The 144,179-nt window shown below is 39.6% G+C and overlaps 3 protein-coding genes and 1 long non-coding RNA gene across 9 annotated transcripts; all 4 read right to left on the minus strand.

Annotated features, from left to right (window-relative positions):
• Window positions 1-15,840: 15,840 nt before the first annotated feature.
• TNNT2 (troponin T2, cardiac type) lies at window positions 15,841-49,038 on the minus strand. Of its 6 annotated transcripts, XM_087720192.1 has the most exons (15): window positions 48,890-48,983; window positions 47,511-47,778; window positions 44,072-44,119; window positions 38,323-38,340; window positions 35,350-35,379; window positions 33,844-33,903; window positions 32,891-32,923; window positions 32,066-32,087; window positions 28,724-28,784; window positions 28,500-28,616; window positions 27,487-27,564; window positions 26,609-26,719; window positions 25,898-26,007; window positions 20,942-21,032; window positions 15,841-15,924 (listed from the first exon to the last, which is right to left on the minus strand). In XM_087720192.1, exons 3-15 carry the CDS (start codon window positions 44,076-44,078, stop codon window positions 15,880-15,882), a joined length of 783 nt encoding a protein of 260 aa, XP_087576318.1. In that variant the 5' UTR covers window positions 44,079-44,119; window positions 47,511-47,778; window positions 48,890-48,983; the 3' UTR covers window positions 15,841-15,879. The 6 variants fall into 6 exon arrangements, with proteins under 6 accessions (XP_087576318.1, XP_087576319.1, XP_087576317.1 ...); XM_087720193.1 differs by lacking the exon at window positions 47,511-47,778 and having other exon boundaries at window positions 35,350-35,376; window positions 48,890-49,038; XM_087720191.1 differs by lacking the exon at window positions 47,511-47,778 and having other exon boundaries at window positions 48,890-49,038.
• Window positions 49,039-50,552: 1,514 nt separating this feature from the next.
• Window positions 50,553-65,982, minus strand: LAD1 (ladinin 1). Its single transcript, XM_014053935.2, has 9 exons — window positions 65,732-65,982; window positions 62,848-63,430; window positions 61,305-61,457; window positions 60,406-60,449; window positions 56,613-56,685; window positions 56,237-56,371; window positions 54,739-54,828; window positions 53,679-53,756; window positions 50,553-52,173 (listed from the first exon to the last, which is right to left on the minus strand). Exons 1-8 carry the CDS (start codon window positions 65,980-65,982, stop codon window positions 53,718-53,720), a joined length of 1,368 nt encoding a protein of 455 aa, XP_013909410.2. The 3' UTR covers window positions 50,553-52,173; window positions 53,679-53,717.
• A 33,491-nt stretch (window positions 65,983-99,473) lies between these two features.
• On the minus strand, window positions 99,474-114,026 carry TNNI1 (troponin I1, slow skeletal type). Its single transcript, XM_087720198.1, has 6 exons — window positions 113,954-114,026; window positions 113,543-113,674; window positions 110,575-110,664; window positions 107,106-107,282; window positions 102,054-102,164; window positions 99,474-100,386 (listed from the first exon to the last, which is right to left on the minus strand). The coding sequence occupies exons 2-5, from the start codon at window positions 113,666-113,668 to the stop codon at window positions 102,057-102,059; spliced, it is 501 nt and encodes a 166-aa protein (XP_087576324.1). The 5' UTR covers window positions 113,669-113,674; window positions 113,954-114,026; the 3' UTR covers window positions 99,474-100,386; window positions 102,054-102,056.
• Window positions 114,027-116,658: 2,632 nt separating this feature from the next.
• Window positions 116,659-122,072, minus strand: LOC148044684 (uncharacterized). The gene is made up of 3 exons (XR_015697341.1): window positions 122,049-122,072; window positions 120,553-120,607; window positions 116,659-116,690 (listed from the first exon to the last, which is right to left on the minus strand). It is a non-coding gene; the product is annotated as an uncharacterized LOC148044684 (long non-coding RNA).
• Window positions 122,073-144,179: the final 22,107 nt, after the last annotated feature.

A 144,179-nucleotide genomic window follows, 5' to 3' on the forward strand; every position in this document is an offset into this window, starting at 1 on the left:
CAACTATTCATGAGGGCTCTTACATTGAAATATTAGGTTTGTGGCTTCAATCCAGAAGGAAACAAGTAGGAGGTGTCCTTATCTGCTTTGGCTACTGCACCTTCCTGGGAAAAGTCAACGGAGCTGTTATAATGCATGACTTAGTAATATCTTGCCTAAACTACTATAGCATATTTTATATGAGGTTGTCCTAGAAAAAAAACCACAACTTTTACCAATTGAAAACCATGATAGACAAATCATTTGCTATGCATTTTAAATATTATATAGCACCGATTTTGACCCAAAACATCTTATGTTAGTCCAGTGTTTCTCAACCTTGGCAACTTGAAGATGTCCGGACTTCAACTCCCAGAATTCCCCAGCCATTTGTCATTGTGTGCCAAAAGCATGCATGCATGGCATGCCACATCTATAATGCAATGCGTGTGCCCCCTGTGTTCCAACTCCAGAAATAAATTCCAAGAAATTACTTAATGTAGTGCTTACTGCTTCTTCAGGAAGAACATCTATTAGTTTTAACACCATTCCTAAAATGAAGATAATTATTACACCATTATTCTTTCCTGATTGATATGGATGTGAAAAAAAATAATTTCAGGAAGCATCACAAACATATCTACTGAGAATTCTATATGTACAAAAGAGAAGAAATGAATAGTTAAAATGGACAACTTATAGACCTTGATGCCTGTAATTAAGCCTGTGTTACATTTTGCCTAAGATATTACTGTACTTAAATGCATTATTATAAGATAAACAAGAACAATACTTGATTTGTATGGCTGTATGGCTGTAATATAGAAATACCTTCAGGCTGGCTGAATTTCAGCATTGATAAGCGTGGCTTTCACTTGTGAAGTTAATAATTAGAGAAGTGTTCTACTGTTACTGCAGCCTGCAGTCAAATGCAATTCTTCAGCACTTTCTTGCTGCCATATGTACAATGTTACATAGGTGTTAGTAGTACATTGTGAAAAATGTAATGATGCCACTGATGAGTGGATAAAAAACCAGCCAACCCATCATTTGCTGAAAGGAAAAAAAGCGGGTAAAGTTGTGTTTTTTTATGTGCTGTTTATTCCTTTGTTATGCCTCTTATTTTAAATGTATATTGTCATTCTTTGGGCCTGTATATGTATAAAATGAAATAATACTGCTGTTTTTTTTCTGTTCCTGATTTGTGGGAACTTGCTTGGTTTACTTTGATGCCTATATTCACACATATCAAATTTCCGTTCCAACAATAAAACAGCATTTGTCTGTAGAGCTTTTCCTGAATTAAGGTTAGATTCAGGGTCTTACTGGTGATATTAAAGAATTACAGTAGAAAACTAGTGAGTTTTAGGAAAAGGTTGGCAGTAATTTGGCCCAGCTACTTACTCTGAGATTTCTCCTTAAGTCTGTCTGTGAGTTCATGCCACACCTTCTCCTAGAAAATCCCTGGCCATTTTTGTCATCAGCAACAGCTTCTTATGGGAAGGCAGAGATGATTCAGAGACACCCTAGAAGAAGAAAAAATCATTATATGAAAAAAAATTGTTTCATGCAGCTCAGGAACAAGCAAAACTTGCCTTGCATTCATAATAAAGAAACCACCAATTTCACTGATTTCACACAGGTTCTTACTTGTCTCTTATACTGTCTTGTGGGAGATGTTTTTGTGGCTGATTCCCTGCATAAGTCCTGTTATGTCAAGCAACCATATAGATCCATCAGTCTACAGTAGGGGTGTCAAACTCAAGGCCTACGGGCCAGATCCGGCTGACAGGGTACTTAGATCTAGCTTGCAGGGCCGCCCTGGAAACAGCAAAGGACTGGCCCGCGGTGTTTCTGCCAGCAAAAATGGAGCTCCATTTTTACTGGCAGAGGGCTGCAGGAGGTTGTTGCAGCCGAAAATGGAGCTGGAGATAATTGATCCCCTCCAGCCCCATCCAGGTCACCAAAAGTGCCCTCGACACGAATGACATTGAACTGGCCACGTCCACCCTGGTCAAACCCATCCAACCCCCCAGGGTCAAACACAACCCTGATGCGGCCCTTAATGAAATCGAGTTTGACACCCCTGCTCTACACTATTTCCTTTGAGGAAAACAAGGGAGTAACAAACATTAAGCCAAATAAAGACATGAGATGAAAAAGAAAACATATTAACATAATGAAATTAAATCTGGCTTGCAGAAACCACATTCTCTATACCTGATGCAGTTTCAGTCAATAGTTGTAATCTTTAAAGTCTCTGCAGTTTGGTGGTCCTGGTTATTTTTAAGACCATATATTTATAGAACATAGAATAATAAAGATAGAAAGGACCTTGGAGTCCAACTCTCTGCTCAAGCAGGAGAATTTCAGACAAATGATTGTCCAGTCTCTTTTTGAAAGCTTCCAGGGATGGCTCACCCACAACTTTGGAAGGCAAGCTGTTCTACTGCTTGATTGATCTCACTGTTAGGAATTTTGTCCTTAGTTCTAGGTTGATTCTCTCTTTGGTTTCATTGTTTCATTCATTTGGTTCCATTGTTTCTTTTCCAAATTCCAAATAGAAGCTTGTTACCCAAGTCAATGCCTGCCAATATGTGTACCAAAAGTTATTATTTTCCAGCAACATGGATCCAACCTCTGTTTGTTTTATCATCCACACCTATTTTCACTCCAGTGCCTTTGTACTCTTCATACAAACTAATTTCCATAAAGCGCACAGAACTGCAGAACCATATAATATTATTAATACTTGCCCATGTTAAAAAGTCATCCATTAATTTTTCTATCTTTTGTAAATGTTCTATCAAGTTCTACTAATTCGTTTATTTGCTCAGTTATTACCATTTTCATTCACCTCATTTTCTTATTCAATACAATTGCCTTGATCTTTGTCACATTAATTTTCAGACTCATATTCCTTATATGGTTTATCTAATATTCACTGAAATTCATTCAGATACTCAGCCAATGACTCAGGCATGATTCTATTTGTATACATTCACAATCCCACAATATCACCTAGAGCATTCCTTATCTATTTGTACATATAAAACAAGCAATAGGACATCACACATTCTTTACTTACTCCCTGCTCAGGGTTGAGAATTCCATTCTCAGCAAATGCTTTACTTCCTTTTTCTAACACATTTATTTCATCTAGTAACCAATCTTCATATCTGTGAAAAATAAATCAGACGTTGGGTCTATTTACTTTATTATGTTTGCTCTAAAACTACTAACCATGCAGTATAATAAACCTTACTATAGTTCTCACAATCAGAACACTTAGCTGTGTAACCCCTATGTTCCACATTTTGCTTCTGGACAGTCCTCATAGGTTTACAATGAAAATTCTGCTAAACAGCATAATAAACACATTTAATAAATTAGTCCCACTATAGTTCTACATTTACTCTTGAAAGGAATAACTATAATTTATATTCTTCCATTCTATCAGACAGATTCTGCTTTTACACAGATGGTAAACAGATCACGCAGCCATTCCATGATCCATGACTGAGGCCTTCAAATGGCAGTTTTTACTACCGGTAAAATAAAGAAAGTGTACACTACATTAGCAGTCTTAATCATACCTATGCATTTCTTGTTAATAGTAAAGAGTGTACTGGTCTGATGAGCACAGTTTGGCTAAAATGGCAAAGGCAGAACCAAAACCCAATTTTATCCCACCATTCTGCTAATTTATTCAAGATGGTATAGGGGAAGAAGAGGCAGAGCCTGGGGCAGAGTCAAGAGAAGAATCAGCCTGGAGTCGATAAATAGCAATCCAAGTCCAACCCCAAGAGAATATTTTGCACTATTGCTTGCATCCCTGTAACTGAGAGATATATGCAGTGTACTGACACATGCTCAGTTCTAAGCATAATCCTCAGACCATTTATATTAGCATTAATGTAGAATAGTTTTTCTCTGTTATATGTATTGTAATAGTAATATGAATCTATTGCAATAGTATTTTTCACGTGTTCTCTTTTCTTTTTAGAGTACTTTTATTATTTGACTATATTGTTTGGATTTTAGTTGGGCTGAAGTTTTTGCAAGTTGTTTATGGCAGAGTTATCTATTTCCAATGTGTAAGTATACCATCAACAAATATGCCATCTACTGGCATTAATTCTGGATCTGATCATAACTATTTGACATGGATGGATTCCACAACCAGTGAGTCTATAATCTTTTCTCCTCTGCTAACAACAAATGTGTCCTGATTTTGCCAATGAAAGATTATTTTTCTCCGTGAGTGAATACATATAAACATACACATAGCAATGGTGTTCACAGCAAACTACAACTATGTCAAAATAATACCAAATGCAGGAATGACTTTATGTAAAATCCATAATTATGCCCTTGTTTATTGCCATCTAATACAAGTACATGTCACGACACTGACACAATAATGTCATTTGATGTATTCCACCTTTTGCCACCCCCACCCTTGGACATTTATGTTCCTTGACAATTATTTAGGGTAGAGAATCTTTTATGATTTTGGCTTATGCTTTTTAATGTGTAATAATCTCTCCTAGATGCTGAGAGAATTGTGAGCTTTACTTATATTTGTCACTAATCAAGAAAAAGCCTTTTGACTAGGAAGTCCTTCTCAACAATTTGATGACAGCTATATTTTCAATCCTCTATTGTGTACAAGTGGAATCAAGATATCACCTCCTTCTGTAGGAATTTTCAGCTCTTTCCAGATTGTGCCAATCAAAACTCACACACCCAGCACTTCATGTTCAGGCTTGATCCTAAAGCAGGCAATGACCGAATAGTTTTCATGAATTCTAGGAGGAAATGTGAGTTATATATAACCTGAATAAAGGATATTTTGACCCTCTCGATGTTGATGACCAACTCATTTCCTTATTAGCTAGAACTTCAGGAAATTGTCATTCAATATACAGGTTTCCACTCCTTAATTGGTTTTATTATTTCTGAAAGCAGTTTTGTTCCTCCTTGTATTGATATGTGTATATCTTTAAGAAGAAGGAAAGGAATTTTAAATAGTGTTTAGATTTTTAAATCACAAATGGGTCTTGTAAACAGTACCAATTATTGTTGTTAAGTAAGGACTATTTACAGTCCAAATATATACCAACTGAAAATATGGAAGACCTCAGCATCAGAGGGTACATGTATGTTTGACCATAAATTGTAAGAGAAACTAATGTGTTTGTATGAACATATCAAATGTATTCAATAATATCATCTTGTAAGGCTTAGAAAAATAGTATTTCATTCCCACTCTCACCGTTTTTATACATTGTTATGCAGAAAAATAAAATAATAATAAAATTACTGTTGCTGCATCTAAAGCCTACACATGGATAAATGGGGAGTTTTCATATAGGTAATAAACCTTCAGCTGTCTTTTTCAGAGATGCCTGAGCTAGGCACAAAAACTGCACTTCTTGCATTTTGTAGAGTTTCATAAAACAGAGGCAAGAGGCAACATGAAAGTACATGACTCAAAAACTAATCTTTTGACTTTAAATGGTTTCAGTGCAGCCTTTCCTTTTCATGGCACTTGGCATTAGTTAAGTGAGTTACTTTTTTCTGATTTGTTATGGGGCAAGGGAATAAGGGGTGTTAATAAGGCAATAACTGATTCTGAGAATCATATATTATACTAGTCCTTCAAAAGCAGAAGTTTCAAAATAGTTAATAATCAGGATGTACCAATGCTTCTAAACACAAGTCACAACAAAGCCAATAAGATGGTTCTCACTGAAACAGAAATGTAGAATCATAGGGCTAGAAGAGACCATGGAATTCTTCTAATCAAACCCCATCCTCAAGGCAGGAGATCTTATACCATTCTGGACATATTATGTCCAGTCCTTGTTTTGAAAACTTCCAGTGATTGAGCACCCACAGCTCCAGTAGGCAAGCTGTTCCATTGTTTAATTATTCTCACTGTTACAAAGTTTCTCTTTAAATTGCTCTTTAATGAGCTTCCACCCATTGCTTCTTGTTCTGCCCTCATGAGCCTTGGACAATAACCAAAGAGAATAACCTATGCCCTCTTCTCCGTGACCACTCCTCAAGTACTGGAAGACAGTTGTCATAATCTTTCTCTTTGTTAGGCTAGACATACCTAGTTCCCTTAACAGTTCATTCCATGATTTAGCCTCCAATCCCCAAATTATTTTTGTTGCTCTTCTTGGCATTCTTTCTACAGTCTCAGCATCTTTTTTGTATCATAGTGAGCAGAACTAGATGCAATATTCCAAGCATGGCCTCACTAATGCAGTATAGAGCAGTATAATCATTTTTTGATCTTGACGCTATCCTTTTGTTGATGCATCCTAGGACTGCATTGACTTTTTTGACAGCTGCAACACACTGCTGGCTCATACTTAAATGGTGGTCCACTAGAACACCTCAAGCTTTGTGGGCCCTTGCCCCTTACCTTTAAGATAGCATCCACTTTCTCAGCAGCTTGATCTCACCAATTCAAAAATGTTATCTAAATAATACCATCTATATAAAATTATTTTCCTAGGCACCCAGGAAACTGCATCATAGAACAAATTAATCTGGAACTCTCATTCAAATCTCTAATGATCAGATTAATGATCAGTTATACCTTGGGCATCATGTGAAGACCCAGTTCCCTTGAGAAGTCCACAGTGTTTGGAAAAGTTAAAAGAAAAAGATAACCGGTGAAATGAACTGATTACAACAATTGTAAATCCACCATTAGGAGACCTAGGCCAAAATGGAGACAGATCATTCTGGATATTACTTATGTCTGTTGTAAAAATGTAGAAAATTTGGTCCTGGTTGCTTTTATCAGAGAATTGAAGACATTACTTGATATTCCTTATGGGTGTGGTTCTAAGAACATGAATATCTAGATTTATATTTAACTCCCCCCCCACCCAACATTCATATTATTCATATGGCAACAGATAATTAAAGCAAGTGAAAAGGCTCCACCAGTCGAGAGTAATTCATGATTATAATAAATTCATTTTGATAGAATGATACTGACATAATACAGTTTTGTGCCCTGTTGAACTAAGTTTTTTTCTAAAATGGGGAAAGGTTCATCCATAAACCAGAATTACTCACATTAAACTCTATTTAAAAAGAATCAAAATAAGTTACATTCTTTATTACTGCCCAAGTTCCATTATTTTTAATACACTTAATGATAAGAAATACATTTCCCTCCGTCTACCTGGCAGCCTGTCTAACTGGAAACATGAAATATAGCTCTATTAGAGCTTCAGATTGCCTAGCCTGCAAAGCTTACTCTATGTCACATTCCAGGTTTTGCTTCTAACCCTGCCTGGATAAGCCAGCTTGTCAGGCATAGCAGGAAAATGTGAGGTTTTAACTTAGTTGTAATGTGTGCAATAATTTAGCAACCAGTTCTTAGAAACCAAACGGAACCTGCTATGTAACACACCTGAGAAGATCACCATGACAAATGTCATAATGACAAATGTCTGACACTCATTTAAAATTAGTTTTAATAAAGAAACCTCACTCAGGTTCGTGGTTGGTTTACTGCACTAAATGAATTCACTTTGATTTTTGTATCAAAGGAGATGATTACCTCCTTAATCAAAGGCATGAATAAGAGCATGCTGCCAGGACTAGTACCTTCTACATTGCCAATATTTCTGCCAAAGATTCTGAGTCTGAAGGACCAGCAACATTCAAAAGAAAAATATAGTCACCAGGACCAGTTTTGAGAACTGTTACTTCTCTTACAGTCTCCAAATCACTAAAAGCCATTTTCAATTTTTATTTATTGTTTAGTTATCTCATTCCAGACAACACTGGAATTAAAAACAAAAGTAACATAACAATGAATACAAAAAGATATACAATAAAAACAACTGTGCAAGAAGCTTGTGGCCAGGAGAAAAATGTTTAAAATCCTGCCCAATTTCTCAGAGATTACAGGAGCAAACTCATTTCAAGTAACTAAGTATGATTGTGAATCAGACAACTTAACCAGGTCAGACCAGTTAGAGTGCAATGATAAATGAATCTTAGAGACTTTATCTACTTGATACCTAAGATATTTTAAAATATTGTCATTTAATATGTAAAACGAGAAGAGCAAGTTTTCAGCAATCAGGGCTACATTTCTTTTAATTAGTCCTAAGGACTATGATGATCAAAATAATTGTTGCAGGTAAGTTGCAGGACTTGGTAACTTGTGTTTTGTGGGGAATTGAAAGATTTGATTCATTTTGTTACCCTTTTGCTATTTGAGAACAAACACAATTTGGGAAGCTTTTATTTTGAAAAGCAATAAGAAATGCCTTCTTATTTAGCTGCTTAAACTGTTTCTCTGGGGAGCACAGCAAATATACAGCCTCACACATAGCAGATTCTCAATCTTAATTGATGACTCTGTATTAGCAATTTATTTTCAATATGTTTGGACTCAATGCAATCGATGGTCTTCAGGACAGAGATGAAACAATCCCTGGAAAACATGAGGAAGTTCCTTTAGGACAATATATTGTCCTATCTCTACTTTCTGACTTAGCTCTCTGGCTAAGTTTCAGCCATAGGTCAAAAGATAGTCTGGACTGGTATCGCTGGATGAAACCGTGCCAGGAGCTTGGCATTAACAGGCACAATAGAGAGCAAGATGCAATTATGGTAGGGAGAGGTAGAAGCAGATGTCAAAGCTCCACCTTGTGTTATACAGAGGAAAATGTTTGACAGATTTTTTACATCCAAGTTTTAGTTCGGCTACCAAGGACTAGTTTGGCTGATCTCAAAGCTAAAGAAGGTCAGATTTTGTTACTACTTGCATACATATCAGTCAGAGACATAAAACAAACGAAGAAAGGAAGAGTATAAATCTATAATATGATCTTTGTCTGGCAGAAAAGTGCCCAAACTACTTGTATGGCCAGCTCATTTGAACCCCATGAAGATGTGAGAACTTTGCCAATTGATTGGTTTCAGCTTCTTCTCTGAACAAACTCCAGCAAATGCCAGAAGCTTTGAAGTTTCCCATGAAAAGTGAGATGTTGTGGCATCTACTCATTTTCAAATCTTATTTCTTCTCACTGTCCCATTATTCCTTTTGTTATTCTAATTTCTCTGATCAATTTACAATTTTCAATCTATTCCATAAGCATACTTTATTTACAATTTCTCAAATTCAGGATAATAAACATTATTTTATATTAACTTCCCTAGAGAAGAAACTTTGGGCATTTCCACTTCTGCTTATGACCTCAAAGTACTAAGCAGAAGCAACAGAAGTATGAGCCAATTGGCACTCCCATCAGCCAATCAGTAGGAAAATGCAAAATGTCATTCCATTAGTTCTTTCTTCCATAGTTTTGCCTTTTTTTGAAATTATACCCCTGGACGTCCAGGTGATCACATAAAAGAACAATACAATAAATTGCTAATGTGTCCCTCATCTATGTTTTTAACTACTAAACCTTATTTTTTATTATTTTGCAAACAAACAAATAAAAAGCCTCAAGGATTGTCACAAGAGGAATCAAACTGGATGCAAAGCGCAATTCACCCACTTCTATTAAAAACCATTATGAATATGAGTTGTGAAGCCAAAGGACAGCATATTATTGTCACTTTTATCACATGCTTTTCACAATTATGTCAGGCGTGGGCTTTTTGCTTATTTGTTGTGGCTCTTGTTTACTACAAAGACAAACATGGGAGAACATAGCCAGGATTGTTCCAGATTTTTAAAGACCTGTGAGTCTTCCTGGGTACATAGAGGTGAAGACAAAGTGAATGGGGGAGAAGTTGGCAAAGTATCGTTTTCTCCTTTTCTGTAGAGGAATCTAGCTTGCTCCAAAGCCCTTATCTTAAGATGGTTAAATGATTAATCAATATATTAATTGCTGCTGCTGCTATTGAAAACAGCAAATTGTTGCTTAGGAAGCAATTGCCTTGAAAATTCCTTGAACATAGGTTCTAACCCGTGATGCCGAACCTGTGGCACACACGCCACAGGTGGCATGCGGAGCCATATCTGAGGGTACGTGAAGAGTTGCCGTAGGTCAGATATAGCTCACACGTGCGCACTGGCCAGCTGATTTTCGGCCTTCCAGAGTGTGGGGGAGGCCATTTTCACCCTCCCCAGGCTTCAAGAAAGCCTCCAGAGCCTGTGAATGGGGAAAATGGGCCCAACAGGCTTACCAGAAGTTTGGAAACAAACTTCTGGTAGGTCCGTTGTGTCCATTTTTTGCCTCCACAGGCTCCGGAGGCTTTCCTGAAGCCTGGGGATGGCAAAAAATGGCCCAACGGGTCTACTGGAGGTCCAGAAGCTTCAATGGGCCCTGCACACATGCGCAAGGGGAGTACAGGGTGGTGGTGTTGTGCACGCATGTGTAGGGGGAGGGCATTGCATTATGGGTGTGGTGGGCATGCACACACGCGCAACAGCACCTGCAACAGGACCTTTTGATACCCAAGCAGAAAAATGATCGCCATCACTATTCTAAACTGAAGGTGTGTGTGTGTGTGTGTGTGTGTGTGTGTGTTGTGTATGTGTGTGTTGGAGGGAGGTACTGGAGTTCAGAATCCAGTGGGTTGCATGGTGCAGAACGTCTATGAAGTATAGCTTGGAGATGCCATACATAACCTGGAGAACATGTCGTACATGTTATAAAGTGTTTAGAGAGTGTTGCCTAAGAACAATCACTAATACTTTCAAATCTGGGTGATCTCTAAAAATAAGGTCCTAGACAGGATAAATGGACTTCTTCCAATAACAAAGTCATTAATAGCAGTAAAATTCCAAGGTGGAATGACTTTTTTAAAGGTATGTTCTCTTAGCAATATATGAAGAATTCCAGGAATAAAGGAAGTCTGTTCCTTTCTATTTCAGATTGTAAAATTACCCAGTAAATAGCAAATGATAAAATTAGGAAAAGAAAATAATTATAGCTTTTTTAGTTGCTTTATTTACAGACACAAATTTATTAACTTGAGTGACAGGTAATCTGTCCATTTCCATCGTGCAATGCTGGGACTGTGCAGTTATAGAGTGGGGCCTTTAGAAAGCAGCTTCTTCTGGGAAATCTAGACAACGTGGTACATTCATCTGAACCACACAGACTGGGAGAGTGGATCAAATGTATTGAATGGCTGTCTTCAGAGTCTAGACAGGAAACACATTTCACTTCCATCGGCCACCAACCACAGGCTTTCCACGGGCAGCCTTGGAGCTATTGTGAAAGGAAAAAACAAATAAGGAATTTATGTGAGGTGTTTTTTTTTTCTTTACAAACGTCTTAATGAAGCAAAGGGAAGAAGGGAGAAATGGTTTAGATCTACTGTTGCTTTCAACAGAGGGCACAAAAAGAGGTTCTTTTCACAAGGGTTTTTTTTTGGGTGGGGGAGCTCTCAGCAGAATCCTTTCATAGATTTGGCCCAGCCCAAGCTGACCAGTCTGGTTCTCAGAAGGCGGGCAAATGGCACTGAAGGAAGAGCAAGGGCACAGTAAAACACATCCTGTTTAATGCATAAGAAGATAATAGTGTGCTGAGGAAATGGAACCCTAAGGGGGAAATCAGCTTATGTCTTAAAAGCCATAACCATACCCAAGACTTCAAGATGATTCTCATCCTCTAATGAGCCTTGGGAACTATAATTTTATGAGGCTAATTCATTTTCAGCATTTTCACCAAATACAATTCTACACTACACTTATGGGATATTTTTTTTTTACAGGAAGATGTTAAATGCTGCAGCATGGATTAATCTGTTCCTTTTGCTAAAATTGTAAGGAATGTATGTTAAAAAGTATTTTCTTTTACAATGAGTATGAGATTAAAAGAGGCTTGTACCAGTAGACATTATATATAATGTGGCCTTGCAATGAATGTTTATACTCAATTGCAAATCAATATTGCTTTGTAAATTTGTGCTTTCCAGTGTGTTTTACCACTTGTTTCTGATTAAGCTAGAAAATAGGTTATTACTTCCAAATAAATCAATGCTCAATAGTTGACTGAAGGGCCAAATAGGACTAAGATTATCAATGTTGAACTCTTTTCAGGTTTAAGGCAAAAGGAGACAAGAGGGAGATAAGATAAAATGGTTTATTATTTATAAAGGGATCAGCAGTGTTCTAATAATTAATTTATTTTAATTCCGGTTTTCATAAGGTATGCTACTTTATAATTATTTCTTTACTTATTTGTACATTTATTAAAATATTTATTTCTTACCATAAAAACATATAAGCTTGCAAATAACAGGTTGCCCTGGAGATTATCTACCAACCTTACAGAATAATTTCATTTTAATAAAAGATACCAGAGGAAACCCTGTATCTTTTATTAGCTCTCCTCTTTAAAGTATTTATTAAGTCCTCTAAAATTAAATTGGAAAAAAGTGGGATATTAGCAAAATTAGAGAATAACTGGAATTAATATCCCATTATTAGTTGTTAAGAAGAATAAGTAAAAGCATAAAAGAAGTAGTGATATGAAATATTTTGTAATTCTGCCTGGATTGATGCTTCAACAAACAATTGGTAACTTCCTACACAGCCATGGGAAGCCTTGCTAAGTGTTGTTGTGGAGAAAAAGAGGAGGATGCTTAGTGCCTTGAGTTACTTATGAAGTAATAAAAAGGGGATTTAAAAAACTAATAAATAAACTTTTATCACAAGTCAACTGATCACCATTATCACTATGATCATATTGAAAAAAGATTGCTGGCATTATTAATTGGAAAGGAGCAAACAGGTTTTCTTTAACCAACTAAAGAATACATTTAGCTTCCTGAAATAAAGAGATCACATTGCTTCTTCCTGTAACCAGGATTGCTGGTCACTATAATAAGAAGCCACTGTGTTTTCTTTTCTCACCTAGTGATCCACTTAGATCTGGTTTCCCACCTGATGCATGTTATAAGTTGATAATTATTTGTTTTCCACACCTGGAAATAGAACTTCTACAAGCAGGTTTGCCGAGAAAGCAAGCTTCATGAATTTCCATTCATTTTCAATACCCAGGATATAAATCAGTGTTTCTCAAACTTGGCTGTTGGGGGGAATTCTAGAAGTTGAAGTCCACACATCTTAGAGTTGCCAAATTTGAGACACACTGGTATAAATTGACATATATGACTGTTCCCCTGTGTATATATTCCTAAGTGAGTTGTATAACCCTGGGAACTGAAAATGGTGCCCAGCTATACCTTAGTCCCTGGTGCTGGAGATTGTGGGGATTGGTCCTGAATATCTAGAGAATGTCAGGTTGAGGAAGAATACTAAATGGGATTTTGCCTATCCAGTTTTAACACTGAACATTCCCTTAGGTGGATTGTTCTGTAAACAAAATTGCATGGTGTTTTGGACATAGGCCGTGCATGAGCCATTCGGAAAACATTTTAAAGAGCAAGAATGCAATGTCGCTGAAGCAAGCTAGAGATATTATCCAGCTTTAGACTGGCTGCGAAAAACCAACTAGGAAATATATAAACATTTGGTTTAATTCTTTACCCTCTCTGTCTAGCCAATACATTTGTCTTGTTTCTCTGAAAGGGCAACAGCTGTTCCTAAATTTGAGGGCAGATTAAGAATGATATTTATTACCCTGAAAAGATTCGCAGAGATTTCCCAGATTACCATTAGCCTCTAGTATGCCAGTCCTATAACCTCATCTTCTATTGCTCTGACAAAATTACCCTTTCCTCCACTTTCTATAGCAGCCCAGGCTCCCTATATCAGCTTCCAGAGCATCCTCAGATCATACTATCTAATTTGGAAGGTAGAGAGGAAATATCAGTGTTCAATGGTAGAAAACCCCTGACTCTTCCCTGATTATCCAGGAATAAAACTGAAATCAGAGCATAAAAAGCATTGCACAAAACCAAAGTTGGCCATCAATAGAGAAAGATAAGAAATCAGGATTTGCAGTAAAACCAAAGATAACATAGAGTGATGCTTAAAGCCATTCCTTTAAGTATTTGCACAATGCAAACTAGCACAGCAGATCAATACACCCCAAAGGGCACAACATGCTACTTACCCTTTCCTGAAATAAATGAGGAGACAAAAGAAGAAATATAGTTTAGTAGTGCTCAGTAGATTAGCCTAATCAGTAAAATTTATATTTGATGAATCTAAAAAGGCCACCAGAAATCAAGACATTCCTAATCAAGATGCCATCTGTTTATGGGTTGAAATAGGAACCTAGAACTATTCCAGTCTACAAGCAGCTATATTTGTTGCTCACATCAATAAGAGAAGCAATGTCCATATAAAGATAAAAGAATTTCCACTTGGTGTAGACTTACTCCTACAAGCCATGCATATAACATCAAGGAGTTTTTAGCCTCTTTGTGCCTTTATTCCCTATCTCTAAACTGAGAGTCATAGCCAAGGAAAATGGAAAGATACCAATGTTGGCTGATAGTTCATAACTGAGTAGAATAGTTCTGACATATCAGATAAGACACATAATGTTCTGGGTCTTAGAAAATGACCTAGGTGAGGAATGGTTTCCACTTCAAAGCTGAATTTTGACACCACATAGTGTGGTAAAACTTAACCGAAGCAAGCCATGCCATAGAAAAGTAACAGAAATGCATCTTAATTAGTGCAGTTTTCTTGCACTTAGTAAGGATGTGCACTGAAAGAGTGAGAAAAATGATGTCCTGTGAGAAACTAATGATGTTCAGGGATGAAAAGTAAAATAGCTTCAGGAGGTGCGAAGGAACTTAGTGAAAACTGCAGCTGGAGAAGGAAAATTAGAAATGAACATGAAGAAATAGAGAAAAATGTAGGAGTAGGCATAAGATCTACAAATTGGATTGGGATGGGAAAGAATAAAACATAAGGAGAAGAGACCAACCTGTCTCTTCTCAGATGTATTTGACTATAATGTCTCTAATGGTTTAGTACAAGGGTGTCAAATTCAAGGCCAGTGGGCTGGATCCAGCCTAGGGTGAGCTTATATCTGGCCCATGGCCCTGGAAACAACAATGGACCTGCCCATGGTGCCTCTGCCAGCAAAAACAGACCTTGGAAGGGCCACTGGTGGCCCTCCCAAATTCCGTTTCTGCTGATAGAGGGTTGCAGGAGGCCGTTGCAGGCAAAAACGCAACTCAGGAGCCCAATTTTGCTGGCAGAGCACTCAGGCCACCACAGGGTCCCCAAGATGAGTGACATTGAGCTGGCCATGAGCCCCTGGCCATGCTCTCCCTGCCCTCCAGAGGTCAAACACAACCCTGATGCAGCCCTCAATGATACCAAGTTTGATACCCCTGGCTTAGAATTTTGAGAGTTATAATCCAACTTTATTGGAGAATACCAAATTGTTTGGGAGTGGATCTAGTCAGATAATTGGGAAAGATCCACTAATGGTAGGATATTGTTGCTGGCCCATTAAAAATTGTTTCACTCCAGTGGGAGCCTTCTTGATCTCACTCTTTCATAAAAATTTTAATGACCCTCCTACACCCAATATGTAGAATAAATAATAATGGGAAAACAAAATTTAGAAGATGGTAGACAGAAGAGAAAGTGAGAAAGCTCAATTGAAATAAGTGGCAAAGAAATTAAATAAGAAAAGCAATAGCAGTGAATGATAGAAGTTGCTAATAGTAGAAGTGCTTCATTCAAGACACCTGAATACCAAGCTGCAGGAGGTGTTGTCTTCATTTATTAGCCTTGGGTTGCAACAACAGGAAAGGCAAGAAATGAAGAGCAAAGGATTAGTAGAAATGAAAGAAGCAGAACAGGAAAAGAAATAAAAAGAAGACAAAAAAGACAGCACACATTAAAACTGGAAAGATTTGTGAAGTGCAAAAGAAAAAAGAGAGATAAATGTGGAAGATCTACTGGGAGTGCTTGATGCTATGAAACATGATGGACCTTTTACTACATGTTCTGAGTACTTACACCTTTTGATGATCACTAATGCGGTTCCGTAGAACATTAATCTGGAAGAGAAATAAATAGGTAATGATGTTTCAAGAAGAAGAAAGCATGGGAGCTACTGTGTCAGCACAGTATGAAGCCAAGAAAAGAACACAGACCAAAGACATTGATTATCCCCAATAGTCAGGAAGGCTTGCAGGCGGTAGCAGATCTGGAAGTAAGAGCCAGAAACATATTTGGTTGCTTTATGTTTATTTACCTCGGTCCTTATTTCCCTTTTTTATTATATCAGTGTAACTTTTTCTTACAATATGCCTTCTTTCAATGAAGAGGAGATTTAAATTCACTTGCCTGCTCTACTAATCTCTGAGGGCTTCATTTTTCATATTGCTTCTCCAACGTGTTTCCATTGAGATTTTTTCTAGCAACAGAATGGTAGATGAATATTCTCCTTTCAGGAGCTTAAAAGGAAACCTCTGCTATTTGTGGCAGGATCTGCATTTCTTGAAACTCTACTTCCCTTAGCACAGCTCCACAATATTCTTCATTTTGAACATTATGCATTTTCTCTGTACAACCATGTCCTGTTCATGGAGTTCACTCAAAGCATTCATAAATATGGGAGCAATACTAATAATGCCACAAAACTAAGTTGCATTGCTATGTGGGAAATTGAAATGTCAGCCAGTCATAATGTATGTCGATCAAGTTTCAGAATTCCGAAAAGGAGAAATTGCAAAGCAACTAAAGATACATATACAACCGGAACAAACAATTTAATGTTAGTTAACCTACAACATTTCTAATAATTTGAGATACATAATGAAGTTAACAGGAAAAGATCTTGGAACGTTCATTGCCCAAAGCAAAAGAATCATGATACTTCTATTTAGTGGTTCTCAACCTTCCCAATGCTGTGACCCTTTAATACAGTTCTTCATGTTGTGGTAACCCCCAACCATAAAATTGATGTCTCAGTTCCTAAGACCATCAAAAATATGTGTTTTCCAATGGTCTTAGGCAATCCCTGTGAAAGGGTCGTTCGACCCCCAAAGGGGTCCCGACACAAAGGTTGAGAACCACCGATTTAGGAGAAGAATCAAAGGTTGGAGTAAAAGAAAGGGAGAACTGGAAAAACAATATTTATTTAGCTAGGCTAGGCTCCTTAGTTACTGCTGCTTCTGGTACAGAATTCCAATTAGAAAAGAAAGCTTCCAAAAGATTTTTCATGTCCATAGCCCTGTTGATGGCTGAAAAGACAAAAGACTGTGTGACCTCACGAGACTTAAACTTGATTATAGGAATCATTTCAAACCAAGCAGGCAAACATGCCAAAGAACAACAGTTATCTGAAAAGGCATTGATAGCATCCAGACTTCACAGGGACATTGGAGGACACTATTGAGAGCAGCAAGTTGCATACATAGCTCCACACCATAGATGATGTTTCCAGGAAACAGGCTATACTTACTACTTGCTTAACTCATCACAGCGTGCAGTAAGTAAGGAAATCTGGTTAGGGTTAGAGAAAGGAGAATATTATAGCCTTTCATGAATAAATCCACATTTTTTTAACTTTCACCATCTGAACCTCTGGAGAATTCAGCCATTTCTAAACATTGATTAGTTCCTATCTTTGTGTCTCTCCTGAATTATTATTGCAGTTTGCTGCCTAGTTTCCTAACTCTGCATTCTGTGTTGTGGGTTAAGTCCAGAATTGCATGGTCTCTATAGGCTTGGATCTCTCCCAATTCCCCCCCCCCCACTTTGGCAATTCTTAAAGTAGCTGAATATATGGGTGTATTTCTAGTTTAAACTGCTGGTGCTGACTTTCCACATCCATAAGAATGCTACTCAGTCATAATTCATATTCCCACAAGCTTGGGTCACTTATGCAATCAGGATGACTTAATTTTCTCTTATGTTAGAATAGGCACCCCACATTTCAAAGCTTTCTTCCATCTAGCTCTCACTCTTTAGAATTTACTCCATCTTAAGCAATGCAATTTTTAGAGGCCTTTAAATATTTAATATATTTAAATATTTTTAAGACTTTTATGAAGCTTAGAAGAACTTTTCATGACAGTACTTGCCAGTGATTTAAATTATGACAGTATTGGGATTAGATATTGATTATATTAACACTAGTTTATGCCATGCTGTGTTTTTATTGCTGTTTTGTTTAGATCACAGATAGTATAAGTGAATATCAAATGAAAATACTATTAATAAAAAAGTATGAAACTTGTATGCATCCAATTCTCAATGGCTCAAAAAAGGAAATTACAATTAAACATTTAAAAAATGGCAAGCAATTTTTATTGGCAATGTAGTAAAGTGTTTCACTCTTCTCCACCAAAGGCTGAATGAAGAGCTCATTACTTCTATAAACATTAAAACAGTTGCAAAGGAACTATTAAAAGAAACACAAAAATGGTGATCCTGAGAAACAAATCTCAAATATTCATTTATTGATACCTGAATAACACCAATATCCATGAGGAGAAGGAGTGAGATGGCTGTTCATAAATGTTAATAGCAAATTCATTTTTAAAATAGAATAGAATAAGAGTTGGAAGGGACCTTGGAGATCTTCTAGTCCAATTCCCCTGCTTCGGCAGGAAACCCTATACCATTTCTGACAAATGGTTAGCCAACATCTTCTTAAAAACTTCCAGGGTTGGAACATTCACAACCTCTGGAGCAGAAGTTGTATTCAGCAGGTTCTGAACAGTTCTAGAGAACTGGTAGTGGAAATTTTAAGTAGTTCGGAGAACTGGTAAATACCACCTCTGACTGGCCCCACCCCCATCTATTCTCTACCTCCCAAGTCCTAGCTGATCGGCAGGGAATGGGGATTTTGCAGTAACCTTCTCCTGGAATAGGGTGGGAATGCCACACCCACCAAGCCATACTATGCCCACCAAGCCATACTACACCCACCAAGCCATGCCCACAGAACCTGTAGTTAAAAAATTTCAATCCCACCAATGTTCTGGAGGCAAATTGTTTCACTGATTAATTGTTCTAACTGTCAGGAAATTTCTCCTTAGTTCTAAGTTGTTTTTCTCCTTGATTAGTTTCCACCCATTGTTTCTTGTTCTACCCTCAGGTGCTTTGGAGAATAGCTTGACTCCCTCTTCTTTATGGCAGCCCCTGAGATATTGTAACACTGCTATCATGTCTCCCCTAGTCCTTCTTTTCATTAAATTAGACATACCCAGTTCCTGCAACCATTCTTCATATGTTTTAGCCTCCAGTCCACTCATCAGAAGTGGCAGTGGTGGGAGAATCAGCCCACCCTCTCGGATGCTTCTGGGTATGCGCAGAAGCATTGCCCATGAGTGTGTGCACATACACGAGTGAACCGGTAGTAAACAGGTTAGCAACCCACCACTGCCCCTAATCATCTTTGTTGTTCTTCTCTGCACTCTTTCTAGAGTCTCCTTTTGATATAAATTCTTATGTAGACAAAATGGATCTATATAGGCAGAAGTTAGAAATGTCTTGAGGTTTGTAGAAAACCTCACATTTGCAAAATGGGCCTTCAGACTTGCAAGATTATGTTAATGAAGCTTTACAATGAATTTGTTTCCTGTCTGGTCTGCCTAGGAAAGCTGACATCCATTTTGCAAGTCTGAAGGTTCAAATCTCCTACTGCCACTTTTACAGCCTGAAAAGCTAGGGAGGGCTTCTTATCCACCTCTTTCCCTGTGCATTGCGCAATGTGAGCTAGGCCCTCTCTTATCTGACTGTTATCTAGGCAGCATTTTTTACCCCATTTCTCAAGGCCTTTCTCCTATCCCTATGCCTAAAATATCCTTTGCTAACCTGGGGTGCCCACATACATTGGGAATACAAATCTTAGAATTGCCCTTGCCAATGAGAAATGTTGATAGGTATAGTCCAAGATAAATAAAACTATTCAGTTCAGGGAAAGCAGGTTTAAACTATTTTTCCCACCTATTCAACTGTATCCACTTGAAGCACAGAAGTAACTTCACTCATGTAAAGAGATCTTCAGTGCTGATTTATCATGTTGATTCCAAATGGAAATAAATCTAGATTGTCTTTCAAATGAGTCATGTCAGATTACTCATGCCCGTCAGTTCTTATTTGGTGAAAGAAATATGTCATTTTGTAGTGAAAATAAATGGGGGGGGGGAGTAAATACCAAGGTTGTGTTGAAAGCTTGTCCATTTTCATTTTCAGTAGTGATTTCAGTGCAAAGAAAATATGACTAGAACACCCAAATGAGGAAAATATTCAACTTTCTCTGAGATTAATCATCACCATGATTCCTTTTGTCCATTCTGCTTCAGTCCACCCACTTCCTGATTGATATTTCTTGCTCACAGAAATGTGAATAATACCAGCCAATGAAGGATTTTGTCATTTACAGTATTTCATGAAGGCATGACACAATAATATTCTTCAAAGCAAGGGAAGTTAATTGAGCATAAAAACAATTCTTTTTCTTCCTGAATCAGTTGCCCAGGTGATCCCAGCCAATTAGGGATCATGTATTTAAAAGAATAACCATCTTCCCATTTAGCTCCCTTGTGTTAATTACAGAGAGGGATGGAAACACTGTTTTCTTGTTGGGGGATTGCTTTGTGGTTTTAAAAACAGTTATGAAAACTTTTGCACTGTTCAAATGGCAGTACTGAATCACAGGCCTGTGTTCAGCTGTACAGCAAGTTTCATTGAGACATCTGCAATCATTCACTGACAGCTCATTTCCAGGTCAAATGGAAAAATTCTTTGGGCAGATAACTATACCAAGATAACTTTTATGGATGCATAGCTTGCATTTGTGTCCTGTAGAATGTGTACATTGTTAACAGCACAGTAGGCTATGCATGACTACAGATCTTTTAATAATGCATGCTGCTACATTGACATAACTTGACTTCAATTATGAAAATGTTCTCAAAAAATTTAAAAAAGTTCTACAAAGCTCCCAAATGATCTAATAGTTCTACTTTAATTTCACTCAGTCTTAGTAAGAAGTGACATTTGATTACCCTATATAGAATCCAGAGCTGTAAAGAAATTGATATCGATGCTTAGTCTTACCTCATATTTCTGCCTTTTGAACTTTTCCTGTAAATCGAATTTCTCAGCCTCAAGATCATGAATGCTCTGCCACAGTTCCTTGGCCTTTTCCCTGATTTGAGAAGACATGACATTAGTAAAAGTAGTAGTCATGTTAGTTCTAAATTAAGTGAAATACATAGTGGAAGCATGTTGGTCTAGATCAGTGGTTCCCAAAGTGGGCAGTACTGTCCCTGAGGGGCAGTGGGATAACTTAGGGGGGTGCTAAGAGGCAAGCGGGCGGCAGGGGGCACTACGAGGCAAGGGGGCAGCAGGGGACGCTAAGAGGCAAAGGAGGTGTGGAGATGGCCCCCTCACAGGGCACAATTCTGCCTGGGGCTCTGTTGACCGCCAGTCATCTGACCAGCAGGGGTGAAATTCAGTCTAACGTCCCAAAGACTGGAAGGATTTTTTGCTTGCTTGCTCGCTCAGGAGCCATACAAGGATGTCAGGTGGGGAGGGGGAAGGAGGGCAGAGAAAGAAGAGAAGAGCCTTTTGCCTGCATTTCTCCTCTGATATGACTCTGCGTGTCCTGTGCATGGAGAAGAGATGCAGGACTGAACGGGGCTGTCCTTGGGCCTGCATTTCAGGGATTGGGAATTGGTGTTACATTACGCAGCAAGTCCGATGTCACTGCACAAGAGCGCTCGCCTGCCTGCCTGCCTCTCTCGCGCTTTTATTAATGGCTTTACTTCTGACTTCCTTTCCGGGACTGCGCTGTGAGCCGCCTCCATGAGGATTGCACCACAGCACGCGTGTGCAACGGAGCCACCCCCCCAATCCTTCTTGCACCCACTCCACACGGACGCACCACTCTCGCCTGCCTCTACCCCTCCCACCTTAGAAATGCAACACAAGTAAACATGTGGTGGGGGGGAAGAGAGGGAGGCTAGCGCCTCTCTGCGTCCTCGCTCCTTTCGTAGAGGTGGCCTTAAAAAGCAAGGAGCGGGAGGAAGGGCACTTGGGGTGGTTTCTTAAACTTTGAGTTGCAAAGTAATCTCATTAAAGGCTGAAATATAGGGGAGATTGTGGGAAAGGGATAAGCATTTCCAACATATACTGTTTTTAAAAAAGTAAATAAAAAAGTGGTCTAATTACTGTCTAAAGTTGGATAATGTCACATACAGGAAAAAGCAAAGCAAAACAAAATTATGATAGAAAAATGTCCCATATTAGAATAAAATGCTGTCTAAATGTTTCAGTATGTCAAACAAGATGTTTTATAACCAAATGGAGTCAAAACACTGCAGTTTTTTTTAATAAAGTGCCCTTCCTATCTTGATATTTATGCACAGTGAGACCTTTGTCACAGATAAACCTGGATAATGAATGGCATCACTCTTATGTTGTATGAGTACACATGAGCTGCAAGGCTTATATTTTGCCATAGTATAATCTACAGCTCCATAAGTACTACTAGGATTTTGACCAGCTGCTGGGCACCAATATATTGAGGAATACGGAAAGATTGATCACGCGGGGCAGTCTAATGAGCATTTCTGAAATGGCAGATACCACAGAACAAAGACTTTTTCCTTCTCTACCCCCCACCCCACCCTGTTATTTTGAAGAAAAACAAAAGACAGCGGTGTGTGTGTGTGAATGATCAGGCATGTACTGTATTACACAGAATTTACTGAACAGTAAAGTAGTTACTAAATTTTACTGAGTTTACTAAGTTACTAGTTACTAAGGTTCTTGAAAAATGACTATCAGACTTTGAAAAGCTGGTATCACTGGATCATGTTTAACAATTTTGTTGAATTAATGTTAACTAAAAAGGTTTTTAAATTGAATTTTGAATAAATGTGCAATTAATTGTTAGTTTTAAATTTTAGTGTTACTATCTTCCTTCCGTCGTGCAAACCACCCAGTCACATGACCCCCCAGCCACACCCACCAGGCCACGCCCACAGAACCAGTAGTAAAAAAATGAATTCCACCACTGGGTGGGGGGCACTGACAACCAGTTTGTAGCACCAAGGAGGTGGTGGACTGAAAAAGTTTGGGAACCACTGGTCTAGATGTTGCTCCCATGAACTATAGCTAGCATGGCCATTCACCATAGCAGAAGGGACGATGGAGCTTGTATTGCATTCAAATTTAATGAGTTCATATGCTGACTGTTTTTTCAGAATTCAGCCTTTTGATAAGTAGGGAACAGCCTGAACAAACCAGTGTAGCAGTATCTAAGATGGTAAACAGTATTCAGTGGTTGGTTCCTTGGGATAACCTTGTAAGAAGCACTTGCTTCCTCACATTTTCTGGCCCATATAAAAGTCCAATCCTATAGAAGAAAACTTGACAACCTATTGTTTCCTTCTTTTTCATCAGTCTACACATCTGGTTCTTGTGATCTGGAAATCACAACTCCTAAAAGCCCATGTAAACCATAGAAGAATTGTAGAAGCAATTCATACAAAAGTCCTCTTAAACCTTGAAGTCTGATGCACTTTCCAAACAGTAGACTAATTTGTACTACCTCTTTAAGAGGTAGAGAATTATTCCCTCCCCTTAATTATTATGGAAAGTACACTAAAACAAACAATAAAAAAAAAGGAAAAGAACAAAGAGAGAGAAAAATCTCTCCATCATTATTTCTGTAATGTGGTCCACCCTTGGCAGGACACAGTGTTTTCTAAAACCCTCAACCAGTCTCTTGAAGTTGTGTATTTTTCTATGTGATCTTTGCACCCTCTAGCGGTCTTTTCTTTTTAGCTCAGATGCCAGCAATACTGTACATTCTCCGGCCTGACGCCCAACCAGTCATCAGTACAATTATGTAGCACCTATTTAAGATATAATCCTGCTGGCATCTCTTAAGGCAAATTGTGGGCAGTCAAACTGACAATTCTGTTTAACAAACTGTAAACATGTCAAAACCCTGATAAGTTACACAATGAGAAAAACATTAGTATACACCAGGGGTAGTCAACCTTTTTATACTACCGCCCACTTTTGTATCTCTGTTAGTAGTAAAATTTTCTAACCGCCCACCGGTTCCATAATAATGGTGATTTATAAAGTAGGGAAGTCAATTAAATTTAAAAAAAGGAAAGTCTTCAGTATCGGACAAAACCCCTACCGCCCACCATGAAAGCTGGAACACCCACAAGTGGGCAGTAGGGACCAGGTTGACTACCACTGGTATACACTAACCCTGACTTGGGAAAAATTAAAGAGTCTCTTGACTTGAGCTTGACTTCTGGTTGTCTTTATGAACACATCCCTATTGTTTTCATGGCAACTACACAGAAGTAGTTTGCTACTGCTGTCTTCCAGGGTTTTTTTTTTACTTCCCAGTGTAAACCTCTGTCCTGGACTTCCATGATGATTTCAATCTAAATACTAACAACATTTGATCCTATTCAGCTTTATTAAAACCAAGGTTTTTTGGCCATTTGCTTAGGGAACTCTAATGTATGTATGTATGTATGTATGTATGTATGTATGTGTGTGTATATACATATATATATATATATATATATATATATATGTGTGTGTGTGTGTGTGTGTGTGTGTGTGTGTGTGTGTGTGTGTGTGTATGTATATGTATATGTATGTGTGTGTGTGTGTGTGTATGTATGTATGTATGTATGTATATATATATATATATATATATATATATATATATATATATATATATATATATATATATATATATATATATATATATATATATATATATATATATATATAAGATTTTTTACAACCCCTGGTAAGCCCCAATTATGGGAGGAAGCTAACTGCTTCCATCATCTGTCCTTCGGCTCGTCACAAGAGTCCATCACGACAGAAACCCAATATTTTTACTGTTGCCTTTGTTATATTTGTGTTTTTTTATTTGTGCTGATAAGCACAAAGTCTCCCTTTATTTATTTATCAGCACAAATAAAAAAACATACATACATACATACATACATACATACATATCTCTTTCCTTCCCCTTCTCTTCCCCTTCCTTTCATCCTTCCCTTCTCTTCCCCCTTCTCTTCTGCTTCTACTTCCCTTTCCCCTTCCTTTAACCCTTCCCTTCCTCTTCTCCTTCCTTTCATATATATATATATATATATATATATATATATATATATATATATATATATATATATATATATATATATATATATATATATATGAATGATTTTTTTACAACCCCCCCCCCCCAGTATGCCCAAATATGGGAGGAAGATCACTACTTCCATTCTCTGTCCTTCGGCTCGTCACAAGAGACCATCCAGGCAGAAACCTAATATTTTTACTGTTGCCTTTTTGTTACATTTTGTTGTATTTGTGCTGTATATATATATATACACATTTGAACACCAGCTTGGCTTTGTACTTTGCCTACGTTGGAGTTAAATTTGCCATACTGCAGTTAAACAATTTCTGGAAGACCATAGATTCCTCGCCCCTTTTCAGAGACTGAGTGTATGTTTACTTTTATTGTGCCTCTAGAGCAGGGATGTCAAATTGGCAGATGCATCACATGCAGACCACGCCCACCCCAGTTCCACCAAGGAGGAAAAACGATATGACACATGACATCAATGTAATGCCCCAGGTTTGACACCTCTGTTCTAGAGTATTTCTTATGCCCTTTGTCCCCCAATATTCTACAGCCATGCAAAACTGCTTGGTATGCATCAATATAACCAAAGTACATAGGATTTACAGTTATTTATCTTTGGACTAGAAAATGGTTCAGCATCAGCTCTTTTTTCGGTTGTAACATGATCATGCCATCCTCTGAGAGAGAGAGTGACATTAGTGACAGAAATTAGACTACATTTGCTATGTGCCCAGCCATACGTCATATCTAAGAAATAGAAGAAATGGCAGGTAAAATCCAGTTTTCCTCTCATTTCTTGCTTTGCACTCCTGAAGAAAAGAAGACCCTCCAGCAATATCTTCTGACCAAGGAATGAGCTCCCCTCTCACCTCAATTTGTCTTCATTCAAATGATCAATATTCAAGGGTTTACGGCGCTCAGTGAGGATCTTTTTCTTCTTTTCCCGCTCTGTTTGTTTCTTCCCACTTTTCTTCTCTGTCTAAAGAAACCAATTCATGAGTGACATCAGCGGCTGTCCAGGTCAGCCAAATTGCTTCTCTCCAGGGGTGAATCTGAGAAGTCACCTATGCATTAAATGGCCATTTCACGGGCAAAATGTTATGTGGATTAAAACTAAAGATAAAAAAAAGTTTCAAAGGGCAAGCATTGCGAGTGTGAAATTATTTTTATATATTAGTGCAGATCTTTCCAAGAGGAGAGGGAAGATGCTGAGTTCAAAATTTATGAATTTTGACCTTCATTTGCTTGACAAAGCACAGCAATTCCTCCAAACAGATCTTTTGTTTGAAGGACCAGGTAAATCAAATTGAGTTCAAAAGTTTTTTAAAAAGAAGAATTAAAATAATTGGGGAGGAGAGGCTTTGAATTTGTAGTTAGAAACTGGATAATTAAAATATGGGTAGCAAATAGCTCAGATTGCATCATTTTATACTCAGATATAATATACTCAGATATAATATACTTCTGTTTAAATGACAAGTATTTGTGAAATGTGCCATCATCCCTATAATTTAATATATACAGAGTTTATACAACTTTTTTTTTTTTGCAATGGACTGTTACAACAGTCATATACCCACCTTCTGAAGGTAGCCTCCAAAATGAAGCATGTTGGAGAAAGCTTTTTTCTTCCTCTCATCCTCTTCAGTCCGCTTCCTGGCTTCCTCTTCCTCTTTTCGAGCTCTCTCTTCCTACCAAAAAAGGAGACGTTGATTTCAGAAGAATAGAGAATGTACAATAAAGTCAAATGTGTACCCAATAGATGCCACTAAGAAGACGATAGCAAATAAATGCAGTCTAATTCTTGCCATAGCCAGAACAGTGATAATTCTGAATTAATTCTTGTTTAAGTTGTCCAACTGCACCAAAAGACAATTAGAAAAAGATTTAATAGTTACAATTGGCTTTTCTCTCTATGAATTGAATAGCATTAGATTTAAGATTCCAGTTCCCAGAAAAAGAATTGAAGGATCAGACTGGATGTACAAAACTCTTACAGAACCAAATATAAATGGGACAAGAATTGTCATGTATTTGGAAGTATAGACAGTAATTGGTCAATTATTACCAGCTGATAAAATTTAGCACTTTATTTTTTATAAATGTAGCAATTTATATTATCAAACATCTAGCACCATCCTTTTCTCTGAATTAAAAGAAAATCAAGTGAATAGTGTATCATGTGGTATTTAATCATATCTTTATACAATAACTATGGGACAATAATTGTATCAAAGCCAGTGGTCACCTCCCAAAACAGTTCAGCTTGATGTTGAGTTAAACATTAATGTGAAAACAATTCAGTTATGTTTTGGCAAGTCAGTGTGAATGGAATATTAAGCATTAACCCAGAATGTTTGCTGACTGATATTATTGATAACTATTGAGAGTGAGAAAAGAAAATTACTTCCACTAGTAACACTTAGGAAACTAAACCACAAATGTTGGATAGACTCACAGCCAGACGGGCCTGGCGTTCCTTCTCCCGCTCACTACGGATCCGTTGTTGTTCAGCTCGTTCAGCTCGTCGCTGCTCCTATATAAAGCAAGCTTAATTTTTAATATAGCTTCCTGAACAGTGGCCCAATAATTTAGGATTCATGTTAAAATTTGATACTGTCAATGGAGAAGGGACAAGAACTGTTGACACTTGCAGTACAATTTTGTCAGTTCAATTGAAGTGGCAAAAAAGTTATTATTGCAGATAAATCAAGACATTAATTGCAAATCATTTCTCCTAGCAATAAAGATGCTATATTATAACTAGCAATAGCAATAGCAGTTAGACTTATATACCGCTTCATAGGGCTTTCAGCCCTCTCTAAGCGGTTTACAGTCAGCATATCGCTCCCACAGTCTGGGTCCTCATTTCACCCACCTCGGAAGGATGGAAGGCTGAGTCAACCTTGATTAGAACTGCTGAACTGCAGATAACAGTCAGCTGAAGTGGCCTGCAGTACTGCACCCTAACCACTGCGCCACCTTGGCTCATGGTGCCCTGAATGTACTTACTAAGGACATACATTTCTCTATGAATATTATTTCTTGTATAGAAATGTATAGAATTGCTTTAGCAATAAAGATCTGCAATTTTCTTTCCCGTTTAATACAGCGGTTCCCAACTTTCCTGCTCCATGAACTGGCAGTGGTGGCAGTGATGGGGGGGGGAGGAGATGGTTTCACCTGTGCACCAACACTTGCACAAATGAAGCTTTGTGTACTCGCACACTCGCCTGCCGCTTGTGAGATCCAGTTCTCAATCCTTCCCTATTAAGAAGAATTGTGCCTAGAATTACAGATTGTTATAATCATCCATTACAAGCTGTTAATAAACCCAGTCTTGATGCTATGTATGAACAACTGCAAAATCAGTGACTTTGATAAAACAGTTAAATAATTAGTAAGAGGGTTAGGAGAATTGGGTCTGACCATAAAGAGTGTCCAAATGAAAAGTATGAAATTCCAACATACAATTCTGTCCTTGAGGAAGATCAGCTCTTCTTCTTCCTTCTTCCGATTCTCGAAATGCGCCTCAATTAGACCTTGTAATTCATTCAGATCTTTTTCCATTCGCTTCCGGTGAATATCCTGCAGGGCAACAAGAGCATGAGCAAGATTTGGCATTGTTCTCTCAAGGACCTCTAGTGGTAAGAAAGAACTAGTTTGGGCCCTGGCAATGGCCTAAGAATACTCACATCAAAGTCTACTCTCTCTCCATCAGGGATCTTTGGAGGGATCAGATTAGGCGTGAACAACCTGAAATTAGAGGAAAACACAGATTAAAATGGGATCATACAATACCTGACCTTGATTTTATTCCGTCTCTTTCTGCATACCTACGAGTTCATGGATTCGGTTGCATTTCTTACATCCTTAGGCCAAATGTAATCCCATTGGTGTTGAGGAGTTTAATCTCCAAATTGAAATAAATTTATCCAAGACAATATAGGCAAAACTCATACACTGTAATATTGTTTTTATATTGTGTAAACTGCACATAAGGAAATAAATTCATTGTCACTTTTGAGATAAAAAAATATTTAATCTAGAAAATAGCACATCATGAAGTAGGTGAATACCTGTATAATTTACATATTGCTTGTTACAACTGATTTTTATTTTTATTTTGGAGAAGCCTTCAATTATATAATTGTCTTAACTATAAGCTACATGAAACAGTTTAGATCATGTGATGTTTATCTAATTGGATGACATTGATATAGTTCTTTTTGTAAACAAGAATGATTAAAATTTAGAGTAACTTCATTGTTTCCTAAAATTCTTGTTGCATTTACTGGTAGGTTTTAAAAAAAATGTTTTAAAATCTTTCTTTAGCTGTGAGGAAATAATTGCACAGTGCCATTTAAAGGGCATTATCTTACATTTTAACCAAATGTGTCCATGACTAAAATATTTCTTAAAAACAGGAAAGTCTCAGTATCACATCCAAAATGTTAAAGGAATAAAACCATCTTATTTACAGTGGAAATCTAGAATAGGGCTAAAAATATAATAGCTGGTCTCAGAACTCCCCAAGCAAATTTTATTTTTATTAATTTATTTAAATAATGTTTATGGTCACCATTTCATTGCTGTGGTTATTTATTTACACTGATTGCCAATGTCTCTGTAATTTCAATTTATTTAATTATTGGGGGGGGGGAGGAAGCACCAAATGAAACGTCACAATGGTTGCAATGGCTCCACCTGTCATTCCAGTTTTATTTCTCTTTACCCGATTTAGATGAAGTATTGAGCAGCTGTAATAACTTCATATCTGGCATTGGAATACTATCCTTGTGAGGGTTTCATCTAAGGCTGCAAGCCGCAACTGCTTTCCATCTGTCTCATCCCTTCTGTAGCTGACATTTTAAAAAAATTTAGATAACTTCCAGAACTACTTTAAAAGATTGTGTATTTTGAGTTATGCAATTCATTTTTTAAAAATGTTGATTAGCTATATAACCATAATTTTATTGAAAATAAAATGAAGACACTTTCCCAAGATATATAAAATAATACAAACAAGGAAACACAACAGCAAAGAAATGCATGCAATTTTGGGTTTTAGTTGTTAGCTTTCCTGTAGTAAAACATTGGTATATATTTTTTTTAATCAATGGTATTGAATAGTATGGGAAACAGCATTATCTGAAAAGCTGATGTAGAACTGAATCATGAAGAATCATTTAATTGAAGGTAAATGTTGTTCTCATTTAGTCTCAATTTTTATTTATATCAGAACAATTCCTAATATTTCCTCCTAATAGAATACCTCTATCTATATATTTTTAAAAATAGAAATATCTGTTTAGTATGAGGTTTACAATTTGAATTTTTCTTTCATATGATAAAAAAGACTACTTTCTTTCATTTACATTGACTCTTTTTATTTTTTGGTCTTATCTTGTTTTATTTTCAATGTTTTATTGAACACTGTATTTTTAAACAACACAATTACTTATATAAAATACATATAAAAGGGGGGGGGGGAATCTACTGTTTTCAATGGAATTTATTCCCAGTTAGTATATAAGCCTACAACAGAAATATAAGGGCTTCTTCCAAAGTAGAGAATTACACCTTATTTTTATGTGAATGCCCAGAGGAGGTTTAGCTTGAAAACTGTGTTTATATTTATGAATATAAAGGACAATCACAATTTCATAGAATAAATACATTCATAGGAATTTAAGATAGCCAACCTGCTGCCTGATCATTTATCAAACTTTTGAAGCCTAAGCGCAACCAGAACCCTCACTGTAGGAATAAATGACTCATCTGATGACCAGAGAGAATAAGAAACAAGGATAGTTGATACCCTGACCTTAGGAGATGAAACTCACATCATTCCAGTGTTTAATGGTTATGGTTAATTTGATCTAAAGTCTATCAACTTATGGATATATTGAGAATGCAAATGAAGGTCCTGCCATTTATAGCAGAGATTAGACGAGATGATAAAAGTATTGCAAGATTGCAAGAAGGTGCACAGAATATGGAGCTAAAAAGACTTAGTAGCTTAGCTGGTGCAGACAGCTGTTGATGCTGCAATGACATCTCGATAATGGAGGATCCCAAGACAGCTGCTGCATGCAGAGCACTCTGGGATCTCCTTGTATCAGGTTGCTCCAAAGCTTAGTTAATCACCCGAGGATTTCAGGTCTAAAGGACTGTGAAATGGATTGGTTGCAGCTATACTATAAATGGGGCAATCAATGCTAAATAGGACAGATTAAAGCATCTGAGTGACATGCAGCTAAGAGAAAGCAAGCTAAGAGACAACAGGGGTAGGACAGCTGATATTTATGGCTTCCAACTTCAGTCATCATGTCTATGTCTCTATTCTGTTTTTGCCTGGGTTTTGTTCTCTGGAATGCTGCTATGGGGAGAAGTAATTAAACAATCAAACCTTAGAAACCTTCTCTCCTTATTTTCTATTTTCCTTACAGGCCAACTATACCCTGAGGAGCAATGATGTAGTTGTATGGATGGCACATTAGTTTTGGCAACAATTTGAGTCCAGCTCCAACCTGAGTATTGGTCTCAGCTGAGCATGAGGATAGCCATGTTTGTTGTCCTACATGCATTGATTATGGGGGTGTCCTTGCCTGGCTGACCCACATGTATTGATTTATGAGGGGTTCCCAGAGTCTTGTGATTTTCTGGAGCATCTGGCTGCATAAATAGCCACATCAGGAGCCACTGCAACCCTCTTGTGAATCATTATTCGCTTAAAAGGTTACCTATAGAATGGAAGACCTGCTGCCACTACATAAAAAGTGCACAGAAGACAACAGCTCCAGTGTCAATTTTTTTTATCTTTTTCTTTTTTCAAATTTTTATGAAAGAAAAAAAGAGAACAGAACCAATGGGAAAACATGGGCAGGTTATACATGAGACGTAATGGCATCTCATCTAAATCTATAAAATTCATTGAATGTTGCGAGGCAACTGTATGACAAAAATGTAGTCTAGAAACAAGTTATATTTTAATATATTTATGGTAACATAACACTCAAGGCATATGTACTTACTTGGGTTTGGGCTTTGATTCCCCTGCAATAAAAACAAGTACAAAACTATAAAACATCATAAACACCATGCTATTTCTTTTGTGGATAAGCAGTATCATACAAAAAGGACTAATAAATGCTCAACAAAATGTGGTAGTAGTATAGTGGTATAGTGGTAAGAAAAAAACCCTCACTTTTTTCTCTCCCCCCCCCAAACCCCCTTTCATTAATTCAAGTTCTTTATTGTTTACTCCCCTTTATATTCTAGATCAAAATTTTCTATATGTCTAATCATTACTAGAGGATTTCATGGAAATTGACCTCCACTCCCATCATGACTTTGATGAGTTGAGGCTTTCACTAACTGTTAAAGTGGTCTCTGTCTCAGTAAAGAGAAGGAGAAGACAATTACCAGTCTTAACAAGAGCCATGTAACTAGCAACATTTCCCATTAACAGTAAAGGGTATATTGGTCTGTTTTGCCATATTTTGGCTAGTATACCATAATCAGTTTTTACCCCAAGCATGCTGAAGCTATTGTATGCATACTAAGATCTCTGATCTAGAGGCCAACTTAATGTTGCATCCCAACTAGAAGATTACTAGTTTACAAAATAAACAATAAAAACCATGTCTCCATTCGTTGTACTTAGACTTACTGTATATACTACTTCACAGTGCTTTAAAGTCATTCTCTTGGTCCTCTTGATCCATGGATGCTAAACAAGTCTAATATGACATATGAGCTAATCTTTGCTCAGCCTAAGCTAATATAAGAGCTCTGAGAATTTCAGCCAATCACTCACTCAGACTGTTATGACATACAGGTATTTCCTATTTACTTACCTTCTTCTTGTTCTTTAGCTTGCTCTTCTGGTTCTATTTTAAAAGAGGAGTAAAGAACTTGATTAGCACTATAGCACATTGCTACACCACCACTCCCTCTGGATACATTTTATTGCTCATAAGCTATGCCTGAAATCATTCCTAGGATGCTTTGCAGTTCATCCACTCATTCCTGAGAAAGCTCACATTACTGACATTCTGGTTTGTTTGATAATCAGAGTTAGTAGCATCTCCATTTCTAATTTATTGTAACATCAAAACTGGACTAGATTATGATGTTATGAGCACCTGCAAATATAGATATACCATCAAAGTGACTTTCAATTAATAAAATGCTACTTTTCATAAATATTTCAAAGTACTTGTTCCTTCCGGTGAAAGTGTTAGTATTCCCCTTTTAAAAGGGGAAGTCATCAAAGTGACTTTCAATTAATAAAATGCTACTTTTCATAAATATTTCAAAGTACTTGTTCCTTCCGGTGAAAGTGTTAGTATTCCCCTTTTAAAACCTATGTATAAAGAAAGGGGAAATAACACATAGTCAGCATAGAACATTAGATATATAGTTTATCTTTTCATGTTGTGGATATCCATACAACTATCTGTTTTAGATATAATAATTGCTAGTTTCAACAAAACCTTGATTTTCTCAAACAGCATTATGCTTCCATGCAAAGGTGAAGAGACCGGGGATGGGAAAAGGGAATCAGCTAATGATTTCATTAAGCACAAATTACTTTCTTCGGTTTCTGAGCTGTCTTATAATACCCATGAAACATAAACTGGGAGAAGTAGGGACGTTAATGATTTATATATAACTGTGAAGCTTTATAAAAATGTAGTTATAGATCTCATACATCTCTGCATTGTAAAAGGGCATATTGTCATACCCATAACCCCCATCCCCCAAAAGTATCACCCCAAAACTGGTTTAGCAGAAAATCACTGCATGCCTTCTGCTATGGCTTCTTCTGCATCTTCCTTGATTTCTTCCACTTGTTCGTCATCTTCTTCTACAAAATAGAACACCAGAATAACCACCCAATGCAAGTATACAGAGATGAACCAATAAAAAGAAATATTTGAATATATTAGTGTCAGGATATGGAAAGTTGGTGAAAGAAGAAGAAGAGCTGAAAAAGAGCAAAGCCCCCCCCTCAAAAGAGAGAGAGTGGGGAAACAGCAGTCCTGTGGTTATGTGTGACCTTTAGCTCAATTTGATGAGGTCATTGGTCTGATTTCAATGACCGTTTTCAAGCAAGCAATTCAGACCTCTGAGAGGAGCAATATTTTTCCTCAGTATGAGGAAAGAAAGAAAAGAAAATGTTAGAAACAGAGGAGAGAGAAAGAGACAGGAGGATGTTGAAAAGGGGTGACTGAGAAAGAGGGAGCTTTGTTCAATTTGCTTCTGGTTCTACCCATCACTGATTTGTGATTCCAATAACTCCTAAAGAAATCTGCCCCTCTCCAAAATGCCCATTAGTTACATTTTCATTCAATTATAAATGTATTTCATGATGATTAAAGAAAGGAGACAGAATTCTGGGATGATCTGAGATTTCAATAAGGCACTCTTTAAATATCTAGGGCCTAGATATTTAGATTCTAGGCAGATTCCTCAGGATACATCTAAGTGGACACTTCCCACTTCCCCATTCCCAATGCATTCCAAAACAGAATAACTGTTAAATTAAGGAAACAAATAAAGAATAGAGCAAAACAATGTTCAGCATATTAGAACATCTACCAATACAATAAAGGAAAATTATAGGCAAGTTGTACCTTTTTAGTTAAAAAGGTACAAATATATTATATTTTAAATTTTTAAAAAATTTAAAATATAATATATAATAAGAACTCCATAATTATAATGAATGCTGAAGAAAAATGGACAGAAACATTTTTTTCTCCTTTTGGTAATTTTACAGTTTTTCATTTCTGCAATATAGATCGGATGAATTAATGTATGCCAAAAATCTAGTGAAGCAAAAAAGAGTTGCAGACAGAGAACTTTGTGTAGGAGCTTGTTCCACTATCTGACAATTCATATGGTTTGCAGCCTAAACTTATAATTTTTAGCCAGTGATTCTAAGCCTCCTTTATGAGCAATAGAGAATAAATCCATTCAATCTTCTGTATGATAACCATGTAGATAGTGCCAAGATATCATTTAAGTTAGATCAACTTTCAGTCCTGAAATGGAATATTAGGATTTTCCAGTTCTATCTTATTACACATGAAAATGACTTTTGTTATATGGAAAATACTATTTTCCTTCCTCAGTATTACAGTTCCCATTCTTAGACTTTGTTATGTTTGTGGTTTAAGTAGTCCTACTGATATGTATATTGTATATTTCAGTTAAGTATGGTCCTTCCATACATGAATGAATAATAAATATTCCTATTGTAACATGAAGAAATACTTATAAAGTAAAATGAAAATAAAGGTTCTACTACCGTCATCCACCTCTATCCATTCTTCCTCTTCTTAATCAAGGCAAGCAGGGTGGTGAAAGGGAATAAGTACAGAAGGTTAGCAAGGATTATAAGAAGCAGTGGTATCAAAATAAAGTATCTATAAACAACTAGGTGTTATGCTTCAGTGCTGGTTTGTTTGTTGCTGTTGCTGTTGTGCACATGACTAGAGTTTAGGTGCCAAGCATTTATGAAGCCAGGCATTAACAAGAAAATGGGATATTAAGCGCCAAACAATCTAGGACATTCACATATTCATGTACAAACAGATATCAATATTTTGCCATCACTTGGATAGTTAGAAAACATACATGTAAAATTGAAAGTGTCAGAAAACTAATTTCAGACCGAACAGAATTTCAATGTCCTTGTTTCAGTTCATTTTATATAAAAGTAACAGTGCATGTTTCAAAAACTCCTTAGAAGTGGTTCGAATCTTTTGTGAATCTTTAGCCCTCTCTGCTAAAGCAGTTGGATTTTTGTTCAGTATCCTATGGAGCCTGAAATGGAGATTGGAGGGGGGGGGGGGTCATATGATTTTTAAAGGGCAACTTCCCAGATTGTTGTGGGCAATATGCTGACTTTGTAAACAGCTCAGAGAGTGTGGTAAAGTATTATGGAGCGGTATATAAGTCTAAGGGCAATTGCTAGCAATTGCTATTGCTACTAAGCTAAAGGAGTCTCTTTTCAGTCATAGTCTCGTATTTCTTTTTGAAGATTGGTGCCAATTTTTGTACATCATTATTGTTGAATGAGGAGGAGGAGAGTTGCAGAAGGTGCACTAAAAGAAAGAAGAGTGGAGTATATATTTTTTTCAAATTTTGATGGAAAATCATAAGGACTTTAAAAACTATGGTTTCATGTTGTCATTTCCATGAATTTACTATCTTTATTTGACATTGGAAGTTATAATTTGCAATTTTGGGTTGTTTGTTATGGTTCCGGTTTTAATGAATTCTGATTGGCTAATAGATACTAGATGATCTACAAAAATATTTTAATTGCTTATTTGACCACAGGAGGGAGCTAAAGAACATCAAATACATCTAAAACTGAAAGATTGCAAAAATTATTTTTGAGGAGTAGCACTTAGCAATAGCACCTAGACTCATATACCACTTCATAGTGCCTTACAGCCCTTTCTAAGAGGTTTATAGAGTCAGCATATTGCCCCCAACAATCTGTCTTTATTTTATCAACCCCAGAAGGATGGAAGGCTCAGTCAACTTTGAGCCTGTGAGAATCAAACTGCTGGCAATCGGCAGAATTAGCCTACAATACTGCATTCTAACCACTGCGCCATACTGCATTCAAATCACTGCGCTACCACGGCTCCTATTTAAATAAAATAATTCATTTTATAGATCCAAATATGTCATAAAAGAGGAACAAGGGGAAGAAATTATTCAAATAATTGGAAGAAAGGTGAGTAATCCAAAGATGCAATCAAGTACAGCAAGTTATCAAACAATTGAAGCTACTGCACAAGTATTTGACAATACATAGGACGTAACCCTAATTTTGGAATATAGATCTGACAGCAACAGTGCCTACTATGAAGAAGGTTTAATTACAAGTCCCCAGTGCAACTATAATAAGAAGAGTTGCAAGTAAATCTACAATCCTCAGGAGAATAAGTTCGGGAATCTCCACTTCAAAATCAAACTGGCATATTGACATATTTTTTTTAAGTCATATTGGAGAATCTCTTAAGAAAAGTTTATATTTTATAAACATTCCGAAGAAGAAAAATGTTATATTTTATCAGGATAAACTGGAGTCATAAACTTAATAAATTAATTGGAGTTAGTATAATTTTCTATTGGTTTGACATATGTAATTAAATGTAAGTTCCAATGCATTGTTTTGTGCTTATAAAGTGGGTTCTAAAATGAAATGAATATGTTATTGTTAATGTAAAAAATGTTGAAATCAAATTTGGAAAGTATTTATGTTGAAGAGGAAGAGAGGAAGAATACACACATATACAGACACCTCTCCCTCTCTCTCCCTCTCTCTCTCCCCACCCCCTCTCTCTCCTCTTTTTTTAATCCTGCTCTTTCCCCATGTTGGAGAATGAGTGGAATTAAAAGAGGGATTATCCTAGAATCCCTACATCGCCACAAGCAAGATAAATCCAACCTCCCTTTAATTCCATTAACCCTCACCTAACCCCAAGCAGGTGTTAATTGTTAGTTGAATAAGGTATTAGCAATAAATCAGTTTAATTGAATCTTCACCTGATCATTCATGCCTGACACACACTTATCTCAATCTTTATTTTCATTGTATTTTATGCTATAATAAACCTTAATAATACTTCCATTCAAAAAACATAGAAAGTGTCACAGCACAGGAGAGAAAACAAGTGACATGAAACAAAATACATTCAGAATACAAATGTAATACAAAAAAAACAAGTACAAGAATCAGAAAGATATGCAATACTAATTATATTAACAAGTTAAATGCAACTTATTTCTCTTATCTGTGATAAGTTGCCTGGACTTACAGTACATTGATAAAACCTCTATGAAATATTTCCTCCAAATCTGCTTGTTTAGATTGTCAGGAAGGATTTTATAAACATATTAATAATAATGATACTTACTAACTTTTGAATGTCTATAATAATGTTATAAAACTGACAGTAAAACTTAAGCCAGCTTGTATTTCTCTCTGCCTATGCCTATCTATTTTTTTCTTCCCAGTAAAGAAAAAAAATGGCATAGATGAATCCTTCCTTTTTTAGTAGAAATAGTATTTGTTAAAAGTACATAGATTTTTGTTCTTGCTGTACAGGAGAAATTGTGCCAAATGAATTATTGCCTTTCCTGTATCACAACACTTTTTTATTTTGTATCTTGGGAAAATCTTGTTTTGTTGTTCACTGTGTTTCTACGTTCCTTTAAGAGACATAAAACTATGACTTTTCTATTAACAACAGAAACTTACCTTGTTCAATACAGTCTTCTGCAGCAAGATAAATCAAGAAAGAAAGGAGAACAACATTAGAGCTTGTTAAGAATATCTGAAAAACCTACCCAACATGATTGTTTTCATTGCCTTACCTTCCTGTTCCCTGTAAAAGAAAAAAGGAAAAAATACTAGATTAGAATAATGCCTGAGCTTTTCTTTTCTTAAAGCAGGACAGAAAACAGTTTTCCCAAAAAGATCCTAGTCATAATCAGCTTCAAGTTAAGGAGTCATGTCAATATCTTGCTGTCAGAACAAAAAGTCTTATGACACAGAAGCACATCAGCTTATTAGTAATCAATGGGCCAAGAAGTCTTTGAACACTTCCATAGCAATTCTTGACATCACTTTATTATTTTATTTGTTAAGTAAATTTATAAGTAAATTTATATTTTTTAAGTAAATGTGTTTGTTAAGTCAATTTATACTACCCAATGTCACTCTGCATAGTATACACTAAAAAATGAACAATAAACAAAACAAAACAAAATCCAAATTAGATAACATTGATTATTTGTTTGTTTGTTTATTGGATTTATATGCCGCCCTTCTCCCAAAGGACTCAGAGCGGCATACAACATAAAAAAAAACATGTATTACAAAAGTTTAAAATGAAATTAAATAAAGTATCCAAAAACAAACCCAATTAATATTAACAATAAAAATTTAAAAATTAGATTAAAATTAACAATTAAATTAATCATTTATTTTATTCTGCTCAGGTCAGGCTGGCTTGTTGGAAATCGTTTTGGTGGTTTGGGTAGAGATGAAAAGTTGGGAATCATCAGCATATTGATGATACCATACTCCAAAACCACAGATGATCTTGCCCAGCGGTTTCATATATATGTTGAACAGGAAGGGTGAGAGAACCGACCCCTGGGGCACCCCATAAGTGACACACCTTGGGGTCGATCCCTCTCCTCCAGTCAACACAAACTGCAACCAATCTGACAGATAGGAGGAGAACCACTGTAAAACAGTGCCCCCCACTCCCAACCACCCGAGTCATCGCAGTTGGATACCATGGTCAATGGTATTGAAATTGACTGAAAGGTTAATAGGACCAGGACAGAGGAACAACCCCTGTCCCGGGCCCGCCAGAGATCATCAACCAATGTGACCAATGCTGTCTCTATGCTGTACCCGGGCCTGAAACTCGACTGAAATGGATCCAGGTAGGCAGCTTCATCCAGGTACTGGGGAAGCTGACATGCTACCACACTCTCAACAACTTTTGCTACAAAGCAAAGGTTGGAGACCAGACAATCGTTGGCTAAAGAATCTGGGTCCAGGGAAGGCTTCTTAAGGAAGGGCCTCACCACCACCTCCTTCAAGGCAGTGGGAAAGAACCCCTCTCTCAATGAAGTGTTGGTAATCACCTGGAGCCAGCCTCATATCACCTGCTGGGAAGCCGAAACTAACCAAGAGGGTCACGAATTCAGCACACAAGTGGCAGCACTGAGTCACCCCATAATCCTGTCCATGCCCTCAGGGGTCACAGGATCAAACTCATCCCAAGTCTCTACATGAGTCTCTACAAGATTCATCCCCGTTGACTCACCCAAATCTACCCAGTCAGAGTCCAAGCCTATCCGGATCTGAGCGATTTTATCCTGCAGATACTGAACAAATTCTTCAACCCTACTCTGCAAGGGGTCTTTCCCAGTTCCTTGGTTAAGTAAGGAGCGGGTCACCCTAAACAGGGCGGCTGGGCAGTTATCTGTGGACGTAATAAGAGTGGGAAAATGTTGCCATTTTGCCGCTTTTATCACCACTATGTAGGATTTAATATGAATTCTTACAAGTGTTCGATCAGATTCGGATCAGCTGGCCCTCCAACCACTCTCTAGGCTTCTTTCTGGTGTTTCATCTCCCAGAGCTCCTTGGTAAACCAGGGAGCTACCCAGGATCAACACCAGGTCAGAGGCTGCAAAGGCACAAAGTGATCCAAGGCCCCAGTGGCCACCCTATCCCAGGCTTCCACTAGGGCTTCAGTCGAGCTGTGAGCAAGGGATTCAGGAAAAGTCCCAAGTTCCATCAGGAACCTTTCAGGGTCCATCAAGCACCTGGAGCGGAACCATCTAGTCAGTTCTGCCTCCCTGCAGCGATGGGTAGAAGTATGGAAGTCAAGCCTGACGAGGAAATGATCAGACCATGACAAGGGTTGGATAGAAATATCCCCATTAACATTAAAACATATAAGCTGTTTCTGTGAAAATAAGCCCTTGCCGGATAATAAGCCCAATTGGGCTTTTGAGTGCATGCGCTAAAATAAGCCCTCCCCAGATATATTGCAACACAGCAGCAACCACACTTGCCGCCTCCTGCAACTCAAAAAATAAAATAAGACTATGTCTTATTTTCAGGGAAACACGGTACTATATATGAAATCAGAAATATAAAATTGTAACCGAATACTTTAGGATTGATTCCTGGTTGATTTCATGATCACAGTGTCTATTTTTGGGGACCTGGATCGATTTATTTGTCCAGAACTCTACCTGGCAGTAACTTCTATAAATATACTTCTGCTAAGGTAGATGTCCTATCTCAGAAGTTATCTCATCTCAAACCTCATCTGGACACCTTATTTCAGTTGACTCTGAAGCAAAACCAAAACCAACATCGATTTACAGGTTGTAGGTTCATTGAGATTACAATATGGGATCTTTTTTTTTTTAAAGGCACACCCTGTTCTTTCTTGCTGTATTCTTGAGTGATCTTGTGAGATGTTTCTTTATGCAAATTTTGTAATTATATTATACACATACAGTCATTTTGATCATGTATGTGAGCGTTTTCAAATAGTGCTTGATGCTTACTCGTGGGTGGCCTAGGTACAGTTCCTAGGCCAACAAACTGCTATCAAACTTCAGCAACATCCTAGAGAATCAAATAGTGTGATTGGTATAAATTGAGGTTCAGGGACATTAGAAGTTTCTTCTGATGTTGTATGTCTTAAAGCAACTATCTGCACTCACCCAATAGTTAAGAGAGAATGGCAAACTACGGAGAATTCTAGCAGCATCTTCTCCCACCTTTGCAGTGATAATTTAAAAATAAAAATGAAGCAAAATCTTGCAAGTGAAAGATTTTAATGAACCGATCTGCTTATAAGTACTTTGGAGATCAAGAACTCAGTCTTTTTGTAACAAAGCCAGATTACAGCTGGTTCTTCATTGAAGAGTTACGAGACAGGATGAGGCAGATGTAGCAAGATAGTCTTAATCTCATCCCTAACACTGTGCAACTTCTGTCTGTGAAGCTTCACCACTTTAAGATAAGGTTATAGTGATTTTGGGCTTCACTATTTCATTCCTTTTTCCGAACAGAGAAACTATTTGCTAGAAAGTTAACTAGTTTACATGAATCCATGTTTAATGTTTATATTTTGGACTTCAGAGGAATAATCTTTAGCCTGGAAGTAGCATGAAGTCTATTGGATATTTTAATGCATGAGTTCATGTTATGCAGCAACTGGAAATGCAGCTCAAATAACAGGAATAGGTATTGGTTGCATGGAGCCAGGAGGAGCCAGATAGTTCTGAAAGATTTTTTCTCCCCCCAGTAGTCTGGTGAGGTTTTACAGCTGAAGTCATGACCCCGTGAGAAACTGTTCAGTGAATTGAATTGAGGGTGTACAAGAAACTGAGAAAGTGTGAAAGAATAGGAGGAACCGGGCATCCAAATGGTATGAAGAACTTCCAGAATTGCAAACATAACCAAGTGAAAAGCAGCCCAATGACTGCCAAGATATGTAGACTGCTGTGACCTTTCAGTGGTTTCTGATTATTGTATTTATAGTTTTTCCTGAAGACAAAATATTTCAAACTACTATAATCTTCCCTACTTGTAAAGACTTGTAATTATTACAAAGGATCGGTATCAATTAAATTACCGTTATTTTTAGAATAAACTGGCACATATAAAGGTATATTAGGGGTATTGAATATCCCTAATTATTCCTAGTTGCAATTTAATATTAATAACTTTTGCATCAGGCTCCATGCCTTGTTACCCTCAAAAATGCCATGCCCAGTATTGCTGTGATTAACTCTATCAGTGCTGAAGGTTGTTGCTGGGATTAAGCCTCACAATCATCATGACTCAAATATGAGTTTCCCACATTCACCTGGATAGCCAGAATTGAAGAGAGTGAACTGAATGGACCATTATGTTGATTACAGTGACAGGCAATTTTTATGAACTTGTTCTTTACATGCTTTCCTTAAAGAGGTGTTTTAGAAAGAAATAAAAAAGAGGGCAAAATTTGCAAAAAGGTATGTATATTAATGAGGGATGTGGTGGCTCAGTGGCTAAGATGCTGAGGTGGTCAATCGGAAGGTCAGCAGTTGAGAAGTTCCCTAGTGCCGCTTAATGGAGTGAGCTCCTGTTACTTGTCCCAGCTTCTGCCAACCTAGCATTTCGAAAGCACATAAACAATGCAAGTTGAAAAATAGGGACCCCCCTTGGTGGGAAGGTAACAGTGCTCCGTGCGCCTTTGGCATTTAGTCATGCTGGCCACATGACCATGGAGACGTCTTCAGGCAGTGCTGGCTCTTCAGCTTAGAAATGGAGATGAGCACTGCTTCTTAGAGTCAGAAACGCATCCGTGGGGGAACATTTACCTTTACCTATGTATATTAAATTATATTTATGGGTACATATTTAGAAATAATATATCATTTAAATGACATTGGGATATACTTTATCTTGGTGGTTATGACGGTGAAAAGGTAATGTAATGCTTGCTCAGTCTACCATCAAGAACTACTGCCGAAGAACAACTTTTCTCCCTCACAAGATTCTTTATGTTATATTCAATTTATAATGGATACAATACACAGACAACACTGTCAAATAGAGTCATATCATCTCTGAAATAATACATCCTAGCCAGAAGTAAAAATTAGAGATCAAGATTTAGAAGGCGGCTCAAAGCCAACCCCTAGAGCTACCAGGTCCTTCTGTTCCTCCTTGTTTTTTATTCATGTTGCTGATTCTATTTCTTTTTCTCTTTCATGTGCTAGCTTCTGACAAATAAGCAGAGAAAATAGAGGGGGGGGGGATAGAACTGACTTGCAAATGTTTTCCATTGTCTTTGGTACTTATCAAAGGCCCTTCAAAAGTATTGCATCAAGAACTTGGTGTCACAGTAATTAGAATGCAATATTGCAGGCTAATTCTGTTGACTGATTGCAGTTTGATTCTGACTGGCTCAAGATTGATTCAGCCTTCCATCCTTTCGAGATTGGCAAAATGAGGACCTGAATTGTTGGGGGCAATATGCTGACTCTGTAAACCACCTAGAGAGGGCTGTAAAGCACTGTGAAGTGATATATAAGTCTAGAGGTATTGCTATTGACAACCCTAGAAACAGCGATGCTTACCATGCAAATAGCTTCCAAGAAGAGTGGTGATGTCCTTTCACTTTTGCTGAGTCCATAGACATACAATAGCTATTGTCTTCCTCAGTCATCAATCTTTTTCTCAAAGGATTTATTATTACTCAAACTGTCTCATAATTGTAATTCCTAACCATTGTTTATAAAGGAACCAACCAAAACTGCACTCATTATTGTGAGCAATAGCAAAACAATAGCATTAATGGCCTGCTGGCCTCCTAAATTTGAAAAGAATGACAAACATTTATTTTATTCATTTTTCATATTTGTGTTTCAGTCATCTCGGTCAAAGAGGGATTTGCACAACAAAAATCACTTACTCTTCATATTCTTCAATGACTTCTTCAGTGTCTGACATTTTCAGTTACCTGCCATTAAAAAAGAAGCAAAATAAAGTTTCAGTAGATATGAAAACGCTGGAATATGCCCTGAGTACCATCTAGAGAGTGCTTTTAAAAACAGAGATATGGAAATTAGTGAAGCAATCTAAATTGGACGATATCTGGACCAATAGTCACCAAATGCCTGCTTGATCCAAAAATGCTATCGAATTGACTGCAAAAAGTAGGCAGATTTAACACAGTTTGAAGGAAGCCATAGTACCTCAGTGTCAAGTGGAACTTCAGTTTTTAATGCACAGTAATAAGCCAAGTGTATATAGAGGCTGTGTGCACTAATGCCGTATCAGCCATATGATACTTGAAATTGAGGAAAAGTAGCCTTCATCAACCTGATGTTCTCCAGATAAGACATTTCAACTCACATAATGTCTTCCTGCTTTCTGGGAATTTTGATGTGTTTGGAGAGCACCATTTGGGAAAAGCTGAAAGCTGAGAATGCAGAATTTGAGTGAACTTGTTCACTCAAGTGATATAATAGTGACTGGGTGAGTTTCAACAATAGATAAGCATGGCTGCTTAACTTTGGTTCCAAAATAGTGAGACTGCATTCACTAGCTAATAGTTCATCCATGTAAAAGTCTCCTGAGAAATTAATGGTCAACACTTTAGGCATAAGCTATTTTCCCAAAACTAAAAGTTCAGCATTCGTTGTATGAGTTTTTTGAGGTCTTGGTGATGAAATAAGACCCTGTAAGTAGATCAAAACCAAGCCATAGAGGGCTTTATAGGTTAAAACCTGAATTTTAAATTGCACCCAGAAGTAACAGGATGCCAGACCATGGTTCACAGGGCAGGTGTATCATGAGTACACCATTAAATGTGATAATGCTCACTGGGTTTTGCAACAACTGAAATTTTCTGTTGATCTGTTAAGGCAGCCCCATGTAGGATGCTTTGTGGTAGTCTAACTGGGTGGTAATAAGGGCATGAGCTACAGTAATCAGATCTCCCAGTTCTGAATAAGGTTGCAACTGGGCAAAGACCTCCTGGACCGCAGCCTCCAACTGTGAATCCAGGAGAAACTCTAAGTTGCAGACCTGCTAATTCAGAGGCAATATAATCAGGTCCAGAACAAATCAATGGGTGTAGAAGATGTAGAAACATCAGCTCCATCTTGCAAAGGAGCAACTTAAACTTGTTCTATCCCATCCAGATCTCTTAAGCCTCCAAGTAATGGAACAAGACTTCAACAGCATCCCCAGCCTGGGGATCATAATGTACAATTCAATATAAACATCAGTATATTGATGGTATTGGTCCCGAAAGCACTAGATCCTCCTAATGGCTTCATATGACTGTAAATAATGAGAGACAGAGAAAGAGATGGAGACAGAATGATCCTGCACCACGCATAAAGGAGAAGCCACTGTGCCAAAGTTCCCTCCCAACCAAAACCAAGTAGAGGCAACCACTAAGGAAAGAGGCAAACCACTGAAAAACAGTGCTTCAAATCCCCAATTGCCAGAGCCAATCCAAAAGGATACCCTGGTTGATGGCATCAAAGACTGTAGATGTCCAGAACAGGTCCCAATACAGTAGAGCAATTAATGCCTTCTCTGCTTCTTGTAGAATGGCTTGTTGTTGGTCCTGAACCACCATCTCAAAAATCTTTACTAAGAATGGAATGTTAGAAACCAAATGGTAGTTATCTAATACATTCAGATCTCTTAAAGAAAGGGAAGATCCACACCTCTTAAGGGCTTTCAGCATCAATCTCTCTTACAATAAAACATTCACAGCTTCCCAGATATAACAGAAACAGGATATTTGTAACCATTTGGAATCTGTTCTATCCATTCTCATGATGACAGCAAAGTGCAACAGCTAACTAAATCTATGACTAATTCCACAGCAGTATATGTGAAAGCTAGACAAAGGAGAAAGAAAGTCTATTTGGGGATAAGAGATGAAAGGGAAGAAGCGAGGATGTTCTCCCTAAAACCCTTGCCCAGCCAAAGGTTGTGTGTGTGTGTGTGTGTGTGTGTGTGTGAGAGAGAGAGAGAGAGAGAGAGAGAGAGAGAGAGAGAGAGAGAGAGAGAGAGAGAGAGAGAGAGAGAGAGAGAGAGAGAGAGAGAGAGAGAGATTTCTTTGAATATCATTGGGAAGCAAAAAAAGGCATCTCATATTTATAAAATTTCCAACGGGATCTGATTGGCTATTATGAGAAATGCAATGCCAAACTAAGATGAGCACAAGACAATTGTATTCATAAGCACAAATAAGCTGCAAGCTCAAATATTTCTCTGGAATCTCAAGTTCTTAGCTGACACAACAGTTAACATCTACCATTTCTGGAATACAGAACTGTAGTCTCTATAGTTAGTAAAATGTATATAATGTCTTTGGGAAAGGAAATGGCAAAAGATATTGACAAGGAGTCAGAAAGCTAAGACTTTAGTGCAATGAAGTCAAAGAAAAGGCAAGCACCACAAATGTCTAACTAATAACTCATATAAATGTAAGTGTTGAATTTGGCTTGAGGTCTAAAAGCACTTCTTTGCTGATAATACTGATAGCAAAGCTTGTTTTTCATTTCCATTTCATATCTTGGCACCATAGTTCTTCTAAAATAAGTAGAGGAGATTAGCAGGAGAACTGATAAGAAAGAACAAGCAGAGACATCACAAATAGTCATGTCTGATATAACAAACTAAGGACACAAGTGATGGGAAAGACAACTGTTTTAAATGAGGTCAAGAAATATACTGAGAAAAATTACATTGTGGTTCAAAATTATTCTGATATGTTTCTTTCATCCTACTTATCTTACTTCCCTATTTAACAAGCATAGTAATACTTGTAACCTAACAGTTACACCCTGTAGTCTGGAGACAAAAGGAGTATTTTTTTCTTCGCAGTACTGCCTGAGGCTAGAGTCTGGGGAGCTCAACCATCTTAAATTTCTAGCAACTAGTGCCAGAAACAACATTGATAAATAAGTCTGTAATCACATCTAAGCTATTATCCCAAATCAAACAGTATATTGCATACCCAATGCCATGCCAATGGAGAATCATAATTTGTTTTATTTCTAGAGGGATGTTGCTTGCACAGCTTACCACTGTCAACTCTCATATGAGAGATAATAATGTCCATTATTAGTTACTTCTCTTTTCCAAGAACAATACAATACTTTTGGAGTTCTAGCTTTATGCAGCAGAAAAAAAGAGGACTAAGACAGAAGTCACAGTGTCACATGACATATCAGGACATTTTTCCCCCTTTGCTAAACTGGGCGTGGCCAGTACATGATGCATCCGGCCCGGGGGCCAGGAGTTTGACAGCCCTGAATTAAGATCTAAGAAGTTTCTTTCTTCCCTCTAAGCTTCATACTTAAAACCAGTTACCCCAAGCTCACCTGCCTAGGTTTCCACCTGCAACAATATAAGGGCATGAACCTTGTTCTTCCTTTTCCTTGCTTCCCTGAATCTTGGCAGTTGCTTACAGTCCTGCTACAGTAGATCAACTGTGAAGCAAATCACCAAACTGAGAGGCATTTTAAGCAGGTTCTGGGGAATTCAACAAATAATTCTCATGTGTCAGACCATCTGTTCTGTCCTGTAAGTCCCTGTTTCTCTTCTTACTTTGGAAAAGTGTCACAGCGTCATTTGAATTGTTCCTAACAGCTGTAAAAGAATAGAATCAAGGATGTTGCTTCACAAATTCACAAAGGCATTATGAGAGTAATAAAGGAAATAGCATTAGGAGTAGCATCCTAGTCACAGATATTGCACATGTCCACTTATTTGAAAATGGAATAATAGGTTGCCTTAGTCACTTCTAAATTTTCTCTAAATTGATTCAAAACTTTCCTTATCTAGGCATCAGTTTTCAAATAATCTGTCACTCTTAATGTACTAAAAGTATATAGTATATTTAATACAAAATTTTGCTGGTATGTACTAACGTACTGTAGCCCTGCGATTATTTCTAATTTGAGTCCACATTGTAGTCTTTTTATGTTTTTAGGACTGTAATCATCCTGATAAGAATTTTTGATTATCTCAGGAGGACACTAGCTAAATTCTTATGCAGTATTTTCATAAAAAATTAATCCATCTAATTTAAGTAATGAAGAATTAGAACTCTATATGTGTATTTGCAAACCCCTCAGGAATTCACCAGGAAAATTAACTGAGCTTAGATTAAGAATCTCTGTCTTTGTGATAATGGCAATGTTACAAAAAGCAGTTATTGTGCAATGCAAAAGCATACTTTAAACACACTATGGACTCCTGCTACTAACTTCCCTTGTTCATCTTTCAACATTCAGTGAAAATTTACTCTTTTTTGCTACCTGACTTACAAAGCAAAAGAAAGACTAATACCGGTCTAATACTATCTTCCCCCAACTTATAAATGCCATGTTTTCTAAATGTGCATTTAGCAAACCATTTTACACAGACTGATATTACAAACTGAATTCCTTGTTTTGTTTTCAAGTCTAAACAGTCTTGTGGTAATATACCCTTTGCCTTCTCTTCCAAATACACACATACCGGTATATACAGAGCCACTTACACATACATACTGAAATCAATAAGGACAAACTCATATTTTTGCATTTCAAAGTAAGGGTATCCACAGAGAAATTGAGAGGGGGTAGATTTGGGGTACTGCCACACAATGTATATACTCCTCCCAATCCCAATTTCAAATAGGTTATTTTCAGATACGGTACGTGGCCTGAGTTAGTTTAAGATGGAGGAATGCAAGATATGGTTTGGGGCTCCTTACCTTTTGCCCAGAGAGCAGGTGAAAGGTCCTTTCGGTGGGAACAAATGTAGTGTCTGAGAAATGCAATTGAAAAAGAGGGAGGCTTTTAACAAGAGCACTCCACCCTTATCAGCCAGCCTGGATGCTGGATGCCTGATTGGAGGAATGCCAGCAGGGAACAGCTTGGAATGCAAAGTTTTGTTGCTATTTTGGCAGGGTCAGCTACAGCCTCTTGTGCAATTCATCTCGCCCCCGCCCTGAGCCCATATAAGCACTGGCTATTGTATGGCCTCCGAGAATTGCTATTTTAAACTTGAGATACCCAAGTGCCCAAGAGTCTGACACAAGCCAGCCAGCTGTCATTCTCGAGTGGCCTGGAACTCTGATACAGAAGGTTTGGCTCTAGGAGAGCTCGGGGTATAAATCTGAAAAGCCAGGCTGTGAGTCCTAAGGCATGCTTTTGTTCTCCATTAAATGGGATGGCTACTGATGCGTTACTGCCTGAAAGGCCTTATTGGCAAGTAAGCTATTGTCCCTTTTTTAAAACAACAACAACAACAACAACAACAACAACAGTGTTGGGTGGTAGGAAACTATAAAACTTGAACCAGTCAGTTGGATTGGAAACCAAAGATTCCTTTAACTTCCTCAATTAACTCGTGACACTTGTAGCAATCTCTTATCTTTCACCTGTATCTAAAGTTCACTAGAAAGGAAATTCAGAAGAAAAGCATTGATATTCTGAATGAGCCTTCACTATAACACAGAGGACATAGCTTATTATTGAAGACCAATGGAGGAGTTCCCGACTGTTACCTCTAAAGGCCTATATTGCATATAATAGAATCTGTTTGAGGGGGTCACTTGTTTCCCATGTGATCATCTAGCAGGACCTAGGAGGCAGACCTTCTCTGCCACTGCACCTACCTTTAGAACAGCACCCTCCCCCACAAAAAAATGTGTATGGCTCACAACTTGCCCACCTTCAAGCAATCTTTAAAAACTGTCATCCCCCACCCCCAGGCCTTTAATTAGAATGTGTGGACATGGCCTTTAAATTGAAATCTGCTGTGGAAAGCTGTTAATTTATTCCATTTGGCAATCAAGATACTTTTTTAAAAAAACAAACTTTTGTGAAATTGCTGAAAGTCATTTTGGAGCTAGTCGGCCAGACACCTAAATCAATCAACCTTCTACTACTTATGAGATCTAACTTTTTGTTTCTGTCTCAAACTTGCTGAACTGTTTAGTTTCAGTTAGTGTTCTTTGAATGTTCACCAATAGGGAATGTTTTCCCACTGACTGCTGAAAAACAACTAAAAGTTAATGGATCAAATTTGTTAAAGGTAGTTAGACCAGGGGTCAGGTTCTTAGCACAACAGTTTTTATGAAACATTAGATAAAAAAAGCTGAAGAAGCTCCTTGGATGAGAAGCAAAATGTCTTCAAAGAAAAACCAGAATGTCTAGTTGCCTCTTGAAAAAGTGCCTTTGGGGCAACCATGACCTGAATGACTGAGAATCTCCGCAAACATTAGATAAAAATATTTTCACTTGGATGGCTGAGTGAAAGTGGGTCCAGCAAGATCTCAAAATTGAATGTAAGGCTAGATAGACATTGAATCTGGTCAGATTTAACAAGAAAAAAAAATCAGACAATAGATTAATACAATCGGAAGCAAAGTCTGTATATTGAAATAAATGATATTTATTATGATATTTATTATGAAAAGTGAAAGTCAAATTCAATCCCCACTACTGAATTTAAATAGTATATATGTATGGGTGACTTCTAAGTTGTTTAATTATGGCATGCTAATAGGTAGGACAGGTGTCAACCCATAGCCCTGATTCAGTTAAAATTAGCCATGACATTAGTTGCAATCAACTGTACATTTACCTGGGGATAAGACCTTTTGAATATATATAAGTATATATATGTATGCAAATCTTGCTAAAAACATGAAAATTCTTCCATTAGTCCTACTGAGTTTCAGTAATAGCTAGGACTGAGCTGAAACAGAAATATATATTATAAAAATATTCTTTAAATATAGAATGCATTTTACTATACAAAATATAACTCCTTGGCATTTTTTAGGGAGGGAAGAACATTACTTTTTTCATGGTTTTTGCAAAACAAGTTCATCCATATATTCAGGTACTGTCAGGCCTGCAGTTATTCCTTTTTAGGATCTTTGGCCTGCCACACTCTCTATTATTTCATTGTGCTGTTTCATAAGTGTAGTAGTTGGGAGGAGGAATATAAAGGAGTAGAATTGTGGAATGTGTTGTTGTCATTCTTTTCTAGAAGCCCAAGGTCATCTTTTGTCTCTGCACCTCTGCATCTGACCGCATCTGACCAGAACTAGATGGGTGGAAATGCCAGCATGGCTGAAGAAGATTGGACCATGTGATGGATTTATGGGTGTGGGGCAGAGGTGGGTTCCTACCAGTTCGCACCAGTTCGGTAGAACCGGTTCATCAAATCTACCAAACCGGTTAGAAGAGGTTCCACCAGTGGACCCAGAAAGCAGGCCACAACTGGGTGGAATTCCAGGAAGATTTTAGAATTAGGATTTCCACAGATGTGCCAACATGTCTGTCTTATTAAATTGGAACTTTAAGGATAGTTCTGCCTTGGACTCTGATTTAATTCTGTATGATATTTGGAACGCTGACAGGTACATTGCCCCCTTCTTTTTCCCCACAATATGCAAATTAGAACATTCAGGTAAGTTTCTGTTACTTACAGCATTCAGGTAAATTTTTGCTTTAAACCTCCTCATGGTTCTGATCAGTTTAGGGTTGAGCACAATTTCCCCATTAAAACATCCCTCTTTTATTCAAATAAGATAATTAGATAATAACAAGCTAAGCAAGAACAGGCAAAGCTACATTTAGGCAACAATTGCAATTGCTTGGTGCAAATGTAAGTATTCATCATGGTGGAAACATAGCTGAAATATGATCCAGTAAAGAAGCCATATGCATTTCATATTTGCTAATAGAACTTAATTTTGGTGAGGACTGATGATATAACAATAAAAAGATAAAAATGTATTATAGAAATATAGTTTTTCTGTCATAGGTCAGTTTTCACATCCATCAAATCATTTAAGTCATCAAGAGCTCCATTCAATAAAAGGCACTGTAGGCATTGTCGGCTGATAGATATCTTTGCCAGGTGGTCAGTTCTGTATAAGAGTAGAGCAATAAACAGAGGGATATAGTAGAATTCCAAGAGATCTGTGACTTTTGTTTCAATGGAGGTAAGTTTTCCTGAGAGTAGCATGTCTTGTTACATCTAGAAGATAAAGGGAAACATTTGATGAATGCACAGTTTTCTACAAGGGAGAAGGAAGGTTGATCATTGAATCTGAATATACAAAACAAACTCAGATCCTTTAGCTGAAGGTCATTCAGTGGACTTCACAATAAATAGTGATTCAGGGTTTCCCAGTTCCTAACTGAAATTCTAAAATCAACACCATATTGGATTTTTAGATACATGTTCATAATGGAAATATTAGTGAACTTGATAACACTATTCTCTTTTAAATAATGATAAATTCACACATTAATTATAGTGTTACTAGTCTGGTTTCTCAACTGCTTGAGGTGAGAGATTAGTGACACTCTTGCAGAGATTTAAGGAATTAGTGGCAACTTTTTCAACCTCCAAATCTCCACCATTAAACACTGTGCTGGAATGACAATAGGGATTTTTGTAGTGTTACACTAAGAACAATGAGAAAGCAGATCAGAATACACCCTTTGTTATAAGGCAGAATCAGAATAATAGGAAATTTATATCCATTGGTTTAATCACAAAGAGATGAATAATTATATGTATTTATGATTTTATGTAACATAACTCTATGGGACGCAATATGGTTTACAAAATAAGGAGATATTTATAATAGAATTTATACGGGCTAATAATCTACCTAAAAGGGAGCCCACATATCTTTAGGCTTCAAACACTAACTTCATTTAAAGTTGTTATCAGATATGGTATCAACATACGGTGTTGAACAACATATTCCAATTTCATAAATCAGTTAGCAATAGCAGTTAGACTTATATACCACTTCATAGGGCTTTCAGCCCTCTCTAAGCGGTTTACAGAGTCAGCATATCGCCCCCACAGTCTGGGTCCTCATTTCACCCACCTCGGAAGGATGGAAGGCTGGGTCAACCTTGAGCTGGTGAAATTAGAACCGCTGAACTGCAGATAACAGTCAGCTGAAGTGGCCTGCACCCTAACCACTGCGCCACCTCGGCTCATTTCACTCCAGTTTCAGCATTTGGTGACTGCATCTTAAGTGTTAGCTTTCCAGGGCAGAAGATAATTCTAATGAATCCATATATGTCCAGTCATAGAATATCCAATTAACATCCTGTTTCACTGTTGTTTAATCCAGGGGTCCCCAACACTTTGGATTCCGCAGACTGGTGATGCCAGCTTTGATGGTTTTGGAGGTGGAGAGGGAATGGTTTTGCGTGCACAACCTCAATCCCACACCTGCAGAAATGAAGCTTTGCATGCTTGTCTGCAATTTTGGTAGCCCAGTTCCCAATGGGCCACACCCACTGGCAGTCTGTGGCCCAGAGCTTGGGGACTCTTGGTTTAGTAGTCCATTATTAGCAGAGTGATAATAATGTACGGATAATAAGCTAAAATATTCATAAAGCAGATTTGATATTGTTTCCACACATGTTGAGATATACTCAGGCCAAATCACTTTCATACTTGTCACATATCCGACAAGTCACTTTATGTCAACTCCTAACTCTTTTCATCCTTACCTTGGATTTCCTTCACAAACCATCAGATCAGTTTTCCAACTAACTGCCTTGTGTGGTGTTCCCAGTTCTCTGAATGTCCTGCAGAAAGATAAAACGTGGCCTCTTAAAAGATTCCCTGTGCAGATAACCCAAGCTAATATATGTAGTCTCTAATTTATTTAGTGACCCTTCAAAATTATGAAGGGACAAAACAAATGGTAATTACAACCTGTTCTTGGAGTTCCAGTCACCCCGACACCCTTGTGGACTAGGTGCTTGGTAATTAGTTCATATTTTATGACAAGTTGCCTATGCTTATCATTTACACCCTTCTCTATCAGCTTCCCCAAAAAGTTAATGTGGAAGCTGATGGGGAAGGTCATAAGGTATGGGGATAGGTTTCATCCATCCATGGACACACCCTCCCCCCATCACTCTGCATTCTAGACATGCACTGTGCCTGCCACTCATGCACCCCTGTATCCTCCCTGACCCTCCCTGGCATCCCTCACTTCCTCAAATACCCCCTCCCCGATTGTCTCCATGCCTCCCTCACACCCTTGCACACTCCCTTCTTCTTACTACTCTTTTCTTCCTACTCTTTTCCATATCTTCCTCACACCTTTGCACTCTCCCTCATACCCTTCCCACCTGGCAGCAAACCTGCCTTACCTCTCTGCAAGCTGCCTGGGATTTGCAACTTCTCACTAGCCTCCCCACTTATTTGGTTGTGGGAATCCAGCAGGAGTTTGTCTTGCCTAACAACTATGGGATTTGGTTAACAAGGGCAACCAAGGATTGCAGCTCCTAAAGAGCGCAGTAACTCTTCACTCCGACATTGCTTATTAACAGAAATTCATAAATTGAGGGCTACGTCTATGGGATTTCCTGTTTAAGAGCTGGAAATCAGCTGGAGTAAATTGGAAGTCCTCTAGCTAATATAATGGGATAGTATTCTAATTCTTTAACTCTTGAGAGCAGAAAACAGACTTTCATTTTTAATGTCGGTCAGTGTGCTCACAGTAAACAAATGGCAATAAAAGTTATCTTAAATCTTAGCTTACTAAAGCCCTTCTCGTACCTTGTCTCCTTCATTCTTTTTGGATTCCTGAGTTCGACTTATCCAGAGATTTATTCGGGATGAGACTCCTCCTGGCATCCTCAAACTTTCCTAACCATAAGAGAATAGAAAGAATACTCAATTACACAGTGAGAATAATACACAACCTATTACTCTTTATAATATTGAGAAACTTAAGGTTCAATGTGACAGATAGTTAGCAAACATGAAAATGTAAATTAAAACACACCCTTGCAAACTGGTATCAGTACAGGCCAGCAGATTTTTCTCTTGTTCTTACAAACAAGAAAGAACTTGTTTGAATTCTAAGATCTAACTAACTAAGAACTACTAATCTTAAGAATATGATTTTAGAAATTTCTAAACAGATGCAACTTTTTACTTTCCCAGCAAAGAAAGGCTCTATGTTCACACCAGGGCAGATAAACCACAGAAATAAATTGTACAAAGTCATATTATGCAGTACTATAGTAAGAAAAGAAAATAATAACCATCCCTTTTCTGAATTTCGCTCCTGGTGATTATGTTGATGTTCCAAGTTATTTGCATGACACTAATATGGAACAATGTTTTCTATTGTCTTTCCCGCATATAGTCCTGGACTCTGCTGTAGTCTCCCATCATAAATTAACCAGGTTTGGCCTTGTTTAATGTTTTAGACAGTTGGCAACTAGATACTGCATTTTGTTCCAATCTGTTTAGATTGTTTACCCAGAGCCCTAATCATTTATTTTAAAAAATCAAAGGAATGGTCATAAGTCTACAGACAGGCAGAGCCTCAGTTGAAGTGCATCTATGTAGCTTCGAAAACAAGAGGCAAAAAATGACACATGAGGATGTAACTTGTATAACCATTTGAACTAATGTTTATGGAGAGATGAACATTTAAAAATAATGAGTTTATTTTAAATTGAAATTCATTACATCAGAACTGGTGAAGACCGAAGGTGGGTTGCTCCTGGTTCGGCCCGGATCAGGCGAACCAGTAATAGCGGCAGCAGGAGGCTCCGCCCACCTGCCCGGGCACTCCTGCATATGCGCAAAAGCTTCTGAACATGCACAGAAGCATTACGCGCACACAGAAGCGGGACCATGCCCAAACCAGTAGTAAAAAAATTGGCAACCCGCCACTGATGAAGACCACATGAAGGAATTTAGTTCTGGTCTCAGGAAAGAGGTGAGAAAATAGAAACTGAGTTGGACTTGGAATAGTGTCTCCCCCCCCCCCCGACCATGTTTACCCTAAAAATGTACAGTGAGTGAAGATTTTGAATAGACTTTCAAGATTTTTGTAAAAACATCCTGCAAACAGGGTTGCTAGAATCCTTGTACTATCTATTTATTGACTTGTTGGTGGGCAACTTTAAAAATGGCCTCTTTTCTTGCAGTTCTTAATCTTTATATTGAATAGCTCATCTTGTCTAATTCACCTGACCACACCTTTCCTAGATATCTGATTCCTTCCGGCAATATGTTTCTGGGTAAGAACAGTTTTTACCTTACGGACAAGAGTGGGAAGCTCACTCTGGACAGGAATAGTGGCTTCAAAGATGCTACGTCTGCTGGCCACACCCTCCGAAGGTAGTTGGAAGTTTCTCCGAATAGGTGAAGACACTTTAATGGATCCTGACCTCTAGCAATAAGACAATACCAGAAGTTCAGCTTGCACGATCAGGAGAGAAACAATTTCTTTCTCGCTTAATAGCAGTATTATGTATTCATATTCCTCTTTCTTTGAGCTTTTAATCCACATATATGCCAAGAAGTTATGGCTAGGAACTCTTCGTGGTAAAGACTTATTTGTTCCTTTTATTCACTTCATTTTGGAGATGTAGAAATGGCTGAACAACCACATTTTCTATTGCCATATTTACCTGGACAGCAGATGCATATCTCTCTAGCTTCTCCTCAAGTTTGACTGTGCTTGCTGGAAGCCTCATACTAGCACTAGTGAAGGAGATGCAAATAAAACAAAATTAATTTTCTAAGGCTCAGAAAGTATCAGTGGCTCTTACAATATTCACAGAGAACAATATTCACCAAGAAAAGCATTTATTGTTCTGATTAAAACTTGCAAAGCAATCTAATCAGAGGTATCTGCAGGATATAGTCGATCAATTTACCAGGGTGGCTGTGATCAAATGTTGGCCTGTTTTTTAAAAAATGCAAATGCATCAGACAGATAAAACTAGGCAGAGCGTCAATTGAACTGTTATGATTACCATCTTGACTTGACCATATTTTGCAGATACCCCTGAATCTATTGTGATCTATCAGTATGTCAATTATCTAATGTATCCATATCTCTGTTTTCAAACAACTAACTCTTGTAAGCCTACTGTTCATTGTCTGAGGTCAGGGAATATTCACCTTACAAGGCTGACTGTGACCTTCTATAGCAGTGAACCTTTTAGACACTAAGTGTCCAAACTGCACATATATGACCAAAATGCAAGGCGTGCATGCATGCATGTACAGCAGACACCCGAAGACCAGCTGGCCAGCTGGAAATTGGGCATCCCAATATTGGCAGCTCTGCAAGAGGTGAGATCTTTTTCTTTTGTGAGCTTCTGTTTCATCATTTGCAAACAACGATGAGAAACACCATGGAGAAATGCAGTAGAGCTGAGCTGGGGCAACAGCGTGTGTGCCCACAGAGAGGGATCTGCATGCCACTTCTGGCATGTGTGCCATATGTTTGCCATCACAGCCCTACAGCCTGACAAAAGGTCTTTTGCCCAATTACTGCTCAAATGTTAAATTCCAGGTATGATAGACTACAACGTCAAATAAGCTTAACATTCATAGAGGCTGGAAACTATGGAACATTTAGTTCATCACATCTACACAATATCAGGTTGGAATAGTACGGAATCCCCAGCAACTTAACATTCTGAAGTTCCCATGGAGATATTGCAGCCTAGTATTGTTCCATGTCATATAATAAGATACTCTGTTTTCAATTGTTTAATATTTAGTTTGCAAGCATATTCTCACAGGACTCATAACTTAAGATGAACATTTAGCTGCTTCCAGAGTGGATCAGCACAGAGAAAGAGAATAAATACATAAAAGTCTGGACGTGGGTGAGTTCTTGTCATGGTCATCAGTTATAAAATGTAGGAGTTAAGCAAGGACTTGAAGTGTTCCATCAAAATCAAAAGTATATGAGCCTCAGTGGCACAGTGGCTAAAGTGCAGTACTGCAGGCTACTTCTGCTGACTGCTGCCTGCCTGCAATTTGGCAATTCAAATCCCATCAGGCTGAAGGTTGACTCAGCCTTCCATCCTTCTGAGGTGAATAAAATGAAGACCTAGATTGTTGGGGGCAATATGCTGACTCTGTAAACCGCTTAGAGAGGGCTGTAAAGCACTACAAAGCAGTATATAAGTCTAAGTGATATTGCTATTGCTATATAACTTATATAATTTTTTCTCTGAATAAGATTCCAAATCACCCTATTATTTATATCAAAATTCTGTGTCACTGATATAAGGGAATGTGTGGGTGAGACAAAGGCTCTAAGTACTACTTTACTACAGAAATCTTTATGGCAAGCTCCATTGTAATTTTAATTTTGAATCTAATTCATCTAATCCAATGTTAGTACTGAGTTTATAAAATGTCCAAATGTAGATAGATAAAAATCCATCAAACTGCTGAATTGATCTGAGACTTTGATTTGACCGAATACCGTTTGATCAGAAGTTTTAATAAAAACTGCACGGAGCCTACAAGAATATTTACAACCCAATTTGCAGCAGACTCTGCCTCCAGTGGCCTATGCAATAAGTGCAGCTCTTAAAACTGGTAAAAGAAGCATAATGTGTGCTAAAGAATATTTAGGCATGTTCAATGTTCCCTCTAATTTTTTTTCAGTGTGAGCAGAAAAGTATAGTGTTTAAGCAGCATATTTTCATGCCTGAGCACCTGAATTTTTTTCACAGATGTCACCTAAGACAACAACGAAATCAGTATTATTTGAAACTCAAAGTTATGTTTATTCAAGGTACCTGCTTAATTAAAAGTGTTATATAATATCAGTATCACTTAACAACTCTCCTGCTTAGCAACCAAAATGTTGGCTCAGAAAGTCTGGCATTTGAAACACACAAGTCTTAAAGCTGTTGTTACAAGATCCTTGCACCCATAACCTCAGGGGTCTTCAAACCTGACAGTTTTAAGATTTGTGGGCTTCAACTCCCAGAATTCCTCTTCCAGTCATGTTGGCTCAGAAACTCTGGCATTGAAGCATGCAAGTCTTAAAGCTGTCAAATTACAAGATCCTTGCACCCATACCCCTTTAGGGGAAAAAAAACCAGGGGTCTTCAAACCTCACAGCTTTAAGACTTGTAAACTTCAACTCCCAGAATTCCTCCTCCAGTCATGTTGCAGCAATGTCATCTGCGTGGATCTGCTCCATCTTCGGGTTTTTTCACAGGGGGCAGGGCTGCCACTGAAGATGCCAACAAGCCCCTGCCGACACTAGAATAGCTGCTGCCGCCTCCGCCTCCTCCTCCAACAGCACCAACACATTTGCTGCCCAGCGCTGCAGCTGCGATGAAGCCACCAAAGCTCCCGCTGGCACCCCCGCCCATGGCAGCGGTGCCTCCCCCTCCGCTCAGAACACCTCAGCTGGGCTCCGAGTTACTCCTGCTGCCACCTCCACCTCTGTCGTGCTTTTGAGAATCCATGAGGCCTTTTTTTCCTGCTCCCGTCCCCTCCACCGCTAGCTCCCACAGCCTCATGGCTCCTCAAAAGCATGGCAGAGGAGGAAGGGGGAGGGATAATGCGTGGGCCAGCTCAGGTGCTCCACGTGGAGGGAGAGGCACAACTGCCAAGGGTGGGGGTGCTGATGGGAGCTTTGGCGGCTTCACCTCAGCCGCAGTGTCGGGCGGCAAATCCAGCAGTGCTGTTGGAGGAGGAGAAGGCGGCAGCAGATATTCCCCTCAGCTTCCGGAGCCTGTGACAGAAATCACTGTGCGCAGTTAGAAACGGCTGCACGGTGTTTTCTTGCCACATGCACGGCCGCGCAGCTGTGCACCTTAGAGGGAACAGTGGGCATGTTGCAAATACAGAAGCTTCTTCCTTTAAACAAAGCATAATTAAAATTAAACAATAAAAGTAACAAAACATTTTCTATTGAAGCACATAGATCTACGTTTATCATTTGTTGTCCTTCTATCACAGGGGTGTCAAACTCGATTTCATTGAGGACCGCATCAGGGTTGTGTTTCAACTTAGGGGGCCATGGTGGAGGGGCCACAGAGTAGGGATGGCTAGCTCAACGTCACTCCTGTTGGGGGTGCCTATGGTGGCCCAAGTGCTCTGCCATAGAAAATGGGCTCCTGAGCTCTGTTTACGGCTGCCACGGCCTCCTGCAACCCTCTGCCAGTGAAAACGAAGCTCCTGAGCTCCATTTTCTCCGGCAGAGGGTTGCAGGAGGCCATGGCAGCTGAAAATGGAGCTCAGGAGCCTGGTTCATTGGCAGAAGCATTGCAGACCAATCCTCTGTTTCCAGGGCAGCCCCATGGGCCAGATCAAAATATCCCACGGGCCGAATCCAGTCCCCGGGCCTTGAGTTTGACATCCCTGTTCTATCACAAAGATAGGGCAAGAATGCATACTCTACAAAGGAATTGCAGTGCTGTATTAATATCTACTTACCTTCTGCTTAATGCATCTTCTTGTCTTTCTTTCTTGGGAACAACCTTGAAGCAGAAGAAACAGAGGGGAAGATTCAGGCAAGAATTGTGCACGTTAAATAATTATGGGAAATAAAGGAAAATTTTAGCAAATATTGTTTCTCCCACCCAAACCCCAACCTAAAAAACTCTGTTGCAGGGGGCGCCAGAAATTTTAGCTGCAAAGAATAAATGGGTAGGTATAGGGAAGTCACATCACAACAGGGTCACAACTTCATGTGCAGGGGAGGTATGGATTAGATGTTGAAATGGCCTTCTTTGGTAAATATTTTGAAAGATTAAAAATCTCTGAAATATTAAGAATGGTCTGAAAGACTTCAGTTTCTCTGGTTTGGAAAATATTACTTGGTTCTCACATTTCACATTCTACCCCTATGAAGGTATCATCCTAACCTCAGATTCTTCAAAGGAAGATGAGAGTTCTACCACTGATCCTATCCTCAACACTATATGACTACTCAGCATCCTGATGTCCAGAACCCTCATAATTTTGAGTAGTGACACCATTTTGTCCTAAACATTGCTCCCAAAGTATGCTTATTTGAAGTTGGCCTGGAGAATAATCATGTTGGTTGTATTTAGTTTTAAGCTTAAATGTAGATAAAATACAATCAAAATCAATTTTGCTTTGGTTGTACATACTATATTTTGGGAGGTCAAAGATTAGCCCAGAGACATACAAAAGTTAGGTAACCTTACCCTCTGCAATTATCTGCACTTGATGTGTAAACATTTATCATAGTGGTAGTCGTGTAGCCTCATTGCCTTTGTGCAAGTAGAATATTGCTTGTGTCATTGCCATAGGGTCTAGATTTCATTTTTAAATACGGGACCTTTTCATAATTTGTAATAAATCCTTACCCGGAATGAGATTGTCCTTGGACTGATCCGGTTGAATGAGCTACTATAAGTAATCCGCGGTTCAGAAATTAATATAGGGGCATCAAAACCTTCTTGACCAGAGGGAGACCTTATAGCTTTAGCATTTGATTTGGGAATAGATTTTTCGGTGGCCTGAAAGAGAAACATGAATCAAAGAAGGACAAGCCGGAGGACTGAGAAAATAGCAATAGCACTTAGACTTATATCCCACTTTACAGTGCTTTTCAGTCTTCTCTAAGCAATTTACAGAGTCAGCATATTGGCCCCAACAATTTGGGTCCTTATTTTACCCACCTTGGAAGGATGGAAGGCTGAGTCAATCTTGAGCCTGGTGAAATTTTAACTGCCAAACTGCAGGCAGCTGGCAGTCAGCAGAAGTAGCCTGCAGTACTGCACTCTAACCACTGTGCCACCATGTGGCTATTCCACCACAAACATTTTTAGCAAAATTGGAAATAAATCTTTTTGAACCTATTATGCTACTGAGCACATCTATTTACATCTTACAACATATTTAACAAACAGTCTGATTACCTCTTCTAGGTTTTCTGAGAAAAAGTTACATATATCTACTAAGGTTTCATTGCAAAGTATAGAATATATAAATCCAGCTAGGCTATATATATAAAAAGAAAAAAAATGAAAATAATTGTAAATTATGAAAGCAAGAAAAAGGCAAAACAACTTCAGTGTTGCAACATGAAAAGCCTTTTTGGAAATGTTTTCTAAAAAGAAGTTGTAACCTTTGGGTGGAGGGAGGATAGTTTTAGCATTTCTGTAAAATACTTCCATACCCTTTAAAGCTTTTTAAGGCTTTTACAAACCTCCCCAAATTGTTGTTTTATTATATGTATTGCTAAATTGTGTATTATAATTTTATCCTGTGAGCAGCAGAGAGTAACACTGTTACCTGGGTCTTCTAAATATACTTATGATTAATGATTAATTGTATTAAATAAGCATGCACTAATAACAGACTGGATAATTTGATTTTTGATATCACTTCCACCAGAAGTCCCCAAACTTGGCAACTATGCTGGCTGGAGAATTCTGGGAGTTGAAGTCCACAAGTCTTAAAATTGCCAAGTTTGGGGGCCCCTGTCTTAAACCAATAGTAGACTGTTTTTTCTGGTGCTGAGCATCCTTGCACAATCTTGATCTATGGCAACTTTATGGCAAAATCAATAATCTTGTCATTATCTCCAAAGCTTAAATATGAGATTTTGATAATATCTGACATCCTTTAAAATCTTACAAGATTTTGAGATTGGATTTCTCTAACATAGGGGTAATAAGAAAGCTTCTTGTGACTTTAAGATGCTCTGTGTTACTTAATCCTGCCTTAGGCCATGTCTGCTCAGCTATTTCTTGATCCTTTAACCCTGCTGCTGAATGAAGCTGCCAACTTTGATATGAGTAATAATTCCATGTATCCAATTTACTCCCTATCTAATTTGCATCTTTGCCCAATTAACTTTTCATCAAACTTTCTCCGTCCTCGTAAAATACCAAGACTAAGTACCTGTGGTGCCTCAGAAGCAGGTGTGGTTACAGCAGGATCAGTAAACTTTCTAGCTCTTGGCTGAATTTTCACCTCAAGCCGGCTGATGCTTTTACGTTCGCAAGAAATTCGTTGAGGCTCCTGGGAAGCCACCTCATTCTGGGTCACAACCAGTCTCTGAGATTCACATATGCTTGGGACCTTCTCCTCCTCACTGAAGACCTGATCCTCATCTGTTTTGAGGTCCTTCTCCTGCTTCAGGGCTTCATGTTGCTCCAGTGTGATCTCCTCTTTTTTTGGACTCTGGATGTGATGGCTTTCTTCTATAGCATCCTTTTGCTGAATTAGGGTTTCACATTTTTCTGCTCTTCCCTCTTCTTTGGATGATTCTGGAGGAGATGCAGGATTCTCTTCAGGAGGTTCCTTTTCAAATTTCTTAGTACTCACTAGTATTTTCTTGTCTTGTTTTATGTTATTTAAAAACTCTGCTCTCCTCCACACTCTTCTGCCTTCCAGTTTATTTACTGCAACTGGTTCAGTCTTCTCGTTTTTCAGTGCTGAATTTTCCAAGTTAAGCAGCTTTGCCTCTAAGGAATTATTAACCCTAGGAAAAAGGAGGAAACATATGAACAGCACTAGATGGCACTAGAGGTTAAATTTTAGAAGAATTCATGATTCACACAGTTTACACAGGAATGAGATTTACAAACCAGGTTTTAAATAATTTAATAGGTCCTTCAGGGCTTTAATAGAGGTAGGATTGTATTCATATGACTTGATTATTTTGGAAATTTGAAGCATCTATTTTTATATAACAAAGATTAATAGAGATTAAATTAATAGAGGTATAGAGTCAAGATCACGTGACGTTCAAGCTTTACAAAGTCTTGGTAAGACCACTTGGACTATTGCATCCAGTTCTGATCACCACAATACAAAAAAGTTGTTGAGACTCTAGAAAGAGTGTAGAGAAGAGCAAAAAAAAATGATTAGGGATCTGGAGGCTAAAACATATGAAGAACATTTACAGGAATTGGGTATGTCTAGTCTAATGAAGGACAGCACTGATACTTCGGCTTAGAAATGGAGATGAGAACCACCCCTAGAGCCAGAAATGACTAGCATACATGTGTGGGGGAACCTTTACTTAGTCTAATGAAAAGAAGGACTAGGAAGGACATAATAGCACTGTTCCAATATCTGAGGGGCTTCTACAAAAATGAAGGGTCAAATTATTTTCCAAAGCACCAAAGGCAAGGCAAGAAACAATGATTGGAAGCTAACCAAGGAAAGAAGCAATCTAGAACTAAAAAGAAATTTCTTAATGGCAAAAGTAATTAAGCAATGGAACAGCTTGCCTTCAGAAGTTGTGGGTGCTCCATCACTGGAGGCTTTCAAAAAGAGACCGAACAACCATTTTTCTGACATAATATAGGGTCCCCTGCTTGAGCAGGGGATTGGCCTAGAAAACCTCCAAGGTCCCTTCCAACTCTGTTGTTTTATGTTCTATGTTCTAGATCAGTGTTTCTCAACCTTGGCGACTTTATGTCCTGTGGATTTCAACTCCCAGAATCCCCCAGCCAGCACAGATTGAGAAACACTGTTCTAGATGATGACAATTCAGATTTTGTTTTCAAAGTTTGATACAGAAATGTTAAGTAAAGAAAATTTCTATCTTTATCTTCTTTGTAGACAGCTTTCATGTACTGTACACATCATGCAAAGAGAAACATAAAATGAAGGTCCATGACTGGAATGAAAAAGGTGCTGTTGAAAGTGACCAGGGAATAATTCTCCTACCAGAGTCATGATGGAATGCATTCTAATTGGAACAAGGCCCAAGTAATACTGCTTCATAAAAACAATAATAACTAGAATGAGGCAAATGAGGTTCACATTTCATTTTTAAAATGCACATGGCGCCAAGACATTTCTTATCATTTTCTGCAACTTTTAAAAAGCAACGCACAGGCACTCTATAAGCTTCCTCTCTGCACCTCCTGAAGCATAACAGTATGACCATCATTCTAAAAAGTGCTGATGAAGGAAAGATCTTTTGCTGCCAAAAAAAAAAAAAAGCTGAGTGTGGAGTGTTTTAAGGATTGTAAAAAACTGAAAGGGATCTCTATTGTGTGAACTGTTTAAAAAGAACTATGGTCTCTATTTATCCCCCTGTGATCTGGCAAATATTACTGTGAAATTTCTGAGTTTTCTTCATATAATATGAATTTGGCAAGAGAACCATAACTAAATTATGCCAACCTCTTCAGTTTAAATTTCTGACTAAATAAATAAATAAATAAAGTCAAATGATTGGAAAGTTTTGTATTGAAAATTCTTGATAGTCACCAACAACCAACAGCAACTATTCGTAGTTAGACAATCTATTCTGTACTCAATATAATGATCTTAGTTGATGTGGCATCATAGAACAGAAAAAAGATCAAATAATCCTGTCCTGCATTAATATATACATTCTCTCTATTCCTTCACAAATTATCTATCAACATAGATTGGAATCTACTCCTCCATTCATGAAAGTTAAAGGAATTTGTCAATTCCCATTCTGTCTTCACCTCTCTGTACACATACACATTATTCCCCAAAGAAACTCAGAGTTTTGAAGAGGCCTGTAGGGTTAGAAAAGGGAAAAGATATGGAAACATGAATTTGAGTTTTCTTATGGGGAGGGTGGAGTGTTAGGTCCAAAGCATAATCTGGTTCCATTTAATCTATACCTATCTCCCTAAATCTCAATTCCCCTTCTTCGTAAAATAATATTAATTCAAACAAACAGCAAGTCATTGTCTCTTTTCAAAATCATTAGAACTGGCTTCAATTTCCAAGCAATTTGCACAAGTAAATAAGTCTGTTCCACAACAGCTCAACCTTCAAATACAAATACCTGTTTGATGTCAGACGGGTCGCATTCTGTACTTTGCTGGAGGATTCCTCCGTCTTTGTTTCAGAGGTGGAACTCAGTTGCCTATGTCTTCGCCTGCGCTCTCTCTCCTGCTCTTCTCCATCCTCAACAGACCACTGTTGAGCCAGGCTGGAGGGGGAAAAATGGGGGATGGGAACCAAGAAAAGTATAGGAAGAAAAGAGGCTATCAGAACACAATGATTTTTAGCACACTTCATGAAACTATGCAACATCGACACTCACTCAGTGGTGGGATTCAACCGGTGAAACAACCAATTCACTGAGTGCACGCTTTGCACACACACATGCCAAATGTGTGCTCTGGGCGTGCACAATGCATTTGAAAACAGCTCTAAAACTTACCTTCTACTGCAGCCCTGGTGAATTGAACAGCTGAGGCGCACCAATCAGCTCTCCCGTGCCTATCAACTGGGCTTCAAACAAAAATCTAAGACAGACTCACGCAGTGGTGGGTGGGCGGGTCAAGTGATTGCCGGAACTACCGGTTTGCGTAAACCAGTCCAAACCGGATGAATCCCACCACTGCACTAACTCACCCAGAGCTTATATGTATCTGAAATAAGATGAGCTGATCATCTTTCAGGACTTTCCTCCAATCCTAGGGATTGTTTTTAAAAGTCTTGATGTACAAGTGTGTAGTGTGTTTATGTTTGTTTTCACCTAAAATATTGGAGAAGAAAAAACCAAGGCCAGTAATGACATATTTTTAACCTTTCAATTGTCTCAAGTAGGTATCAGAACAGACTCTTATGAAAAGTACCTGTTTATCTTCCGTATGCATTTGAAATTGTGTCTTTAAGTAGAGAATGTCATTTTTAAACCTGTGCCAAGGCTTGTTTGTATAAGGAAATTGTACATCAGTCTAAAGAACCACAACTACAAGAAAGGAAATTAGGATGCATGAATAACTTAGAATAGCTGAGCCCCCGCCATATACTATTGTGATACCAGCTTTCTGAATACTCTGAGTGCAACAGAACCAATGCAGGAGATGAGTGAAAATGAAGAATCCTATATTTATTCAGGCTGAGGATATTGTGTTGTTTTTATCCTATGAGTTCAAAGAATGGCCTCTACCAAAACCTCCAGCTTCACAGATGTATTAGACTGAGAAATCAGAGGAGTAACTTTAAATACTTCAATCAGAGTCTTCAGAAAGGGTGGAGTTGATTGTACTACCAATTGTGACTTTCAGCATAAAACATCAGCTGGATTTAGCTAATTGCTCCTATTGTTTTTACAATAGGGAAGTAAGAACAGGGGTGGGTTGCTGCTGGCATTACTGCCAGTTCAGTGCGTCAAAAATTTTGTGTGTGCATGCATTTGCAAATAAAAAGGTCTGCGCATGCGCAAAACCTTAAAAAATGGGGAAAAATTGCTCTGAAAATTGCTCTGCCCATGCGCAGAACCAAAAAACAAGAGGGCGGCCTAATAGAACTGGTTTGGGGGTGTGACAGGCCTGGGTCGCTGCCGGTTCCAGTGACCCAGGCCACCAAGTTACTACTGGTTCGGCCGAACCAGTCTGAACCAGTAGGAATCCACCTCTGGGTGAGAAGCTTACTTGGAATGATCCATATTTCTGGTTTCTCTATCCTTTACCTCAGAGGATAATTTTCTTGATTTAGTCTGATGCAGCTGCAGTGCTTTGATTAGATTCCATCTCTTTGAACCAACTTCATCTGCTGCCTAGACTTGATTTTCTCCATCAAACCAGGCCTAATCAGATGCCACTGGCTACAGGGGAAGACATACACCTAGTTTTTATCTCATATTTCACCAACCTACCCCCAAATTCTCATGTTTTGCTGGATATCTGACTCATAATTAACATAAAGAAAATAATACCAAATATCTCAAACATGTTGTCTCAGAGCATACTCCCATCTGATGATTTTCTTAATGGGAAGGTATTGCAATACCTCCATGTATGGATGGGACTTTAGAAGCATTTCCTGCTCTTCTTGTTTATGTGTTAGCACCCTATCAGTGGTCTGACATGTTAGTCCCAGGAAAACCATGATAATGACATTGTGTAGATTTATTACAGCAATACTGTATGGCAGTACTGTATGGCAGGAGCTTATTCTTCAGTCACCTACAATAAGGGAGGGAGGGAAGGCCAAGCAATGCTAACCTGAGCATGGGCATCAGTTGTCATCATAAGCACATCTGATACTGTGGCAGCAGTGCAAAAGCAGTCCAGGTTTTTCATATGTTTGGTAGCTCTTCTATCTCTGATGAAGGTCCAAGTCTAATCCATGGCATTGGAGCTGCCTAGTTTCTTGGCATTCACGAAAGTTGCCATTCAGGGATTGCTATCACAAGGTTGCTAGTTAATCATTATCACAGCAGATATTCCTCTGCATTTTTACTTTCAGTAAAAAGCTTAGCCATTATGTTTTTCACTCAAAGAAATGGCTATATAAATGCAGAATCAAAGGAGATAGACATAGGAGAAATATTTTGAAGGGAGGGGAAAAGGGCATGTTGAAACCTCTGGCACTGAACTTTAAATCATATTAGCACTGCTGGTGGCAATTCAAGACATGGCACCAACCTGCTCTCAATATACAGTACTTGAGGTTCTCTGTCATTTATGACTCATAGATTTTCCTCTTTCATTATTTTTGAATCAACAGAAGACAGCCCCACCCTCCTTAACAATAATCCTATTTTTCAAGTACTGTATTGCCTTACTAGTGTGATGTCATGATCTGATCAAACTGATTACCATTGTTTCAAATAGTTCTAACCTTTGTTTGTTCTCCTTTTTCCCCCATTGTCCACCTTCTTCTGAAATTATTCTAGGTAATGCTTAGATGTGTTGAGCTGAAAAACAGTGTTACTGGCTTGACTAAGTTATCCATCACTGCAGTTGGAGAGTCTGATCTCCAAATTGCACGGAACCCAGCTGTGTTTTTTTGATACTGTTTTCTGACAGATTCTTTCACACTCAGGTTTCTTTTCGCTGTCATCGCCTGGATTAAAAGAAACCTTGCCATCGGCAGATCTGTATTTAATACATTTCTAAGAGTGCTGTACACAAGAAACCACTTAGGCTCCTGACATCAGTGTGGAGCCTGAATGAGTAATCAAAGTCCAACAAATAGCATTCCTGTTACATCATTTATGTATGCTTAAAATCAAGCAACATGTTGGTTAATTGGCATTTGTTTGCACTGTCAGCAATTCCCTCTAGTGTCCTTCAAGCAAGTTCTCATACTCTTCTTCTTAATTGTTATTTGGTAATTGGGAAGACTTAGCACTGTGCAGAGCACAAAAAAAAGACAGATGCATTGAATGTTAGCTAACATCAAAACTACAAGCAATTCAACTAATAAAAGATAGATCCCAGACACAGGTGGGCTACAACCAGTTTAACAACCAGCTTGGTGATCACACAAGTGCCTAATGCGCTTGTGTGCAGCATTCAAAATACAGCCATTTGAAGCTCAGCTGCTTACCTTCTAAGGCAGCCCCAGTAAGTAGAACAGCAGAGAGGCAGCAATCAGCTGTGCTGTGTGAATCAGCTGAGCCAGAAAGAAGGAAATATAGGACAGGATAGGGCGGAGGTGGGTGGGCAGGGCCAGCTGATCATCGGAACTACCAGTTCGCCCGAACCGGTCTGAACCAGCAGCGGCCCATCACTGATCCCAGGACTAAAATATATGGTTTCTATGAAGATTTTGATCCCAGGCATGTCTAAGTAGGGAAGGGGAATGCTGCTGTTTGGAATGTAATGGCTGTTTCCATTAATGTTAATAATACAGAACTAAGTAGACAATAGGCTCCTTACTCCAGTGCTGAATTGAAATGCTGTTCGCTCATTCCTGACAGGATAGAAACCTGTTCTGGAATAAAATCTACCATATCCATGGCCAATCCTTACTGCACCTCTGTTTCAAATCACTGCAATCAAGATATTCCCAAGTGCAGAGGTGGGTTCCTACCAGTTCGCACCAGTTCGGTAGAACCGGTTCGTCAAATCTACCTAACCGGTTAGAAGAGGTTCCACCAGAAATCAGGCCACACCTACAGAAGAGGTTCCAAAAATTCTGGAAACCCACCACTCACACACACACACACACACACACACAGACAGACAGACTCACATAGAGAGAGAAAGAGAAAGAAAGGATGAAAGAAATAAAGAAAAAAGAAAGAAAAAGTGAGAGAGAGATGAAAGAAAAAAAGGAAAAGGGGACAGAGAGATAAAAGGAAGGAAGGAGAGAGAGAGAAAAAAACACACACATGGTCGGCAAGCCTCTACCACCAGGTCACATGGCCAGCAAGCCACTCCCACAAAGGAGGCCACACCCACAGAGTAGGTTCAAAAAAATTTGAAACCCACCACTGCCCAAGTGTAACAGAGTTAATAGAATTTGAGACCATCCTTGGATAGTCCTGGAAGCAGGAGGGCAATTCTATTTTTGCTCCAGTACAGCTAAGGATGAATTAATATTGTATCACTCATGGATTATGGATGAGATGAAGGCAATATCATGGGGACATGACATAAAATAAAATAAAATGGCCAGGGCATGTACTCATTTCTACTGTGATTAGGTACAAGTAAGGAAGCCCCAATGATTTACCATTTGTCCTCATACATTTCATAGTCCTGAATAGGCCCTCTGGAATGAACTCCCCGCAGGGATTCGGACCCTCACCTCTCTCCAGGCCTTCCGAAAAGCTGTCAAAACCTGGCTTTGCCGGCAGACCTGGGGGTGATGAGTTCCCTCCCCTCTTGACATGTATGATTGTGTGACTGTTGTCTACTTTTATTATTTGTATTTTGTCTTTTATGTTCCCCCCCTTTTTTCCCCCCTTGAATTGTTCGCCGCCCTGAGTCCTCCCGGAGAAGGGCGGCATACAAATAATAAAATACAAATACAAATACAAATTGTTTCTTGCATAGCAGTGATCAATTTACATTTCAGTTGCTGATGGTCAAATGTGGCTAATCTGGGAGAAATCCAGGTTTGAGTCCCTGCTTTGCCATGAAATCCACAGAGTAACCGAGCCAGATGCTATCACCCAGCCTAAGCTATCTCATGAAGCTGCTGCAATAATAAAACTTTCATGAAAACTCTAAATACATCTCTTTGAAAAATATAATATAAATGCAACAAATAATAGCTAGTACTAAATTAGATTCATCCAAACAGTATATTGCCTTCCTCTGGTTTGGGATTTGTATAATGGTAGGCTAGAGTCTGGTTTGTATTGTGACCTCTATCAGCAAAGAGTGAAAATCCTAATACTTTCCTAATCATTATTAAAAGCATCCATCTCCCACTATGGGCAATTAAGTAAATCAAAGCAAAAAGAAGCCTGACAAGGCTGTTGACCTTTCCTTTGGTTTTTTTTTTTTTTCTGGATACAAGAAAGTGACAGAATCACAAGCAGAGTGTACCTCCACCAATCCATAAAATCCATCCACACATAACTAAGTTTGTGCATATGCCCACAGACCTGCTGCTTGTAAACTATGCCTGTACATGTTTTAGGTGCTTCCCAAGTTCCATTTCAAACTCATCTGCTGATATGATTCCAGTGAAATGAGTTTGGTTTGGGAGGAGCTTTGGGTCAAAGTCCATCCTCTTCACGGAATAATCCTGGATAAATCATCTCCCAGCAAGTGGCAGGTTCTTCTTAGGATAAATGAAGCTTCAGACTTCAACCTGCATATCTCCTATTCTCTACCCACCACCCTTTTAAAAAAATAATGTTAAATAAAGCCATGTCCTTTTGTATTATCAATGTTTATATTTACAGGGAACACCTTTATGAAAATTAATATATCACACTTATTATAGCTGTTGTAAAAATGAAGATGTATCACACAACCCACACTATTAATTTTCATCTGGAGTCTTCCTTCCTTCCCTTTTTCCTTCCTTCCTTCCCTCCTTCCTTCAAGTAACATGATGAAATAATTCAGGCTAATTAATGTGGAGGAGTGCTGCATTTCTTGCTCCCATCCCACACAGCTCCTTCACTACAGTAGCCTTTCCAAATTAAAATGTATCTTCCCAAATCTCCAAGCAACCAGCAAAATAGCAGTTAGTTAATCACAGAACTTCACCTGGACTGGAATAGGGTGGGGTGGGGGGTGGGGACAGGATATGCATGTTAAGCAACTAGGAGAGTTTAGAAAGTCCTCCAAAAACCCTCTTAGCAGAAAAAGTGGCATATTTTGCATATAGAAGATCCTAATTCAATGTTCAGTATCACCTAGAAGGCTGAAATAACATTGCCTGAAGCTTTGGAGAACTGCTGCTGATCAGTTGCATTTGACTTGGGTTTTCTGTGTACAAGATCTATCATTTTCTGCCTGCTCACCTGATTGCTAAGTCCTTCGCTCAGAAAATCTATGCATTCAGCTGGTTATTCTGACAGCTGTCTAAGTCGTCAAGTACCACTTACAAATATTACATACAAACCAAAATGTAGCCTGATTAGGGCGGGAGGGATGCATTAGTCCTTCCAGGAAATAATTAATAGGAAGAACAAAATACTCTAATATAGACTTTTTCCCTGTATACATATTCCCCTGGTGATTAGGAAATGTTCATTAATTATTGCTAAAGAGTTGCAATGCTATTCCACAAATAGTCACAGCTCATTAATTCTCCAAAGGATATTAAGTTCCATAATAGGGAATCCTTTTTAACACAAGGGACATAAATAGTGGAAACTGTGCCTGAAGGCAGAGATTGATGCCATTGCCAACAAAAGAGAGGTCAACTCCCTTTCTCTTTGTTTTTCTACCACCCCTCCTTTTTCCCCATAAAGACATTTTTCTTCCTTCCTCTCTTCCTTTTCCTCCCCACCCCAGCCCCATAACAACTGAGCTTTTGAAATTATGCTAAAATCTCTGTTATATACCATGGTTTCATTGAAGCTCATGGTAATAATTCTACATTTCACTGAATTTGTATCAGAAAAGTTGCACAGACTATTAGTTAAGGAAAAGAATTAGAATAATTTGTAATAATTAAGCAAATTTCCTGATTAGAAAACTGTAGAAATCAATAATATCAGAAGTGCTGAGTTACATAAATAATAATCCTGTGTGGTCCAAAGATCAAAGACCTATGGTAATCTTAGGCAACTACTATTTGTAGTCTTAACTGCCAGGATTAAGATAAATTGTTAAGAGAGAAGAGAAATGAATACTGCAGCAAATAATAACATTTTCCATCTTTCATTTTTGAAAACTTGACCTGCTAGAGGGGATAGATGGGCAGAGTTGACACATGTGGCAATAATAACAAGGGCTTAAAAAGAAAACACTTTTCTGTAAAAATAAGACCATGAAAAGAAAAAAAAATATTTACTAAATATTGAGAAGATGGGATATGAAACTTTGGGAGTAACAGAAGTTATTAGCATCTTGTAGCTATCTAACTCAGTGTAGTTTGTACTGTTTAACCTCTCAACTCTGCCTGTAGTTGCTACAGATTAAATCTGGAACTTTGTGCAGGAATAACAAATATTGTACCACTCACACATGGCTGCTCTTTTCATTCCTTCCAAAATACTGTTTGATGCCAGGACAAGCATCTGGCATTCTAAGAGAAGCCTCTTGCTTATCCCTCTTCTTCCCTCCCTATATATCATGTTTCACCTTGCTTTCTCATTTAGGGCATTGCAAGAACAGTCCACAAGACTAACTCTGCAAAATGTAGATTTCCATCAAGGAGGAAGACCACTGTTGGCACAGATCCCAGCCATCTAAAATGTGCACTTATTTCTAAAGCACATATAGCTCCAAGTCTTCACCACTTCCAGGCAAAATTCGGGAGAGGGGGGAGGATTCTAATTTTTAAGGATCAGAACAGGACTCAATCACCAATCAGAGTAGGGAATAGGATAAGATATTTTATTCATTAATCTGCTCATTTAATTTACATGCCATCTGAAATAACCCTGGGCAACGTTTAAATAAAAACCAATTCATTAAAAGAAAAACACAACAATAAATTTGTATTTATACAAATACGATTTGTATAAATGATGACTACTCCTATGTTATCAAAAAGAAGAAATGTATCTCCAGAAAAGATGGCTGAAGATACAGTTTTGCATAAGCTAGTAGTACATGAATACAGATAGATTTTTAAATATTAAGACAATGCATAGTAGGGAAGCCTGTGATCCAATCATGTGCAACTATGCAGCCAGATGCTATGTGATGATGGAAGGTTTTAGGACCCTTGCTTCCCTCTGGTCTGTTCATTCACTGGATCTTCATTAAGTTCTACAGTATTATTTCTAGAACTCTGATAAGTTACTGAATCACAAACCATGATCCCTGAAAATTCTCCTTCTTCTTGCCTTAAACAGTTTTTCCTCACAGGCTTTAACTTGTCTCTTTTATGCCTCCACTCCCTTTCTAACAGACACAATAAAAATATAAGTGATAGTTGCATTGAAAAACTTTGAAAAGTAGTATTTCTCTGCCAACATCATCTTGTGATAAAGATAGGGCTTACAATCTATCTTGCATATCAATTTATTGCATACATCAGATTAAATCAACCAATTTTAACCTGGTACATGTCTCAAAATTACTATCCAGCAGCAAAACCACCCGCCTTTTTTTTTTAAAAGGCTGCCCTACCCTGTATGCAGATAATAGCAGCCCTTCAGTTCCTGGAAAAATAAGGGTACTCTAAGTCATTTCTTAATTGAAATTCCACAGGTCTTTATGTCATTCCTTTACTTTTAATCATCAAGGAACAAGAAGTGTTGGAATTCCAGGGAAAGAAATGTTCTGGCAAGAAATACCATGAAACAATAACTTTACTATTGTAATATCAATTTCAATCCTTAATACAATTTTATATTATAAAAAAGTATTTAAAAATGAACAACCAGAAGAAATGATAGGAAGCAGGTAGCAGTGCCTAGACATTTTTGGCTGATCCCCCAATACTTTAACAGAATTGGAACTGGACCTACTTGGATGGGAGACCACCAGAAGATACAAGGCATAAGTAAACTAGAGAGAAGTTGAAAACAATCTCAGAAGGCAGTAGCAAATCATGTGAATGTTATTGTTAAGAAATCTACATGTTTATGCTCATATAGTTACAGAATATAAGCTCAATTTTGGGGAAATACATATTTTGACAGGAAAATGATTAATGCTTTCAAGGTTTCCAAAAGAGAATAAAGGAGAAATCATCAGAGCAACCCCAGTTCAATAGTTCAGCAATGATATTTAGGCAGACATAGATGGTAGAGATACATAAGTAGCTATAGGAAAGCAGAATATGCAAACAGGCTAAGATATTTGAAGAAAGATTTTAATATTTTATGTATACTTTAATCACAATTATTCCTTTCAGATCTATTCCAAACTAGCAAAATATTCTGCCATTGAATGAAATTAATTAAATGTGGATAAAGGATATTAAGTCTTATTAACTAATGTTACTCTAATGTTGACATCATCAAAACACAACTGAGTTTTGCTTGCAAATCAGTTTCTCTGTTTACAGTATAATTAATCATATGAAACTGATCTCTATATTATGGGATTTTGGAGGGTGGGGGATTTATATAGTTCTTTTCAGAAGTTTAATGAATTCCTTTACTGTTTAATCAAAATCGAGGGGGGGAGGAATAAAAATACAGAGAAATGTATATTTAATTTTGTGCTTGTTTTAAAATAGCACAATTTAAAATTTGAAAGGGAAGCCAACAAAGTGGGATCTTGACTCAGCTACAGTCATTGACAAAGATTTAGATATTCCTTCTGATAAACATGATCATCATATATGCTGCATAGAAAGAGCATGTGATTACAATAGTACTAAAAAAATGATGTTAGACTTCATCATCTCTTACCCCAACCCCAAAGATCAGTAAATGTTGGCAAATATTTCTTAACTTGGCCCAATCAGTATACTTAGTTCCACACCTCAAACAAGCTAATAATAATTAGAAATATACACTCTATTCATTATCCACAGTTGCCTTTGAATTTTCATCAAATTTAGTAGGTTTTCATTGCTCCGTCGGTTAATTGTTTTTATTTTTTGCAGCACAGAAATAGCTTTTATCCACCACCAACAAAGTATATACTAATGGTGTATCTACCAACTTTTTCTGAAAGAGTCTCATTTGCAATTTCAGGATGTCTAGAATATCAAGCAAGACAGATCCTGCTATATTTGTAATCCATCACACTCAAGAGTCCCTAACCAAATAGGTCAAGTATTTCCTCCTAAATATTATACTTTACAATGTCTTTGAAGGAAGACAGTAGTCAAGGAAGAAGAAAAATATAACAACCAAACAGAGAAGTTACACAATCCTTGTAGCTATGATAATAGCATATATTTTGCTGATATGCCAATAAATGCAAACCAGTAATACTGAAAGCATTAATTACTATAATATAATGACAGTAGAATAATGTATGAACTTCCTAAATATCTGGTTTAAAAATGTAAATTTAAAATAGATGTTAATTATAGATGTTGTTTCTTTAAGACAGAATATACAGTGCCACTGACACTGGTGGGAGCAAATCAACCATCAGAAATTAGCATTTGTAACCATCATGAGTAATTATTAGCCCAAACTTGAAATAAAAACATGCACTGAAGCTGTTTGGAGAACATTGGGAAATGTATACGTTTCCAGTATGTGGAAGTCTATATTCAGCTCATTTGGAGAGCAAAAATCAAAGTGTGCAGTTGATTTCATCATGAAACCAATTGGTTAGCTTCCAAATAATATGGGGGGTCAAATGAATCTAGCATGGTTCAGGGGATGAGGATTTACAAAGTGCCTCCATTTCACATTCTTCAAAGAATTGTAAAATTAGACAACAATCAACACTTGATTGGAACGTGATCTCCCAGGAGAGTCCATGCAAGGTGCTTTCCTTGGGAATCAGATCTGTTTGTTCAAGGCCTTTGAGTGTCATCTCAAAGGGACAGAAAGGCTGGGACACTATAAAGGATTGTGTCCATAAACTACTTTATGATACCAGCAAAGGATTATCTTCTCATATTAACTTTTAAGGGAAAGACCTTCTCCCATGCTAACCTGCTGAAGGCAGAAGAGGTGCCTTCTCTATAGACATGCTTTAAGTGGCCCTGGGCAACTTGTATTATTGAACCTGAGTTCTCGAGTTTCAAGCTAAGTAAGACAAGCCCCGAACAGCTGTCAAAGAGGACCTAGGGAACTTTGTTTCCAGTGGCTCCTCTCATGTTCAGCCTACCTCTTTGCTCACTGCATCCATCCCTATTGTGATAAAGTTGTTATTCCTAAAAACATAGAGCCATGTGGAATTGTTGTATAACCCTAGATAAGATCTAGTCATTATACCACTTCCTATCTCTAATATATATGTGTGAATGAGCCATCATGCATTCATTCTATTAACATTGTAATACTGCAACACCACAAAGTTGCCAGTATTTTTCCCAAACTCCCAGTATTTTTCAGCCAACACGTTGGTTCTCATGCTCAGGCTACCATAAGGATAAGTGATAATTACCTAATGAGCCACGATAGAAGAAATCTCTATCTCCTCACATTATTTCAAAATACAGCAAGCACCCAAACAACAACAACAACATGTTCATTCTAGAAGGCTGAGGTCTTCTCAAGCTGGTATCTTCCAGATGTAATGAAACTGCTGTTATCAAAATCTGGGCACTTGCATTTTCACCAAATCCGGAGAGTATCAGACTGGGGGAAACTGTTGCATTAAAGTACACTGAAGTCAATGAAACCAAGCTGCACTATTAGGTAATCGATCAGTCCTTTAATAATGGCTATATTTGAAGAGGGACTCTAAAACGAGATTGGCGGAAACTCTCATCATCTTAAAGAAGAGGAGTGAGCTAGCACCGGACATCCACACTTTGCAAGAAATGGTTAGGACTTCGAAAGAAATCTAACTGCTCCTCTATTACATAGAATCGCCTTCTTAATTGATCAATATATGTTAAACCAGCTAATGAATTCCGTTTTGCAACCCTGCCCTGTTCGTTGTAGTCTGTTCCCACAGGGAGTTGCCGCTCCCGGGAGGGGGGGGCAACCCCCAAATGGGTTCACGCGAACCAGCCTCAAGGAATCCATCCCCCCAGAGACGACCCAGCCTTTGGGCACATTCGAGGGGTCGCACAAGAGCTCCGGGGGGGGAGCTAAGGCACTCTCAAGGTTTTACTTTTCCTCTTCTAGTAAAGAGCAGCAAAAAGAAAGAATTATTTCCTAGGTCTGGAATAGACCAATGGTAGAAAGTACTACAACTCCCAACAGCCGTAGCGCGCTTGGAATCAGTCCTAAGGGCGCTCGTAGTCCCGAAAGTTGGCACCAAGAAACAAAGTTGGGGGAGGCTTCTGTGCCCGCCGCGACGCCCTCCGTCTCCCTCCAGAGCCGGGAGAGGGAGGGAGAGGAGGAGGCTGCTTCAAACCCACCTGGACAGCGCGGACCAGTTCTTTCGGTTGAAGGACATGCTGCTTGCCGTCTCTCTCCGACGGGCTTGGACCGTGGCGGATGCTGATCTTGTCTACCTGATTTATTTCAGGGAAAACTCTGCTGGGCTCCCGGGTAGCAGCGAGAAGCCCTTCGAAGCTCCCCTCACGAGAGATGCAAGCTGGCTGGCAGGCTGGCTAGTTCGCTTGCTTCCTCTGCGCCTCGCAGCGCACCTTTACCCTGCGATGCCACCCGTCTACTGCTGGGTTGCTTGCATCACATGGTCTCTTATCTACCTTGACAGGCTGGAACTGTAATTTGTCTATTAGCAGCACCTTGCAAAAGGCACCCTGCGAGGGTGGGACGTGACCCAGCCTGCGCACAAAGGCAGCCATTCTTTTGTGCCCGGATTGGGGACGGATTTGAATTTAGCTCCGCTTTCGGGCCCAGGCGCCCTGGATTTTCGGGGGCAACTCCCTGCTTTAGAACCTGTTTTTCCTGCCTCGGGTTTCTCCACGACTGTACAGGCAGAAGTGGCGAACTGGGGAGAGGAAAAAAGAAGAAAAAAATCCCTTCCTTTAGCAAGTTAACCCTATCTCATTCGCAGCTACCCACGTGCAAGTAAGTCAATTTGGTGTCGTTTTCAGGGGGCTCGGTTTCTCAAGCCCCTTCCTCTCCTGCTGACAAGGAGATGACGAACCACTGCTGCTACATTGGCAATTTGGAGATCTGTTTCCCCCTCACCTGGTGTCAAATAATGGCCACTAATTCAGAAAAGTCCACTGCAGATCAGATATTTGCTCCTGCCTCCTTCCTAAAAATCAGAGGGTTGATCCTGTTTTGCCCAAGTTAGGCTTGAAAGCAGGGATTCTACTTTCAGACAGGATCTTTCCTGGTGCTGGGGATGGAAGAGAGACTTTCTGCAAACAAAGCATCTGTTCTTGAATGGGAGAAGAGACTGCACATCTCAACACTGTTTCACCTTGACTTCCAAAAATTGCAACTAGAAGAACAGTCCAAGAAAATAAGCATTCACACAAATTGCTTCAGAAAAGAAAAACCAGAGATGGAGTTAATGTCAGCCGTTTCAGGTCTGCAGTTCTTTCTGAAGCACATCTACAGTGTCTCTGAGCCTTCACTGTTGAGCCTGACAAAAATACAGGGAGGATATATTCAGATTGTGGTTGCTTAATAGCTTTTCAGGATCAGAGCAGGCATCAATCGAACAGGGAATGTAATCAGATATTTATTGCCAATATAACCACTTATACTTCATCAGAAAGAGAAAATGTAGTTCCAGAAAGGATGGCAGAAAAAATAAGACATTGCATTTTAAAAGTCCTCACTTTTTTCCCCCTTTGACTATTGGGAGTTAGAACAATTAATCAGTGGAATAGCTTGCCTCCAAAAGTTGTGAATGCCCCAACACTGGAAGCCTTTAAGAAGATATTGGATAGCCATTTGTCTGAAACGGTATAAGATTTCCTGCCTAGGCAGGGGGTTGAACTAGAAGATCTCCAACTCCTTCCAATTCTGGTATTGTATTGTATTGTATTGTATTGTATTGTATTGTATTGTATTGTATTGTATTGTATTGTATTGTATTGTATTGAATCTTACTGGCAAGAGGTTCTGTGTTGGGCCCATGATGTATCAGATCACCTTGTCATTAGAGAAGGTGGAAAAAAACTCCTAAATCTTTTCTATAATGAGCTGCTACACTCCCACCCCAACATCTCTTTATTGTCCTGGAAGGGAATTGTTGAGTCAAGCTAACACTCAATTAGAAGAAGCCCCACTCATATGGGAAGATCACATTGAATGGATTACAAAAATATTGCAGTCAAAACAACTACATAGGCTTAACAGCCAAAAGCAGATAGTGCTGTAAGATGACACAAGTGATACTGAGCTCTGGTTTTCATTCCCTTCATGGCAGCTGCAAGGAGAAGAGGAGGAAGGGGTGGCAAATGATGACACATGCATCATGATCTCCTTATATCATTATGTTAATGAAGTGAGTTAAGTATTTGTGTTAGGCATTAGACAAGCACTAGGTGTATCGTTGCATGAATCCATGATGTTACATGTTTTCAGCATATCAACCCAACCATGGCAACAATCTAATTATTTAAACTCTGCAAAACAATGAATGAATCCTAATCAGTGACTTCACACTATAATTTCCCAACATATCCTGTAACAATTCAATTACAGCTGGAATTCAGGCAACAACTGGAATCGCATCTCCATTATTTATGTTTATTTCCTCATAAATTGTATTCCTAGGGAACATCATGCCCATAGTTCTAAAAATACTGTTGTATCTCCATCTATACATCCAGGTTTCCTGCTGAAGGCTTATTCCATCCTCAGATGCACAGAGAAAAGTGTATGGATAACCTGAGATTTGAAAAGAGGAACCCATGAGTTCCTGAGAAACTCATATATATATATATTTCTTTTCTACCTAAGCTAACTAAATATGATGTGAAGGAATATCACCTGAGGCAAGGCAATCCTGTCTTAGTACTTAAAATACAAGTGTCTAGTACTATGTCTTGCACATATATGTGTGCATGCATAAAATGATCTGTGTCTCTCTTCTGAAAGAATCCATGGATGTCAAACATTTTTAGCATAAATGGACAAAAGAAAGAGAGCAAGACCAAGGAAAGCCTATATCTGGTTTTCCTCATCAGCAAAATGCAAGCTGTGCTTGTTTCATTTCCATTGCTGATTAAATAATTCTTGGCATTCATTTGTTTGTCCTAAATCTGAGGTGTATAATCATTTAGCCAACCAGGCCATAGTAGGTTTTATAATTGCAAATTGGCTTCTGGATAGAGTTTGCCATACCTCTTGATTGGGATCAGTATTTTTTTTTTAAAAAAAAATTTTTTTTATTCAATGCTTTTTAAAACTTAAAATCACAATTACATTTTTACAGCTTTCCGTTATCGGTATTTTTTTTTTCTGATTTCAATTTTTTCCATTCTAAGGCCTATTGTTTTATACATATACCTTCTTATTTCATAATTACTCATTTATATAATATATACAGCATTTACACTTATGTTACTCTCTAAGTATATACCATTTCCTTTTATTATTTTCTGTCTCCCACTACCACCCCTAGGTTTGTAATTGGAAAGAAAGGGTAGATTATATTTTTTGTGTTCTTAAAACGTATTAACTCTCATTTAGGGTTTGTTTCAGGGGTGGGTTCCTGCCAGTTCTAACCTCTTCTCTAGAAGAGGTTCCACAAATCTACAGTGCCGTTTAGAACTGGTTCCAGCTCCCTCCCCCCGCCCATCCACACATCATCAAGATGAAGAGCGAGAGGAGGAATTCTGGGAGTTGAAGTCCACAAGTCTTAAAGCTGTCAAGTTTGAACACCCCTGGGGTTTTTTTTCTAAAGGGTTAGGGATGCAAGGGTCTTGTAACTTGACAGCTTTAAGACTTGCATGCTTCAAATGCCAGAGTTTCTGAGCCAACATTTTGGTTGCTAAGCAAGAGCGTTGTTAAGTGAGTTTCACCACATTTTACATGCCCACCCAGTCAAATGGCTGGCAAGCCACTTCCACCTGGTCACATGGCCAGCAAGCCACTCCCACAAAGCAGGCCACACCTACAGAAGAGGTTCTAAAAAAATTTGAAACCCATCACTGGTTTGTTTCATAGTTTTTATAACTATGTTACTACTGTTTTTCAGCAGTTGTGACTTGAGAGGACTGTGAGGACCACTGGGCTTTACACATTGCTGTGGGTCTTGCCTTTCCATCTCAGCTTCAATCAAAGTGCATTATAGATGATGTTAAAGTAGAAAGGAATATAGGTAGCCCTACACTTACAACCATTCATTTGAAGTTACAATGGCCCTATAAAAAGGTGATTTATGACAGGTCTCAACACTTATGATTGTTTCATCATCTCCATGATCATGTGATCAAAATTCAATTGCTTGGCAACCGTCACATATTTATGATAGTTGCAGAGTCCTGAGATCAACATTCCAAGTTGGCTTCCAACAAGCAAACTCAATGAGGGAAGCCAGATTTGTTTAATGACCACATGATTCACATCACAGCTGTAGTGATCCTCTTAACAACCATGGTGGAAAGTTCATAAAATCAGGTGTAAATTTGTTAAGCATCATGCTAGCAACAGAAATTCTGGTTCTGATTGTACTTAAAAATTGAGGATTACCTGTATCAGAAGATATATAGGAAGCTTTAGTCCCCTTAACTTTTTATACTTATGCTTATAACATTCCCCACCCCCAGAAGATTACTAGCAGGAGCACAATTTTCTTAATATCCTAAGAAATCTGGAGCCCCAACTAGACTTAATCAAGACCTATTTTCATCTACCCTGATAGTCAAAGCAATAGGTGAATCCATGTCCCAGATGATATTTTCTGCCATTTTATTGTATGAATTGATTATCCAGTGTGGTTCCCAGCAAAATCTTCCCTGTCAGGGATGAAGCTGCAGGGGTCTGGCTCAGGAACTCCTGTGAACCAGCCAGATTTCCCTTTCGCAATATATTCCTTGCTGTTACCTCCCTTATTTTTCTTTCCTGCATTTAATTTTCTTATCCAATAAACCTGAGTGACTGGTTGGTTTGGAAGCAATCTCCCATCCCTTGGGCAGAAAAGGAAGGGGATTTCTCTTGTTGTTGACAGTTGAATGCAGACGGTTAACATAGCATTACTTTAATGAAAGGTTCCTACCTGCAATTAACCTGGGAAATAATAAATCAGTCAAAAGCCCTTCTCCTCCATTTTTAACCAGCTTTTTTTTTTGTAATCGGCTTTTAGCAATGTTTCATGAATGAAGAAACGTCAGTGCCTATGTAAGAATCCTTCAGAGTATCCCAGGCAAGAGAATAGTAAACACCTTGTGCCATCATATGCCCACCATTAGCAGGAGTAAAACAACAGATCCTGGAATGAAGGTCTTAATCCAGGAAGTTTGAAAGTCATTGCCATAGGATATAGCTAATGATCCAGCTGAGATCTTAGCAGATCTTTAAAAGGAAATAGACCATTGTATGGATAAATAGGAACAGCTACAGACTGTGTAGACAGTTTAAGGACAAAAAGGTTCATTCTTCAGGGATTAGCTATAATAACACCAATTCAGAGAAACAACTATCTCAGTTCCTTGTTATTTTACCAGATGGCCTGATGGATCCTCCCTCCTTATGGAGGCCATCAAACCAATTAAGAAAGAACTGTTCTTGGGGTGGAGATATCATTTTGACCCACCTGAAAAGCCTATTACCACCACAGTAAGAACCATAAAGTGCTAAGTACTATAATTAGTTTTAAATAAATAATCAAAAATGTAAACAAATAAGAAAAGTCACCTAAGTGAGTTGGCAGCATTCCCTTGGTCCCATAGTCTCTATTAAGAATATATTGCAATATTCCATACAGTAACCTAATTCCTACCAAAATTTGCATTTTGCTAACTTAAAAGATTGGTGGATTAAGTGAATTGGTGTTGAATTGTGAGTCAAATTAGATGCAATATTATTTGTGCAATTTTCAGTTATTAAATGATATTAATAACATGTTATACAATATCTTTTTCTCATAGATAACAACTCATTCATAGTTAGGGTTAATTAGGGGAACGCTTCATTATTTATGTTTGAGTCTATTCTCAAGTTCAAAATAAGAATAAACCAGTAGTAAACAACATGCAGAATATCCAGATTCCTTCCCTAGTATTTCTCGTTGAATCAAGGATAGAAGAAATGTGTCACACCTATTTTGTTGAATTGCAGCTCCTAACAATGGCCCCTTGGTGAAAATTTCATGGTATATGGTTGGCCATATGTAGCCCGTTCCATTGCTAAATGGCCAGACAGTAGGCTATGATAGAAGCAGCAGAGAACAATTAACAGTACAGTTGTGGATTACACCAACTATTTGATTTAAGATAAGGTTACTAAAGATATCCATGTAGCAATCACAATCCTACAATGGTGCAGGAATCCCTAACATTTTAACTGATTGGCACGTTTGCAATTTTGATAACATGGTGTGTGAATTTTCACACAAAATCTACTGGGAAAGTTTAACTATTTCTGAAATGATTATCATGGGAGACATAACTAGTTCCCATTTACTTCCCCTAGAGTAAAGATCATTATTGCAAGGATGGAAGGAAAATACTATATAAGTGACGCAACTGCCTGCTGCAGTATTGGTAATTTATTCCTTTGGCTCTGGGTCCCAGACTTCATCCTTAGGTTGATCTCTAGTTGCCAGTATGATCCCAAAATTCCTTCCTTGCTTTCATTTTCCTGGTGGATAGAAAATTCTTCCCTATCATTTTGTCTCAGCATTGCATTCTGATATTTGCCTTTCATCGTGATTTCATTACCATAAATGGTAATGTGATAATGTTAGATTGAAATATCACATTATGGTTATATTGCCGTATATGTCTTATGACTGAGCCAATAAGGAAGAATAGCTTCCAAGAAACCATTTGCATACATTTACAACCAGCAGTTATTTTAACGTTTGGTTAACCTGACAGTGGTGACGAAAAATCAGAAATCTGGTAGCCCTTTTCCAACTAACACTAGCTTCCACGTGCCTTCAATGTGTTGGCTATCTGTTAAAGCCCTTTGTGACATGGGTCCAGATTATCTGAAGAACTGTTTTGTCCCAATGGGACCAGCCTGCCCCACTCCTGGCAAAAAGAGTACCCACTGCAGTTCCCCTCAATCAAGGAATTTTGGCTGGCAGTGTCTAGGACAGTGTTTCTCAACCTTGGCAACTTGAAGATGTCCGGACTTCAATTCCCAGAATTCCCCAGCCAGCGAAGTTGCCAAGTTGCCAAGGTTGAGAAACACTGGTCTAGGAGAACAATCTGCCATGTTCCCCATGTTTGGAATATCTTGCCACCAGAGTTGAGATCCACTCCCACCCTTCTGACCTTTAAGAAGGGCCTCTGCCAATTGGCATGGATGATGGAGAAGCCATAGGCTGGAGTTGGTTGGTTTAGCAACAGAGAAAGTACCTCCTCCGCTCCACTCTGAGCTTTGCTAAGTTTACATTTAATCCTTTGCAATCTGTTTGGTTTTATATTTAGAATTGTTTTTATATTTCTACATGTACTATGTTATAGCAATAGCAAGAGCAGTTAGACTTATATACCGCTTCATAGGGCTTTCAGCCCTCTCTAAGCGGTTTACAAGAGTCAGCATATTGCCCCCAACAACAATCTGGGTCCTCATTTTACCCACCTCAGAAGGATGGAAGGCTGAGTCAACCCTGAGCCGGTGAGATTTGAACAGCCGAACTGCAGAACTGCAGTCAGCTGAGGTAGCCTGCATTGCTGCATTTAACCACTGCGCCACCTCGGCTCTTATAAACTGCCCAGAGTCACAGCATATAAATTTAATAAATAAATAAATAACACATTTTATTAAAAAGCATATGTTTTCCTGAACCGTAGTTCACCGCATCAGATAAGTGATATGATGAGAAGAAAAGTTACACAGATGCAGTTACATGTGAAGCAGATGACAAGTGCATCCTTAAGTAGCAATTATAATATATTAAAACTTGTCTTTTTAAGACCTGAGACAGTCTAAAATATTTTGAAATATGTGAGTTAGGCAGTTTCTTCCTCTATGATGCTGGTATAATTTTGTTGTTCTACTGTGAATTAGAGTTTATGGCCTAATTTGGGGGAGAGGGTACATTATGCTGTATAATGTCTTTGTCTTTGTTTGTTTTTCTTTATAGTAGATGTAATGGAGTTATGGTGTTTCTAGAACAACAGCATAGCAAACCTATGATACGTATTATGATAATAGCTTTGAACTCACATTTCATGTATATGTATAAAAACATAATGACTTTTTTCCGGTATTTGGAATCTTAGAAGTCAAAATTTTGAATCTAGTCCAGTCTTGTTAGTCTAGTTAGTCTAGTCTAGTCTAGTCTAGTCTAGTTTAGTTTAGTTTAGTTGTTTAGTTTAGTCCTATTTAAGATTCCCAGCTTGAACTTTGTTGTATCCAGGGTGAAAAGTTGCATTTACAAATCTGCTTATGAAAAATGGTCATAAATTCCAAAAGAAATTACGCCTGGCATCATCAATTGAAAAATGCATACAGTAAGAAATCTTTCATTTTAGAGTTATTTCTTAGCATAGTCTTCTTTAGCTTATTGCTCTCTAAATATATTGGATTTTAGTTCCCCAAATTGCAGCCAAAGTACCATTTGAAATATATAAAGGTCCCTAACACAAGCTGAGACTGAAGCAAACCTAATGTGTTAATAAAACTGAGCATGAAAAATGCTAATTGAAAAAAAAAATAGTTCTTGAAACGATGGATAGTTTTGATAGCTGTTACCTATTTCTATCTATTTGTCCAGCATTAACTCAGCAAAGATATTTCTATGTGACCAAGTAGAAATTGGCTAGACATCTCTCTTTATGGCTGTAGACTTCAGAATGAAGAGAGTAGGAAAAGTAGTATAAATTTGTGTTTTGTGTTTTTCTAGTATCCCAATTTGTGTTTCCTCCCAGCTGACCAATAAAAGAATGCAAAAAATGCAATTCAATCAGAGTTTGCCTCAGGCTCATTTCCAGAATACAGGCCGTACACCAGTCCTTATCCCAACCAGCTGCCATTGTTCTGTTGCATTTTTTAAAAAGGGAGGATTGTGGAAAGAAGGTGAAATGCTTGCAGCCAGACACTTTTCCCAATAGCTGTAATTAGGAAAATAAAGTTGTTGGTTGCTGTAATGCTTCAATAGAGGACCGAGGTCTAAAATAGCAATCTCTGCCTTTAGATAGGCACCATTAACATGAACATGAAGATTTCTTGTGGGGAGGCAAGGAAAAGGTTTGGAACAAAGCAACCCCCTTGCTATTACTACCACAGGTCCCATCCAGGGGTGGAATTCAAATTTTTTAGTAACCGGTTCTTTGCCCAATTGCTGGGCATGGCCATAATGGGAGTAGCCTACTCAGCCTCCTGTACCAAGGTGGGGGGTGTTCACCCTTCTCAGGCTCTGGAGGCTTTTCTCGAGCTCCAGGAGGGCAAAATGGCCTCCCCCAGGCTCCGAAGGCCTTCCAAAGACCGGAAACAGGCCTGTTTCTGGACTTCTGGGACTTCCAGGAGGCCTGTTTTTTGCCCTCCCAGAGCCTCCATGTGGGCCTTGCACTTACCTGGCATCCAAAATGGGCCACATGGAGAGTCCTGGGAGGGGTGGGGTGGGGTTGGCGTGCCAGCCATTCTTTGCAGCTACCGGTTCGCCGAACCAGATATAAAATTAGCATCCAGGTTCCCCAAACCTGCCCAAATTGGCTGAATCCCATCCGTGGTCCCATCCTATTCATGCTGCAATTGTACAAAATCATCGCTACCAAACTGGGGTTTTTACATGGGAGGAGAAGAGAAAATGGGATTTTTGACAGTTTCAAACCCAGCTCCCTTTGCTTCAATCGTTCTGCTTGTCAAAATCTTTGCAAAGACTTATAGTGACAAAACTACAATCCCAGCAGCAGTTTAAAACAGAATCAATCACTGGAGCAATATGCATACAGATAAGCAAGCAAACCAAAGCCCCTGAAGGATAACTTTCAGGAGGAATCTGAAAAAGTTGTTGAGATTTTTACACTTTTAAGAAATTAGGACTACAATGCTTAATCAACCGAACAATGGAAAGTGGAGTAATGCCGGACCTCTTGTCAATGGGAAAATCACAATCTCTGTTGTCCTTCATCCGAGTCATGATGGTGCAGTGGATACAATGCAATATTGCAGGCTAACTCTGCCCACAGCCAGGAATTCAATCCTGACTGGCTCAAGGTTGACTCAGCCTTCCATCTCTCCAAGGTCAGTAAAATAAAGACCCAGATTGTTGAGGGTGTTATGCTGACATTTGTAAGTTGCTCAGAGAGTGCTGTAAAGCATTAGGGAGCAGCATATAAATCTAAGTTCTATTGCTATTGCTATAATGGGAGGTGGAAAGATCAGATATGCTACACTTGTGTTGAAAAAAACAACAGCCCAACCATAGGCGTCGGCAGGGATCAAAAGACATGGAAGATAATTTCAATATATGATTACTGTGGCAAGGTTATATGCCCAGAGATAGAAAGAGTCAACATTACCCAATGTGGAGAAATGGTAAGTAAATGATAAGAAGCAATGGGTGGAAACTAATCAAGGAGAGAAGCAACTTAGAACTGAGGAGAAGTCTCCTGACAGTTACAACAATCAGTCAGTGGGACAGCCTGCCTCCATAAGTTGTGAAAGCCCCAACACTGGAAGTCTTTAAGAAGATGTTGGATAGCCATTTGTCTGAAATGGTATAGGGTTTCCTGCCTAGGGGGTTGGACAATTAGACCTCCAAGGTCCCTTCCAACTCTGCTATTGTATTATTAAGTGAAATTGCCAGATCTTGCTGAAATGGCTAAATTATCGTCTCTGATTACAGAAAAGACACTATCTATATTTATTAGTGACTGGAAGCCTCTTACGCACTTGTTGCGTAAAAAATGGGGGGGGGGAATGAACTTGTGGTTTATGGTTTGATAATTAGACAGGATGATTATAGAAAGAAGAGTCAAGGTGGCGCAGTGGTTAGGGTGCAGTACTGTAGGCCACTTCAGCTGACTGTTATCTGCAGTTCAGCAGTTCTAATCTCACCGGCTCAAGGTTGACTCAGCCTTCCATCCTTCCGAGGTGGGTGAAATGAGGACCCAGACTGTGGGGACGATATGCTGACTCTGTAAACCGCTTAGAGAGGGCTGAAAGCCCTATGAAGCAGTATATAAGTCTAACTGCTATTGCTATAAGAGTGATATGGTGAAGATTTAGAGAAAGATTAAAATACATTGTACTTACAGCTACTGTGAAGAATATCAGAAGCTATATATATGTATATTTCAATAAAAATACATTGCCAACTATAGAGATGGTGAAAGTGGTGGCTTAATCATGCAGTTGTGACCACTATCTTGACTTTTGGAAAATCTGCCATACCCTGCAGATGCCTCTGATCCCAGGTACTAAATGTAGATGTTAGCGTGGGAATACAGCTCTGGAACAGATTCAGGAATAATGAAGAACTTTTGAGGTTCCTGTGCTTCTTAACGAATTAAAATAAATGTACAAAACAGGATAGAGGGTGGTAAATTAAGATACATTAAAAAATGACTAAGACAAGCCTATTGGCTCTACTGTGTGCCAAGACACGGTCATAGAGAACTGCTAATTAAATATGTAGTTGATCAATTAACCCTCCATACTTATTCTGATGTGATATGGTTATGAGAGAGCAAAGCAACTGGCTCAAAGTCAGACATCTCTTCTTAACCAGCCAAGGCAAAAGGCTTTAGAAACAGAAATGAAACTAATGAAGGGATAAGAGTCAAACTGGGGAATAAGAAAGTAAATGGAGTAAACAGCAATGGTTTTTTTAAAACATACAGGATACATAGATTAACGTTTTTAGATTGGCTTTTTCTGTACTGTGGTAAGGGTCTGCTAAAACCTAATGTTTTCTTTTGAGATTCATTTCCCCAACTACATGAGCTATGGTGGTGCAGTGGTTAGAATGCAGTATTACAGGCTACTTCTGCTGCCTGCTGCCTGCCAGCATTTTGGCAGTTTGAGTCTCACTGGCTCAAGGTTGACTCAGCCCTCCATCCTTCTGAGGTTGGTGAAATGAGGACCCAAATTGTTGGTGGGGGGCAATATGCTGACTTTGTAAACAGCTTAGAGAGGGCTGTAAAACACTGTAAAGCAGTATATAAGTCTAAGGGCTATTGCTTTTGCTGCATCATAAAATACATAATACCTGATTTGACGTACCTTGTCAAATCTATCAGAAACATTTTGCTTAACTAAGTAATCTTAGACTATTTACAAATTCTCTACTGTAATATGGTTCCTATGTTTCTGAGCTTTTTACTCATCTGACATGCCTTATAGAACCACAGTGCCACAAAACACAAGATGGAAGTGCAGCAAAAGGTGATTAAATGAATTTTTATCCCCTTGCAATGCTTTTAATATACAGCGTGAAATTCTACTGAAATCATTTTTTTTTAATTCGTCACATTTCTGTACCTTCCATCTCAAAAGCTATGCCGCTGAAGTGAAATGATTTCTTTATTTTTAGTAAATAAGTGAAACCATGTTCTGTCCTCAAACTTTTTAACCATGCAGACTAAGTACTATGTTGTTTGTTTGCATGAAAAGGTTTAATTAGCAGGCCATTTACCTGTTTCAAGGAGGGCACTCACTAACTCCCTGGGGGGTCAGAGCATAGGTAATATTTAACTTTATCTCTGTTCTGTTTCTGGTACTTTAGCCTGGCAATAAGCAACGTAAAACAACTGTGTGTGTGGTGTGTTTACACAAGTTGTACTTCTGACCTAAGTAAAACTGGAGGTCATATAATCTGCTTCTTTTATGATGTCTATTCATAAAGCAATATAGTCCGCTACTTAGTCCTCTAGAGCAAAAATTAAAAAGTGCCATGCTTTGCGACCTTAAGGCACAATAGGGACACACCAGAACCGATGATCTTTAGTTTGCTTCCCCTCCAGATAGCCTCCATCTTTACAGATCTCAAGATAGCAATTGATAAAAGAACATTCATATTATAAAATGAATGTCACAGAGCATGGCTACGCTTTAAGAGATTTCCCAGCCTAGAAATTCTTGGGGTTTCACTTCCAACATACTTCAAGGCTGCCAGCTTGTGGAAGGCTCTCTTAATTGCAGTTTTGGAGACAGATGCCATCCACCATACAGCATTCTATTCTACCACTCCTCTTCCTCAGTTCATTTATCTTGGCTCTATGTTTCTTATCCAAGGACCAAGGACTTTCTCAGGCCTTCAGGACTATCTGAAATAAGACTCCTTAAATCATGGAATCCCATGGATGGAATCCCCTCCGCAGGGGATGTACTTCCAGGGACAATATAAATTTATATTCCAGGGCATATAAATCCAAAAAACAAACATAAACAAACAAACAAACAAACATCAAAATGTATGGAATATTCAAGTATATTGTCATAATTACTTTAATATTAACAATAAACTCTCTTCTGCAATTCTTTTGTTTAGACTGCAATATTGATTTTAGAATAGAATAGAATAGAATAAAAAATTTTTGGCCAAGTGTGAATGGACACACAAGGCATTTGTCTTTTCTTTTCCTCATCTTGTTTTAATTATCTATTTATTTACTGCCATAATGAAATCTGGCCTAGATATTGCTTAAATAAATTAATGAAATTTGTTTTATAAAAAATAAACTTCACATGGTTTTCTCTTTCTTGTTTCTCCTGTGTCCCTTTCCACTCCTTTTCCTCTCTCTATCTCTTCTTCCTTCTCTTTCAAGTCCTTCTTCTATCACTGACTGACATACACACATTTTCTTCAACAGGGTGTCATCAGTACATTTATACAGTGGCGGGATTCAAAGAATTTTTACTACCAGTTCTGTGGGCATGGTTTGGTGGGTGTGGCATGACTTGGTGGGCATGGCTGGTGGACATGGCAGGGGCAGGTTACTGCAAAATCCCCATTCTCTCCCAATCAGCTGGAACTCAGGAGGCAGAGAATAGATGGGGGCGTGGCCAGTCAGAGGTGGTATTTACCAGTTGTCTAAACTACTCAAAATTTCCTCTACCAAATACCATCCCAAGGAAACATAAACTGAGATCGGAAAGAGACACCTACAACAATAGAAAAGAAAGGGAGAGAGGAGGAGAGAATGAAAGGAAGACAGGGGAAAGAAGAAAGAGGTAAGGAGTGGAGGATGGAAGGGAGAGGAAGAGAAGGAGAGAGGGTAGGAAGGGGAAGAGTAGGAGTAGGAGAAAAGTAAGGGAAGAAGGAAGGGGGAGAAGAAAAGGAAGGAAAAAAGTAGAGAAGGGAGGGAGGGAGAAAAGAAAGGGAAAATAAGGTGGTATTACAACAGGAGAAAGGGATGGTTAATAAAGCAACCCAAACTGTATATTATAACCTATTAAATGAAATAATAAATGTATAAGAAAGATAAATGTAAAGAAGAAGAATAATTATGTGAATGTATACTTAATATGGTATGTAAGGGAACAAAAAATTAAAAAAAATTATGGAGGAAAAAATTCCGCTACCAGTTCTCCAGACCCTGCTGAATTTATATCAATGTTGAGCTAGCGTGACCTGAAACTATCCAAGTGAGACCAACCAGAAGAACTAGATTCATGGCACATTGGGATGCTGAGGAGCATCACTTTATCACTTACTGACTAATACAATATACAAATAGGAAATCTGTTGCACTGCACCTTGTCTTTTGGGGAATAGTAAGATTGTGTGATAAGATATGCATTTTACATCATATCCCAACAAGATGGGGAAATATCCAATCTTTTTATTTGCAGGTATGAGTAAAAAAAAGCCAGAAAGTTTCAGAACTATTCAATAGAACATTTCATCTTTTAAAGATATTTGCATCCTACTGCTCAAGGTAAACAAATTTGGGGCTTTCTGATTTACTTTCAGATAAACATACTATCATGTCAAACAATTCTGCAATCTTTCTTCCCTCTTTTCTATTAAATGACATCCAATGTATAACTTGTCCATTAGATGTTAATCTTCTCCAAAACAACCAAGTTATGATGAAAGAAAACCATTTTTTTTATTAATAGAAAACTACTTGCACAAATCTTGCACACAGTTTTCTAAAAGTTGCATAGGAGATGCAGTAAAACTGAGAGTAATCCATGGAAAAACAGGGTTAGAGGGTTTTTTTCCCTAATGTGCACAAGAAATGTAGCATTTGTATAATAAATATGATATACAAATACTGCTTTCATACCACACACTGAGTAGGCTGGCAGAGAACAATTTGGTTCCTGTAGGGTGAATGAATCCATTTGTTCTCATCACAAAGTAAGCAAATAAAAATATGATTGGATAGTAGAGGAAATGTTGGAGTACTAGATGGAACCCAATTGCTTATTTGTGCTTGGCCAAATCATGGACCCCAAAGGCATTAGTCATACTGAAAACAGTTCAAAGTCCTTCTAATCATAACTTCTTTGGAGGGAATATGGTGTTGAGCATAACTGAAACAATTAGCCATGTTAATTTAAACAGTAAAAGGAAATTTCACTTTCCTTTTGAAATGGTGTTGTGGTTAGAGTGCAGGCTACTTCAGCTGACTGCTAGCTGCAGTTTGGCAGTTCAAATCTCACCAGCTCAAGGTTGACTCAGCCTTCCATCCTTTCAAGGTGAGTAAAATGAGGACCCACATTGTTGGGGGCAATGTGCTGACTCTGTAAACTGCTTAGAGAGGGCTGTAAAAGCACTATGAAGCGGTATATAAGTCTAAGTGCTATTTCTAAATTGGAAAGAAAAAGGTAGTAGAGCCATTCTGCAGTAATAGAGGGAAAAGAAAAATAGAGGAAGATGAAAAAAGCATGCTGGGATGAGGGAGAAGCTCCTGGATGAGGAAATGCTGGGGGGCAAGAAAGATATGTGACTATGTTTGACAAAAATAACAGAGTGGACTCCGGCAATTGGAGTGATGGTTCCCAAAGGGCATCTTGCCTACAGCTGCTTTAACACTGACAATACAGCTGGGCTTCACCCACCCCATCACCACTTTTTCTGACATCTGTCATGTGCTGGAAAATATCCTAGATGTTCTTCTCAGGAAGATTTTTTTGCTCAGTTTAGAAGACAATCTTCCATACTTTTGTACTCTAGGTCTGCAAGACCAGCAGTAGTCCAACTCTGCTCTAAGGCATGAAAAAGGACCACCATGAAGATAGAGCTTATCCATGCTTCCCCAGGGTCTTCTTTGCTATTCTGTTCTTTGCTGTTCTGTGTGTCTTTAGGGGTCACTGTATAGCAGCGTTTTTCAAGCTTGGCAACTTTAAAGCTAGCTTGGAATTTAATTTAATTTAATTTAATTTAATTATTTATTTATTTATTCAGTTTGTAAAACATGTACAAGATAACAGGTATGAGTATAAACATGGACAAAGGAAATGAGTACAAATAGATGGGGACAGTAGGACAGGGATGGTAGGCATGCTGGTGTGCTTATTCATGCCCCCTTGATGGGCCTCATAGGAATGGGGTGAGGTCCATGGTAGATAGTTTAAAATTGAACCTGTGGGGATTAGAGGATGTAACAATGGAGTCAGGTAGAGCATCCCAGGCATTGACCTCTCTGTTGCTGAAGCTGTATTCTCCGCAATCAGGTTTGAAGTGTTTTACCTTGAGTTTGTATCTATTGTTTCCCCATGTATTATTGAGGTTGAAGCTGAAGAAGTCATTGACAGGTAGGATGTTGTAGCAGACAATTTTGTGTACTGTGCTTAGGTCAGACCATAGGCAGCGTAGTTCTAGCTTGTCTAAGGCCAAATTTCTGAGCCTGGTGGCATAAGGGATTCTATTGTGAGCAGAGGAGTGGAGTACTCTTCTTGTGAAATACCTCTGAACCCGCTCAATTGTATTAATGTCCATATACAGTATGGATTCCAGGCAGACGAGCTGAATTCAAGAATTGGTCTGGCAAAGATTTTATATGCCCTAGTTAGCAGTACAATGTTACCAGAAGGCACTATGCCTTCTTCTTTTTCTTGGGGTTTGAAACCCACACATCTTAAATTGCTGAGTTTGTAAAATGCTGCTATAAAATCTCTGATAGCATCCCTTGATCTCCATGTCTTAAGTGCACATATTTGAAATAAATGCATGTCTTTTCCAAATTTGCTTGTACTATCATTTCATTTTCTCGTGTCTCATTCTTGGAATTACAACTTCCAGAATTCTCAGCTGGCTTGGCTAAAATGAAAAATTGAATAGTTGTAAATTTTCTAATACCATTAGTTGGAAATACAGTGCAAACAGAAGAGAATAATATGGCTTGAAAACCAAAGTAACTACTGGCACATGTTATACTGGCATTCCTGCTGAATGAGGTACAAGCACTTTTTTTTTCTACAAAGTACAAAGAACTCTGTGAACTTAGTTACTGGTAAACTTCAGCCCAATAGGCAAAGGCTGATCTACTGTGGTTTGTGGCAAAGTGCCCAGATGAAGTAAAAGCTGCGTAGGACCAATTAAGAGCAAACGTTTTCTGAGCCTAGGCCTCAAAATGATCTGCTCTGAGACTAGAAACCTTTGTTTACTAAACAAGACATGCAATAATAGAAGGTGTAAATTAGCACAGGACTTAAATGCCTAGATACAATAAAATCAAAACTGCAACTGGCCCAGCTTTGAAGAACCGAGAGGTCATCATGCTATACTGGTGCTACGTGAACAGAGCAGGCTCCCAGTTTCTTTTCAGATGCAATTCAAAGTGCTGGTTATAGCAATAGCACTTAAACTTATATACCCCTTCACAATGCTTTACAGCCCTCTCTAAGCGGTTTATAGAGTCAGCATGTTGCCCCTAACAATCTGGGTTCTCATTTTACCCACCTTGGAAGGATGGAAGGATAAGTCAACCTTGAGCCTGGTGGAATTTGAACTGCCAAATTGCAGGCAGCCGGCAGGCAGCAGGAGTAGCCTGTAGTGCTGGACTCTAACCACTGCACCACTGAGGCTCATGGGTCATCTTTACAGTCAGATAAGGTATTTCAAGTCATTCCCTAAAATATTTCTGGAAGGATTTTGGAAGCTCACCTCTGAAACTGTTGCTGCCCATTGGAATACGCTACCCTCAAGATCTGGCAGACACCCCCCCCCCAACCTCCTTACCCTCTAAAAGTCCATAAGGGGCTGGCTCTTCCTGCAAGCTTGGTGAAGATGAATGCTCATGTAAGGGAAGTTTTGTTTTAGGGCATCAGAAATGGTTTCAAATGTGGGTTTATAACTATTTTATCTGTTATTATGTCCTTATAAACCACCCAGGATGTATGTAGTGACCATCTAATTTTTTTTAGCTTAAAAAATAAGTCTAAATGTTGAGGAACTGATAAATCAGATTTAGTTATTCTATTGATTCATTTGAGAGCTATTCCTGTTTTCCCAAAAATAAGACCTATCCCAAAAATAAGCCCTAGCATGTTTTGCATGTGTGCCTAATATAAGCCCTATTGCCCCTTCCAAATAAGCCCTACTTACAAGCCTGCACAACCAACCACCTGCCCCGTCTGTTTGGTTGCTCATGGTGCTGGGCCCATCAGATGAGGGGGTGGTGGAGCTGCCCCATGTGCCCAGTACTGGCCTATCTCAGGGCCCCCACAGCCAGGCCTTCATACCCTGACACTGGTCTCAGCGGCAGCACTGCCAGGATGTGCAGCATCAGCCCATGTGGCTGCTGGCCCACTTCTTCTGCTTGCTCATGGCCACAATGGAACAGGAGTCTGAGTAGTGTGCTGGTGCCACACTACTCGGTGAGGCAGGTATTGGGGCATGGATGGCCTGGCTGTGGGGACCCCTGAGGTAAGCCAGTGTGGTGTGTGTGGGGCAGTTCCCACCGCTTGGCCTCCTGCCCCACTGCAAGCAAACCAAAGAAGTGGGCCTCCTGTACATGGGGGGAAATAAGACACCCCCTGAAAATAAGCCCTAGTGCTTATTTTGGGGCCCAAAAGAAAATAAAACCCAGTCTTATTTTCAGGAAAACCCGATATTAAAAAGCAGTCAATTTCAAATTTTAAAAAGTAGTGACATCAGTGGAAAAATAGAGTGCTGTGTCATTTTGTCAGGAGCATCTTTAAAAAACAAAAAACACCCTTGTATTCACCTGGCTCGACAAAAAAAATAGGCAGTGTGATTTGGTTTTTTAATCTTTTTCTCCCATTGACTCTAATTGTAGGTAGAGGAGAACACAAATCTTACATAATTCTCTCACAATTATTTGCCCAAAAGTTCTTCTTCCACTTACCCCATCCTCATAAAACTGCTTTTAAATATTGTCAGATAATTTTGTTATGCCTCAGGGAAAAATAGGTTACATTTTAATTAAATTTGTTGTTCAATTTTAAAGAAAATTATGATCCTGCCCAAATTGATTAAGATCAAGAGTTTAAGGTGTTGGAGAGGGGAGTTATGTCTATATACAGTAATTCTCCTTCTCAGTTTAACTTGCGTCAGAGGTTGATTATTGTAGTAATAAAATGAAGGAGGATTTTTGTGTAAGTTTCCTTAAGCTAAAAGTCCCAATGGGTAGTGCAACAAAATTAGTAATGCTTGAGCAAACATATTTGTTTCTCCTTTTTATTTTGTATGAAATGTCAATTAATACTCTCTAGATCAGGGGTCTCAAACTCAAGGCTTGGGGACCAGATATGGCCCATGGAGTGCTTATATCTGGCCCCCGGGGACGCCCTAGAAACAGTGAAGGACTGGCCCGTGTTGCCTCTACCAGAAAAAGCAGAACTCTGTTTTTGCTGGCAGACGGTTGCAGGAGACTGTTACAGCCAAAAACGGAGCTTGGGAGTCCGCTTTCACTGGTAGAGCACCCAGGCCGCCATAGGCGCCCCCAACATGAGTGACGTCGAGCTGGCCACACCCACCCCAGCTCCCCAAGATCAAACACAACCTTGATGTGGTCCGCAATGAAATTGAATTTGATACCCCTGCTCTAGATGATAAGATTTGTAGTATATAGTAATGTCTGGCTTTCAAAGGAAGCCATGTAATGTTTAATCCTGGACTGCCAGATGAGCAAGACTTTTTCTAACAAAAGATGATGCCATCTTTTATAAGATCTGTTGATGCTGCATTGATTTGGCATTAAACAAAATGTTACAGGAATTTTGTTCCAGCAACTAGAATAATTCAACCTACAGAACCTATGTGGTGATGCCATCAACTGGTAATAAATGGAATTGCATTTACTTCATTCCTTACATTACATATCAATTTGAAATGAACTTTTCAAAGGAGACCAGACTTGAGATCTAATTGTTTTTTTTTAAGATGGTAGACACATTTTGTATTTTGAGAAGCTGCTATGGCTCCTGTTGTAAACTGGCTCCAGAGGAAGGCTTGCACAATCACAAGCTGGCTGTCGCAGGGATATAACTAGTTGCTAGACTACAACTTTCCAGTACACTATTTGCCATCTCTTCTAGTTCCTCTTTCAGAAAAAATGTTTTCTAATATACCTGCTTACTTGTCTTTTTTCAGGGCAGATAGTACACTTATAAAAATGCACTGAGCTATAGCCAGAGTTACTGGCTGTACTTACACAGCAAGAAACCTGCAAGATTGGACTGAGAGAGAATGGCTGTACCAAGCTCACTAAATCAAGCTTCATGGCTGAGGGAGGACTAGAACCTGGATCTTCCTACTCCTACTGCAACACATTAACCATTACATCACAATCGTGACCCGTCAAAAGCGCGGACGACAAAAGCGCGATCGACAAAATCGCGCCTTTGACGTCATCACAGCGCGACGAAAAAGATCGAAAAATTCAAATAAAAATTAATAAAAATTAAATTAAAGCAAGCCGATTCACATAAAGGTAAGGGTTAGGGTTAGGGTTAGGGTTAGGGTAAGGGTAAGGGTTAGGGTTAGCTTTAGAGCGTTAGCGTTAGCGTTAGGGTTAGGATAAGGGTTAGCGTTACGTTTTTCGTTACTTTAACGGTTAGGTTTAGGGTTAGGTTTAGGGTTAGGTTAAGAGTTAGGGTTAGGGTTAGGTTTAGGGTTAGGTTTGGGGGGGTTAGGGGAAGGTTTTAGCTTTATTTTTACATTTTTTCGATCTTTTTCGTCGCGCTGTGATGACGTCACAGCGCGCTTTTGTCGAGCGCGATTTTGTCCTACGCGCTTTTGTGGTGGAACCGGCTTCTGACTAATCATAATCTGCTGTGTCTCTTGTGGTAGACAGCCACAGATGCCAGGAAAACATCAGGATATTCTATTGTCAAGACCACGATCACATAGAAGAAGGATAACCATATATTCTATTTCATAGGCCTGTCCACTTGAAATATATCGTAGGCCAAATAATTCAGGTGGGAAGAAATCTTAATGTGTCAGACAACATTGTGTACGACTTGGTGGAAATATTGTTTCTTATATGTCTAATAGAAACGCCAACTGTAGCATGAACTGTAGAGCTAAACCAAACCCTATTGATTTTACAAAGCTACTATGAGAACTGGCAATGTGGAAATAACAATGGATAACATACAGGTCATGAACCTCCACCACAATTAAACTTCATATCACAGGCAATAATGCAGTCTATCCACCCTCATTTGGAAACTCCCAAAGAAAGACAGAATCTGAATATTTGTTCTTGATGCTACTCATTTTTTTTTCTTTAATGGAATACAGAGACAGTATAGTCACATATCCAAGGCTGTATTTCGTGGAACAAATGTTGAAAGATTTTCTTGATGAATAAAGGAGGCACTAAAGCCTCTGTAGCTCCAGTCCGGGCTGCCTTTCAGTCAGTAAGTGATGGCATTTCTTGAGCAAAGATCTGATCTGAGGTGATGTCAGATAAAGGACCAGCTTTCTTTCTGCATTTCAAATGCCATCAACTCAGAATTCCCATCTTTTCTGTAGGGCAGAGATGGTACTGTACTGAAAGATTGTGGCAATAAATAATGTGCTAGCAAGAAGGCAAGTGTTCCTGTTGGCCTGATGGCATGAAGCAGGTTGTGATGGCATGAATTGCAGTACAGGTAGTCCTCGACCTATGATCAAAATTAAGCCCAAATTTTGTGTTGCTAAGCAAGGCAGTTGTTGAGTGAGTTTTGCCCTTTTTACAACTTTTCTTGCTACAGTTGTTGAATGAATCACTGCAGTTGTTAGGTCAGTAACTCAGTTGCTAAGTGAATCTGGGTTCCCCATTGACTTTGTTTGTCAGAAGATTGCAAAAACTGATCGCATGATCCTGGGACATTGCAACTGTCAGAAATATATGCCAGCATCTGGATTTTGATCACATGATCACAGGGATGCTACAACAGTCGTAAGTGTAAAAAAATGGTCATACGTCACTATTTTTCAGTGCCATTGTAGCTTCAAAGGGTCACTAAATGAATGATTGTATCCTCCCTAGTACCCAAAAATGCTGTGGAACACTAGATAATGCAGAAAAATGGTGAGACACAGGAAGCACCAAGAAGAAGAAAAAAAAGTGATTCATGTAGGTATTCTGGAAGGGCTCTTCATGTTTCTGTGAAAGAAATATGACCTGAAATAGATAGAAAATGCAGAATAAAAGTTAATTATATTACAGGACTCTAGGAAAAACATCTACAATAATACATCTGTGCTATAAACAACAACAACCACATGCTGTCATAGTCAAGGCTGTGACTTGTAAGGACCAGAGTTAAGTAACAAAAACAAAATTATTCCCATGGTTGAAATAAAGAGTTGGGAACCATGAGTAATATTCATAATACAGAGTGCTAGTTTCTGCAGTGGGTCTAGTAACACGCAATTTTCTATAAGCATCTGTTATTGCTAGTTTTGTTATGCTATGCCATAATACAAATGCCAATGCATTTTACACCATAAAGTACATGAATGCACATTAATTAAGACATCAGAATAAGTAACTGCAACCAGATTGTATAGCAATGCAGAAAGCACTGAACAGATGCACGCAATCTTTATCATTTGAAACCAGCGAGGACCAGACAGAAGGGGAGCAGTCAGAAATTAATGGAAAGTATGTTCTTTAAAATTACCTAATATGTTATGCTTCACTGTATCTTCCTAAGAATAAACTAAATTGTGTGCTTATTAACGGTTCCACAAAATCAGCTATTCACATTTAAGTCATTGGATAAATTAGAAAAGGTTAGCACTACAATCAGGCTTAAATTTGTAAGGTTACAACTTTGCCTTGCCGAAACCAATGGTCAATTATTTAGCCTTGTAGTGGAACTAAGGAGCTTGCCAATAGATAGTTTTACTCTGCAAAAATGAAAGAGAAGATTTTCAAGTGCTGGCTTCTGAATTGTACACTTCCATTCTGTATATCTCTAGAGAAAGATGCATAGCAGTGAATTGCATTTCTAATTTTGTGATTAGAAATTACAGTAGATTGTTTGGGGAAATGGCTAAGGTTAGGACTAGAAATCAAAAAATTACTTTGCTCTGCTAGATTTGGTTTAGATTTGGCTGTTTCTACATGGAAACCAAAACATAAACAAGAATGCAGATTTGTGCCCAAGACAAAGTACATATTTCAGAAAAGTTATTTCATGCTGTTGTCTCTGACATTCAGCCACTATGCCGTAATTGAAATGTCCAAACTTGAACCAGCAAGTCGAAGTTTTAATGGCTCATTTGTGCTCAGAAGGTATACCTCTTATTTCCAAAGTTCTGAGATTATCATTCTTTTTAAATTAAAGTAAGGTAAATTAAGGTAAGGTGCAAAACTACAATGCATCTCATAGAAAATCCAATATGAGATAAATAAATTAAAGTCTTCTTCAATTAACTCTGATTCATGATGACTTCAGGAAAACATTCCTCTAGTATTCTTGGCATCAACAGAGAAGTAATTTGCCATTGCTTTGGAGAGGATTTGTTCTTTATTTTAAAGTCTGGTTTATGCTGGTATTTCTTGGTGATTTCCCAGGTGTGATTCTGTTTAGATTTTTAACCAATCTCACACAATTGCTGCCTGGGCAGAAAATATGTTATTTCATCCAAAGAACTATTTCAGGTAAATAGATAAGGCTGATTAGTGCCTAATGTTTTATACTGAATTGGCCATTAAAACAGTTGTATCCAAGATCTTGACATTGGAAGTGTTAATCAAGCAACATAACCCCTTTGAGGTTGGGACCTTTAGCAATGCTGATAAAATATTCTAATAGGATGCCATTGGGCAAAAGGGTATACTTCTCATTGTCCTGTTGGTGATTTGGCAGCATCAAACATCTTCTTCCTGCCTTCCATTCCTGACATGGCCTCCACATTCTTACGCCAGTCACTCACTTCTACTGGACGTTCCTGTGAAGGAAACCGAGAAGTTAATCCTTACCTGAGGAGGAACTTAAGCAAAGGGCTAATTTGTAGAAGTAGAGATGAAGATATACATACTCTGCATATGCCATATGAACAGAAAGCTGAGGAGTACATTGTATGGGTGTCACGTGGCTAAACTTTTATAAACATAGCTAATATAGGAAGGGTTCCATAAGTGTATATGGTACTGGCAAGTTTCCTGGCATATATTAGTATATGCAGAAAATAGAATCTAGACAGATTGAGCACCAATAAACACTTCAACAATTACCCCACATTAACATTGTTATTTTTAAAAAGCAGTCTTTGGCATTCAGGGGAACTAAGATGAATACATTAACAAAGATTTAAAGGAGCGAATCAAAGCATCTTCTAATTTAAATCTAAACTGTACTGTTTAATCACTGGAATATATGCCTGTGTTATATATGCTATTCTAGCTCTATCTGGAATTTACCACATACTAACATTTTTCAGATCTGAATGACTATGTGTAATGAAGAAAAAGACCTGGATCATTAAACCTGTTATTTCCTTCATCAATAGCCTTGCAAAACTGGCCATGTGCATTTCCTTATTATGGATTATTCTCCATTAATCGTTGATGTTGGGAAAGCATGGACAAATTCACCCATAAAGGTCTACACACTGACTTTTCATCCAAAGAAATCAATACAATCAATAGAAACTGTTGATCTCTATTGTTGCATTATGTTATACATGACAGGTTGCTGAAAATGTTTTCTGTGTATTGAGTGACTAGTATCCTAGAATGGCATTTGCAATGATATAATTTGTATCATCACTTAGTCCTATGTATAGCTCACAATGTTTGATATGCTAAAATCTATTGGGGGGTGGTGCTTGATGTCACAACGACACAACATGCAATCTTGGGTCTCCAGGATTGCTGTCGATATCTCTGTTTCTGGACGGTCCTTTTGGACCTAAACTATTCTGAAGGAACAGTGATAGAGAAGAGCATGTCCTGCTGATGTCAGGGGCATCGCAAAGCCCCTGATAGATCCAGGAAAAAGCTTTTTTGCTAGCTACAAGAGAAGCAACCAAAATGGCTGCCAAAGGTTGGGACAAGTCCCTGAAACAGAAGCTGTGCAGGAGTGTCAAATTGGTGAGAATTTTTTTTTATTATTAGAGAAAGGAAAACCAAAAATAATTGGAATTTAAAATAAAATTGAAGACAGAATGAAAACAAGCAGCAAATCAACTCTGGTCTAAGATGATTGTGTTATTTTTTTCTACCTTAACTTTATTTGTTTTCTATGGATGGACTCTTTACAAATGCCTCTTACTTTTAAACTGGACTGGTCTCTTTTTATTCCTTCTTCCTCTATACTTTCTCCATTTTTGGTATTTGTGGATTAAAAGCTTCTCTGGTAAGGCTGGGACACAGTATAATTTTTATAGGTTTTTTTTTTCTCTTGGACAGAGAGGCAGAAACAGATGGAAAAGAGGTAACACTGCCATCTAGTGGCTAGAGGCTTGGCAATATCTGATAAAGCCATAAGCTTTGTTTACTGAAAGGCTCAGTGGAAAATGTTTTGTTGATTCAGGTGTTCCTTTGAAGGAAAGAGAAAGCTATGATTTGAAAAACTCCACTGAATTTGTTTGACCTAAAAAATCTCACATGTTTTGGCAGTATTTATAACCTGGGAAATGGCACAACATGAAGAAGAAAAGGCACTAACTTTGCAAAGAATCTTCTTAGAAATTCAAAAAGTTTTAATAATTACAGAGAGAATTGAAAAGAGATTTGAAATTATAGATCAAAAGACAAAAAGTATGGGGACAGCGATGAAGTTTGAGGACAGAGCTGAAAAAATAACAGAGACATATGAAAGTGGTAAGAAAATTGTTGACACTGACAGCAAACTGAGAGTGGAGGGAAATGACAGGTGTGAAATACGGAAAGGAGAAATTGATGAACCGGATCTTCATTTCGGATGTCAGAAATTAGATGAAGAAAGGAGAGAAAATTTGGTAGAAATAATGAGAGTAATCTCAGCAAAAGCACTAATGATAACAAAAGTGAAGCTGATAAACAGAGCAGATAAAGGGTTTTGAATTCTTACAATGAACAACAAGTTCTTAAGAAAAGTCCACATAAGACTTATCAAGAAAACATTTAGAATACAGACTTTACAAATGGCAAGAGATATTGGACTACACTATCTATGGAAGGATACAGGATGATGAAATGAAATGTCACAATTGTATTGTATTGTATTGTATTGTATTATTTGTATGCCGCCCTTCTCCGGGAGGACTCAGGGCGGCGAACAATTCAAGGGGGAAAAAGGGGGGAACATAAAAAGACAAAATACAAATAATAAAAGTCGACAACAGTCGCACAACCATACATGTCGAGAGGGGAGGGGACTCATCACCCCCAGGCCTGCCGGCAAAGCCAGGTTTTGACGGCTTTTCGGAAGGCCTGGAGATAAATTTTAGTTAAATATAGTTAAATTTTGAGTGCTATGTACAACGTAATAATAGCTGTAGTCAAATAAATGATTAATAATGATAAAACATTTATGTATACTAGATTGATAATATGAAATCTTATACAAACTGTAAGTGAGGATTATGGAGATGATGTTGAAAAGCCTTTTTATAAAAGATAAACAATTCTATATGGAATAGAATAGAAAGACATAATATCATTGGATGATTTCAGGATAATGTAATAAAATGTTATAAATTTACTTCAAGTTTAATTATGTTGAAAGGATGTAATAATAGCCAGGCTTAATGGATGCTTAATAAGTATAACAATTTGTATACATGTATATTAGTTTGATGGAACTAATAATGGAGAAAAAACATGGAATTGGAAACTATTAGAGAATGTTATTAATGCTAAAATGATTGAATGACTTAGAATAGAAAGAAGCATAATAACAATGTATACAAAGGTATCTTGATTGTCAATATGTGAATTTTGATAAAATTCAAGCGACGACCACGGAAAGGACACAGAAAGACTTTGTAACCAATCGACACACTGTGTGTAATTGAAGAGGCTTTTATGTTATATGTGTTGTGTGTTTGTGTTTGTCTGAAAATAAAATTTTTATTTAAAAAAAATCTATCTATAGATATAATAACTCTTTCACTTGATAGTAATGCATTTCTTAATTTGTGGCTTGTTTGAGCTCTTTTTTATTGTTATCTTTAAGAGTTATAGATACTTCAATGGCCCATATGACCTTTTCTTTATTTTTTCATAAGTACCAAATTCAGTTGTTTCTTATATACAAATGTACCTTACAGGCAGTTCTCAATATATCACAAAAACTGAAACCAGAATTTTAATTGCTAAACAAGGTGGTTGTTAAGTGAGTCATGCTTGGCTTTAGAACCATTTCCATGGTTGTTAAGTGAATCATTGCAGTTGTTAAATAAATCATGTTCTTCCATTGACTTTGCTGGCTGGGAAAGTTGCAAATGGCGATCCTGTGACTCAGGGATGCAGAATTGTTGCAAATATATGCCATTTGCCCAACACCCCAATTTTGATCACATAACTGTGGGGATGCTGCAATGGTCATAAGTGCAAGGACTGGTCATAAATCACTTTGTTCAGTGCCGTTGTAACTTTGAGTAGTCATTAAATAAATGGTTGCAAGTTGTGGACAAGAAAATTCCAGTCTACAAGATGCAATATAATATAGTGGTTTTCTTCCATGCCAAAATCCTGACTGCTATTAGCAGTGTATAAAGAATTGCAAATCAGATGGATGAACTTAACAATTTTACTTTAATGAGTGGGCTCTTCAACCATTTTCACAATTCTTAATCCTTCATGGGAGAAGCTGTCTTAATTTTAGTTCCTGTTCTATAGCACCTTCTATAATCCTCAATCTATTTAAGAATGTTCATTTACAAGCTATTAAAGATAGGGAACCAGGGGGTTGGTTGCTCCCGGCATTACTGCCAGTTTGGTGTGCACAAAAATTGTGCACAAAAATAGGTCTGCACATGTGCAAAACATTAAAAAAAAGAAAAAAATTAAATGTGTGTAATTATAATTGTTCTGCGCAAGCGCAAAACCGAAAATCAAGATGGCGGCCCCGTGGCAGAACTGGTTTGGGGGCGTGGTAGGCCTGGGTTGCTGCTGGTTCTAGCAACCCAGGCTGCCAAACCACTACCGGTTCAGCTGAACCGGTCCAAACTGCTATGAACCCACCTCTGTAGGGAACATCTATTTATTGATTTATTTATGATTAAATTTATATACCACCCATCTTGCCAACAGATGGCACTATGGAAGAATATTAATCAAGAGAAAACATAAGAACACGTTTCTTCACGATGACATCAAAGAAACACAAATACATGGGACACTGAGCAAACGGGATACACAGTACCGTACAGAGGTGGGTTCCTACCAGTTCGCACCTATTTGGTAGAACCGGTTTGTCAAATCTACCGAACCGGTTAGAAGAGGTTCCACCAGTGGACCCGGAAAGTAGGCCACACCTACAGAAGAGGTTCCAAAAAATTTTGAAACCCACCACTGGTCCTTGGATATGATTATTCTACACTATCATGCTCATATTTATAAAACTCAGTGCCTCTGTGAAAGATAAGGATGACTACTGCGTTTGTGGTGCAATCAGAACATTGCGTGTGTTGAAGTTGTTTTAACGCAAACCAAAGATGCCTTTTAAAAAACAAGTTTACATCATATTCTTATGCATGCCAGTGTTGTGTGTGAGGTCATTTAAGGTGGTTCTGACAAGTGTCGTCGGCATCTTCATATCCGGTCACATGGGTGGCAAGCCACTCCCATCCGGTCTCATGGGCAGCAAGCCACTCCCACAAAGGAGGCCACACCCACAGAGTAGGTTCAAACAATTTTTGAAACCCACCACTGGTACCTAGGTGGGATTTCCAGCGACTGACCTTTTCCGTATCCTCCTTCTTGACAGACTTGAGGTTGGCTCTCAGGTCCATAGATACTTTGTGCTTCGAGCCAAGCAGAGCTCTAAGCATGGCATCTGCAGACACGCGAACCCGGCGCAAGGGAGGACGCTTGAATTTTCCCCTAAGGTCAAGCACCTTCAGTTTCAGGTCTTTAATCTGCACAAGGGGCAAAATAGATGGCCATATATCATAAGAAGTCTCAGGACAAAAAAAAGCCTTGCTCTTCCTCAGGAAAAAGGTAGTGGGAGCCTAGCCCACTCACTAGGTTACAAGAAGGAATACTTTGGAGGGGTTCTTGCGCTAAAAGCAGGGGTGGGCTTCAAAAAATTCAGCAACTGGTTCTCTGCCTGGTGGCTAGGTGGGTGTGGCCATTGTAGGCGTGGCCTAATCAGCCTCCTGCACTATGGGAGGGGGGCAATTTTGCCTTCCCCAGGCTCCGGAGCAGAGGTGGTATTCAGCAGGTTCTGACCAGTTCTGGAGAACTGGTAGCAGAAATTTTGAGTAGTTTGGAGAACTGGTAAATACCACCTCTGACTGGCCGCATCCCCATCTATTCTCTGCCTCCCGAGTTGCAGCTGATTGGGAGAGAATGGGGATTTTACAGTATCCTTCCCATGGAGTGGGGTGGGAATTGAGATTTTATATTATCCTTCTCCTGCCATGCCCACCAAGCCACACCCACAGAATTGATAGTAAAAAAATTTGAATCCCACCATTGCTACGAGCATTTGACAGGGTAAAAACTGCCTCCCCCGGGCTCCAGAGGCTTTTTGGGAGGCTCAATTTCCGGCTCCCCGAGTCTCTGCACCCTGCACTTACCTCGCATCCAAAACTGGCCACTTGGAGACTCCTGGGAGGGAAGAGGAGGGGCGGGGAAGGGTGGGTGGGGCTAGCCAAGGGTGGGGTTTGGAGGTTCTCCAAACCACCCATAATGTTAGCTATGGGTTCTCCCGAAGCTGAGTGAATCCACAGCATCCTGCCCCTGGTTAAAAGATATTCTGCATTCTGTGTTAGGTATGTTAGCTACCTTGAGTTATTTATAAAAATAATAAAGGTGGAATATAAAGAATATAAATATTCAGTAGCCTCTGAAAAACTGTCACAGCAGCCTTGATTTATAAATCTCAGTTCCCTTGCTTTCAGTCTGCACACATTTCATCAATTCCACTGATAAAGGGGAAATTAGCATCTCTACTAAAGCAAAAAAAAGAGAGATAAGGTTATACAGAACCTTATAGCCTGGAACCCATATTTTAAAATAATAATCCATAGCTCTTATGGAAAATCCTGGAGATATTCAATATTCCTATTTGCAATTTAAGACCAGGAAATGCTCCATTCCGGTTTAGGTTTATTGGTTTTGTATGCCACCCACTCCCGAAGGACTCCGGGCGGCTCACAATAAACAGGGGAGGGAATAAATAAGACAATACAAACAATTTTAAAATCCACAACAGTCACAATTAAGATGGGGCTGGGTGCTTTAACAGCCCCCAGCCTGCCGGAACAGCCAGGACTTAGTAGCTTTACGGAAGGCCGGGAGGGTAGTAAGGGTCCGGATCTCCACAGGGAGCTCGTTCCAGAGGGCCAGAGCAGCAACAGAGAAGGACCTCCCCGGGGGGTCGCCAGCCGGCATTGGCTGGCAGATGGAACCCGGAGAAGGCCAAGCCTGTGCGACCGAATTGGTCTTTCTGAGGTAATTGGCAGAACCCACATCCGATGCCATGTAGGGCTTTATAAGTAACAACTAGCACCTTGAAGTGAGTCCGGAGACCAATGGGCAGCCAGTGCAGCTTGCGGAAGATAGGTGTAACGTGGATGTACCTAGGTGCACCCTCAATCGCTCGCGCGGCTGCATTCTGGACTAGCTGAAGTCTTCGAACACTTTTCAAGGGCAGCCCCATGTAAAGCGCATTACAATAGTCCAGTCTTGAGGTCAAGAGGGCATGAGTGACTATCTGAAGTGCATCCCGGTCCAGATAGGGTTGCAATTGGTGCACCACGCGAACCTGGGCAAAGACCCCCCTGGTCACAGTCGATAACTGGTGATTTAAAGTCAGCTGTGGATCCAGGAGGACTCCCAAATTGCAAACCCTCTCTGAGGGGCGTATAGTTTAACCCCCCAGATTGAGAGATGGAATAATTAGCCAATCTTTGGGAGGGAACATCAATAGCCATTTGGTCTTGTCGGGATTGAGTGCAAGCTTGTTCGTTCCCATCCAGACCCTGATAGCCTCCAGGCACTGGCCCATCACTTCTACTGCTTCACTGAGTTGGCACGGGGCGGACAGATACAATTGTGTATTGTCCGCCTATTGGTGGTATTTAATCCCGTGCCGCCGTATGATCTCACCCAGCGGCTTCATGTAGATGTTAAATAGGAGGGGGGACAGGACCGAGCCCTGTGGCACCCCATAATTGAGGGGCCTCAGGGTCAACCTCTGTCCTCCAACCAACACCGACTGCGACCTGTCCGAGAGGTAGGAGGAGAACCACCAAAAAACTGTGCCCCACTCCCACCTCTTGTAACTGTCGCAGAAGGATACCATGGTCGATGGTATCAAAGGCTGCTGAGAGGTCAATGAGCACTAGGATAGAGGACTGACCCCTATCCCTGGCTCACCAGAGATCATCGATCAGCGCGACCAAAGCAGTTTCCGTGCTGTAGCCAGGCCTGAAACTGGACTGAAAGGGATCCAGATAATCGGTTTCATCCAAGGACCGTCGGAGTTGAGAGGCTACCACTTTCTCAACAACCTTCCCTACAAAGGGGAGGTTGGAGACCGGATGATAGTTGCTCAAAATGGCTGGGTCCAGAGAGGGCTTCTTCAGGAGGGGTCTCACCACCGCATCCTTTAAGAGGAGCGGGAAGGATCCCTCCCGGAGAGAGGTGTTAATTATCGTCTGGATCCAGCTGTGTGTTACCTCCCTGCTGGTCAAAACCAGCCAGGAAGGGCACAGGTCCAGTATACAAGTGGAGGTGCTCACCGCTCCCATGGCCTTGTCCACTTCCTCAGGCGTGACAAGTTGAAACTCAATCCATAAACTCTGCTTAAGACCTTCCCCCGGTACCTCGGCTGGTACCGTGCAATTGGAGTCCAGGTCTGTCCCAATCCGAGGGACTTTATCCGTTAAATACTGAACAAATTCCTCAGCTCTACCTTGCAAAGGTTCATCTGTGTCCCTCCCTTTCAGGAAGGAGTGGGTTATCCTAAACAAGGCGGCTGGGCGCGATTCAGCGGACGCTTATCTTATGCCAATAGTCCGGAATCCACTTTAGAAAAAAAGAATGGATAAACTAATTCAGGATCTTTAAGATTGCCTCTTAAAGCTATCACCTAATCTGTACTGGACATTTTCTTATAGACAATGATAGTTTACCATTTTTGGTATTCATGTATTATTTTTACCTGAGAATTTAAATAAGAGCCATTCTCTGTCTTCTTACCTCCCGTGTATTATGGGTACACTTTGCTTCTATGTCATATCTCTCTTCATCCACAATGTCTACTTTCTCATGAAGCTCCCGGCACAGATCCTGTGCAAGTAAAAGGGGGGAAATGTTAAGGGATATTTTCTCTAGGCCTCAGATCGGGTGATTTCTAACTGATATTTCATTGGGGGAATATATAGGATCATATACATTGATTAGGTATTGTTCCAATGCTAGACATTGTCTGTCCCAATATTCTTTTGGGCCGAACTTCAGAACTGAGAAGATCTTACATCAGTAACATTTGATATCAGATATAGACATCCTGTTCAGTGATTCCAAAAGACCTCACAGCCAGATACAAGACATTCATAGATGGTCGAGCTCTAAAAGTAACTTTACTCTTTGTGGCAATTTAGGACACATTTAATACATACATACATACATACATACATACATACATACATACATACATACATACATACACACACACACACACACACACACACACACACACACACACACACAAAGAGAGAGAATTACAAAGCTGTACAGATTATATTCAGAAAGAAAAATGTAATGTTGAAGTATTAAGCACCATTGTTTCTTACAACCTGAAAATAATGAAATGAAGGGGAAAGCATGACCCTTGATCAATCTGGTACCCCCTAATCATCGGAGCGGGGGAGGGTACTTTAAATTAGACAACCATCTCAAGTTTAAAAATTTCTATTTCAGTTGTAGTATATAAATATTTTAATAAATCAAACTAAATATGGAAATAATGCAAATGTTACCATAATATATATTATCTTTTAACTCTTGTTTTAATACTGCTATTGAATGATAGCACAGAAGTTACTACAGTATTTTGCTCTACTATTATGAGAATCTTGAATTGTGGCGATGATAAATCTGTCAATGTCAGTCAAACATTCTCATTTATCTAACCTTCAAAAGTGACATTTTTGGATAATTTTCTCCCCAGTTTCCTGAAGCATCTTTTACATCTAGTTTAGACAATAAGCCATCTGGGCCAATCACTCTCTCTCACCTCACTTCACAAGGTTGTTGTGGGGGAAAAAAAGTCACCTGGAGCTATTTATAAAAAAATAAAGATAGGATTTTTAAAAAAATTAAAAAACCCAATGATATAGAGCCGAGGTGGCGCAGTGGTTAGGGTGCAGTACTGCAGGCCACTTCAGCTGACTGTTATCTGCAGTTCAGCGGTTCTAATCTTACCGGCTCAAGGTTGACTCAGCCTTCCATCCTTCCGAGGTCGGTGAAATGAGGACCCAGACTGTGGGGGTGATATGCTGACTCTGTAAACTGCTTAGAGATGACTGAAAGCCCTATGAAGCGGTATATAAGTCTAACTACCTTGACCCCTTCCAGTCTGGCTTCAGGCCCGGTTACAGCACTGAAACCGCTTTGGTCGCATTGACCGATGATCTCTGGAGAGCCAGAGATGGAGGCTATGCGTCCATCCTGGTTCTCCTTGACCTCTCAGCGGCTTTCGATACCATCGACCATGGTATCCTTCTGCGACGACTGCGGGAGGTGGGGGTGGGCGGCACTGTTTTACAGTGGTTCTCCTCCTACCTCTCGGACAGGTCGCAGTCGGTGTTGGTAGGGAGGGAGAGATCGTCCCCGAGGCCCCTAACCTATGGGGTGCCGCAGGGTTCGGTTCTGTCCCCCCTGCTATTTAACATATACATGAAACCGCTGGGCGAGATCATTCGGAGGCACGGGATTAAGTACCATCAATATGCGGACGATACGCAGTTGTATCTGTCCGCCCCGTGCCAACTCAATGAAGCGGTGGACGTGATGAACCGGGGCCTTGAGGCTGTTAAAGACTGGATGAGAGCTAACAAACTGGTACTCAACCCGGAAAAGACCGAGTGGCTGTTGTGTTTTCCTCCCAAAAATTTGGTTAACGTTCCATCAATCAGGCTGGGGGGGCAAAATTTATTCCCCTCAGATAGGGTCCGCAACTTGGGAGTCCTCCTGGACCCACAGCTGAGTTTTGACCACCATTTGTCGGCTGTGACCAGGGGGGCATTTGCCCAGGTTCGCCTGGTGCGCCAGTTGCGGCCCTACCTGAACCGGGAGGCTCTCACAACAGTCACTCGAGCCCTTGTGATCTCTAGGCTGGAATACTGCAATGTGCTCTACATGGGGCTGCCCTTGAAGAGCATCCGGCGACTTCAGCTAGTCCAGAACGCGGCCGCGCGAGTGATCATGGGCGCACCACGGTTCGCCCATATAACACCAATCCTCCGTGAGCTGCGCTGGCTACCTGTTGATCGTCGGGTGCACTTCAAGGTCTTACTTACCACCTATAAAGCGCTCCATGGTAGTGGATCTGACTATTTGAGAGACCGCCTCCTGCCAATTACCTCCCTGCGTCCCATCAGATCGCACAGAGTAGGCCTCCTCCGAATTCCATCCGCCAGTCAGTGCCGACTGGCGACTACGCGGAGGAGAGCCTTCTCAGTTGCAGCTCCGACATTATGGAACAACCTCCCCGTGGAGATCCGTACCCTCACCACAGTCCAGGCCTTCCGCACAGCCCTCAAGAACTGGCTATCCCGTCAGGCCTGGGGATAGGATTACTCTCACCCCGCCCGAATGTTGAGTGAATGTTGTGTTTTTATGACCAATTTCCTTTTAATCACGATTTTTTTTTTTTTTTTAAGTTTTGTCTTGCACCCCCTTCCCTTTATTGTTGTAAGCCGCCCTGAGTCCCCTCAGGGAAAAGGGCGGCATATAAATTTGCAATAAAACATAAAAAACATAAACATAACTGCTATTGCTATATAAGTCTAACTGCTATATGTATTATTCCACCTTCTGGGAAGGGAAAAGATGGAATGCACTGAAGTTCCGAATTAAACTTCCTAATTCAGCTCCTTAGAGTCCTGTGTAACTCAACATGTCCACTTATGCATGCCCTTTGTTCCCTAAAACAAGAATCTACCTGGAGTTGGGAGCAGGAAAGCCCACTGGTATGCAGAGACGGTATCCTTTCTGCCAAATATCTCTCCTTCTCTCCTTGTTTGTCCACTTGATCTTGTTCCCATTCTTCTTTGGCTTTAGCCAGCATCAAACTCTAGGGGAAAAAAATAGGGAAACAATTGAAAGATAATTTTACAACTTTTTCACCATGGATCTGAAATATCAGCTGCAAGAAAGGTTTTTAAATATCTCCTATGTATAATGCACAAGGCAGAAGCCTTCATCCAGTTCTCCAACCTACTGCTTCCAAATGAGCAGCAGATAAAATTGGGAAGGCTATCCCAAATTTACATAGAAGAATTTGATCTGTATGGTTCCATGCAGAGGATCTCGCTTTAATTAATGCATGATAACTTGCATTGTCATGACTCACCTTTAGAAGGAGTTTGCGTGACGCTGTGATCTTGGGCTTCCTCTAAAGAGCAAAAAATAAAAGAAATCAAGGGCACCATTTTAACAACATAGTGATAATTATGTATTCATGCCAGCAAATGTTTAGAAAAACAAATCCTGGAACTGTACTTACCTCCCTATAGAAATTCATTTGGGAGAAGGAAGAAAGAGGGAGAGGGAAAAAAGTAGAAAGAACAGAATGAATATATGAAATGTAATACTCTGCTCAAGATACTGAAAACATGAGTGAATTAAAACATTTTCTCAGGTTGGACTCCATGGTGATTCTGTTTGCCTTTTGAGGTGGACCAGACTTGAATACCAAAGTTATGATTATTAAAACTACTTTTATTATAACAAATATGAATGTGCCTCCCCCTCCCTTGCTTTATGTCAGAGTCACCTGAATCATGAGATGTGTGAGAAATAAATGTGATTGATAAAACAAAATATTGAATAGAACTGGGTAGGGTCAAATCTCGTATGCGTTCTCAAATTTCATTCCTGCTTTGGCTGAGATTTCTGCTATCTGACCATTGCTTTGGCTGTGGTTTTTCTCCTCTTCTTTAAGATTATTCTCCCATCCTATTGCAGATCTGCATTGATCAGGATGGATTTCCTGTCTGGGCTTGTCTTATTAGCTCTTCTGTTAGCCTTGTTAAAATGTCTCCTTAAAAGTCATAAGCCTCTGTTACTAAAAATCACAATGATCTCATTTTGCTGGGTTCTTTAACAGAGCCATACTAAAACATGTGCTCCCCTCATGCCTTGAATTACAATTTTCAGAATTCTCAGGCAAGGTAGTCAATAATTCTGTAGACCAAAAACACCCGGAGAGCAGCAGGAAAACAAAGCGTGCCCTAGCCTTCTAAGTTCCAGGGGTGGGTTTCAACCGGTTCGCGGCAGTCCCCGCGAATCGGTTGGTCGGCGAACCCGGAAGTAAGTAACTTCCGGGAACGGCGAAGGGCCCACCCGCCCGCCCGCACTCCTTACTGGTCTTTGAAGGCTTCTGCGCTTCCACGCAGGCACATGGCACATACAGTGCCTGCGCAATTCTCCGCGAGCAGCTGGATGGCACATACAGCACCTGCGCGAGTCTCCGCGAGCAGCTTGAGCATCGCGCAGGCGCTAAGACGCATGCGTGAACTGCGCACGTGCACGAGGACACCGCCGGCCCCGTTCCAACCGAACCAGTTGGAACGGGATTAGCAACCCACCCCTGCTTCTAACCCTAACCATGTGATCCAATAACATGGGCTAAGAATAGAGGTTCCATTCAGATGATATTCCTTCTCTGTTTATTAAAGCAAGACATTTTTTGGGTCTGCCCAATATAGTCAAACACACAAGATGCTCATTTAAAACTAAGCAAGCTCAGAATTTCAGGGAAATGAAGCTGCTAGTTTTGTAATGTATTTGTTAAGAATTGTGAGTGAACACAACCAGAATCTGACTAAAATGTTGTTTAAGATTTCATTACAATTTTGTGTATCTGTCACTGTTGCATATCCTATAGGACTTTCCATAAAATGGAAACATTTATATAATACTGAACCTTAGACTCAGACATTAAGAATTATTTCCACACTTAATCATATCTACATGTGGATTCACATTTGAATAATTGACTGGTGAGTTGCCAGCTTTTGAGTATGAAGTAATTACATTCCTTAAGCAAGACGATAGCTATCCTGAGATACAAAATATTTTTATCAACTCCTCACCCTACTCATTTATGGAATTCATCGCTGCATTGTAAAATCATTGAGGGTTTTTTCTGCCATCTAGTGATTGCTTCGCAGAACCATTTTATAAACCGAACCAAAATGTATTTGATCTCAAAATGATCCAGTCTGCCTGTAAATATTGATAATAATCAACAGAATTCAGCATCTATTTTCAGACAGTGATGTTTATTGGAATGTTGGTGGGTGATTTATAATTTCATCACCAATATTCAGTGTTGAATCAAAACTGTTTGGAAAATTTCTACTTTCCACTTTAGCTTTTCTATAACAAAATCATTGATGAGAAATATGTATTTGAAAATTCACCGCTTTTCATTTTCATATGTTTAGTTTTAGTTTTTATAGGAAAACCATCAAAGACAACCGAATTAGTTTCTAATTTAGAGATCTTTTTCATTTAAACCTTAAATCTGAATGTCAAACTTCTCATATCAAAACTAAACCTAGAAGTTGCTACATGTGTAAATATTAGTTTGAGAGCTATTGTTTATACAAGGAACCATGTTAAAATTGTCCTGCAATCACCAATTTGGAAGAAAATCCCATTTAACTTAAAGGGACTGTCTAACTTCTGAGTGGGCATATACACTTGCTGTAAAATATAACCAGTATCCAAGACATGATTTGGATCTTTGAAATCAGCAGCTCTTTATTAAGTTCTGTTCTCAACATGTAGGCAGAGAGTGAGATGGAGGAGAGGTGGGGAAACCTGTATATTACATTGTTAAGTATCTTATTTATTTATTTCACATAGAAGATAAATGGAAGAACAACACAGTTTGAGATTTTTCAGCCACAATCTCATAGCAAGCCTACTTATATTCGAAGTATCGTATCTCATAATGCAATAATTCTGGGGTCAAATTCAGAAGATGAATCTGAACCATGTGTGAATGAAGGATATCTCAGCTAATCGGGAAAATAAAATATTTACTCACATTTCAGGCATTGTGGAAACAAATGTTGTGCCTATAAATCAAAATAAAGCAACAAGTTACAAGGAATGAAACAATCCCAGCATTTCAAAATGAATGCAAAAAATGATGCATAATATAAGCAGACTCAATTTATTCTTTGTCATATTCCTTTTATATTTCTTTATCCCAACATTCCAGGAGGTTAGAAAAGTGATACTGAATAATATTATTTCCCAGCAATGATGAACTTGATATGTTTTTCTCCCCAGGGGGAGAATGCAACTCTAATGGAGCAGAAAATGCCAGCTAAAAATAATTCTTATGACAATGAACAGCAATGGGTTATTGTATTGTTATTCCTAGATAAAATCAAATATACTTAAAATCAAGTGCAGTTATATGAACCATTCTGTGTATGCATCTACAATATAAGAGCTTTGCAAATATTATCAGTTCCATTCCCAGCTTATGGATATTCTCTACATAGGTTCACTTAGAAATAAAGCCACTGAATCCTATATAAAGACCTGGATGTAGATTATAACTTCAGGCAATAGCTCTGGACACAAAGTGTAGAAAGCACAAAGTGAATTTCCGGATTTTACTTCTGAGGAACAAACACAGGACTGGACACAGGTGCATAAGTAGAGCTTAATTCTCAGATGGATCCCCCAATGTTGAGACAGCTCAGAAGCCAAGTCCCTCCTCTGTGATGAGAATTGACAGAAGAATGGAAGGAAAAGAATCCCATGGCCACCTATTCCCACCTGCTGCCTTACTCACAACAGCCAGCAGGAGCAGGCAAGAATTGTTTCTGATGTCCTCAGTATTTCTCCTTCTCTATTGACTTCTTAAAGGGATACCGTGGCTCAGTGGCTAAGACACTGAGCTTGTGGAACAGAAAGTACACAGTTTGGCAGTTCAAGTCCCTAGTGCGGAGTGAGCTCTCATTATTTGTCCCAACTTCTGCCAATCTAGCAGTTTGAAAGCATGTCAAAATGCAAGTAGAAAAATAGGGAACACTTTGGTGGGAAGGTAACAGCGTTCCGTACGCCTTCGGTGTTTAGTTATGCCAGCCACATGACCATGGAGACGTTTTCAGACAGTGCTGGATTCAGCTTTGAAATGGAGATGAGCTCCGCTCCCTAGAGTCGGGAATGACTATTGTATTGTATTGTATTGTATTTATTAAGTTTGTATGCCGCCCTACTCCTGAGAGACTCAGGGCGGCTCACAATAAAAAGGGATGCAAAAACTAAAAATAAAACAACAGTTTAAAATTCTGCAACAGCCATACCTCGAATGGGGCTGGATGATTCAACAGCCCCAGGCCTGCTGGAACAGCCAGGTCTTAACTGCTTTGTGGAAGGCCAGGAGGGTAGTAAGGGTCCGGATCTCCATGGGGAGATCGTTCCAGAGTGCCGGAGCAGCCACAGAGAAGGCCCTCCCCCAAGGAGTTGTCAGCCAACATTGGCTGGCAGATGGAATTCAGAGGAGGCCTAGTCTGTGGGATCTAATAGGTCATTGGGAGGTGACTGGCAGGAGGCGGCCTCTCAAGTACCCAGGTCCGATACCATGTAGGGCTTTAAAAGTAACGACTAGCACCTTGAAGCATGTCCGGAGACCAATAGGCAGCCAGTGCAGCTTGCGGAGGATAGGTGTGATGTGGGTATACCTAGGTGCACCCACAATCGCTCGTGCGGTTGCATTCTGGACTAACTGAAGTCTTCGACCACTCTTTAAGGGCAGCCCCATGTAGTCCGCATTACAGTAATCAAGTCTTGAAGTCATGAGGGCATGAGTGGCTATCTGAAGTGCCTCCCGGTCCAGGTAGGGTCGCAATTGGTGCACCAGGCGAACCTGGGCAAAGGCCCCCCTGGTCACAGCCGACAAATGGTGTTCTAGAGTCAGCTGTGGATCAAGGAGGACTCCCAAATTGCGAACCCTCTCTGAGGGGCGTATAATTTCATCCCCCAGACTGAGAGATGGAAAGGTTAGCCAATCTTTGGGAGGGAGCATCAATAGCCACCTGGTCTTGTCGGGATTGAGTGCAAGCTTGTTCGTCCCCATCCAGACCCTGACAGCCTCCAGGCACTGGCACATCACTTCTACCACATCACTGAGTTGGCACGGGGTGGACAGATACAATTGTGTATCGTCCGCGTATTGATGGTATTTGATCCCGTGCCGGCGTATGATCTCACCCAGCGGCTAGCACATATGTGGGAGAGGAATCTTTACCTTTACCTTATTGACTTCTTGCATTCAAACGCTGCCCTCAAACCCTTCTGAACATCTTTATTTTTAGGTGGGAGCGGGTGGGCTTAGCATCTTTGAACCGCATAAATGTCTTTGCTACCATCCAACAAGATTGAGCATTTCCCACATCTCTGCTGCCATCTGCTGGCTAACTAGGTTTTTGTCCCCTGGCCACCATCACTGTAGCTCCACAATCAAATTTGTTAATGGGGTGGGGCAGGAGATAAGGGGACCCAAAGTGTCTCCCTTCTCTAACTGCCCTATCCTTATTGTATTACTTTCTCTGTTGTCAGTCTTGTGTTATGACTGCAGAAAGTACTGGGCAATATGAAAGCTCTCAAATGTAGAAATCTCAGACACTTGTCTGCAGACTCTCGGGTCCTGAATCCCTGAAGACTGCACAGTAATGATTGGAATATTTATCAAGAGATTTAGAAATAATACTCAAACATAATAAGATAGTAAAAAATATTATGGTAGATTGTAAAATGCCTGGATGGCTTTTTTTCAAGCTTTGTACAGACATTTGCAGTTTGAATAATTGGAATAATTTGATAAATAGATCTTATCCTATGGTTTCTGAAATCAAATCCTGTTCTTCAGCAAAGAGTCTTGAATCAAAGTCAAATAGTGTGATTTTTGTTTTTTTTCCAATATAATTCATCCATGTTAGCTTCAAATATTGCAGCATTTTCCAATAACAAATGTAAAAGCTGAAAACTCCATATCTATAATTCAAAACGTAAGCTTTCATTTTTAACAGATGCAAATTTTTCACTTTTATATATATATATGATTATTCTTCAGGCAATCACTGGAAATTTCTTTTCTACAATGCTTATATAGAGTATACAAAATCTAAAAAAATGATTCTAAATAGAGTATTCTTATTCTTTAAAAGTAGGGTTTCTTTTTTGTGTGTGCTACTGAAAACATTCATAAATAAATTTCTCAAACCCTATAGTATTCCTACTTAGGTAAATTACCTTGGACTTTACTTTTTCTTAATCTACTTGGGAAAGAAGGACATTTGTTTGACCATCATTATAAAGTTAAGAAAATGCAAGAAACTACAAAACACTGAGAAGACAGCTCAGCACATAAGGTTAAAGACAAGCAAAAATGGGCTCATAGTAATTCTGATACAGAAAATAAGTCGTTGTAGCATTTACCAGCTGAGCAGGATCTGGAATTTTGTGTGGGAGAAAATGAATGTTTAGGCATGCCAATTCTCAGGGGGCTTGCTTCATATATTTCTATTGTAATTATATATGATCTAATTATTCACATCTGCTCCCAAGGGCTTTTCATAAACACTTTTCTTGAAATACAATGATTCACAGCTGAAACTACCCTTAAGCTCCTCACTAATCTGTCTATTTTATGTATATAAGATATTAAATAATAATTAGAAAAAAAACATCTCAGTTTCCCTGTGGCTGACCTAGCAAATATAATTGTTTTATCATGCAAAAGAAGTCGTATGAGTAAGAAAGGACTCACTGAGGTAATGATCAGCCAGCTGATCCTCTTATTTGGCCTGATCAAAATAAAGTAATGAACTTATAATTATTTTTTCCTGCTTGAGTCTAAATCATCACAGTTCCTTTGATACACAATTACCTCAAGGCTAAGTCTTTGATCAAGCATCTTACCCTAGTGCAGTCCAGGCAGGAGAGAGATGACGGTTGGAGAATGGAAAGGCTCAGACTGTGAACGACAGAGAAAAGGATGGGACTAATAAATTGAAGCTTGACTACAACTGGTCAGTAAAAATAGAACCGAGACAAATACCCTTCTGGTATGCCTGCTTCCATACTGTGAAATGTCTACCCACAGACCACACACCCTTACTATCTAGTCCTTGTGAATTGCACACTTATGCATCTTGTGCATTACTTTTCCAATACTCTTGGAAGAATATACATCCAAGATTTTTGTGTGTGTGTGTGTGTGTGTCATACATTTGGTTGCACCATGTTCAATTTCAGTGAAGCTGTGGTGAAATTGCACACCTATTTCTATTCATGCCTCTAAGAGCTAACATTGTTACTGTTCTTGTTATTTTTGTTGAATTGGGAGGGGCTGGAAAATAAAGCCAAAAGCAGTGAAACAAAGCATCTAGCAAGCCAAGAACAAAATCTCTTGGTGCTGGCCTGAATCCAGGTTGAATTTAGGTGGATTGTAGCAGAGCCAAAATCTGGTGATTCATTGGCATTTCAGACCTTGGAAAACAGTACTGGATAATACTATCATTCAATGACTAAGTACATGCTTTTAGAGGCTCAAGTTCTCAAATCCAGGTAGTTTCCAGCATCATCATCAAAGAAGGGTCAAGCAGAGGATAATCCAGAAACTCACCAGCCGTGGTGGATAGTTCAAGATTTAAAAGTCAAAAAGTTAAAGCTGTATTATTGCAGCTTCTTTTGTTCTAGTACAGCATCAGCTGGTGCAGAAGCTGATCCCTGTCCTGCTTTTCTTTGACCCAGTTTTTCTCTTTGAGCCATAACAATAGATAGAACTTCAAATTACTAGACTATTATGGAAAATGTAGGCAAGTTACACACTTCCTCATATTCAGCTCAACTAAACACAGAGTGGGGCCAGCGCAATGTGTGTGTGATTGAAGTGAAGGCCTAATAATGCTTTTTAATTAATGGGGCCAGAGCAATACATGCGTGGTTGAGTTTAAGGCCTAATAATGTTTTTGAAATTAAGCAATAGGTAGCTTTGATGGTAATTTATCAATCATCTCCTATTTTATTTCACCCTTATCATCCCAGGCACAGAAAATAACTATGATTAAAGACATACATGCCAATTCCTTCATCTATTTCATGTTTAACTATGAGGGAGCTAAAAGGTCTTTTGCAACTTAATAAAAGCATAATTACTCCAAAGTATAGAGTGCAACGCATCCCCCTTCTACAAGACATATATATGCATGTGTGCATGCAGTCATGTATGTATTTGACCAAGTAGCTGAGGCACAGGCTGCCAAGAATAAATACAAGGCTCGGTGCAACAGCCCAGCATGACGTCCCTTAGGAAGAGCCACAAATATTGAACATGTATTCACACAAACCAGATTGAACTGGCTCATAACCCTACCAATTCATCTCCATCTAATAATGGCTTAGGCCCAGGGTACCTGCGAGACCACCTAATGCCACCGGTAGCTTCCCACCGTCCAGTGCGATCCCACAGAGTTGGCCTCCTCAGGGTGCCATCAGCCAGACAGTGTCGGCTAGCAATCCCCAGGGGGAGAGCCTTCTCTGTGGGAGTGCCTTCCCTCTGGAATGAGGTGCCCCCGGAGCTTCGCATAATCCCCAACCTCCGGTCCTTCCGACGCACCCTAAAAAGTTGGCTTTTCCAACAAGCCAGCCTGACCTGAACAAAATAAAATAAATGATTGGTTAAATTATTAATTTTAATCTAAATTTTAAAATGTTTTGTTAATATTAATTGGGTTTGTTTTTGGATACTGTATCTAATTTCCTTTTTAACTTTTGTAATATGTTTTTTTTAATGTTGTACGCCACCCTGAGTCTTTTGGGAGAAGGGCGGCATATAAATCCAATAAACAAACAAACAAACAATAGCCCCACATATGGCTATTCTATGAATTAGGAATAATTCCTGAAAACAATAAAGCCATACAGCATTGCTTAGGTAGGACATTTGGAAGAGCTGAAAATTGAAAAGGATCCCCCTTCCCTCTGGACTATCTTTTATAACATTTCAGCCAATGTAGCAGTTGAAATAAGGTGTTTGAAAGGGATAAAATTAAATTTTAAATAAATAGAGTACAATGGCCAATTAGATTTAGCTGCCCCAAAGAAAATGCCATGTAAGGAGAGGGAAATAGAAAGTAACAACTTGCCTAATATTTGCATGCTTTGATTCATATGCATAGATATAAATTTAAAAATAGGATGATTTAAATGGAAATGCAGTACATCCTATACAGCGGGGAAAAATCTGGCCAGCTTTGAAACAGAGATTTGAAACAGAGATTCATCATGGATGACCCTCACTCTGTCAAGGAGCTGGGAGTATTCATTTCTAATGATTTAAGCGAAGCTTCTTCTTCGGTAATATTGTATTGCAAACTATGGTATATAAAACCTTTACTAGACCTATTCTCAAATACAACTCACCTGTCTGGAACCAGCACTGCATATCAGACATTAAGACAATTGAACAAGTCCAGAGATATTTCACAAGAAGAATCCTCTACTTGCAACAGAATCCCTTACGCCGCCAGGCTTGAAGTTTCGGACTTCGACAACTTAGAACTACGCGCTTTCAGTCTGACCTGAGCATAATACACAAAATTATCTGCTACAACGTCCTACCTGTCAATGACTACTTCAGCTTCAACCACAACAATACACGAGCACACAATAGATACAAACTTAAGATAAACCACTCCAAAATCGATTGCAGAAAATATGACTTCAGCAACAGAGTGGTCAGTGCCTGAAATGCACTACCTGACTATTGTTACATCCTCAAACCCCCATAACTTTTAACTTAAACTGTCTACTGTTGACTTCACCCCAATCCTAAGAAGTCTGTAAGGGGGCGTGCATGAGCGCACTAACATGCCTACCGTCCCTGTCCAACTGTCCGCACTTATTCATATTCATTTCCTGTATTCATAATCACGTTTATACTTATATCTGTTATCTTATACATGCTTGACAAAATAAATAAAATTAAACAAAGAATATCTTCAAAGAAAGGGCTATCAAGGAGGACCTATGGGGCATCCCAGAGGAAAGATCTTACCAACTGAGAATGCTGTTGTTGTGGTTGTTGTTGTTGCAAAATTATCTTTGGATGGATAGATATAGGCAGAATATAGGAGCACACATTGTGGCCGATCAGACTGATAACATGTAAGGCAAATCTACAGCCAGAGCTGATAAAAATGGATGAGAACTGTGATTAAAGAATTGCACAGAGACTGGGATGATCAGAAATGGAGCAACCCATGATTTTATCTCGAATCTATATAAAAACCAAAGAAAAAACCAGTATTGACTGAAGGAGATGGCCTTTGTTAGCTATCCCCTCTTTCGTTTCTGAAATAAGTGGATTTCACCTCCCTCTCTGACACCCATGAGCTTTTCTTGCACCTGTTCATCCATATATTTTTAGAGAAGAAGTTATGAGAACACAGTTCTATAGTCTGGCAAGGACAATGCCTGGCATTTTAATCCTTGCTGCTATTATGGTGCAGGCAGAGAATACAAGCAGGAACTTCAATTTTAATGACTGACAGAAGGAACAGGCATAGGGTTTCTCCTGCTCCACTGCCATGATGTGCATCAAAAAGACCAACAAGGCAAACACTTTCTGTATTTATAACAATTTTAAAAGTCATCTATCCTAAGGAGCTCAGGGCAGGAAACATGTTCTGCTCCCGATTTACATATCCTGTGAAACAACTGTGTTTCTTTGTGTGTGTTTGTGTGAGAGGGAGAGTGAGAGTGAGGGAGAGAGGGGGGAGGGAGGGACGTGTGCACATGAACACACAAACCAAAATGGGACAGAGATTTGGTTCTTTGAGCCAGGACTCCTAGTCTAGACAAAGTAGCTCCTAGTCTCCAAAATTGAGCTGGGAAGATCTTCAGGATCCAGGAGGGCTCCTTGGTTTACTGAGGAACTCCGGGAGATGAAGCGCCAAAATAGACGCCTAGAGCACTGCTGGAAGGCCAGTAACTCTGAGTCAGACTGAGCACTAATGAGAGCCTTTATCAGGACTTATCTCGTGGCAATACGGGCGGCGAAATGTGCGCATTTTGCCGCTCTTATTGCATCCACTGAATCGCGCCCAGCCGCCTTATTTAGAATAACCCGCGCCCTCCTGAAAGGGAGGGAGGCGGACGACCCTTTACAAGGTAGAGCTGAGGAATTTGTTCAGTTTCTAATAGATAAAGTCACTCGGATTCGGACAGATCTGGACTCCAATTGCATGGTACCAGCCGAGGTACGGAGGGAAGGTCTTGAGCGGATTTTATGGAGCGAGTTTCAACTTGTCGCTTCTGAGGAAGTGGACAAGGCCATGGGAGCGGTGAGTGCCTCCACTTGTATACTGGACCCGTGCCCCTCCTGGCTGGTCTCGACCAGCAGGGAGGTGACACGTGGCTGGATCCAGAGGATAGTTAATACCTCTCTCCAGGAGGGATCCTTCCCGCTCCTCTTAAAGGATGCAGTGGTGAGACCCCTCCTGAAGAAGCCCTCTCTGGACCCAGCCATTTTAAGTAACTATCGTCCAGTCTCCAACCTCCCATTCGTAGGGAAGGTTGTTGAGAAAGTGGTAGCCTTTCAACTCCAGCAGTCCTTGGATGAAACCGATTATCTGGATTCCTTTCAGTCCGGTTTCAGGCCTGGTTACAGCACAGAAACTGTTTTGGTCGCACTGATCGATGATCTCTGGCGAGCCAGGGATAGGGGTGACTCCTCTATCCTAGTGCTCCTTAACCTCTCAGTGGCCTTCAATACCATCGACCATGGTATCCTTCTGCGACGGTTACACGAGGTGGGAGTGGGAGGCACCATCCTACCGTGGTTCTCCTCCTACCTCTCGGACAGGTCACAGTTGGTCTTGGTTGGAGGGCAGAGGTCGACCCCTAGGCCCCTCAACTATGGGGTGCTGCAGGGTTCGGTCCTGTCCCCCCTCCTATTTAACATCTACATGAAGCCCCTGGGTGAGATCATACAACGGCACGGGATTAAATACCACCAATATGCGGACGACACACAACTGTATCTGTCCGCCCTGTGCCAACTCAATGAAGCAGTAGAAGTGATGTCCTAGTGCCCGGAGGCTGTTAGGGTCTGGATGGGAACGAACAAGCTTGCACTCAATCCCGACAAGACCGAGTGGCTATTGATGCTCCCTCCCAAAAATGGTCCAGCAATTCCATCCCTTAGCCTGGGGGGTGAAATTATATGCCCCTCAGAGAGGGTCCGCAATTTGGGAGTCCTCCTGGATCCACAGCTGACGTTAGAACATCATTTGTCGGCTGTGACCAGGGGGACCTTTGCTCAGGTTCACCTGGTGCACCAATTGCGACCCTACCTGGACCGGGAGGCCCTTCGGATAGTCACCCACACCCTCGTCACCTCAAGACTGGATTACTGTAATGCGCTCTACATGGGGCTGCCCTTGGAGTGCGTTCGAAGACTTCAGTTAGTCCAGAATGCAGCCGCGCGAGCAATTGTGGGTGCACCTAGGTACACCCACGTTACACCTATCCTCCGCGAGCTGCACTGGCTGCCCATTGGTCTCCGGACACACTTCAAGGTGCTAGTCATTACTTTTAAAGCCCTGCATGGCATCGGACCTGGGTACCTGAGAGACTGCTTCCTGCCAATTACCTCCCAAAGACCAATTCGATCACACAGACTTGGCCTCCTCCGGATTCCATCTGCCAGCCAATGCTGGCTGGCGACCCCTCGGAGGAGGGCCTTCTCTGTTGCAGCTCTGGCCCTCTGGAACGACCTCCCTGTTGAGATCCGGACCCTTACTACCCTCCCAGCCTTCCGTAAAGCTACTAAGTTCTGGCTGTTCCGGCAGGCCTGAGGCTGTTGAAGTATCCAGCCCCACTTTAATTGTGAATGTTGTTGTATTTTAAGTTTTGTATTGTCTCATTTATTCCCCTTCCCCTTTTATTGTAAGCCGCCCAGAGTCCTTCGGGAATGGGCGGCATACAAAACCAATAAACTCAAACTCAAAAAACCAATAAACTCAAGGTAAACTTTGGTTTAACAAGGGTTCAAACAAAGCATCCTCCTGAGGCTGTTTTACAAACCAACTGAATTTTCTTATGTCAAAAGCACAGCACAGCCGTGTTGCAAAAGCAAATTCTAGAGAAGCTAAAATGAGACAGTGAGGTGAGATGAAGAACTTTTTCAAGACAAATCAAATTACTGCTTCACTTGATAAGGTTGATAACATCATCTTCACAGCACAAATGCAAATTATACATTACCATTGAGTAATCATAATTGTGCAGTACACAGAATTGAGGTTAAGAAAACTTGCATTAGGTCCTGAACGGAAATCAATGGGACTTAAGTTTACCCAATAACACAATTTAGGTCAATACTATGTTAACTTAATAGCAATAGGAATAGCACCTAGATTTATATATCTTTTCATAGTGCTTTACAGCACTCTCTGAGCGGTTTGCAGAGTTGACATGTTGCCCCAACAATATAGATCCTCATTTTACAAGGATGGAAGGATGGAAGGCTGAGTCAACCTTGAGCTGTCAGGATCAAACTCCTGGCAGTGAGCAAAGTCAACCTGCAATACTGCATTCTAGCTACTGTGCCCCCACAACTTAACACTTAATCTGAGAAGAATATATTTGATTTGAAGACTGTAGGCAGGAGAGCTTTGGCTGGCTTTTCGTTTAGGCCCTTTGTTGATGTAAGAGAACATAGTTATATTGATTTATGTCCTCATTGTCACCTGACTGCATTACAGTCATATACTTTATATGCGGCAGTTGAAGAATATTCAGAAACTATAACTGCCCTTTCTTTCTTACAGACTCCTGATTGAGAGGACATATAGAACTCACAATTCTATAAGCCTTGTACCAGTTACCAAATAAGTTCTGAGTACAATTTAAAGAGCATGTATCGCCCCATAAAGCCCTTCATGACTTGGCTCCTTGGTATTTACAAAATTGCCTTCTTCTCTCTATCGGTACATTGACCCACTTATCAGATCTTACAAGAAATAGTCATCACTGATTCCACATTTCCAGGAGGCGAGGCAAGACCTGATGGTACAGCTTCTCTGTAGCAGTGTTACTGCTTCAAAATGGCATCTCATTGGAGAACAAACTCTGCCCATCACTCCTGCCCTTTATTCCAGAAAGTATTTTCATGATCTGGCTAAATCAATGGCTTGCCCCACTTCTATTATTTTATTCTGTGTGTCACATGTGGGTATTCTGTGTAGTTGTTCAAACTACACTGTATTCTTTTAAGCTCCTGAGAATATGGCAGGGCATGAGTCTAATAAATATTTACTTGAGATTCCAACACTTCTTTACATCCAACATAATAAGTAAGAGAGGGTGAGGAGGACCTTTCTCAAAAAAAAGTATGTCTTATTTACACTCTATCCTTTCCCAACCTGATCAAGCTCTTCTCTGGAGATTGATAGTTATAGTTACAGGAGACCATCACGTTAGAGTTGCCACATTCTATTCCATAAGATACTCTCTTCCTTTTACCTTCAAAAAGAAATTGTATTTCATATAATGAAAATAGTAAATATTTTGAATGAGATATTTTAAAATTTCTTCTTCCTCCAACACATTGAACTAAGTGTCAGGGTTCCAAGTAACCCCCCCAAAAGACTAGAGTTTCCTCAAAGTTTCATTTTATTAGAGATGTCATATTAGCATATCTGGAAAAACCCGAATCTGAAAGTTTCCAGGTTTTCCCCACCCAAAAGAAAGTTCAAGTCCCTGCCCAGCACCCACATGTCCATCACATAGTCCAATCAGGTACCACCCAAAACAGGAGATGCATCCCAGTCACCTCATTGCAGCTGCAGGGCCAGATGACCTTAACTTTCTGAGAAAGAATGTTATTATTGCTATATATCACTCACACTCTGTATAATCCTCCCTCCCATTTTTCCACAGTAGAAAATGTGGCAGGCCTGAACTCCAAAAGGTAAAAGATCTGACACTAGGAACTATTTATTGAATGTTTGTTTTGTTCTGTGCTTTTGAGTCAATATTGAACCCTGATGACTGCCTGGACCCTAAAGTTTTTCTTGGCCCGGTTTCAGAACTGATTTGTTAATGCTTTCTTTCTGGGGTTGAGACAGAGTACTTGGCTCAAGCTCACCCAGCTGGCTTTATACTTAAGGCAGGACTAGAACTCATAGTCTCTGATTTTTACTCTGGTGCTTTAACCACTACACCAAATTGGCTCTTCTACCCGCCAGACACATCCTTGTCCAGGATCCTGAAAAGATACAGAAGCCTGAAAAAAGTTGTGGCTGCTTTAATAAGGTAGTGGACTAGCATTTCTATACATCCTGAGGCACATCTTCTGAATCATTTTTGAAGCATGCACAGTACTGTATATATTTAAAAAGAGCTGAGGTGGTGCAGTGATTAGGGTGCAGTACTGCAGGCCAGTTCAGCTGACTGTTGTCTGCAGTTCAGCGGTTCAAATCTCACCGGCTCAATGTTGACTCAGCCTTCCATCCTTCCAAGGTGGGTGAAATGAGGACCCAGACTGTGTGGGTGATATGCTGACTCTGTAAACCGCTTAGAGAGGGCTGAAAGCCCTATGAAGAAGTATATAAGTCTAACTGCTATTGCTATTGCTATTGCTATTTCATAAGAATATACATAGTAATACTGGAAACAAAAAAATGTTTTGATAATCATGATAATATTGCACAAAGCATTTATGAAGAATCCCTACTTCACTGTCCACACCAACTCTCAGTAGGAGATCTGCCACACTTCTATTTGTACTACAGTATCTTCAGATCACCCCTCACATCCGCCTCCTGGACCGCCATGTCACTGATAGGATGATATGATTTCTCCCCAGCAGAGCTGCACCCACTCTAGAGGACAAGAAACTATCCAGATTTTCTGGGAATGGAGTGAGGTCCATTTCACAACAGGAAACACAAACTGGTCAGAGGTAGGTGCGGCAGACAAATGTTAAGGAACATGTTTTGAGCCATGTCTGAAATGTGCAAAAATCAAACCACTCATTCTAGCCTCGCCCAGGTTATTAGGAGCTAATTTTAGGGGTGTGAATGGAGAGCACACATTGGCAGTACTTTACAGGTAGTCCTCAGCTTATGACTATGGCTTAATGACTAACGTTATGATGGTCTTTTAACAAGCTATTTTTGACCCATCCTTCAAACTATGACTATTGCCTCCATGGTCACATGACCACAATTTGAAACATTTTTTGCCATTTTTCAGTAGAAAACAGCAAAATATGTCCATTGGATATGTTGGATTTAATCACATAGTTCCCTTAAAAATCACATGGCTTGCTTAACAACCGCAGTGACTCACTTTATGACCATCATAAAATGTCTGTAAAATTGAATCTGCTGACAGTGGTGCCTTGACTTACACTGCAATAACTTACAACCCAACTTCTAGTGCTCATACATCTAGAACTATGATACCTGAATAGCTACTTCTGGGTGATTGATGGGAGGAATATCAAGCTGAGGAGATAGGGGTTTTTTCCCCTAAATATGATCAAACTCAGTAAAACTAATGATAGCAGTTTAACTCAGTTTAATTAATTAAGTCATCCACTCAGCTTTGTTGAAAGGTCAAAATTAGTCATGAACCTATTTTGTTCTTTCAAAATTCTTCCCTGGGATAATCTAAAATTATCAGACTAGCTAGGCAAAACAGTTAATTAAATAGAGCAAAAAAAAGCTGTCATGTAGACTTGTTGATCTCTAACTTTATTAAATAATTTAAAAGCACACCTTGTAGGTGTAGATAAGCGTGGGAACGTCAAAACACCTGGATATTTCCTTAATTGCTGAGTTACTACTTTAGCCAAGCTATTCAAGGTGTACTTCAAACTGACCGATTCTAAATTTGGATGGGAAGAGTTCCATGTTTTTTAATTAACCTTAAATTAGAATAAAATATTTCTACATTTATGTATTTAATTAACCTATGCAACTTTTTGGAAATTATGCAAATTACTTTTCTCTTTGTCTTTTTTTGCTGGTGCATTTCCTTTCTAGGGAAAGCAGAAAGAAGTGTTACATAGCATCCATTACAAAAACTTCAAACTTATATGTGCGAAGTCAGCAATTAGGACCCAAATACAATACTGATATAAATTAACAGTGGGCATTCTTCAACTGAAACATTTAATGGAGATATCTACATGGATGGTGGGCCTCATCACTCAACCCAATATAGAATAACTAACACAAAGGACAATACTGCCATACATCAAAAACATCTCAGAAACCACCAACAGACCATTACAACCACATGGAATCAGGTTAGCACACAAACCAACTAAAATGCTCCAAAACATCTTAAGTAAACCAAAAGACTCAGCAGCCCTAAAAGAAAAAACAGGAGTCATCCAGAACATACAGTGTAAAGACTGCAACAGCCACTACATAGGACAAATGGCAGAACACTAGCAGAACAATCCACGAAGATCAACTAGTAGTCAGAAGACATGATGAAAACTCTTTAATTTCATAACATACAGTATGGATAGATTTAACCTTGGTTACAACTGGGAAACTGTCACCATCCTAGACCAAGCCAAGTCCAAAAATGCTAGACAATTCCTGAAAGCCTGTGACTCTGACAAATTGGACATCAATAGACACACAGACAAAAACAACATTTACATACTGTGCAGAAGAGACACTCAACAAGTCAAAAAGACCCCGCCATCAATCAACACCCACTTGAGCATAGATTAACATCAGGATTAACATCAGACCAACAACCAAGAATTAAATAATACCCCAATCAAGGAACTGTGAAACTGCCTAACAGTAAACAGCCCAACCAAAGAATCTCCAAGACCATTCCCATCAACACTGACAAGCCACTAAAATATACATTGAGAGCAAATCCCATTCCTTACTAGCATTGGTGATGTTACCTAATTTGAGTAATGGGAATGTCTGCAAGAAAAAGACCAAGCTCAGAGAGCACCAAGGACCCCTCATACTTAAGCAAGCCATGTTTTACCAATATATATGAATGTAATAATATGGCTACAATTCTCAGGTAGGAAAGCCCGATTTGAGTGGCCAAATTTAACCAGTAAAAATTATTGGTGACCTCCTGGCGTGCATGTTCTTTCACTGGTAACTAACTTTGTAATGCTGGCCCCTTCTGCTCTTGTTTCTTACATTATTAGGAAATAATGCCAGAAATAAAACAGAGACTAATTTTGTTAAAGCAGCCATAAAGCCTCATCCTATCACTTGAGTCACCCAAAATATCAGGCTCCAAATCCCTTTGCTAGGTCCTGTGAATAGCATGAAATTGGAACTATTTCCTGCTTTACTTTTGATAAAATTATGCCCTCTAAAAGTTTGCAGAGAGGAGACTCAAAACTGCCAAAGGCCATGTTGGTCAGTCCCAGGAATGTGTGTGCTGGAGTCCACACATTGAATCAGAGAAGAAGACCGTATAGGCCATGCCTGAGTTTATAGTTTGGCACTTTTGAGAGCCATGTCCAAATTAGCCCTTCACCCAGGATAATGCCTCTGTCACTTCCCTCCAGACAAAGGATCTCCTTTAGCCATCTCTTCTCATCCATTTCTCTCCTACTGACCTTTAAAAAAGTAATAGCTACCAACAGGAGTCCTGCGTGGTTCATCTTTAGAAACAACAGCTGAGCTTTTGTTTTCTTTAGAGATAATTCCTCCAATCACCCCCCTCCCCAACACGCAGAGGCTGCTGCTCTTTACCAGCTATGAAATGTCAAAAGAGAGTGGAATTTAGGCCAGTCCTCAGCAGCTGCTGCCAGAAGACTCTATTCATGAAGAAAATCATGAATACTGGGGGTGTTGGGAAAGGGAGGAGGGCCTTGCTTGTTCCGGGCAGCTGAGAGATTTAGAAAGCAGGGCAGTAATGAAATGGACTTGCCAGAGAAAGAAGGGAAAGCAATGGCATGGGGGGAAGGGCCCAAAATGTCAGAATGGTGACTGCAATCGCATAATTGAAGCTGCTACCTTGACTTTTGGGATTCTCCCTTGGAAGAAGTGTAATTTGGGGGGAGGGGGGAATCCCCAACAGTGGGTTCCAGCAGGCACTACTGCTGGTTCGCATGCACAGAACTGAAAAACAAGATGGCGCTGCCTATGGCGCTGCCTGGAGAACTGGTTCAGGGGTGTGGCAGGCCTGGGTTGCTGCCAGTTCCAGTGACCCAGGCTGCCAAACCACTATCGGTTCAGCCAAACCAGTCCAAACTGGTAGGAACCCACCATTGTAACATTCCTCGTTTCCATTTCTTTCTTGTGGCAGGAAATTGAAAGAAAATCTACCAGCAATTGTTGGTGATTTATTGATGGAAATTTGCTGTATGGTACTATTTTGCAGGAGATGGGAACATTCTGGAGAGGAACTATAGACTGAGGCACCTATCCATGTTCCAAGCAAAAGAAAATCATTGTTAAGCTTCTCTTCAAAACAACAAAATCCGATTTCATCTGCCTACAAACTGAATCTGTGAGTCTCTGTATTAATTCACCCAGGCAATGCCAGCTTCTCTACTTTCTAGTACAGGGGTCCCCAACCCCTGGGTTGTGGCCCACCTCTGGGCCTTGAGCTGTTTGGAACTGGACTGCAGAAATGATAGGCAAGTATCCCCACTTGCGCAAACAGTGGGTGAATGCACGTATGTGCATGCTCCATTTGTGTGAGTGGCAGGTGTGTGTGCCCATTGCTTGCACAAATGGAGCTGTTTGTGTGCATGTGCTTGCCTGCCACTTATTTTTTTTTTATTAAACATTTATAGGCCGCCCTTTTCCCTGAGGGGACTCAGGGCGGCTTACAATAATAGGGGAGGGGAGTGCAGGACAAAACACAAAAAGAAAATGTGAGTAAGAATAATTAGCGGTAAAAACACAACATTCATTCAACATTCGGGAGGGGCGAGAATAAAGTCTTATCCCCAGGCCTGACGGGATAACCAGATCTTGAGGGCTGTGCGGAAGGCCTGGACGGTGGTGAGGGTGCGGATCTCCACGGGGAGATTGTTCCATAGCGTCGGAGCTGCAGCTGAGAAGGCTCTCCTCCGCGTAGTCGCCAGTCGGCACTGACTGGCAGATGGAATTCGGAGGAGGCCTACTCTATGCGATCTGATGGGACGGAGGGAGGTAATTGGCAGAAGGCGGTCTCTCAAATAGCCAGATCCACTACCATGGAGCGCTTTATGAGTAGTAAGTAGGACCTTGAAGTGCACCCGGAGATCAACAGGTAGCCAGCGCAGCTCATGGAGGATCGGTGTTATGTGGGCGAACCGTGGTGCGCCCACAATCACTCGCGCGGCTGCATTCTGGACTAGCTGAAGTCGCCGGATGCTCTTCAAGGGCAGCCCCATGTAGAGCACATTGCAGTATTCCAGCCTAGAGATCACAAGGGCTTGAGTGACTGTTGTGAGGGCCTCCCGATTCAGGTAGGGCCGCAACTGGCGCACCAGGCGAACCTGGGCAAATGCCCCCCTGGTCACAGCTGACAAATGATGGTCGAAACTCAGCTGTGGGTCCAGGAGGACTCCCAAGTTGCGGACCCTGTCTGAGGGGTATAAATTTTGACCCCCCAGCCTGAGTGATGGAACGTCGGCCAAATTGTTGGGAGGAAAACACAACAGCCACTCGGTCTTGTCCGGGTTGAGTACCAGTTTGTTAGCTCTCATCCAGTCTTTAACAGCCTCAAGACCCCGGTTCATCACGTCCACCGCTTCATTGAGTTGGCATGGGGCGGACAGATACAACTGTGTATCGTCCGCATATTGGTGGTATTTTATCCCGTGCCTCCGAATGATCTTGCCCAGCGGTTTCATGTATATGTTAAATAGTAGGGGGGATAAGACCGAACCTTGCGGCACCCCATAAGTTAGGGGCCTCGGGGACGATCTCTGCCCCCCTACCAACACCGACTGCGACCTGTCCGAGAGGTAGGAGGAGAACCACTGCAGAACAGTGCCGCCCACCCCCACCTCCCGCAGTCATTGCAGAAGGATACCATGGTCGATGGTATCGAAAGCCGCTGAGAGATCAAGGAGAACCAGGATGGACGCATGGCCTCCATCTCTGGCTCTCCAGAGATCATCGGTCAATGCGACCAAAGCGGTTTCTGTGCTGTAACCGGGCCTGAAGCCAGACTGGAAGGGGTCAAGGTAGTTAGCTTCCTCCAAGGTACGCTGAAGCTGGAAGGCCACCACCTTCTCAACAACCTTCCCCACGAAGGGGAGGTTGGAGACTGGACGATAGTTATTAAGAACGGCTGGATCCAAGGATGGTTTCTTCAGGAGGGGTCTCACCACCGCCGCCTTGAGCGCGGTGGGGAAGTGCCCCTCCCGAAGAGAGGCGGTAACAACCGCCTGGATCCAGCCTCGTGTCACCTCACTGCTGTTGGCAACCAGCCAGGAGGGACACGGGTCCAGTATACAGGTGGAGGCACTCACAGCTCACATAGCCTTGTCCACATCCCCGGAGGCAACATCCTGAAACTCAACCCAGAGATGGTCTGCCAAGTCATTCCCTTGTGTCTCGGCTGGATCTGCGGGAGTGGAATCCAGGTCCGACCGAAACCGAGCAACTTTGTCCGCCAAGAACTGAACATACTCCTCAGCCCTACCCTGTAAGGGGTCCCCCGTCTCCCTCCTATTTAGGAGGGAGCGGGTTATCCTAAACAGGGCGGCTGGGCGGGACTCGGCGGACGCTACCAAGGTGGCAATGTGTGTTCTTTTAACTGTTCTTAATGCCCGGATGTATTCCTTGGTGCATGCTGTCAAAAGTGCCCGGTTCGGTTTGGACCTATCGGATCTCCACTGGTGCTCTAGGCGTCTCCTCCGGCGCTTTATCTCCCGGAGCTCCTCGGTGAACCAAGGAGGCCTCCGGGAGCCGCTGACCCCAGAACCATTACAGAACCATTCCTTCTTTTCCCTTTTCCAAAGCTGAATGATTGTTCTACATTTAGGCAACAAAAACGAAATGCACAGGTACAGTATATGTGATACCTTGCTCAACAGTAGTAACTGTGAAAGGGATCTTGGAGTCCTAGTGGACAACCATTTAAATATGAGCCAGCAGTGTGCAGCAGCTGCCAAAAAAGCCAACACAGTTCTAGGCTGCATAAACAGAGGGATAGAATCAAGATCACGTGAAGTGTTAATACCACTTTATAATGCCTTGGTAAGGCCACACTTGGAATACTGCATTCAGTTTTGGTCACCATGATGTAGAAAAGATGTGGAGACTCTAGAAAGAGTGCAGATAACAGCAACAAAGATGATTAGGGGACTGGAGACTAAAACACATGAAGACCGGTTGCAGGAACTGGGTATGTCTAGTTTAATAGAAAGAAGGACTAGGGGAGACATGATAGCAGTATTCCAATATCTCAGGGGTTGCCACAAAGAAGAGGGAGTCAAACTATTCTCCAAAGCACCTGAGGGTAGAACAAGAAGCAATGGGTGGAAACTAATCAAGGAGAGAAGCAACTTAGAACTGAGGAGAAATTTCCTGACAGTTAGAACAATTAATCAGTGGAACAGCTTGCCTCCAGAAGTTGTGAATGCCCCAACACTGGAAGTGTTTAAGAAGATGTTGAATAGCCATTTGTCTGAAACGGTATAGGGTTTCCTGCCTAGGCAGGGTGTTGGACTAGAAGATCTCCAAGGTCCCTTCCAACTCTGCTATTGTATTGTATTGTATTGTACTGTATTGTATTGTATTGTATTGTATTGTATTGTATTGTATTGTATTGTATTCAGGATGGTTTTTAGCTCTGTGATAAATTGTGTGCTTTGCGCACAAAGATCCCAGTTTTACGCCTTCGGTATCTCTTGGCATTTGCTTTTATTCAGTGCAGAACTGACAATATTGAGTTAGATGGATGCCTGATCTGATAGCACTAATTTTATCCTGTGTTGGGTTTCTGATAATGTTGGTTTTCTTATTGCAACTGTTTATTCCACATTAATAATAAACTATAAATGTTGAACCCTTAAATGTCTTCCCTATGTAATCATTTGACCTCAGATACTACTAACAATGCTAAATATAAATAATCCATGCAGACTTCAGTTCCGCATGGTTTTGTAAACCTGAGGACAGTTTTGCTGTCCTCTAGAGACAGGGTTGTCTCTAGAGGACAGGAAAGAGCAGGAAAAATACAGCAGGATATACACGGTGTAAAAATAGAAAATCTTTCATTGCTAAATGTCATATAGGAGGTCACAACATATATGACATCTACCTTTCTCTTGATTAACAGCTTAAGAAAAGGAAGGTAGACAGAATCAACTCCTCTAAAGACAAAGAGCAGCTAAGGGAGCATCTGCCAGTTGGGATGCAGCCCAGAGGAATGTCTCTCCTTGGGGCACGGAGTGTTCTCATCCCAGAAGAACAGAAGCAGCTGCAGGATTCTTGACCAAAAGCCAAGGAAAGTAAAATGGCTTTGTCTTCCTCGGCAACCTTTGTCTCCGGTTTCATTCCTGCAGCATGGTAACATAGGCTACTTCTGGAGGTCTGATTGCTACCCAGTCCATAAACGATCCTCTGCCCTTCACCTTTCTGTTCAACATTGTTGTTCTGTGAAAATCTTTAGAGAATATCAACAGCTCTGGAAGTTAAGAAAAAGTCATATGCTCTGATTTATAGTATAAAGATAAAGGTTCCCCTTGCACATATGTGCTAGTCGTTCCCGACTCTAGGGGGCAGTGCTCATTCTGTTTCAAAGCTGAAGATCCAGCGCTGTTCAAAAACATCTTCATGGTCATGTGGCCAGCATGACTAAATGCCAAAGGCGCACAGAATGCTGTTACCTTCCCACCAAAGGTGGCTCCTATTTTTCTACTTGCATTTTTACATGCTTTCGAACTGCTAGGTTGGCAGAAGCTTGAACAAGTAATGGGAGCTCACTCCATTACGCGGCGCTAGGGATTCGAACTGCTGAACTGCTGACCTTCTGATTGACAAGCTCAGTGTCTTAGCCATGGAGCCACCACATCCCTTCTGATACATAGTGTACTACAGGCAATACTGGTTGATTTTTTGCAGAATCTGTATTTCTCCTTTTTACCAACAAATGGCATTATTCTATTTATATATGTTTATTTGCTTTTATGTCAATTTTCATACCTCAAGGAAAACTGGAAAGACAGAGAAAATGCGCTTCATAAGTTGAACCTGGCTTTTCTCACCCTTTGCCAGAACCACTAGAAATGTTAATTTTCATCATGTGTTTCTCAAATAAGTTCCAATGTTCTCAAGTTCAGCTCAACTGCATTTCTCAGGTGCAAGCTGGCTTGAGTTGGTCTACGATAATTATGCTATTTAGTATTTTCTGTAAAATCATGATAGCATTTCATATTAGCAATTTATGGCATTGTTGAGCACCACTATGCATTCAATTATAAAAAGGTTTGCCAGGTGCATGTGGGTAACTTATCCTGCCTACCTGTAACTTTTTAAAGCAGCTGAGTCTATTCCCAGCTTCAGGTAGAAGTATATTAACAAGGAGGTTTCCAATCAGTAATGTATTGATGGGTGGATGGTTTAGGCTGCTAGTTTGGAAAAGACAAAAATTTCATTTCAATGCATTTGTCCATATGATGAAGGAGGCTAAACTTCTTGATTTAGGTTAGGTTATATTGTTGCTAAAATCTTTCTACAGCATTGTTTTCTTCTCACTGTGAGACTCCCATTCTAGGCACTCTCGGCTTGGAATAAACCATGCCAAAGGCAAGAATTTTTCTCCCGAGAAGTCATACATTACAAAAATATCACATCCTAACTGATCAAAGCCTTTCCAGCTCTTTGTTGCCAGGATGGGTTAAGAAGAAAGAAAAAAACAAAAGAATTGCTTGCTCCTGCAAGAATGCATTTAGCATTAATTTAGAAGGGAACTTGTATCAACTTGCCAGGTTTAAGAGCAACGAAGCTCAATATATGATGCACATCAGAATTCAGTTCAAAACTCTATTTTAGGAAGTAGATGGGATAAAACAGGCCAGCACTTGACGAATTTGCTGAAGACGTGGCAGGGGATGATGGGAGAGAGCTAGATTAGAATTGAGGATGCTCAGGTTCAAATCTGTGGTCAAATCATCGAGACTTATTGAATGAAACAGAGATAGTTACATTCGCTCAGCTAAGACATAAAAATCCCCCCTGTAAGGATTTTTTTTAAAAAAGAGGAAAGACAAAATAAGACTAAAATTAACAAATAAGTAGAATATGGACAATAGAACAAGAAAGTCCTCTTGAGAAAGCAAGAAGTATTTTGCTCAAGAGTTGGTTAGAAGGAATGAAACCAATGGCTCTCCAAGCATGTTAGACAGAAATCCAGGGACTGAAGTGGCAGAAATCTGGGTGAGGTCAGTTTAGAAAAAGCCACCATAAAAGAGGTGTATTAAATAGATGATGATTAAAAAGGGACCAATATGTATAAATTAATGGCCAGATGAGTACTGGCCATTATAGGGCCTTGATGGTGAACCTATGGCAAGCATGCCACACGTGGCACACAGAGCCCTCTCTGTGGGTGCTTGAGCCATCACCCCAACTAAGCTCCACCGCGCATGCGCGCACGGCTCCCATGGGCCTGCTGATTTTTGATAAGGTAATGAAACTGCCTGAAGAGTGTGTCATAGCATGGCAGCTGGTTTTTGTTCAGAAATCTATGATTGGAAGATAAAAAGGCAGTTCCTCAAAACTCTGATCAAAGCAGAGTTTGGTCATTTGAAACAAATCCAATGCTCCAACTTACCAGTCTCATTCATAATTCAGGTTTCATTGTTGGTTGGCTGGTTGTTTAATTAAGCAGTCATAAATGCTTATAAACAAGACAAACAAGACAATTTCCAAATGAATGTGATGCATGATCCTAGCTAGCAAGTATGGGGTAAGAATGTAAGATAGAGATAATTATTATTATATTATATAATAATAATATAATTGTTATTATATTGATTTGATTCTTCTCAAATCAAAGAAGCCATTTTTGTCTGTGTATTTTACTATTTCTGTAGCATTCAGATTGGCCACAAGGGGTCACCCTTGATTTGGAAGCAGTTTCTTACTATGAAAAAGAAAGTAGTAAATTTTCCCAAACTTCCAGCTACGTTTTGAGTCCTCAAAAATGTCACACAAGAGTCTGATGAAAAAAACCAGAATATTACCTCAAATATCTACAATAAAAGAATTTTAACTTTTATGTAACTTGGGGCAGAACTTCCCAGTAGATTTCATCTTTTGAGCTTCTTCTGCCATTTATCATTTATTTATTTTCTTCCTTTATTATTTTTTTATATAAATAACTCATGGCAACAAACATACCTAACAGTCCTTCCTCCTTTTATTTTTCCCACAACATCTTTGTGCATAGGTTGGCCTGAGGGAGTGTGACTGACCCAAAGTCACCCATCTGGCTTCCATGCCTAAGGTGAAACTAGAACTCCCAGTCACCTGGTTTTTAGTCATGTGTCTTAAACACTAGACCAAACTTCAACTTTGCCTATCTGATATTATCATATCAGTCTGGAGCTGTTCTGATGGAGGCTTCCCAAGAGCATGAAGCAAACTCCTTGTCCCAACAAAAACCCTTTTTATTAATTTACTGTGAATTCTGCTCATTCACATCCAACAAAGTCTTTCAAGGGAGGATTTACAGTCGCAGACCTTATCTGGCTTGGAGAGCTGAGGCCAATATCTGCAAAACTTGGCAAGGAGCCTTGGAGAGTCTCCTTAAGGACCAATTAAGCGAACTAACTGTCTCCTGCAAACTCCACTCCCCTTTCCCTCCTCTTTTAATTCCTCTGGGAGGGGCATTCATCATCCACCTGTGGCCTTACTCCTAAGGTGACCCCAAGTACAACCCCTGTTCTTTAGCTATTCCCTTCGCCTGGCAGCTCTGCGCATGCGCACACTGGGAACAGGCTCCAGCTGTTCGTCTGCCTCACTGATGTCTGCCTCTGAAGGCAGCTGATAACTGGCATATGGCTCTGGCCCCTTCTCTGCCTCTGACACAGAGCCCTCATCAGAGCCTTCCCCAGACTCCAGGAATGCCCCATGTTCCTCCCCAACCTGCTCACTGTCTGAATCTGCTGCCAGCTCAGCTGAGAGCATCCCAACAAGAGCATCCCAAAAAAACAATACTAATGTGTCTAATCATTTTCTCTGCTTGCCCTATAGCCCATTCTTTTTAATTAATTGTGGAAATTCATCACTGCCACTATTCAAAAATGGGCACTCAGTATGTAATTCATACTACTAGCAAATTTGCCCCACACAGTGCCCACATAGTAGCACTGCGCATATCTGTTTGCTTCCAACTAGTAGTTGTCTGTATTTTTGCAGCCCAGATCCAATTATCTTATTAAAAATAGAAAGTATAATATTCCTCTATTAGTCCATTAAGCCTTGCATATGTTAGAATTTTCCATAAAAGCCACATTGGGTCACCAAAACATAATTGCAATTATGGATATGCCTACAAACAGTTGTGGGTAGTTTTAACATTAGTGGCACAATAATATGGTTAAATAAGAAAAAATGTATTTATTTTTTAGACAATTAGTAACTCATGATATTGATTATAGAGTCATTTTGGAGATGAGCAGTGCCAAAACTGAATGAATTAATGATATGAAATATGAAATTAACAAGCACATTTCTTTATAGAATGATAGGAAGAGATAAAATATTCATTTGAATGTAAAATAGGATTATTGAAATGAACAACGCAGTTTTCAATCCAGAATCACTGGCCTTGGCTATAAGAAGAGCAATTAATCAAGCAGAACACAAGCACTTTAGCAACAAGACATAAAAATAAACAAGGAAATTTGCCTTACTGCAAGAAAACTTCCATTTTTATGAAACCAATACCAGTTTGCTTGTCCTAACAAGTTTCTAGAAGAATCAAAACCAAACAAGTTCTACAGCCAAGATATTCTCTGGTTCTTTTCCCAGAACAGACTGTGCCAGGCACATGGATGTTCCAGTGCTCTTTTGCTCTTATAACTTCTCCAAAGTTTCTCCCCACATCTGAAGAGCAACCACTTCTCCTTGCTTCTCTTCCTGCTCTCACATCCACTCTGAAGGCTCCATCAATCCTCCAACAGAGTTCAGTGAGGTTATAATTAAGAAGGGACATTCAATTCCTTATTCCCATAATTGTATTCCTTCTCCTGGAGGAAAGCATGTAAAATTGATCAGGAGTGGTTATACTGCAAATCATTGATCTTTAAGGATGACAAGCTATGGATCAGGTAAGCTTTCAGGAGTAAACCAAAGATTTTTTCTTGACCTTTCTTTCATATTTGCAATTCTCTCTTGTCACAACAATGAAATGTGTTGTTTGTAAAAATACAAATACTATGGGATATTCTTGTTTGGAAGTTTGTCCTGCTAGAGGTAATTGTCATTTAGACCCACAGTAGACCCACACTTTACCCATCATAAGACCCTCATCTGACATGGCCTTCTCCATCAAATGATGTGCCCCCACCATCGAAAGACCTACTAACCACACTAAGCCCTTGTAATCAGAAGTACACTGATATGGACATCCCCTAAACTAGGGGTCTCCAACATTGGCAACATTAAGCCCGAAGGACTTCAACTCCCAGAATTCCCCAGCCAGGCTTAAAATTGCCAAGGTTGGAGACCCTTGCCCTAAACTATGCTGATGATGTTACCTAGCCCGGTAATGAAAAGTCTGGAAGCCAAATCACAACCTCCACCCTCAATAATTTAATGTATTGATGGTTTCATAATCCCAGATATGTTTTAAACGCATTCTTGGCAACAGAAAAGCGATACTGTAATATGGAAGGGTGGAGCTAGCTGAAGGAAGCTAGCTGAAAACAGTTACAGGCAAAAACTAGTAGGTTTCAGCTTCATACTCTACAAAGGTGGATCAGTGGCTTTGTCCTCTCCTGACTCCAATATGAGAGGAGAGGTCAGTCAGAGGCACAAAGCAAATGAATGGGGAATGATAACTGTTGCAAATTTAAAGAAGTCAATGCCAGGTCTCTGATCAAGGAATTTATCTCCCAAGTAACATCCAGACTATGGATGAGACTTCTTAGCTGCTCATCTTTCATTTGCTAATGCATCGATTGCTTCTTAAATGCTCCTTGATGCAAAGGCAATGCAGCAGAAAACTATATACCAGGGGTGTCCACACTTGGGAACTTTAAGACTTGTGGACTTCAACTCCCAGAATTCCCATGGGAATTCTGGGAGTTGAAGTCCACAAGTCTTAAAGTTGCACCTGGTGCCAGAAGGCTGAACTGGATAACAGAAGAGATCTGTTTTTAGGAACAGCTTGGAAAAAAATATTCAAAGCATTCAGACATCTTAACACAGCAGACAATTCATCAGAAAAAGATCTTGCATTTGCCATCCGAAGTTCCCTTGAATAAACCATCAGATGTTGGATGTCTTTATCCAGGCTGGTTATACAAGCACTTTAAATCTGCCTGAGCCATAAATATGATGTCTGTTTCCATGTTGTGCTAGTCCTGCTGCTACTCATTATACTGCATCCCTAAGAATACTGAGGATAGCAGCAAAATCACTTTCCCAGTTTATCTCTTGATTTACATAATTTGCAAATAATTTGCATCTAATTTGCAATTTTCTCCAGATTTGGAGAACTGGAATATGGCAGTTTAAATGTTAGATTCATACATCATATAAAACCACAGTTTTAAAATCACTGTTTTTATAATCATATATACACAAAGAAAATAGGTTTTTGCAGGACATGCTAATTTATGAATTATATTTATTTAGATTGGGTGGGATTATATAACATCCTAAACCATATTATGTCTTAGCACAATGTGTGAACCCAGGCAAGTATGAAGATGGGAGGTGACCTAGGTCTAGGTCTAATTCTTGCGGAAGGAGCGCCCGCCGCCTCCTCCTCCGCCCCCTCAAAAGGGCCTCTTCTGCTGCCTGCCCCTCTGCTGTCTATCTGTGTATCTCTGCCTGAGTGAAAAACCTCCCTGGGGCCCGAGTACCCAAACTCTGACCCCCTGAAGGAATCCTGACCCCAGAAGGAGGACCCGAAATCCTGCCCCTGGGAGTTGGACTTCTTGTGAATGGTGGAGAGCACCTTCCACTTGTCCTTGTTTTCTACCAGGAATGGGTCGAGGGCTGCTCCAAAGAGGTATTCTCCCGTGAAGGGGCCCAATGCCAGGCGCCATTTGTAGCGTACTTCCGCTTGCCACTGCTTCAGCCAAAGCAGCCTGCAAGATGCCACAGATGAGGTGATCACCCTGGAGGCAAACCTGGCTGCAGCTAAGGTGGCATCTGAGGAGAATTAGGTGGCAGCTACCAGCTTGTTGATGTCTTGGTGGGCCCTGCCATTCGAAATGGGGATTCGCTGCAGCAAATCTTGCAGCCACAGCAGAGAAGACCAGTTGAAGAAGGAGGCAGTGGTGGCTGCTCTCACTACCCAGGCGGCTGCTTGATGCATCCTCTGTAAGATGAGGTCCGCTTTCTTGT

This window comes from Thamnophis sirtalis, unplaced genomic scaffold, assembly GCF_051295495.1.
Source record: "Thamnophis sirtalis isolate CommonGarterSnake01/CBP01778 unplaced genomic scaffold, rThaSir2_p1.2 scaffold_7, whole genome shotgun sequence".
In the NCBI taxonomy this organism is placed as follows: Eukaryota; Metazoa; Chordata; class Lepidosauria; order Squamata; family Natricidae; genus Thamnophis; species Thamnophis sirtalis.

Bases quoted from the DNA above. Each gene is read 5' to 3' on its own strand.
- TNNI1 (XM_087720198.1), bottom strand. From the start codon at position 113,668: ATGCTGGCTAAAGCCAAAGAAGAATGGGAACAAGATCAAGTGGACAAA. The intron at 107,283-110,574 runs GTAAGAAGACAG...CCCCTTGTGCAG, and splicing joins GTACCCATAATACACGGGAG to ATTAAAGACCTGAAACTGAA. The intron at 102,165-107,105 runs GTCAGTCGCTGG...TTTCCTTCACAG, and splicing joins AGAAGGAGGATACGGAAAAG to GAACGTCCAGTAGAAGTGAG.
- TNNT2 (XM_087720191.1), bottom strand. The intron at 32,924-33,843 runs GCATGCAGTGAT...CTTTTAAAATAG, and splicing joins AGAAGAAGCCATAGCAGAAG to AACCAGAAGAGCAAGCTAAA. The intron at 21,033-25,897 runs GTGAGAGGGGAG...TTCTCAAATCAG, and splicing joins TTGAATGAAGACAAATTGAG to GGAAAAGGCCAAGGAACTGT.
- LAD1 (XM_014053935.2), bottom strand. From the start codon at position 65,982: ATGTTGCATAGTTTCATGAAGTGTGCTAAAAATCATTGTGTTCTGATA. The intron at 56,686-60,405 runs GTAAGTAGATAT...CTCCTTCACTAG, and splicing joins GAAGATGCATTAAGCAGAAG to TGCTAGTATGAGGCTTCCAG. The intron at 53,757-54,738 runs GTACGAGAAGGG...ATCTTTCTGCAG, and splicing joins AAAAGAATGAAGGAGACAAG to GACATTCAGAGAACTGGGAA.